Genomic DNA, 144,179 nt, shown 5'->3' with positions numbered 1-144,179 from the left:
GGCCATGTAATTCAGCAGTTTTTGCCTTTATATATTTTGTTGTATTGATTGTGTTTCACTTTCAGCAGGAGCACTATAATTCATTGTTTGTAGCACTTTAGAATTGCACGGCATATGTTTATATTTAGATTGGAAGTCAAATGCTCATTCCTTTTAATTAACAATAGCCTGATGAATGAGTTTTTTCAGGGTGTGATAGTGTTTCAATACATAGAGAATGCATTCATGTCTTCATTTACTACCGAAAATGGCTGGTATGAGTAGGTTTATGCCAGGAGACCTTTTGTTACCATTTTGTTGATTTTCTGTCCCTAGCGTCTGGACATTAGGGGACGTCCCCGTCCCTATAGAATGTGAGTGGCCGATTACACATGTCTGTTTCTCTTATGTGGTAAGATATAATTTTGGACTGTCTGTTCATTCAAGGAAATAGTCAATTAACTAGAATGTGTTACCACACAGAATGAACCCCTTAATGGTGGCTTCTCATTTGGGTATAGGATTAATGTACATCTCTTAATTCCATGTTTGCAATACGATTTCTGCTTTCAGACCAAGCTTTTCATTTGAAATCACCAGATGATTGCACTTTTGTGTATGCCACATGTGTTTCTATTTGCAAAAAGTCTAAAGACAACAAATATCTGTTAGATAAACATGTAAGTCTTGAACATGGCATTTCATAATGACAAATGTGATGTATGAATTCCTTTTTTAGTTGAACCCTGTGAGTAATTGTTCTAGTTGTATAGAAAATGGTTCTAGCCTCCTAATGTATGTGAAATGTAATACATTAATGTTGGCATTAGCCTAACGCTCCCTCTCCACTTTGTACCTAGGTTTACAGTAGTAGAAGGATGGAGACAAGGGAACACAAAGGACTCCACAATGTTTGCATACAATTGCAGTTTTGTCTTAGATTTATTTTCTGTTGGTTCCATAATTGTGGACAGTAGCAAAAATGATTCCCATGCGTCTCAGGCTTCAAGGCTGGAAAGGGCTGAAGCGATGCCCATTTTAGGATGCTTTCCAGCCTTATGGGACTGTTGTCTTTGCCTTCTTTTCTTCTTTCTGGTTCCTCTTCCTTGTGGAAAATCTTGGTGTTTCCTTTGGTGGTGAACTTCATCAACTCAAACCCATGTAAAATTGGTGCAACCAATTTGGGAGAAGGTTTGTTAGTTACAATGAGAGAGGGGTAGAAAGCTGGTTTAATCTAAATTACACCGTTTTGTAATGGACTATCCAATCTTGACTATCAAAATGTTCTAACTTCTTTATTGATCTCATTCACAACTTCACCCTTTCAACTAAACATTCCCTAATTAACCTTTTGAACCATAGTTTCTATCCGTTCTTCCATAAAGTTTCTTTTTTTTAATTTTATTCAGAGGCCACCACAACCATGGTTTCAGACAGTCCCTCAATCTGTTTTAGGGCTGATTGGCGGTGGTAGATTTTACGCTGATTTATGTGGACTCATCACTCTTCTGTTGTACCCACGTTTGGTATTAGAATCTTGTAGGGTACAGTAGATATTTTTTATATAATTACAAAAAAGATAAAAGCTCCCTCTCCTTATATTGGTTCCTTTGGACGTTATAGTGGTAGACCCCACCACCCACTTCATACACCCTGTGTGTTGGTTGAGGTCATTGTAGGTTTTCATGTTTACAAGTTTTCATATTTACAGCAGACTTCATTAGATTTTCTTGGCCAAATGCAAAGGCATGCTGTAAATGCATTTAAAGATTGTCAATGCACTCATGAGTAGTTGTGGGATTGATCAATGTCTGTTCCTTCATTCAGAAAAACCTTTGTTGATGCAACAAAATATTTGTAACAGATGTGAGCTCTATGGACACATTTATGTAGCAAAAGAAAGGGAAAATCTGGAGACCCACAGAACTATGGGTATTCGGATGTGTTGCTGTCTCTCCACTCCTTTGCTGGATGCAGAGCATTAAGTCATTTGGATTTTTCTCTTTGCACCTAAATTTCCCTACACGTTAGGCATCACCTCAATCCTTTGAGGAAAACTGAACTGTGAAAAGATGTGGTTAACCATTAAAGTGGTTGCTGCCTTAAAACACTGGGCTGAACAACATTCAATCCACATCATAAATAGACACGTCACAGTCAGCATGTATTCATTTATCCCCACAGAACAAGCTGGCCTGATTAAATCAACATTTAGGTCAGACCAATGTACAGGGTAATTCATAGAAATTCGCACAAAAATGGTGCACACGGCTGGCGCACAGTGTCCCCGTGCGATATACACTGCGCCAGCCGCGTGCAAAAAAATCCTTTTCATCGCACAGCGTATTCATGGATTTTAGCCTCCGAAACCAGCCGTGGCGCAGAGTGGCGCAGCGACCCTGCAGCAGCGCCAGTTACGCCCCCAAGAACGCCCTCGCGCAAGGAAAAGCCTTCAAAATCCCCAAATCATCGCAAAGGGCTGCGCTAACCCTGGACCAGTTCACAGGGCTGCCAAACAGCAAACGGGGAACGTGTATTTCAGTGGTTCGCGGGAAGTTCCACACGCGATTGTCTTGGGTACATGTACATCAGGGGTGCGTGGGAAGTAACATACGCGATTCCATCAGGGCACGTGTATTCCAGGGGTGCGCGGGAAGTATCACACGCAAAAACAGCAGGGTACGTGTATTCCAGGGGTGCGCGGGAAGTATCACACGCAAAAGCAGCAGGGTACGTGTATTTCAGGGGTGCACGGGAAGTATCACACGCAAAAGCAGCAGGGTACGTGTATTTCAGGGGTGCGCGGGAAGTATCACATGCAAATCCATCAGGGTACGTGTATTCCAGGGGTGCAGAGGAAGTATCACATGCAAAAGCAGCAGGGTACGTGTATTCCAGGGGTGCGCGGGAAGTAGCACACGCAAAAGCAGCAGGATACGTGTATTTCAGGGTGCGCAGGAAGTATCACACACGATTCCATCAGGGTACGTGTATTCCAGGGGTGCGCGGGGAGCACCACGCGTGAATTGCACGTGTGGGTCCTCCCAGGTGTTCCCTCTACACTCTCCACGGCCCCTGCAGGTGTCCCGCAGGCACCCCATCAACCATGGCCATGCCCCCCAGCCAACCCACATGTCACCTTGCACTACTGCCCACCAACGCATGTCCCCCTGCACCCCCAGCCACCAGGGGCACCCTCCACCAGGCCCCCACTCATGTCTCCCACCACCTCCACCCCCCAGCCACCAGGGGCACTCTCCACCAGGCCCCCACTCATGTCTCCCACCACCCCCACCCCGCAGCAGTGCAGGGGCAGCCTCCACCAGGCCCCCACTCATGTCTACCACCTCCCCCACCCCCCAGCATCCAGGGGCACCCTACACCAGGCCCCCACTCATGTCTACCATCACCCCCACCCCCCAGCATCCAGGGGCACCCTCCACCAGGCCCCCACTCATGTCTCCCATCACCCCCACCCCCCAGCATCCAGGGGCACCCTCCACCAGGCCCCCACGCATGTCCCCCTGTATCCCCACCCCCCAGCAGTGCAGGGGCACCCTCCACCAGGCCCCCACACATGTCCCCCTGCACCCCCACCCCCCAGCAGTGCAGGGGCAGCCTCCACCAGGCCCCCACTCATGTCTCCCACCAACCCCACACCCCAGCATCCAGGGGCACCCTCCACCAGGCCCCCACTCATGTCTCCCACCACCCCCGCCCCCCAGCATCCAGGGGCACCCTCCACCAGGCCCCCACTCATGTCCCCTATCACCCCCACCCCCCAGTATCCAGGGGCACCCTCCACTGGGCCCGCACACATGTCCCCCTGCACCCCCACCCCCCAGCAGTGCAGGGGCAGCCACCACCAAGCCCCCACACATGTCCCCCTGCACCCCCACCCCCGAGCAGTGCAGGGGAGCCTCCACCAGGCCCCCACTCATGTCTCCCACCACCCCCACCCCCCAGCATCCAGAGGCACCCTCCACCAAGCCCCCACTCATGTCCCCCACCACCCACACCCCCAGCAGTGCAGGGGCAGCCTCCACCAGGCCCCCACTCATGTCTACCACCACCCCCACACCCCAGCCACCAGGGGCACTCTCCACCAGGCCCCCACTCATGTCTCCCACCACCCCCACCCCGCAGCAGTGCAGGGGCAGCCTTCACCAGGACCCGCTCATGTCTACCACCACCCCCACCCCCCAGCATCCAGGGGCACCCTCCACCAGGCCCCCACACATGTCCCCCTGCACCCCCACCCCCCAGCAGTGCAGGGGCAGCCTCCACCAGGCAACCACTCATGTCTCCCACCACCCCCACCCCCCAGCATCCAGGGGCAGCCTCCACCAGGCCCCCACTCATGTCCAACTCATGTCTCCCTGCACCCCCACCCCTCAGCAGTGCAGGGGCAGCCTCCACCAGGCCCCCACTCATGTCTCCCACTACCCCCACCCCCCAGCATCCAGGGGCACCCTCCACCAGGCCCCCACTCATGTTTCCCACCACCCCCACCCCCCAGCATCCAGGGGCACCCTCCACCAGGCCCCCACTCATGTCTACCATCACCCCCACCCCCCAGCAGTGCAGGGGCAGCCTCCACCAGGCCCCCACTCATGTCTCCCATCACCCCCACCCCCCAGCAGTGCAGGGGCAGCCTCCACCAGGCCGCCACTCATGTCCAACTCATGTCTCCCTGCACCCCCACCCCTCAGCAGTGCAGGGGCAGCCTCCACCAGGCCCCCACTCATGTCTCCCACCACAACCCACCCACCAGCATCCAGGGGGACCCTCCACCAGGCCCCCACTCATGTCTCCCACCACCCCCAGCCCCCAGCATCCAGGGGCACCCTCCGCCAGGCCACCACTCATGTCTACCATCACCCACACCGCCCAGCAGTGCAGGGGCAGCCTCCACCAGGCCCCCACTCATGTCCCCCTGGACCCCCACACCCCAGCATCCAGGGGCACCCTCCACCAGGCCCCCACCATGTCCCCTATCACCCCCACCCCCCAGCATCCAGGGGCACCCTCCACCAGGTCCCCACACATGTCCCCCTGCATCCCCACCCCCCAGCAGTGCAGGGGCAGCCTCCACCAGGCCCCCACTCATGTCTCCCACCACCCCCACCCCCAGCATCCAGGGGCACCCTCCACCAGGCCCCCACTCATGTCTCCCACCACCTCCACCCCCCAGCATCCAGGGGCACTCTCCACTAGGCCCCCACTCATGTCTCCCATCACCCCACCCCCCAGCAGTGCAGGGGCAGCCTCCACCAGGCACCCACACATGTCCCCCTGCACCCCCATCCCCCAGCAGTGCAGGGACAGCCTCCACTAGGCCCCCACTCATGTCTCCCACCACCCCCACCCCCCAGCATCCAGGGGCACCCTCCACCAGGCCCCCACTCATGTCTACCATCACCCCCACCCCCAGCAGTGCAGGGGCAGCCTCCACCAGGCCCCCACTCATGTCTCCCACCACCCCCACCCCTCAGCATCCAGGGGCACACTCCACCAGGCCCCCACTCATGTCTACCACCACCCCCACCCCCCAGCATCCAGGGGCACCCTCCACCAGGCCCCCACTCATGTCCCCCAGCCAACATGTCACCACAATCTAGATCCCTGGCCCTTATGGTCAGCCTCCAAATGCCAAACACCCACCTGAGTATTGCATCCACCCACTTGAAATGGCAAAAACATGATAGAACCCCAATTGCAGGTTTGGAAATGAACACATGTCCCTCACATACACCCAATGGGTGTCAGTGAATGTCAAAACCCATATCATGATATGCATGAAACCAATGAGATGATACTACACATTGAAGTTTGAAGAAAAAATATGTATTAAAAGCAACATAAATTGAATCAAAAATAAACAAACAATAATGGAATTTTTTTTTTAAAAAACCAGCAGGTACGTGAAATAATGCAAAACCACAAATCATAATGCAAAGGAAAGGTGTCCAAAGTCACAGTCCACAAAAGTAAATCCAATGGAAAATTAAAATCGAAAACCATTGCTCCATGGGGAAATCATAAAAAAAAATGAAAATCCAAAAGTCAACTATACACAGATAAACAATCCAGGGTCCATGATCCCAACCGAAGAAATGAAACCTATCTAATAACACTACCTAAAAAAAAGAAAATATATACACAAATGTGGCCCATTGTCCAAAAGGTCCAAAAAAAATGCAAAACCAAAGGAAACCTAGCACTAACTACAGAACTATTTACAAGGACAGCGGGCTAGTCCGACGGCTCACTTCGGGATGTTCCGGGCCAGGGCATCATCTAACTCCTGCTCAATGTCCCGGAGGCGGTCCTAGTCCATGGCCCCGAGGGTCCGCAGGGCCGTGCCACATGTTCACCCCAAACTCCCTGCGGATTGCCTCGAGGCACTCGGCCCGCCTCAGGGCCCTCCGCATGGAGTTCTCCGCCCTGACCATCGTGAGCCGTGCCTCTTCCACCCGCTGTCGCTCCGCATCTATGGCGTGGCCCAACCGCTGCCACATGGAAGACACTTCCCATCCTGGGTCCTCCTGCCCTCCGGCCGATGTCTGCCCCTCCGATGTCGAAGGACCCGAGCCATCATGGTTCCCACCACGTTGCTGCTGCGCCTCTGCCCGTGCACTGCCTCCTGCTGCCTGCACATCCTCTGCTGGCTGGGGTGCAGTCGTTGATGTGGCCACCCCTGCTGGACGTCCGACTCCCGACTGCGGCAGGGATGCCTCCTCCACCAGCCTAGCCGTACCGTCAGAGGCAGCTCCACAGGGCACCCAGGTGACTGATGGGTGGGAAGATGGCACGGAGGACGACTGGCGCATGGGGGTTCAGTTGAGGAGGGGGTCTGAGCAAGCCCCATCAAACGGAGGAATCCGGCCTTGGTGACCTGTCCCAGTAGGCCGACGCGGTCAACGAGCCATTCGAGATGACGTGCAGTCTCCTCATGAAAAGACTGCAGGTCCCCTCACATGGCCCATTGATGCAACTCCACACCAGTCAGGACAGGCTCAACCCGGACCCGGATAGCCACGTCCGCAGGCAGAGAAAGACCAGTTGTCGTGAGCTCATCCCCTGCCTGAAAACGGGTCTGGACGTAGGCATCCCTGCTGGTGCAAGATGATGCAGTGACAGGATCAGGGACAGGATTGCACACAGGCACCTCCGCGGCGACCTGTGCTGCCTCCTGTCCCTTGTCCTGCACTGCACCACTAGCACTAGTGGAATCCCCACCTCCAGACCCCGTCTCTGTTGCTTGCACGGCCTCCTCCTCCACCAAACCCCCCACTAACCTGGATGACTCCGTGCCATCTTCCCCCGTTGGGCCCTGTGGGGTCCCAGCTGCCCCTTCTGCTGCCGAGGAGTCCAACTCCGACCTCCGCCTCTTGGATCTCCCCCCGGCAGCTGCGGCCTGGGACGCGGCACCGGACTCCTCACTCCCCGACGAGATCACAACCTGGGAGGGGAGCCGGGCCTTGCGTCCACAGCACCTTCTCTGCCCTCTTCATCAGTTGACGCTGCAGACAGGGAGAAATAAAACACATGCATCAGGGCACTGTACAATGGACACATACACACATGACAGTTGCACATGAGTGGAATTGGCAAACCTCAGACATGGCATCACAATTGGCAACACACATGTCATTTCAACTTGCACACATGAGCCATACCACAGCCACATCGCAACTGCCAGCACCATCCATACACATACAACAGCATGAGCAGGCAAAGGTGAGGCAGACATCACATGCAACACAGGGAGTGCACTACACATGCACGCACACCACCGCACTTGCATGCATGTGTACACCTCAGCCAACTGTCGCAGTGTTCCGATGGGCATCCATGTCACATCTGCCAATCAGGCTTCCACATCCCGCTGTCACATGCATCCATGTTGCATCACTGTTGCATCCTTGTCAAATACACACGCATCCACATGTACACAGTGCTGATACATGCAGCTAAAAACAACATACATGCGTGACATCACGAACATGCCTACTTACATACACATTCATCCAAACATGTGTGCCCACACAACTGCATTTGGCATGCAAGCCTACACACACAAGCACCATCCATGTCTCACACATGACAGCCCTCGCATGTGTTAGCCTCATGGTCCTGTACACCCCCACCCATACTCGGCCCTATACAAACAGATGTGCAACCGGCACACTACTGCCACATCACCACACGCACAGCTTACAATCATGATGCATGTACACTTACCGCTCGACTCCAGGCGGGTCTGCCTCTCAAGGACCTGGACGTGGCGCGCTGGGGGTATGCGTTCCAGGACCCTCACCTGATCTTCGACAAGTAGCCCCGGTGCCCCTTAGCAACCGCTGCCTTCATGAGGCGCTGGGCCTTGTTCAGGGTCCTGGACCTGAAGTCCTCCCAGCGCTTCTTGACATGTTGGAAGTCGTGGACTGCCACCCCCTCCGCGTTGATGGCAGTCACGATGTCCGTCCAGATCCGAGTCCGTCCTTCCTTGTCGGCGCGCACACTTCCATAGAGGGCATCATACTGCCCCAGGACTTGCTCCACCAGGACACCAACTTTGGTGGCACTGAAGCTGGTGCCCCTCTGCCTCTCTGGCCGGAGGTTGTCAGTGGTGCCAGATGTTGCAGTGCCCGACATGACAACCCCAGAGGCAGGAGTGGGTGGGCAACTGGGTCCTGGGGCTGGGCTGTGGAGCGATGGAATCCCAGTCGGGAGTCTTCGGTTCCACAGGGGTGGTCACATCAACAGCACCCCTGGCTGATGTGCAGGCAGCAAATGGCAGGGCACGTGGGCTGCAGGCAGTCAGACAGCAGCAGATGGCAGGTGGGAGCGTGCTCGGAGGTCTGGGGGGCAGTAAATCGGCTTTCTGGGCAGGAGCGTGGTCTTCCGTGTGCTTACGCGTGGCCAGCTTGATACGGAGTGATTTGGCAGGTGAAAAGTCCTGCACGTCTGTGTGTAATTCGAGGAAAGGCCCTTAGCGCGTAAGCGCGTCTGCACGCATACGCAATTTCATTGGCCCAAAGGCCCCCATGCGCAGCTATGACGTCACGCGCATGGCCGTAGAGAATGGCGCATGTAAAAAAAAGATACACGTCCGAGTGTCAAAGCATGTAATTGGTGGAAATGGCCTCATCGCGTATGTGCGCCTGTGACGTGTGTATAAAAGGTACGTGTAGAACGCCATTTCCTTGTACGTGCTTTTCGTGGAGAGCGAGTGGGTGAAATCTGTACTTCTTGTCGGTTCACACGCGATTTACTTCACGGCGTTTCAAGTTCGTACTCCCTGTTACCTCTGACAGCTTTTTCTCTTTTCCTCTTTTTCCTGGGCCTGTTTCCTCAAACAGCGTTCCCTTCTACTGCTGTCCTGTCTCCTCAGACAGCGTACAATTCTTCTTTTGGCGGGGGTGTTGCCAACGCGCACACGCGCATAATTGTCACACTTTTGTTCCTGGCAGACAGTGAGTCACGCACGTATTTAACATCTTACCCCTTCAGAGGTCATTCTAGGCTGCGTGTGACACGCATACGTTCATTCTTGTGTATCTGGGTGCCACAGCGTAGTGCAGGTTTATTTTTCCACGCACGTGGTCTAGGAGGGGTTGCGTGCACCTTACTTCCCTTTTTTGGGGTGCCTGTGCGTTGCGTGACCCGTCATCTTTCCCTAGGGGTGACATACAGCCTTGCTAGAGCACTAGGGTACGATTACCATCTGGTACCCAACCCCTTTGACCCCCAATTGCCCAGGACAATAGTTCACATCAACTCCCATACGCACAATAACATCAGTGCCATGGCTGGGAGGCGAACAAGCCGTAAGGGTGGCAAAGGTGGCCGAGCCCCAAGTGGTGGCGTGGTGGATCCGGTAGGGGACGTGGCCGTGACTTGCAGGGTGCCCCTAGCCCCCCATGTGTGGAGGAGCAGTCAGGGACACCCATGCCCACCCCCCCTGGTTGAGGTTAACGTGGCTGACACCATCCATGCTCAGCCCTTGTTGGACCAGCCCACTGTGGAACCAGACCTGGCACAGGGTGACTCCATGGCTGACTTCCAGGTCAGCAGGTCTAGGCCACATGCGCCAGTGAACGTTGGTGTCATCAGGCCACGTGGATCAGGGGGAGCTAGGTCATCTGCTGCCCCGCATAGGCAGGCTGGGGAGGCTGCAGGGGCAGCTGCGGCTCCATCCACCCCACCTCTCACACACCCAGCCAGGACAGTGTCGGTCCAAGTCCATCTTGCTGACATTCCCCCTGACATATCACACTTGAGCTAATGCCTGCACCAACTCCCATGCTGAGTGTGCAATCCCACACTCCTAGTACAGAGTCCACCGGGGCTCCTGCCCCTAGTGTCCAGAGCGGTGTAGGACACTCAGGATCCCCACCACCTTCCAAGCGGAAGAGGAAGAGTGCTCGTCCAGTAGAGGCTGATGCCCCAGACACAGCTACACAGTCCGGCCCGTCAAGGAAGCCCAGCTTCAATGAGGCCGAACTGAATGCACTTGTAGAGTATGTGTCCGCACATGACCGCGAAATGGTGATTGTTGCAGGATCCAAGACCACACCTGCACAACGTCAGGCACACTGGCAGACCATTGCGGACAACATAAGTGCCCTTGGAATCCTAAGGTGCACAGCTACTCAATGCTACAAGCGCTGGAATGACCTGAAGCGCAGGGCAAAGAATAAGCTGGCCTCAAGTCATGCTGCAACTCTAGTGACTGGAGGTGGGTCTCCAACAGAGGACATAGAACTCACTCCACATGAGCAGGTTGCTGGGACCTACGTCACGGAGGAACAGATCCAAGGCGTGGGAGAACTGGCAGATTACGAGGCATTGTCCGGTGAGTGCACATGCATGTGTGTGTCATTCATGTGCATGGTGTGTGTGGGAGGGCTTCTGTTTGGGTGCCAGGTGAGGGTGTGTGTGCCTGAGTGGTTTGGGTCACCCATGTGCCTCATCCAATACATTCTGAGCACCAGCATTTGGGTATAGCAGCATCCCTTCTGCCAACATTAGACATCCAGCCCAACACCACGCCAGTTGCCCTTGAAGTGTCATCTTGCCACAACATTGTTGCTTATTTTCCTCTGTTTATTCAGGCAGATTGTTTGCATACCACCATTTTTACTCGGGATTTCTCAGTCCTTTTGTCACATGTCTGACATGGCTATGGTACAGTGGACTGGCTTTGTTTCCTGGACATGATTTGTTTAGACATGTCCCTCTGCTATAGGACCATTTTGGACTGGCAGCTCCAGGTTAAACATTTGAACCATTTCAATGAAAAAATCAATTTCATGAGCAAACTGGACTAAATGAACAATTGGTGCCCTCCTCTCCCTCTTCACTTTATGGCTAGGGTACATTCCATCTGTGTGATGGCATGTGTATTTGACCTGCCAATCACTGGCCAATGTGTGATGCCACTGCTAGGTAGCATGCAGCAAATGTGTTCATCTTCCATGTTGGTGCCATCAATGTGTGCCATCTGCCTACCCTTCACACGCAGTGATGGTGAATGCATGGGAGGGTTTTAGTCATGTGGGACATGTGTCAATCAAGTACTGTCTCTGTAGCCTCTCAGCCCTAATTGTGTGCCATAGTACTAATGCCTGTTTCCATTTGTTTTCTTTTATGTCTTTGCAGGGGATGACACACTTGATACTGCTGGGGTTGTGGAGATGGTGCAGACCCAGGAGGGGTCTGAGGCCCGACCGACCACCAGTGAGAGACGTGGTGTGGTGGTGGGTGAGAACCCACAACTGCTGCAGGTCGTGCTTTCAAGGGGTGTCTCTGGCTGCACCTCCCCCGAGCTGTATTCAGGTGTCGATTCGGATGATGAGACCTATGTGCCGTCGCAGTTGAGTGTTCCTGGGAGGGATTCTGTTCTGTCTGACCCACCTGCACCAGGGTTAGAACCCCTCAATGGGGATGTCAGTGTTGGCAGGTACGCCTTTGGTGGTTACGGATGCAGGGTCACACTCCGCGACATCTGATCCTGTTCCTGGGCCAGCAGATCAGAGGGGGAATGCAGTCCTGCAGCCTCAAGCAGTGCCGGCACAGCAAGGCGCAGTTCGTCTTGGCCCAGACAAGTGTGGTGCCCGCCGACGTGGTGGCCGTCCGCCACCTGGCAATACCGCATGGGAGCAATCCATATACAGTATGGCAACCCAACTGGCAGCATCATCAGAGATGATGGCTCAGGCCATGGATATGGTGGCCACTTCCATTGTCCCCCCCGAAAGGCTGATGGAGCGACTACGGCAGGCAACAGACTCCATCTGCCAGTCACACAGGGAGGACATGTTGGCATCCGACAGGGACAGGCGGGCGGCACTGGCGACTCTGCGGGAAGCCATTTCCATAGAGTCCCAGGGCCACAGGGAAGCCCTGAGGGTGGAACTCCTTTACCTCAGGATGACTCTTGTTGAGCTTGAGGCTTCAACAAACAGAAGGACAGAACAGCAGCTGGAGCGTCTCACACGTACGCTCTCAGCTGAGATGCAGGCAACTAGGGCGGAGGTCCGGGCATCCCGTGAGTTGTTGCATGGGGACCTCCGCACAATTATCCTCCAGAACGAGACCTACCACACACGCATGCTTGCTGCCATGGAGGAAGAGACTAGGGCTTTGCGTGGGCTGCCTCCCATAGTGCCACCACCTCCTGATGCAGCTGCAGAGGGTGAGGAGAGTGACAGCAGTGATTCTCCCACAATAGGGTAGCCGTGTAGGCCATGAGCCCATGGAGGTGTTTTTTTTCCGCAAGATCCACACAGGTGGGTTTTGGTGTGCACCCTGTCCTCGGACCTCCTGGGTGGCCTCCCCCACCCCCCGGGCCCATTAATGGCCATTTTTGATTTATTTATTTTTTTTATTTTTTTGTGACAGTGTGTTGCCTTGTGTGGTTCCCGTGGGCATACGCTGAATTGTGGCTGGGTACATGCAGGCTTGTCATGAATTTGGTTCAGATGCTTGGGTTTTTGTGACACACACCCCTCCTGCTTCCCGTTTCCATGGGCTTGCAAAGGGTGTGCCCAAGTGACATTGACGTACATGGTGACATTGGACTCCCATTCGATGTGTGGGCAGTCTGTAGTCAATACTGTGTATGCATTCATAGTGCATATTGTTGTTGTATTGTACACTGCATGGTGTATTGATATGTGCCTCTGCATCCATCTCATCCTCCTAATTTGCAGGTCCATTTCTCATGTCTTCACAAGGCGGTCCACCTTGGAACTGGAGTCCATGTTGTAAGCAGTGTACCTACACTCTTGCGTGGCGCTAACACTGTATACTTGGAAGTGTTTGAAGTGCTGGCATCATCAGGTAGTGGGGCTAGCACATTTTTAAGTCTGTAATGTCATGTTTAAGGTAGGTTGGAGGTTGTGTAGGTGATTGGTATTCTTGGTAAGTATTTGGTAATGTGTGTTGTAGGTCCTGCATTACTGTGAGCATTTCATGTGTGGCCATGTTTCCATTAGGGACACTGTAGCTGGTGACATTTGGGGCATGTTGTGGGGATTAATTTGTTTGATCTCACATTGCATGACATGCCATGGTGTGTTGTGTGGCCGTGCCGGGGAGGGGTTGGGTGACATGGCACTGTTATCATGTAGTATTTTGCAAGTGGGTATTCATTTCTGCAGCATGGAAGTGTGTCTTTTGATGACACTGCATTGGTGGTGTTTGTGTAGGTAGGGATGCACACATTGTGACACTTCCACATGAACAATCTCAGGCTTCTATGGTTCTGACGGTTGACTGTCCCTTTGTTCGTCATAATTGTCAGGCCGAGTCATCATTGCTTATCAGATGGTATGTGCCAGGGCTGTGTGCACTCCAGAGGGGTGTGATTTCTATGTGAAGTAATTAGCCACCAGCTGCGTACGGGCTGCCTCACCCCGTGCCCTCTCCCCTCCCATGCGCAGCGGGCATGCATGTGGTTGGGGATGTGGGGACACCACCATGTCCACAGCCAGGCCCCGGCGTGTTGCAACATTGTGCAGGACACATGCTGCCACTATGATCCTGCACACTACTAGAGGCGCATATAACAGCTGCCCGCCAGAACGGTTAAGGGAGCGAAAGCGTGACTTGAGCACTCTGAATGTGCGCTCCACTATGTCCCGGGTTGCAATATGGGCTGTGTTGTATCTTACCTCAGGAGGCGTGATGGGATTCCAAATTGGCGTCATCATGTGGGTGCTCAGAGTGTAGGCACTGTCCCCTGGTGAGGAGGTGATGGGTATCAGTAGTGGGGTAGCGACATAACTCTGCATCTGACATGCATGCATGTGCAGCGGCATTCATACTCACCAAGCAGCCATGTATCGCCATGCCGCCCAGCTTCTAGGTCCCGGCTTAGGGTAGACATTCGGTAAATGAAGGTGTCGTGGGTGGACCCTGGATAGTTGGCATATACTGAGATGATGATTCCCTTGGCATTACATACTACCTGCACGTTGATGGAATGCCAGTGCGTGCGGTTCCTATAGATGTGCTCAGATGCCCTGGGGGGATGTAGTGCCACATGGGTGCAGTCAATGGCACCTAGCACTTTGGGGAATTGTGCCACACTGTAGAAATCGAGGGCGGCAGCCTGCCTTTCTGCAGGTGTCCTGGGCAGGTATATGTGCCTACGGACTGATGGGCGTGCAGTGATGATGTTCAAGACCTGGTGTAGGCAGCATGACTGCGTGGCCTGTGACACCCCACCCACTATGGCACTTGTCCGCTGAGATGATCCTGTGACCAAGAAGTGCAGTACATTGAGGACCTTCTCCAGGGGGCTGAGTGCTTGGGAGCACAGGGTGGGTGATGTGAGGTCATTCTCCCACTCACTGACCTGGTCCAGTATTATGTGTGGTGGAAACCTGTACCTCCCATACACCTGGTCATCAGGCATCCCAAAAAGGCTGGTTCTGGGAGTGAATATTCAGGCCCTCACTATCCTCCTCCTCCTCCTTTGGTAACCCACGGCCACTGCTGCTAGGAACGGTATATTCATCCTGGCGTCTGAGCTTGTTTGTTGCTTGCGCGCACTTTTATGCTGCACGGGTCGACGTACACCTGCTTCATGCTGGCGTACGTGTTTAAGGATTGGACCATTTATTTTTCGTCGCGTTGTAGGCGAACGTGTGAATCTTCCCGCCCACCCCAGGAATACACGTAACACGCTCTCCCAGGCCCAGTCGCAAGTAAATATTCCCACCCACCCCTGGAATACACGTAGCCCACTCTCACAGGCCCAGTCACGTGTGGAAGTTCACGTGCACCCCGAAATCCACGTACCCAGGGCAATCGCGTGTGAAACTTCCCACGAACCCTGTAAAACACGTAGCCTGCTGGTATCGCGTGTGGAAGTTCACGCGGACCCATAATACACGTACCCTGATGGTATCGCATGAGAGACTACCCGCGCACCCCAGGAATACACGTACCCAGGCAAATCGCACGGCTGGGGGGTGGGGGTGCAAGGAGACATGTGTGGGGGCCTGGTGGAGGGTGCCCCTGGATGCTGGGGGTTGGGGGTGGTGGGAGACATCAGTGGGGGCCTGGTGGAGGCTGCCCCTGGATGCTGGGGGTGGGGGTGCAGGGGGACATGTGTGGGGGCCTGGTGGAGGCTGCCCCTGCACTACTGGGGGGGTGGTGGGAGACATGAGTGGGGGCCTGGTGGAGGCTCCCCTGCACTGCTGGGGCGTGGGGGTGGTGGGAGACCTGAGTGGGGGCCTGGTGGAGGCTGCCCCTGCACTGCTGAGGGGTGGGGGTGCTGGTAGACATGAGTGGGGGCCTGGTGGAGGCTGCCCCTGCACTGCTGGGGGGTGGGGGTGATGGGAGACATGGGTGGGGGCCTGGTGGAGGGTGCCCTTGGATGCTCGGGGGTGGGGGTGGTGGTAGACATGTGTGGGGGCCTGGTGGAGGCTGCCCCTGCACTGCTGGGGGGTGGGGGGGCAGGGGGACATGTGTGGGGGCCTGGTGGAGGCTGCCCCTGCACTGCTGAGGGGTGGGGGTGGTGGTAGACATGAGTGGGGGCCTGGTGGAGGCTGCCCCTGCACTGCTGGGGGGTGGGGGTGATGGGAGACATGAGTGGGGGCCTGGTTGAGGGTGCCCCTGGATGCTGGGGGGTGGGGGTGGTGGTAGACATGTGTGGGGGCCTGGTTGAGGCTGCCCCTGCACTGCTGGGGGGTGGGGGTACAGGGGGACATGTGTGGGGGCCTGGTGGAGGCTGCCCCTGCACTGCTGGGGGGTGGGGGTGGTGGGAGACATGAGTGGGGGCCTGGTGGAGGGTGCCCCTGGATGCTGGGGGGGTGGGTGTGCAGGGAGACATGAGTGGGGGCCTGTTGGAGGCTGCCCCTGCACTGCTGAGGGGTGGGGGTGCAGGGAGACATGAGTGGGGGCCTGGTGGAGGCTGCCCCTGGATGCTGGGGGTGATAGGGGACATGAGTGGGGGCCTGGTGGAGGGTGCCCCTGGATGCAGGGGGGTGGGGGTGATAGGCGACATGAGTGGGGGCCTGGTGGAGGCTGCCCCTGCACTGCTGGGGGGTGGGGGTGGTTGGAGACATGAGTGGGGGCCTGGTGGAGGCTGCCCCTGCACTGCTGGGGGGTGGGGGTGGTGGGAGACATGAGTGGGGGCCTGGTGGAGGCTGCCCCTGCACTGCTGGGGGGTGGGGGTGGTGGTAGACATGAGTGGGGGCCTGGTGGAGGCTGCCCCTGCACTGCTGGGGGGTGGGGGTGATGGGAGACATGAGTGGGGGCCTGGTGGAGGGTGCCCCTGGATGCTGGGGCTGGGGGTGCAGGGAGACATGAGTGGGGGCCTGGTGGAGGCTGCCCCTGCACTGCTAGTGGGTGGCGGTGCAGGGAGACATGAGTGGGGGCCTGGTGGAGGCTGCCCCTGGATGCTGGGGGGTGGGGGTGATAGGGGACATGAGTGGGGGCCTGGTGTAGGGTGCCCCTGGATGCTGGGGGGTGGGGGTGATAGGGGACATGAGTGGGGGCCTGGTGGAGGGTGCCCCTGCACTGCTGGGGGGTGGGGGTGCAGGGGGACATGAGTGGGGGCCTGGTGGAGGCTAACCCTGCACTACTGGGGGGTGGGGGTGATGGTAGATATGAGTGGGGGCCTGGTGGAGGCTGCCCCTGCACTGCTGGGGGGTGGGGGTGGTGGGAGACATGAGTGGGGGCCTGGTGGAGGCTGCCCCTGCACTGCTGGGGGGTGGGGGTGCAGGGAGACATGAGTGGGGGCCTGGTGGAGGCTGCCCCTGGATGCTGGGGGGTGGGGGTGATAGGGGACATGAGTGGGGGCCTGGTGTAGGGTGCCCCTGGATGCTGGGGGGTGGGGGTGATAGGGGACATGAGTGGGGGCCTGGTGGAGGGTGCCCCTGGATGCTGGGGGGTGGGGGTGGTGGTAGACATGTGTGGGGGCCTGGTTGAGGCTGCCCCTGCACTGCTGGGGGGTGGGGGTACAGGGGGACATGTGTGGGGGCCTGGTGGAGGCTGCCCCTGCACTGCTGGGGGGTGGGGGTGGTGGGAGACATGAGTGGGGGCCTGGTGGATGGTGCCCCTGGATGCTGGGGGGATGGGTGTGCAGGGAGATATGAGTGGGGGCCTGTTGGAGGCTGCCCCTGCACTGCTGAGGGGTGGGGGTGCAGGGAGACATGAGTGGGGGCCTGGTGGAGGCTGCCTCTGGATGCTGGGGGTGATAGGGGACATGAGTGGGGGCCTGGTGGAGGGTGCCCCTGGATGCTGGGGGGTGGGGGTGATAGGGGACATGAGTGGGGGCCTGGTGGAGGCTGCCCCTGCACTGCTGGGGGGTGGGGGTGGTGGGAGACATGAGTGGGGGCCTGGTGGAGGCTGCCCCTGCACTGCTGGGGGGTGGGGGTGGTGGGAGACATGAGTGGGGGCCTGGTGGAGGCTGCCCCTGCACTGCTGGGGGGTGGGGGTGGTGGTAGACATGAGTGGGGGCCTGGTGGAGGCTGCCCCTGCACTGCTGGGGGGTGGGGGTGATGGGAGACATGAGTGGGGGCCTGGTGGAGGGTGCCCCTGGATGCTGGGGCTGGGGGTGCAGGGAGACATGAGTGGGGGCCTGGTGGAGGCTGCCCCTGCACTGCTGGGGGGTGGGGGTGCAGGGAGACATGAGTGGGGGCCTGGTGGAGGCTGCCCCTGGATGCTGGGGGGTGGGGGTGATAGGGGACATGAGTGGGGGCCCGGTGGAGGGTGCCCCTGCACTGCTGGGGGGTGGGGGTGCAGGGGGACATGAGTGGGGGCCTGGTGGAGGCTAACCCTGCACTGCTGGGGGGTGGGGGTGATGGTAGATATGAGTGGGGGCCTGGTGGAGGCTGCCCCTGCACTGCTGGGGGGTGGGGGTGGTGGGAGACATGAGTGGGGGCCTGGTGGAGGGTGTCCCTGGTGGCTGGGTGGTGGGGGTGGTGGTAGACATGAGTGGGGGCCTGGTGGAAGCTGCCCCTGCACTGCTGGGGGGTGGGGGTGATGGGAGACATGAGTGGGGGCCTGGTGGAGGGTGCCCCTGGATGCTGGGGGGTGGGGGTGGTGGTAGACATGTGTGGGGGCCTGGTGGAGGCTGCCCCTGCACTGCTGGGGGGTGGGGGTGCAGGGGGACATGTGTGGGGGCCTGGTGGAGGCTGCCCCTGCACTGCTGGGGGGTGCAGTGGTGGAAGACATGAGTGGGGGCCTGGTGGAGGCTGCCCCTGCACTGCTGGGGGGTGCGGTGGTGGGAGACATGAGTGGGGGCCTGGTGGGGGGTGCCCTGCACTGCTGGAGGGTGGGGGTGGTGGGAGACATGTGTGGGGGCCTGGTGGAGGGTGCCCCTGGATGCTGGGGGGTGGGGGTGCTGGGAGACATGTGTTGGTGATCAATAGTGCAAGGTGACATGTGGGTTGGCTGGTGGGCATGGCCATGGTGGATGGGTTGCCTGTGGGACATGAGCAGGGGTGCAGGGTAGTCCCCTGTGGTGTGGGCTGCCTGCAGGGGCCGTGGAGGGTGTAGAGGGAACACCTGGGAGGACCCACACGGCCAAATCACGTGTAGCATTCCCCGGCACCACCGAAATACACGTGCGCGGCTGAAATCGCGTGTGAATCTTCCCGCGCACCTCGGAATACACGTACCCAGGCCAATTGCATGTGAAACTTCCCACGCACCCGAAGTACACGTACCCAGGGCAATCGCGTGTGGAACTTCCCGTGCATCCCGAAGTACACGTACCCAGGCCAATCGCGTGTGGAACTTCCCGCGCACCCCGAAGTACACGTACCCAGGCCAAACGCGTGTGGAACTTCCCGCGCACCCCGAAGTAAACGTACCCAGGCCAATCGCGTGTGGAACTTTCCGCGCACCCCGAAACACACGTACCCAGGCTAATCGCGTGTGGAACTTCCTGCGCACCCCGTAGTACACGTACCCAGGCTAACCGCGTGTGGACCTTCCCGTGCCCCCCGAAGTACACATACCCAGGCCAATCGCGTGTGGAACTTCCTGTGCACCCAGGAACACACGCACATGCTATTTTTCACACAGCGGGTGTCCGTGTTTGTCGGTACCCCTTTGCACTTCATTTCTCCTAGAGGGCCACTGTATGGACCATTCATCATGGCTGTATATGGGTGCTTTTTGTTAGCGCACATTTTGGCGCACATTTTTTTCAGGCGCAGGGGCGCTACCGCATGCTTTCTTGTGGCGTACTTGTTTGGCCCTGTGCGCGTCTTTGACCACGCGCTGGTTTGCCCTATTCGATTCCATGAATACGGGTTGTAGGCAAGCGTGTGGGCGTTCAGCGCACATCCAATGTTTTTCTCGCGCACGGACTTCCATGAATCGATGTGCGCTGGTTTCCCTGCGATTTTCGCACTTGCACTGCGATTTTCGCACTTTTACTGTGAATCGCACGTTTTGGCACCTCTGCGCGGGAATTTTCGGTGCACATTAATTCCATGAATCGACCCCGTAATGTCATCTGTCTTTTATGTGGGGGAGACCAGTGTGTGGGAGAACTTTGCTCAGTAAATGCCCCTTTAAATGGGGTTTCAGATATTGACCTATTTGTGGTCAATATGCAGCCTCATGAAGGCTCCCCAGTCTTTTGAAATCCCCTGTGAACAGTTGTTGCATCATGGGTGTGAATTAACATACTGCTTCTTGAAAGAGGAAGGTCACACCCATTGGTTTGGGGTATATTTTGGAATTTCTTCAATACTGGCAACTCCTCCTGCCACTGATAATCTTGTATAGTAAGGTGAAAGGTAACTGCTCCTGCAAGCATCGACAGAATTTGCCGAAATGGCATCTTTCTTTTGAGCAGTGATCAAGTCTTTGCCCCAGAGCATCTTCATTCCATTGTGCAGATAAAAGCTCACTGTCAGCACAAGACTGATATGGTCACCACTGTTGCTTGGACTCTCACAGAGGATGTTTATTTTATTTATGTATATATATATATATATATATATATATATATATATATATATATATATACACACAGGAGTAACAATGCTTTTTTGATCACAGCAATACAGACAATAGAAGAAATCAGATTTGACGGGAAGCAGTGAGCTTCTTACAATGAGGTGAATTTCAGGGTCAGTCTGATCAGGTTGTGGAAGGGAATAAAGGGAAATCACCGGCGCCAATACATAAGTAGACATACATAGATAAAAGACAACAGACATTGGTCATTTTTAAGTGCTGGTAGGTGCTATGGCCAGCTGTGCTCTGGTTGTGACCATGAAGGGTGAAGTGCTAGAGTGGAGGCAGAAGAAGTGAGGGACAGAAGCAGGTTAGAGGCGAGGGAAAATGTTAGCTAGCAGGTGAATGAGAGGTAGGTTAAGAGGGTAACTCTGAGGTGAGGAGGTAGGTTTTTACTTTGGCATTGAACAAGTCCATGCGGACTGTTTCTCGGATGTCCATGGGAAGAGAATGCCATGTGAGAGCAGCAAGAAGAGAGAAGGAGCGAAAGTGAGAGTAAGCACAGGTAGGGCCAGGAGCCACAAGGGTAGGTACATCTGGCCCTGTTTTGCATCATCAGCCATCCAGCCTGGTGAGGGTGCAAGGAAATAGGTGTGAAGTGACAGAGTTCAAAGAGAGTCCTGGTTGTGAAGTTAATGATCTTTTTGAGAGGACAGAAAGAATAGTTGGGAAGACCAAAGAGGATCCTGGCACAGTAGTCCAGTTTAGAGAAGGTACGAGTGATTAGGAGATGCTTGCCAGTGTTTAAAGGAAGGAGGTGCCTGATTTTCATGATATTTAGGAGGTTGAGGCGAGCTGCTCTTCCAGTTTTGGAGATGAAAGTAGAGAAGGTGTGGGAAGGGTCATAGATGACACTGTGGTTTCTAGCTGGCAAAGAGTAGGGGAGAGTGTCAGATGGGAAATAGATAGGCAGAGGAAGAGATTAGAGAATGCTTTGGCAGGGAAGGAGAGTACCTCTGTTCTGGTAGAGTTTAACATCAGAGAGTGCAAAGCCATTCAGAATGTAATGGCAGAGAGACAGTTGGACATTTTGATTGAGAAATCAGAGGAAAACAGAAGAAGATTTGGGTGTCATCCACAAAGAGATGGTACAAGAACTCAAAGGAGGAGATTAGAGTCCCAAGGGAAGTGATGTAGTGTGTAAAGAGGCGTGGACCAAAGAAAGAGCTTTGTTGGACACCAACAGTTGGAGGAGTGAGTTGAGAGGTGTTGTTGCTCCAGGAGACTGGGAATTGGTTAGGTGCAAGGTAGGATTGAATACAGGCAAGGGCTTGATCACGAATCCCAAGAAGAGAGTATTATTGAGATCCGAGTGATTGACAGTGTCGAAGGCAGCAGACAGGTCAAGGAGAATTACGGTAGAGGATAGATTGGAGTGTTTAGCAGAGACGATGAAGTTGGACACATTCATGAGAGCAGTTTCCGTGGAGTGACAGGAATGGAAACCTGCTTTTAAGGGGTCTCAAAGGTTGTGGGTGTCTAAGAAACTGGTAAGGAGGTTGAACACAACCCCTTTGAGCACTTTACAGTAGTGCGGAAGGAGAGACAACAGGTGAAGGTTAGCGGGTAGGTTCGTGCCAGCTCCTTGCTTTTTTAGGTGAGGGATGACATGGCTGTTTTGAAAACAGAGGGAAAGCAAGCAGAGTCGAATTACAGGTTGAAAAGTGTGGCTTGGTGAGAGGCCACTGAAGGGGCAACAGGCTTATCTATCCGAGGAGCAAGAGGGTCGGATGGGACACAAGAAGGGTTAGCCTTCATCAGTACAGCTAGCACTTCATCATTATCAGCGTGACTAAAGTGGGAGATAGGGGCAGAGGATGATGGTAGAGGAGGTGAAGTGTAAAATGCAAGAGGAGGGAGTGTGAGGAAGGTCTCTAATTTTGGAAATTTTCTGCTGCAAGGTATTCAGCTAGGTCATTAGCTGTGAGGGTGGAGTTGATAGTCATAGACTTAGGAGGAATGAGGGGTGAGTTTAGGGTGCCCTGTACCCAGCAAATATATTTGGAGTGAGAGTCAATGAGGGTAAGGTTAGGGTTTTCACTCTATCAAGAGTGGACTTGAGAAAGTTCAGGCAGGGGTGGTCGTGTTGCAGGTCCTCTTGCTAGTAGGTATGCCTCTGTTTGCTCAGCAGCTGGCGCATGTGCATGCAGAGAGAGCGTATGAATGGGGTGACCCATGGCAGAGGAGGTTGAGACTTAGAGGTGAAAGTAAGCAGGGGAAGTGAGAGGAGAATGAGTCATATAGTAGGGATTGGAAGCTAGAGAAGGCAGTGTTGGTAGTAGAGGCATTGGGTTTGAAGGAGGAGAGTGAGAACTGTAGCTCGAAGAGAAAGGGGGGAATGGCAGAATGTTTATATTTCCTTTTAGTATTAGGTGAAGCAAGTGATGAGGAAAGGTCCGAGGTTGGAAATGAGATGGTGCTGGAAACAAGTGAGTGATCAGATATGGGTGGTGCAACAGTAGTGTTAGTGGCTGAGAGAAAGCATCAGGCAGGGGCTAATAGGTAACACAGAATGAAATAGAGAAAGATATAGCATCATCCCTTAGCTCTGTCTTCCCTTTGCTCTGGATGCCCGGGTCAATGGACACCCAAAGGACACTGTATCAATGAATCCCCCATGTGCTCCAGTTTCGGTTAGATGACTTGCCAAATCATTTCCTGTCTTATTGGGATCATCAATTTTAGAGTGGCCCTTAATTTCCTTCCAATATGTGGTCATAGTATTTCAACCCACCAATTCACTAATGGTTTGGGTCAGATTTCCATGGTTCTAGGGCTTGTTGTTTGCAAAAAACAACCCCCCGGATTTGTTAATTCATCAGAAACTCTACAAATTAATTTCAGGGATAATCGGAATCTGTAATGATGACAAGCTCCTGAAGCTGATGGTTTATGGCAGGGTGGACAGCTTCATAGTTGGCCATCAGCTCGTCCACCTGATTATTCTGGGGACCAATTCGGTAACTTACAGAAGGTTCAGTAGTAGAATCCACTCAAGCATTTCAGATTTCAGTTGGATCAGTTGATTACCCATCCGCTAGCACTAGTTTTTCACTTCCTCAAAGCTGGATGTTCACTTGCAAATTACCTTTGCTACTTTACCAGGTGTTAGGCTATCCTGGAGCCTTTCCAAGTTTGAGCAGTAGAATTCCCACATTACCTCTGCAGTCCTGATCTATGACACCTGATCCCATATCAATAATGGGTTTCAGCACCAATCCTCACCAATGTGTAATCTTCCATAATATCGGTCAGTGATGGCAATTTGTGTTCTGGTTCAGACTTTAGGAACTTTCTCTCCCAGTTAATGGATTGCAGTGTAGCTCAGCTCCTTAGCCCTTAAATTAATCCTTCTTGGCCACAGACTTCCCACCAGGCTTCCCTGCCTGCTCCCCAGGGGTTAATCGTCTGTGAGTTCCACTTGTACTGGCTTGTATTCCATTATTGAGGGCTATGGGCGGTACACTGCAGAACCATCGTCTTCATCGTATCTCCACAGCTGCCATCCAGTTGCCAAAACTGACTTGGAATGACTGCCTTTAGAGGGGCACAGAAGCTGCCACTGCTGATGAAGGACCTGCTCCTTTCTTTGAGAATCCAACTGCTACATTTAATATAAACCAATGGCTCCCACCTCATGGAAGTGTAAATGTCAACTGGTACTACCACACTTGGCAGGAGCTCGAACCTCCAGCTACACAATGCAATTTAATTTTATTTTATTTTATTGAGCTTTTGCAAGGCGCTTTATACATCAGAATTGTGTTTCAAAGCGCCATTGCGCAACTGAGGAGGACCATCACTAAAGGGAGCTTCAGTATGCAAATGATCTTTTTTTAGTGCTTGCCAGTAATTGCAAGCCTGCACTGCAGCTGTGAATTCCAGGCCGTGGTCCCCAACAGGAAAGCGTACTGACCTTGACTAACATTGACCCTCTGCTTGTCGGTCACCTTTCTCGTTGATTAGGCTTGGAGACTTCTAATTATCTTCTTTTGGGATATTTATGGTGAAAATATTGTTTGTGGTTGTTGAAAATCTGCGAGAGAGGTTTAACCCTTAGGTGCTAATGGCGGATATGTTTGTCCTAATTTCCCGTAAGGAGTAACTGTAGCTTCTGCCCACTCCCACAGTTAGAGGTTAAAGCAACACGCCTTCAACTCGTGAGAGTATCTGAAGGTTTTGTTCAGGAACGTTAAAGCTTGAAATGTTACGTTCTTCAAAAAACATTCGCACACCCGGAGCTTCTGCCTATAAATTCATTCTGTTGTGACATTTCCTGATGTGTAGATTAATAATGCTAATGGCTTTTTTCTTTTGCACTTTACAGCGTATGGATTTTTTCCTTGTTTAGTTGTCCTATATCACTGAAAATGATGTACAGAAAAGATAACAAAAATTGATTTCTCTGCTTCTTCATCAATACCTTTTCTTCAGGACCTTTAGAGAAAGAAGCAGGAGTTGTCACACGCCCCTCCAGGCAGGCAGACGTAGGCTTCTTAGCCCCAGTTGTATGCATGGGATTTATAAAGCGCAGACCTAGCTGGGACATAACGCAGCGCCGGGCATAGGGGGGTTGCAAGTAGGGTGCAGAGGAGGCAGAGGACCTGGGATGGGTAAGAGGGACAGGGGAGAGGGGAGCTCCAGAGAATGAGAAATAGGGTTCAGTGTAGCGAGCAGCGATTGGCGAGATGATCTCTGAAGAGTGGGGTGGTTGAAGAGCTGTACAGTCTGAATGCACGTTCTGCTTCCGGGTCACGATTAGCGTGTACTTGTAAGCTTTGCTGGTGAGACTGGACTCATTCGTGCTGCAGTTGATACCCACCGCTTGGCCATGCACCAGAAAGAAAGCTGTGTTTACCTTCTGTGAAGATCAGGAATGCTGTGAACCACATAGCATTTAGGATAAATCCAGGACACTGGGTATATTGTGGTCACAGTGTTTCGCCTGAGCCGTGCTGCTTTGCATCAATCGACAATCGCTCTTTTTCATATCTTCTGGAAGCTAAATAAAGGTGCCTGTACAGCTAAAACATCCTTATTTCAAATTTTAGGGCAGCAGGACAGTGTTAGTATGCACTAAATGAAAAAGTTATTGTTATTGCCGGAGAACTGCTTCCTTGTTTTATGTCACCCAGGTCAGCCTGAAAAAGGGAGAACTCACATTTAAATGAAACATAAATAAAACAAGCAGCCAAGTCTAACGCAACAGTGGTCCATGCAAAAGAGCGCACAGGCGCTCGGGAAGAAACAGTAATAAACTGGTGGGCGCTGCAAGGACAAATGTTATTACCCAACTCAAAGGGAGTCATTTTAAGGCACTGGGGGTCATTACGACCCAGGCGTTAAGGGGTTAACGGCGCCGTAAAAGGTTGCGGCGCTGTGAACCCCTTAACGCCTTACTACGAGGTCCCTTTGCGGCTCTTGACCTTCCGCAAAGGGACCTTGAAGGTAATTACGGTACCGCAATTTGCGGTACTGTAATTACCACCTTCCCCTTTCCCATTGAGCCCTACGGGGCAAAAATGGGAATGGGGAAGGGCCAATTGTAAATGGGGAATTACCGCCCCGCCAACCTTGGAATGGGGTGGTAATTCCCCATTTCACCATGGCAGAATCGTTAAGTTACCAGCGTTAACCATGGCGCTAATAGCGCCATTGGTTAACGCCGGGGTTGTAATGAGGGCCACTGTCAGGAACTATAGAAGAAGCTTCCAGAACACACTTCAGTCAGCCGCCTTCCCTCTCTCCCATTCCCCCTCCCCTGCCTCGGCTTCCATCTCTGTGCTTTGACACTGTCTACTACTGAGAGTTTTAAATCCCACCTCCCAGTGCCTAAATCCCCACCCTGACTTATCCTAGGGATAGATCATATCCCCTCTCTCGCCTCAGCCAGGATGTGCATACTCACCCCACCGGCACCCACACAGACCATGCTTGTCATTGTCGCCAGCCCATCCTGCGCTCTGCATGACTATGTTGGTCCCTTCTTTTATGCTGTTATGTTATGTTCTATTGCTGGGGTTTGTACTGTGGCATATCAAAAAGATCCACATGGCTCAATACCATGTTTTACCTCTTTTAATATCTCAAAAATTGTTACTTTTCAAAAGGTCAGGCCCGAGGCGTTGCTGGGGGGGGGGCTGAGCGGGCTATAGCCCCAGGTCTTCTGGTTGTAGCCCCGGATAGAAGCTCAGGAGCTGCAACCAAAATACTAGCTAGCCCCGAGTCTCCACAGTCCCGACATTAGTGTAGCCCCAGATCTTTTCCAGACTTAGCAACACCTCTGGGTCAGGGTCTCAGGATACAGCACCTAGAAGCTTTCTTTGTAACAGGTCACTGTGGGCATCATTATTGTTAAGGATTCCAATTAGGCGGCACACACCTTGGTCCCAGCCTAGTGGGTAGCACACAACTGAGATGCCTTTCTCTTGATTTTATACCCTGGGTCACAATGGGCCATGAACCAGGTCGGTTGGTGAAAATACAATATTTATTTAATATTAAAATTCAAAAGAAATCACACCATTTTTTGTATGGGGCAGCAATCACCAATGGGGTGATCATTACAATAGCATTGTTAGCAATGCACTTAATTAACCTTCTCCCAGACATATACACTGCACAATTGGATATGAGCCCTTTTTGATTTTAGGAAAGATAGCACCCAAGTGAAGGTTTCCCCCTGCAATGTTCCCTCAACCCACAAATAATCGAATTCTGAGTGGATAGAAAGAAGCAGCAAGTAATCAGGGATGAGAAAGAGAAAACAATCACAATCTGACATTCCCTCACAGAATAAGAGGCAAAAATGGACTTTGAACCCTTAGCAAAGGCTTAAAATAACACTCGAATTTTACAAAGAATGAATTAATGTGTGGTTAAGTTATAATATACATACGTTTTATCACAATAGCAGGTAGGTTATATCACAGGCAATCACAAGGCAATGGATCAGCAAAAGGCATATAATTAGAAAATGAGTGGAAAGGTTAGAGCATGCTGTAGCCAAATGACACGTGGGAAAACTTGCAATTTTCTCAATTTCCGCTTTAATTTACCCAAACGGTTTTTAATAGAAATGGGTAAAATACTCTGATTTGGAGTGCGGTTTTTGAGCCGGGGAATAGAGGTTTATCACAGGGACACTATAGAGTTGAAAGTAGGTCTCTAGCTTGTGAATTGAGAGAGATTTGGAAGGTTGAGTGAGGTTTGTTTTTAGGAAAATAGAGCAGTTAAAAATTAGAAACTCGTTTTTGAAAGAAAGGAAAATGTTACTTAAACTAAATTATCTAGGCTATATTGTTAAGGAGGAACACAGTAAGCTCCAAGGTTGATTTGCGAGGTCAACCTTGCCACCCCAGTGCTCAACCCCAACTATAAAATATATGGAAATTAGTTTGATTACTCCAAATATAACTAAGGGCTTATAATTTACACCAGACAAAATTGAAAAGAGATGGCACTAACACGTTAGAAAGTCAAGGACAGGTACACAGATAATTCTACCAGTTCCAACAAGTTACGAGGGTATAAATATGACTACTCAGAGAGTGGGATAAGGACAAAGGCAAGACAAGATAGGCAATGTGTTTCTATGGGGTGGGGATTATACTCACAGTCCACTTTTTGGTTTTGGGATTTTTGCACAGTGAACATGATCTGGTCACCACACGGCGGCGCGCCTGGCAAAAGTCAGCTGGGCAAGGTCTGGTCACCGGGTAGCGAACAGTTGGGCAATTCGGGTCACTGGATGGCACAGGTACCGCTGGATGCAGTCAGTGGGCAAGCAGTTAGTGGGCAGCAAGCCAGTCTGATTTCAGGATGCAAAAGGTACCACAGCTTTCCCCTTTTTAATAGGAGATTATTGGGTTGATTCTGGATCACTGGCCTTGCTGGGATCGGAATCAGCTATGCTTAGGTTTTGCAGTGGGCTCTGGAGTAGGGTCAGCAATGTTTTGGCCTTGTGGTTGGAATAAACAAGATGAATGGAGCATGAATGGAGCAGATCAGGAACGCAGGAGCAGGAAACTCAGCCTGTGGGAGTCATTCCGGGGTGGGCGGTAAGGGTTTACGGGCACTAGTAAGGATGTTGGTGCCGGTAAACCCTTACCGCCCTATTCCGAGGTCCCTTAGCGGGAACCGCAAAGGACGTGTGGTTAGACCACACGTCCTTAGCGGATCCTGCTAAGGGACCAGGGCGCTAAATAGCGGGCCCGTAATTAGCGCCTTTCCCATTCCCATTGAGCCCTATGGGGGCTCAAATGGGAATAGGGAATAGTTTACTGAATGGGGACTTACCGGGTCCTCCAAGGACGGAATGACCGGTAAGTCCCCATTCAGCCAGACCGGACCCGGACCCGGTTTTGGAGGCAGCCACTGTGCTATTAGCACCATGGCTACCTCCAAACTCGAAATGACCCCCTGTGTCTCTAGTTCTGTCAGCTACTCTTTACATAGAGCATGGTGACATCACAGAATTATTGGTGGGCAGAACTGAGCTAGGCCTACCTCCAAGAAGCGGATAGGACAATCAATGTTGGTTGCCTCCTCGGGGAGGAGTCCCAGTTTATGAGGCTGCATTTTATGAGGTAAAAAGCCATCCCACAGTCCTTTTTGCCCAAAATCAGTCATGACCTAATTTACACATTTATACATTTGTGCCATTTTAACAAATCACATGGGCAGATTACATATTGTATGTAGAGCATAGCAGTCCAATCCTCACGATTGTGGGACCTTGTTTTGCCCTTCTACCAATTTTTCGCGCTTTTCAGGGAGAATTATATTACTTAAAATTCTGTAACTTTACACAAGTGTATAGATTATTATTAGGCATATCAGTGTTAAAATTCGAAATGGCATCAGGGATAATTTCCTTATAATACCCAATTCTCTGCCATTTCTATTCCCAAGGGGTCCTGGTCCCGCAGAATGGGAATTACCGGGCTATTCCAACCTTTGCGGGCCTGGTAATTCCCATTCGCTGGAACCGTACCCGGTACGTCCCCATTCCCATTTGAGCCCCCTTAGGCTCAATGGGAATGGGGAGGATGCTAACAACTGACCCGTTAATGACGGGGCCGTTTTTAGCATCCTGTTCTGCTAGCGGGTGCCGCTCTGCACGTCTGGTCTGACCAGGCGTACAGAGCGGGACCCGCTGCACAACTCGCAATGTGGCAGCCCGGTAAGGGACCGGCACCACTCATACCGTGGCCGCAACCGTCATAATGAGGCCCATTTTCACATTTTTGCAAAGTCTTTAACATGTTTATTAATAAATAGTCTTTGGAAACAAATGTCAGTATTGTTCTCCATGTATGGGCATGCCTTTCGAATGCTACCCCCTCACCCCAGGTTGTCACAGAGGTTTCAGCCATTTTTTTGTCGCTGCAAAATGCAGTTTTGAGGCCGTGGTGCTCACAGGAGCCAGTGCAGCCATTTTGCTGGTGACTGTAGATGCGCAGCTCAATGATGTGGGGACGTACTGCTGAGTGGGTAAATATATCCCACATTATAAGTGTGCCGGTCAGGAAACAACAGTGCCGGTAAGTTTACCGTTGTTTCCAGACCGGCACACTACAACTCTGCGGGCGGGTGCCATCCCGCCAGGCAGGGTCAGACCTGCCGTGCGGGACGTCACCCACCCACAGAGTTTTCACGGGAGCACCGGCACCATTAGCAATGGTGCCAGTGTTCCCTTGTCCCCATTCCCATAGAGTCCTACAGGACTCTATGGAAATGGGGACTAACGAAATTGCCGGCGCCTGACTTCCCAACTGCCAGACTTGGAATAGCCCAGTGGCACCGAGAAGTCAGGCGCTGGTAATTATTAACAGGTCTGGCAGCAACCCACTGGTAGCACCGGCAGGGTTACCGCCGGACCCGTAATGAGGCCCACAGTCTCAGTGATATAGCTCCCAGGTACTTCTTGTAGCAGGTCACATCTCAGGTATATAGCTCCCAGGTGGTTCTTGTACCATGTTACAGTCTTGGGGATATAGCTCCCAGTGGCCTCTTATACCAGGTCACAGTCTTAGGGATATAGCTCCCAGCTTCTTCCTGTACCAGTTCACAGTCTCATGCATTTAGCTCCCAGGTGATTCTTGTACCAATTCACAGTCTCGGGGATATAGCTCCCAACGGCTTCTTGTACCAGGTCACCGTCTCAGGGATATAGCTCCCAGCTTCTTCTTGTACCAGTTCACAGTCTCAGGCATATAGCTCCCAGGTGCTTCTTGTACCAGGTCACAGTCTTGGGGATATAGCTCCCAACGGCTTCTTTGCAAAGGTCACTGTCTCTCCGATATAGAGCCCAAATGCTTCTTTGAGCCCGTCACAGTCCCGTGGGTATAGTGTCCAGCTTCTTCTTGGGTGCAAGTACTCTGCACAGGGGTATAGTGCCCTGTCTGTTATTTGAAGTCCACAGTAGAAGGATTGTTTCTCATTTTAATTACCTGTGGGCTTGGGTGGGGCAAAGGAGAAGCAAAGGGGCCAGGATTGTGGAGTCCAGGGTGAGGGGAAGGTGGTGACAAAGGAAATGAGTGTAAGACGCCCTGGAAAGAATAGAAACATGAGGGTAGGAGGGACTAGAGGTGGCCTGGCAGAGGGTGTAGTGGGAGGGATGGGGTTTACAAAGAGTCAAGCAGTTGCATAGTCCAACCACCAGGGGTTGACCAATATGCAACTGCTCATTGGATTTAAAGGGTGTCCTGGGGGTGGAGCAAAAGACCACCAGGGATTGACAATCAGACACACATACAGGAATAGTAGGTAAAGTTAAATTCTAGGTGCCTATATGAGGCAGAAAACTAGAATTCAGAGAACATTCATGGCTAAAAAACATAGGGAGGAGGTTAAAGAAAAGTCCCTGGGCCTGTCAAGAGCAACGCTCATCCATTATGCCAGAGCTGACTTGAGATGAACGTCATGGGGCAGCTTGCCAAAGTTGAAGAATTGTTTGTTGTACATTAAGGTAAAATGGCCCTGCTGTTACAATACCCAATTTCATTGAAGTGGAATGTGGGAGCCAATATTGGATTCACTGGAAGATTGATGAATTCAACATGACCTGAAGTGGTACCATGAAAAGTGAAAAATATTTCAACAATATGGACAAACTGGCTGTACCCGGTCGTATCGAACACTGGTCTAGTGCTCTCTCTGTGCCCCTCTGTGTCACTCTCGGCCTCTGTCTTTCTTTTCTGTCTCTGTCCCTTTCCCTCTTTATCTTTCTGTCTCTCCCTCTGGGCAGCGGTGGCAATGCCCAGTGCATGTTTGCTAGCACCACCCAGCCATTGGTGACAGCAGCCCCATGAGTGGGAAAAAACAGATAACTTGAAGGGTTAGTGCAGGGTGCTTGTTTTAATGATTCAAAGTGGAATGCGAGCAGCAGTGGCAGACGCACCTGAGAGGTGGGGACCATCCTGGTATTTGGATACGTATATTGTTATCTTGTGTGTTACGTTACACACCTTTTATACTGGGTCGATAACCGCCATAGTAGCCTTACAGCGCTGAGAAAACGGCATATTGTGCCCCCACCCAGGGTAATCAGATCAGGGTCTGTGGAAGAAAAAGAAAGGAAATTATGGGGGGCTGAGAGAAGCAGGAATAGGATAGGGATGTGCAGAGTGAGTAAAATGGGACACTATGATGGTATTGTGGTAGAGAGACTAAGGGCCTCATTACACGTTGTGCGCTAAAAACCGCAAATTAGCGGCAATGCACTATTAACGTGTCCGCCCTCGCAAGAGGGCGCTAATGGCGTACCATTACGAGTACGCGGACACGAGCATAGCGCCATGCCGTTAATGACCCTACCGCCATGCCGCTAAAGTCCCCAAAAAGTCATTTACCGCCTTCCGTGAAAGTGCAGATAGCACCTCCGCCCTAGCGCCATTAGCGGTCACCGCTATTAGCGGTGACTGTTAAATTGCGGAACCGGAAATAGCGTCATCGCACAGGAACAGGAAAGAGCACGGCGGCCATCTTTAAAAACACAATCCATTGCCATCCTCTGCACCCTGGACCTGTTTTTAGTTGGGAGCTGTGCAAATTCATCTGGGACACCTGCATCATGCCCAAGGCTTTGAAGAAAACCAGTGACAGGCAGCGCAAGGAAAAATATACCAATGAGGAATTGGTCATGTTAACACAGACCCTTGCAGAGCATGCAGAGGTAGTCTTTGCAAATGACATGCGCCGGCCAACCTTGCTGAAGAAAAAAGCCATCTGGGAGGCGGTAGCTCTCAAAGTCAGTGCTGTGGGCACCAGCACGCGCACTGTGTGCGAATGCAAGAAGAGGTGGGACAACCTCAGGCTGCGGGTGAGGGGCATCCTGGCTGAGAACCACCGCATTGCCAGTGCCGGTGGAGATGGCTCACCAATCCGGATGAAGGAATGGGAGGAGACATGTGCAAACATGATTGCCGTTGAATCCATTGAGGGAGTGGGCAGCATGCAGATCGGCGTGGCTACCACTTCAGATGGAGGTGAGTGTACACATGACAGGATGCGGTGTGAATGTGCTGTTACCCCCATATGTGAGCACAGACTCCTCTCATGCATGGACACACATCCACACATGCATCCATCCCTCACCATGTCAGTGTCAGACCCAAACACACACACATGCACACATCACCAGAGACAAGTCCCAAACACAACCATGCATGGATGAGGCACTGAACTGGCACATCACCTGCATCCACAACCATTGAGTCCCAATGGCCACAACTGCATCATTCATGTAATCTTCATTAAGTAAATTGAATCGCAACCAATGACATCCCCCTTCTCGTCCCTGACAGGCTCACATACAGATGGGGAGGATGCCGCTGATGCATCAAAGGCACCAGCTACATGCAAGAGGCCAAGGGCACAGGAGCCGGAGGATACCCCAACAACATCCAGGGGCAAGGGGGGAAGGCCACACCTGACGAGTAGGAAACATTGTCATAGTGCCACTGCCAGGGCAGTAGTAGCTGCACCACCAACTGCGGCCCCACCACCGGAGGTGAACCCACTGGCACCAATGCCAGCCACCGAGGGCCCACCATCAGCTGCGGCTAGCTCCTCTGGTGAGGCAGCCGCCACTGCCCCCCTATCCGATCCGGAGGACACCCTAGGCCAGCACATGGAGATGCACACCCCAAGCCCCCCTGGAACCCCAGCGCCTGTGCCATTTCAGACCCCTGGGTCTGATGGGACTGTTGAGGACACCAACCCTGCAATCATGTCCCCCATGTTACCATCAGCTGCTGAAGTGGATGCATCGGAGGGCACAGCATCCAGTGCACGGTTACCCAGCACTGCCCCCCAACTCACCACCATCCTGCAGCACCAACACGAGCTGACTGTGCTGGTTGGCCAGCATGTTGAGGAGGCTGCCAATCTCAGAGAGAACATTGTCGAGACGGCGAGGCACTGCACTGAGCGGATGGACGCCAACACCGACAGGCTATGCAATGAGATAGTGAGGCTCAGGGAGGTCCTTGTCCGCATGGCTGACACTATGGACCGCCACTTTTCCCAACAAGGCCAGTCTGCCCCGTCCTCATCTTCCGGGTCGAGACAAACAAGCCCCCTCCGGCGCTCATCGTGCACCACCAGGCGCACGTCTGGCAACCCTCAAGATCCTTTCAAGGACAATGGAAAATAGGGGGTTGATGGAGATTCCTCTGTATGCATTGTCCAGGGAAAACATGGCAGACACATGAGGGACTGTTGTAGGGGGTGGTGGGAAGGGTGTTATGGGTCTGTTGTGGGGGGGGTGGGAAGGGTGTTATGGGTCTGTTGTGGGGGGGGGTGGGAAGGGTGTTATGGGTCTGTTGTGGGGGGGTGGGAAGGGTGTTATGGGTCTGTTGTGGGGGGGTGGGAAGGGTGTTATGGGTCTGTTGTGGGGGTGGTGGGAAGGGTGTTATGGGTCTGTTGTGGGGGGGTGGGAAGGGTGGTGGGATGTTTTGGGGCTTGCACTTCTACACCTTTATGTCACTCAATACACTGGTTTCTGATCAAAACACAGGCTTGGACATCTTCATTGTGTGTGTGTACTTTATTGGTGACAGGGTCCATTGCGTGCTTCAAAACATACACCAGTGCATTACCCCCCATATCCACGAGACAGTACGAAAACATGTTCCTCAGAATATTTGGTTGATCAGATGCTGTCTCACAGCACGTCCCTCCTGGCCATCCCCTCTTGCAACACCTGCATTCCCCTCACCTCCGTCCTCATCACCATCATCATCCTCATCAGGTGCTTCTATTTCAACGTCAAGGGGCAGTGGCACATTCCGTCTGATACACGCATTGTGCAGCATGACACATGCTATGGTGATCTTGCCCACCTTCTCATGTCCATACAGGCGAGCACCACCAGACCTGCTAATGCACCTAAAACGTGACTTCAAAAGTCCATAAGTCTGCTCGGTCACGATGTGGGTACGGGTATGTGCACGATTGTATTCCTCCTCGTGCCTGTTCTGTGGGTTCCGTACAGGTGTGAGGAGCCAGGTCTTCAGGGGATAGCCCGCATCACCTGTATGTGGGAATGAACGGGGTCCTGTTACTGTTCACCTCAAGATCGGCCTGTTCACATCACACAAATTGACATTGCATTGTGATTAAAGTACTAAATTGACAGCATACATGCAGATGGTCTCTGTGACAGCAACGTGCAAGGGGGAGGTCGACCCTGCAAGTAGAAATGCCACATTAATGCCTCCAACAGTATTTGACATGTCCTGGGTGAGGCCAGGTCTTAGGTGTCCCTGGCCCAGCCAAAATTGGTACCACACTGCTAGTGTACTGACATCCTGACACCGATGTTGCCATGCTGTGAAGCATCACTTCAGTGGTGCCATAGGTGTGTGGTTCAGTGCTATGTCTAGGGGTGATCCCTTTGCATACATTCAAGGGCGCATTGCTGGATTGATGTTGTGCTGCACTGATTCTGTATTACTGTCTTGACGCCATGTTGCTGATTTGTGTAATATGTGGCGTGGCATGATGTGCAATGTGGATGGATGTGTAATATTTTGCAACCTGCATTGTTCTCAATGTTGTGCACCTTCGAATTGCATGTGGGTTCTTATCAAGTACATCGTGGCCTTCCCTGAAGGACATTGGCGTACATCTGTATGTCCATTTTCCCTACGGACGCCAGTCAACACCCGGTTGGAGTATGTATCTCCCCCCCCCCCATTCACACCCAGTTGGAGTATGTATCTCCCCCCCCCCCCCATTCACACCTAGTTGGAGTATGTATCCCCCCCATTCACACCCAGTTGGAGTATGTATCTCCCCCCCCCATTCACACCCAGTTGGAGTATGTATCCCCCCCATTCACACCCAGTTGGAGTATGTATCTCTCCCCCCCCATTCACACCCAGTTGGAGTATGTATCTCCCCCCCATTCACACCCAGTTGGAGTATGTATCTCTCCCCCCCCCATTCACACCCAGTTGGAGTATGTATCTCTCCCCCCCATTCACACCCAGTTGGAGTATGTATCTCTCCCCCCCATTCACACCCAGTTGGAGTATGTATCCCCCCCCCCCCATTCACACCCAGTTGGAGTATGTATCTCTCCCCCCCATTCACACCCAGTTGGAGTATGTATCTCTCCCCCCCATTCACACCCAGTTGGAGTATGTATCTCTCCCCCCCATTCACACCCAGTTGGAGTATGTATCTCTCCCCCCCCATTCACACCCATTTGGAGTATGTATCTCTCCCCTCCCCATTCCCACCCAGTTGGAGTATGTATCTCCCCCCCCATTCACACCCAGTTGGAGTATGTATCTCTCCCCCCCATTCACACCCAGTTGGAGTATGTATCTCTCCCCCCCCATTCACACCCAGTTGGAGTATGTATCTCCCCCCCCCCATTCACACCCAGTTGGAGTATGTATCTCTCCCCCCCAAATCACGTTGCCATGTGCTTGCCCTGCTACTCACCAAGTAGCCACGAACGTTGTCCGGTGTGTCGCTCCATGTAGCGTGGGATAGTTGAGTTCCGCAGAACCATGGAATCATGTGTTGATCCTGGAAATCTGGCACAGCAATGTGTGATTATCTTGTTGGCGTCACATACCATTTGGACATTGATAGAGTGGAATTGCTTCCTGTTTCGGTACACTACTTCATTGTGATGTGGGACCACCAATTCCACATGGGTACAGTCGATGGCCCCGATGCAACTTGGAATGCCTGCCAGTGAATAGAAGCCAACTTTTGTGTTTGCAATCTCCTGGGCAGTATGTGGCATGGATATGTGTTCAGGTGCATGCTTCAGGAGTGCATCGAGTACCTGGTTCAGCGTGCGTGAGAATACTGGTTGTGAGATGCCATGCATCTGTCCCACTGTATGCTGATAGGTGCCTGTGGCCAGGAAGTGGAGCACACTCACCACCTTCAGTAGCGGGGGGGATGGCAGTTCTGATGTCTATGAGGCTCACAATGTCGTTGTGGATCATGTCCATGATGCTGGTGATGGTAACCCTGTCCAGACGGTACAGGGTGTGTATCTGCTCAGGGGTCAGGTTGAATGGACTGGCTCTGATCCTGGGCATTGGTGGGTGCCTCTGTGGTATGATTAGGTGCCGTTGTGGTTCTTGCTGTGCCTGTCTTGCCCTCCTCCTCCTCCTCCTGCGTCTCCTTTGTGCTGCCTGTTGTTGTAGCAGCTGCGCTGCAATGAGGTCCTCCAGGCCATGTAATGCTGCCAGTATTGGAACCATCTTGGTGTGGGAAGGGGTGTGGGAAGGGGTGTGGTGTGCTCCTTTTGAGCTGCCACAGTCTCCATTGCCTCCACCTGTGCTGATTTGGTCCACCTGTGGCAGGTGGGAACACTGCTCATTTCCCTTAACGGGTGGTCCGCGATGCCGGTATTAGCACCATGGCGGTAAGGGGTTTGGGGGGATTTACCATGCCGCTATTAGCATGTGCACTGGCCTTGTGATGCTGTGCTAATAGCGGCATAGCGTAATTAACGGGATGGAGGGTCGCGCGCACGCGGCCTGCCCGCTATTAGTGGCACCGTAATTAGCGGTGCCGCTAATAGCGGTGTGCCGGGTCGTGATCCACATGGGGATTTAACGTTACCGGTAATACATTACCGGTAACGTTAAATCCCTATCGCCATCTGTGTAATGAGGCCCTAAGATTGCAAACGCAGGGGTGCTTGCGTAATGGAAGGCAGTGGATCAGGCAGAATGTTGATCTAGGAGGAGGGAAACCAAGGAAGCTCCTGGCAATGCACATGTTTTCGTCATGTCAGTTTCTGGTACTACGGAAAAAGTACTAGAATTAGAGGAAGCATGGCTATGCAATGGCTCCAAGATATGCTCAGGAAGTGTGGTTGCCATAATTGTCGGGAAGCTGTTTTTAGGTGCTTGCTGCAAATCACAAGTGTATGATCTGGGAATGTCAAGCCAGCTGTTGGAAGCCACAAGGCCTAGGATGGGCTGTGCCAAAAGGTGAATACAGGGGACCCACGATAGGAGAAAGGCAACAGGGGAGAATTAAATAGAAACTACTCTACAAAAGCCATATGTGCACGGCCTCTACAGAATGCACGACACAGATGTGGAGCTGATGAACTGGCTCAATTTAAAGGCAGGGGAGAACTCAACTTGACTACCATAGGCCGAATGCCTGATGTAAGCGAGTATGGCATCCAGAAAGGATGCCACACTAAAAGACATCCTAGGGTAAAGATGTGTGATGGAATCCCAGAGTCCAAATCAGTCATGAAACACATGAACAGTGTTAAGGAGGGTGCATAATATAAAGATGACACTGGAGGCCTTTTGTAAATGCAAGATCTGATGTGAGACTTGTTGATCCCTCGAAACTAGGCAAATATCGAATAAGTCAACAGTCTCGCCTAAACAATCAGCCTTAAGAGCTATACGAACGTGCAATAGTAAATACTAACGGGGTAATTCATAGATTTCAGCGCAGAGGCAGCGCACGCGAGCAGTGCAGGGAGGGAGCGTGCGCCAGCCGTGTGCGCTAAACAGCATTCTGGCGCACCGCGTATACATGGAATTCTCAAGCCATAATGAGCGCTGGCGCAGTGAACATCCCGCAGCGCCAGTTACGCCCCCAAGAACGCCCCTTGCGCAAGGAAAAGCCATTGAAATCCCCAATGCAGCGCAAAGGGCCGCGCAACCCCTGGACCAGCTTACAGGGCCGCTACACTGCAATCGCCGAGCGGGTAACGTGTATGACAGGGGTTCGCGGGTAGTTTCACACGCGACAGGCCCTGTGCGAGCAGGGTACGTGTATTACTGGGGTTCGCGGGGAGTTTCACACGCGACAAGCCCTGTGCGAGCAGGGTACGTGTATTACTGGGGTTCGCAGGGAGTTTCACACGCGACAGGCCCTGCGCGAGCAGGGTACGTGTATTACTGGGGTTCGCGGGGAGTTTCACACGCGACAGGCCCTGTGCGAGCAGGGTACGCGTATTACTGGGGTTCGCGGGGAGTTTCACACGCGACAGGCCCTGTGTGAGCAGGGTACATGTATTACTGGGGTTCGCGGGGAGTTTCACACGCGACAGGCCCTGTGTGAGCAGGGTACGTGTATTACTGGGCTTCGCGGGGAGTTTCACACGCGACAGGCCCTGTGCGAGCAGGGTACGTGTATTACTGGGGTTCGTGGGGAGTTCCACACGCGACAGGCCCTATGCGAGCAGGGTACGTGTATTACTGGGGTTCGCTCGCGGGGAGTTTCACACGGGACAGGCCTTGTGCGAGCAGGGTACATGTATTACTGGGGTTCGCGGGGAGTTTCACACGCGACAAGCCCTGTGCGAGCAGGGTACATGTATTACTGGGGTGCGCGGGGAGTTTCACACGCGATAGGGCTTGGGCGAGCAGGGTACGTGTATCACTGGGGTGCCCCAATGCGAATTGGCAGTGTGTGTCCTCCCAGGTGAGCCCTCACCACCCTCCCCAGGGCCTGCAGGCAGCCCACACCACAGGGGACTACCCTGCACCCCTGGCCATGCCCCACAGGCAGCCCATCCACCCTGGCCATGCCCCCCAGCCAGGCCACATGTCACCATGCACAAGTGAGCACCGACACATGTCCCCCTGCACCACCACCCACCCAGCATTGACGGGCACCTGCCAGCAGGCCCCGACCTACTCATGTCCCCATGTACCCCCCACAGCAGTGACGGGCACCTGCCATCAGGCCCCGACTGAATCATGTCCCTCTGCACCCCCACCACCCAGCAGTGACGGGACCTACTCATGTCCCCATGTAACCCCCACAGCATTGACGGGCACCTGCCAGCAGGCCCCGACCGACTCATGTCCCCCTGCACCCCCCAGCTGTGACAGGCACCTGCCAGCAGGCCCCGACCGAGACCGACTCATGTCCCCCTGCACCCCCCCAGCAGTGACAGGCACCTGCCAGCAGGCCCCGACTCATGTCCCCCTGCACCCTCCCCCACCCAGCTGTGACGGGCACCTGCCAGCAGGCCCCGACTCATGTCCCCCTGCACCCCAACACCCAGCAGTGACGGGCACCTGCCAGCAGGCCCCGACTCATGTCCCCCCCAACACGTCATAAAGATGCACAGTCATGGCCCTCATGTCCACCAAAATCCCACAGCACGCCACCCCAGTCTTGAGACGCAATTAATTTCCCAATCCACCCCACACTGACATGCCTTTCTCATTACAAAAACCAAAAGTCAACTATGAACATCAACACATGTCCGTCACACACACACACTGGGTGGCATTGATTGTGTAAACCCACATTTTGACATGCATGAACCCAATGAGCAAATTCCACACATGGAAGTAAAATATCAAAATGTATTATGAACAAAATGAATGTCATGAAATGAAAGCATAAAAACAAGATAAAATGAAATGTGGACCCAATCCAAAGAAATCCAAAAGAAAAATCAGCCAAACTCCCCGTCAACCAAAGCAAATCCAAAGGAAACGTAAGATGAAAAATCCATTGATCCATGGTGAATTCCCAAAAAAAGTTCTCATCAATACAATGTTCAACTATGTACAACGAATTTTTAAAGGGTCCATGAGCCCAACGAAAGAAATGAAACCTATCCAAAGAACTACCTAAGAAATAACTATATACAAAAGTGTGGGGCCTAGTCCAATCACCCCAAAATAAAGGAAAACAAAAATGAAACCTAACACTAAAAACTATATACAATGGCGGCGGGCTAGTCCAACGGCTCACTTTTCCATTTCCCGGCCCAGGGCATCATCGAACTCCACCTCTATGTCCTGGAGGTGGTCCTCTTCCATGGCCCCGAGGGTTCACAGGGACGATGCCATGTTCAACTCCAACTCCCTGCGAATTGCCTCGAGGCAATCGGCACGCCTCAGCGCCCTCCGCATGGAGTTCTCCGCCCTGACCATTGTGAGCCGTGCCTCTTCCGCCCGCCGCCGCTCCGCATCTATGGCGTGGCCCAACCGCTGCCACACGGAAGACACTCCCAATCCTGGGTCCTCCTGCCCTCTAGCCGATGCCTGCCCCTCGGATGTTGATGGCCCCGAGCCATCATCGATCCCACCTTGTTCCTGCTGCTGCTGCTGCTGTGCCTGTGCCCTGGCTCTTGCTGCCTGCACGTCCTCCTCTGGCTGGGGTGCAGTTGTTGTGGTGCCCACCCCTGCTGGACGTCCGACTCCCGACTGTGGCAGGGCGGTGTCCTCCACCAGCCTGGCCGCTGGGTCAGAGGCAGCTCCACAGGGTACCCAGGTGATACATGGGCGGGAAGATGGCATGGAGGATGACTGACGCATAGGGGGTTCAGGTGGGGAGGGGGTCGGAAGAAGGTCCATCACACAGAGGAATCCAGCACTGGTGACCCGTCCCAGTAGGTCAACGTGGTCAAAGAGGCATCCGAGATGACGTGCAGTGTCTTGACGAAAACACTGCAGGTCACCTCGCATGCCCCGTTGACGCAACGCTATCCCAGCCAGGACAGGCTCAACCCTGTCCCGGATTGCCACGTCCGCAGGGAGAGGAAGGCCAGTTGTTGTGTGCTCATCCCCTCCCTGAAAACGGGTCTGGACGTTGGCATCCCTGCTGGTGCGGGATGATGCAGTCACAGGATCGGGGACAGGATTACACACAGGCACCTCCGCAGCGGCCTGTGCTGCCTCCTGTCCCTGCCCCTGCACTGCACCACTAGCACCAGTGGAAATCCCACCTCCAGACCCTGTGTGTGTCCCTTCCACAGCCTCCTCCTCCAACAAACCCCCCACCAACCTGGAGGACTCCGTGCCATCTTCCTCCGTCGGACCCCGTGGGGTCTCAGCTGCCCCTTCTGCTGCCAAGGAGTCCACCTCAGACGTCCGCCTCTTGGACCTACCCTCGGCAGCTGCGGCCTGGGATGCGGCACCAGACTCCTCACTCCCAGACGAGATGACAACACGGGAGGGGAGCTGGGCCTTGCGTCTCCGCTGGCGGTGCGATCCCTGCCGGTTTGCTCCACAGCACCCTCTCTACCCTCTTCATCAGTTGACGCTGCAGGCAGGGAGAGATAGAACACAGGCATCAGGGCACTGTAGAATGGGCTGATACACACATTACAGTTGTACATGAGTGGCAGTGTCAAACTTCAGACATGGCATCACACTCCCCAACACACGTCATTTCAACTCACACACATGACCAAATCAACAGGAATGTTGCACCAGGCAGCACCATCCATACACAAACAACAGCATGAGCAGCCAAAGTCACATGCAACACGGGGAGTACAGAACACATGCACACACGCCACCAGACTTATATGCATCTGTACATCTCCACCACCTGTCGCAGTGATAACATCGCCATCCATGTCACATCTGGCAATCAGCCTCCTACATGTCAGTGTAACATGCATCCATGTTGCATCATAGTTGCACACTTGTCAAATACACACGCATGCACATGTACATAGTGCAGATCCATGCAGCAGGAACCAGCATCCATGTGTGACACCACAACCATGGCACAGTACGTACACATAATTCTTTACTTGTGTGCACCCACACATGCATTTGCACAGCATGCTTACCAACACATACACCATCGATGTGTCTCACACATGAGAGGAATCACATGTGGCAGGGTCACGTCCCTGTACATCTGCATCCATACATGTCCCTACAAAGACATATGTGCAACCTGCACACTCCTGGCACACCACAACACGCACAGCGTCCAATCAGTACGAATGTACACTTACCGCTCGATTCCAGACGGGTCTGCCTCTCAAGGACCTGGACGTGGAGCGCTCGGCGTAAATGTTCCAGGACCCTCATTTGGTTGTTGGTCAGGCGGACCAGGCACCTCTTGGCATCCGCTGCCTTCAAGAGGCGCCGGGCCTTGTTGAGGGTCCTGGACCTGAAGTCCTCCCAGCGCTTCCGGACGTGTTGAATGTCACGGATTGCCACCCCCTCCTCGTTGATGGCAGTCACGATGTCCATCCAGATCCTCTTCCGTCCTTCATTATTGACACGCAAACTTCCGTAGAGGGCATCATACTGCCCCAGGACTTTCTCCACCAGGACACCAACTTCCCTGGCACTGAAGCTGGTGGCCCTCTGCCTCTCTGGCTGGGGGTTGCCAGTGGTACCAGATGGTGTTGTGTCTGACATGGCAACCCCAGAGGCAGGTGTGGGTGGGCAACTGGGTCCTGGGGCTGGACTGTGGAGCGATGGTATCCCAGTCGGGAGTCTTCAGTTCCAACAGGGGTGGTCACAGCAACTGCACCCCTGCAGATGGCTGACGTGCAGGCAGCAAATAGCAGGGCACGTGAGCAGCAGGCAGCAGCAGATGGCAGGTGGGAGCATGCTCGGGGCTCTGGGGGGGCATGAAAATGGCCTTCTGGGCAGGAGCGTGGTGTTCCGTGTGTTGTTGTGTGGCCAGCTTGATACGAAGTGATTTGGCACGTGAAAAAATTGCACGTCAGCGTGAAATTCGAGGAAAGATCCTTATGGCGTAAGCCATTTTTTGATGTTACGCGCGCGGGTGTTTCCCACAGCACGGTGCATGTTTATTGTACACGTGTAAAAACTGCACGTCCGGGTGTCACTGCATGTGATTGGAGGAAAGCCCCTTAGCGCGTAGGCACCTAAGTGACGTCGCACGTGTGAGCTGGCTTAAAAGGTACGCATAGGACACCATTTCCTTGTACGTCCTTTTTGTGGAGAGCGAGCATGTGATTCTTGTACTTCTTGTCGGTTCACACACGATTACTTCACAACGGTTCCAGTTTGTACTCCCTAGTTCCTCAGACATTGTTCAATTCTTCTTTTGGGGGGTGTTGCCAACGCACACATGTGCATCTTTTTCACGTTCTTTTTCAAGGCCGATGGTGAGTCGCGCACGTATTTTCCAACTGTGGTTGCGCCTGTGTGTCGCGTACCCCTTCAGAGGTCATTGTAGGCTGCGTGTATCACGCATACCCTTATTTTGGTGTTTCTGGGTGCCACAGCGTAGTGGGGGTTCATTTTTCCACGCACGTGGTCTACCAGGGGTTGCATGCCCGTTTATTTTTGTTTTTGGGGTGCCTGTGCATTGCGTGACCCGTCATCTTCCCTCAGGGGTCACAGACAGCCTTGCTAGAGCACTAGGGTGTGAATTCCATCTAGTACCCTACCCCTTTCACCCCAATTGCCCAGGACAATTGTTTACTGCAACTCCCATACGCATAACAACATCAGTGCCATGGTTGGGAGGCGACCAAGCAGTAAGGGAGGCAAAGGTGGCCGAGCTCAACGAGGTGGGCGAGGTGGGCATGGTAGGGGACGTGGCCAGGATTTGCAGGGTGCCCCTAGAGCCCAGTGTGTGGAGGACCAATCGGGGCCACCTATGCCCCACCCCCGAATGGTTGTGGGAAATGTAGCTGACACCATCCCAGCTCAGCCCTTGTTTAACGGCACAGGATGACTCCCAGGCTGACTTCCAGGTCACCAAGTCTAAGCCACGTGTGGCGGTGAAAGTTGCTGTTTCCAGGCCACGTGGATCTGGGGCAGCAATGTCATCTGCCACCCCAAGTAGCCAGGGTGAGGAGGCTGCAGGGGCAGCTGCAGCTCAATTCACCCCAGCTCCGAGTCTCCCAGCCGGGGCAGTGTCGGTCCAACTCCATCACACCGACGTTGGTCAGGCCAACATCACCCTGCAGCCAATGCCTGCACCGAGACCTATGGTCATTGTGCCTTTGCATACTTCGAGTACCCAGTCCACCTTCGCTTCCGCCCCTACCAACCAGAGCGGCGTAAGCCACTCAGGATCCGCACCACCTTCCAAGAAGAAGAAGGGTGCTCTTGCACTACAGGCTGGGACCCCAGACACGGCTACACAGTCCGGCACGTCAAGGAAGCCTAGCTTCAATGACACCAAACTAGATGCACTTGTGGGCTATGTCTCGACTCATCGCAGCGAAATGGTGGTGACTGCAGGGTGCAAGACTACGCCTGCTCAACGTAGGGCCCACTGGCAAACCATCGTGGACCACATTAGTGCCCTTGGATTTGTGAGGCAAACAGCTGATGATTGCTACAAGCGGTGGAATGACCTGAAACGCAGAGCAAAGAACAAGCTGGCTTCCAATCATTCCTCTACTCTGGTGACTGGCAGTGGGTCTCCACCAGAGGACGACCAACTCACTGAACTGTCGCTGGAACCTTCGTCACAGAGGAAATGATCCGAGGCGTGGGAGACCTACCAAATCTTGAAGCATTGTCCTGTGAGTGCCCATGCATGTGTGTGCAATCCATGTGTGTGTTGCTTGGGTGATGTGTTCTGATTGAGTGCCAGGTGAGGCTGTGTAGTCATGACTGGTATGGGTCACCCATGTGGTTCCTTCAAACCATTCCCCGGCCTTGGGTTTGGGTATGACAGTATCCCTTCTGACCACAGTAGCCAATTTGCACCAGACTACTGCAGTTGCCCTTCAACCGTCATCTTGCAACAACATTGTTCGCAATGTTTTCCTGTTCATTCAGCCTGATTGTTTCAATCCTTGCCATTTTTGCAACCCTTTTTTTGGCCTACTTCCACAAATGTGACATACTTCTGTCATAGATTACACCGCACAATGGCCCACATTTATTACCTTGTTATGGGAATGATTTAACCATTCAGGCTGATTGAGTAATGGCCTGCACACAAAAATATATGGGCCCTGTTTGAATGTTGAACATGACTGTTGTCTTCTGTCATGTTGAAGTGACCAACCATTGATGTATCCATCTGCCTGCCATCACTGTACACTGGATCTGTTGCAGCGTGTAGCACATGCGTGTTTTGGAACACTATTTTGCATGTTGTATCTCAAGATGTCCATCTCACATGGATGGGTGACAGTACTTATTTCCTACCATATGGCTGTACTTCTGAAAAGTACCATGGCTATGCTACGTGCCATCTGTTTGCTGACATGTGTCATGTATGTGTATTCGACATGCGTGTCTCTGGGTACACCTCCCCAGACCTCTATGATTCAGGTGCTGAATCGGACACTGAGACATATGTGCCGTCGCAGGTCAGTGTTTCTGGCAGGGATGCTGTTCTGTCTAACCCACCTGCACCGGGGGTAGACCCCTCTATGGGGATGCCAGTGTTGGTAACTCTGCCTTTGGCGGTTATGGATGCAGAGTCACACTCCACAACATTTGCTCCTGTTCCTGGGCCAGCAGATCAAAGGGGAATGCAGTCCTGCAGCCTCAGGCAGTGCCAGCACAGCAAGGTGCAGATCTCCTTGCCCCAAACAGGTGTGGTGCCCGCCGACACGGTGGCCGTGCGCCACCAGGCAATACTGTATGGGAGAACTCCATGTACAGTATAGCAGCACAACAGGGAGCAACGTGTGAAATGATGGCTCAGGCAATGGATAGGGTGGCCACTTCCATTCTCCCCCCTGAAAGGCAGATGGAGCTACAGCAGCAGGCAACAGACTCCATTTGCCACTCACACAGGGAGGACCTGTTGGTGCCCAACAGGGACCGACGGGCGGCACTGGAGACTCTGCGCAAAGCCATATCTGTGGAGTCACAGGGCCACAGGGAAGCCCTGAGGTTAGAATACCAGTTCCTCAGGGATACTCTGGGTGAACTTGAGGCTTCCCGAAATTTTAGGTCAGAACAGCAGCTGGAGCAGCTTACACGTTCACTTTCAGCAGAGCTCCAGGCAACCCGTGCGGAGATCCGGGCATCACGTGAGGCCATGGAGGTAGAAATGTGGGCTACCCGTGAGGTGCTGCATGGGGATCTCTGTACCATCATCTTCCAGAACGAAACCCTCCACACCTGCATGCTTGCTGCCATGGAGGACCATACCAGGGCTTTGCGTGGGCTGCCTCCCATATCACGGCCACCTCCTGATGTAGCAGCAGAGGGTGAAGAGAGCGACGGCAGTTCTCCCACTGTAGCGTAGCCGCGCAGGCCATGAGCCCATGGAGGTATTTTTTTTTCTCAACATCCACGCATGTGGGTGTTGGGGTGCACCCTGTCCTCGAACCTCCTGGGTGGCCTCCCCCCTCCCTGGTCCACACATGGCCATTTTTGATTTTATTTTTCTTTCTTTTTACAGTGTGTTGCTTTGTGTGGCTCCCGTGGGCATCCACTGTGTATTCCAGCTGGGCACATGCAGGCTTGTCCTGTCTTTGGGTTAGATGCTTGGGTTCCTGACACACACACCTCTCCTGCTTCCCCTTTCCATGGGCTTGCAAAGGGTGTGACCAAGTGACAGTAATTTACACACTGGCATTGGGCTCCCAGGAGCTGTGTGGGCAGTTTGTAGTCAAAACTGTGTGTACATCCCTAGTGGGGATTGTTGTTGGATTCAAAACTGCATGGTGTATTGATATGTGCTTGTGCATCCATGTCTATGTCTTTCTACTTATTCATATGTACCTTCTTCATGTCTTCACAAGGTCGTCTCCTTTGCAGATGCAGTTCATGTTGTATGCAGTACACTGACACATTTGCCTGACAGCAACACTCTGCAGTTGGAAGGGGTCGATGTGCTGGCTTAGTCAGGTTGTGAGACTTGCACTACTTTAATTTTGGACTGTCTTATATTGCCACTGTTTCATCCTGTGTTGCTGTTTTGTGTTGCTGGTAAGTATTTGTTCATGCGTGCTGTTTCTTATTGATTACTGGGGGCATATTGTCTGTGGCCTGTTTCCATTAGGGACAGTGCACTTTGTGACACTTCTGGCATGTGTTGTGCATTCATTTGGTTGCTTTCACATTACATGCCATGCCATGGTGTGTTGGGTAGCTGAGATGGGGATGGGTTGGGTGACACGGCACTATTTTCATGTGGTATTTTGCAAGGGGGTAGTCATTCATGCTGCATGAATGTGCGTCTTTTTGTCACACAGCATTGGTTGTCTTTATGTATGTAGGGATGCACAAAATGTAACACTTCCAGGTGACCAATCTCAGGCTGGTATGGTTGTGACAGTTGACTGTCCCTTATGTCATCATCATTGATTGTCAGCTGGTATGTGCCAGGGCTGTGTGCACTCCACAGGGGTAGGATTTTAGGTGAAGTAATTAGCCACCAGCTCGGTCCGGGCTGCCTCACCACGTGCCCTTTCACCTCCCATGCGCAGCGGCCGTGCATGTGGTTGGGGATGTGGGGTCACCACCATGTCCAACGGCAGGCCCTGGCGTGTTGCAACGTTGTGCAGGACACATGCTGCCACTATGATCCTGCACACTACTGGGGGCGCATGGTTGTATACAAATTGTTCGTTTTACAACTGTTTGAATGACAATTGATCTTTTCACAATTGACCGAATTGTGAAGGTCAATTGCACCATATATGTGGGGGGAACCCCCCCACAACCCTCTACCCAATGCCAAACCCCCAACACCCCTATATATATATATATATATATATATATATATATATATATATATATATATATATATATATATATATATATATACATATATATATATATATATATATATATATATATATATATATATATATATATATATATCTATATCTATATCTATAGATATATATAAATATTCAGTCAATTGTGAAAAGGTCAATTGTGACCCTTTAAATTCGGTCAATTGTTCATTCGAACAATTGCAAACGAACAATTTGGGTAATACCAGGGCGCATATAGCAGCTGCCCAGCAGAGCGGTCAAGGGAGCGAAAGCGTGACTTGAGCACTCCGAATCTGCGCTCCACTATGCCCTGGGTTGCAATATGGGCTGTGTTGTATCTTACCACAGGTGGTGTGGTGGGGTTCCGAATTGACGTCATCATGTAGGTGCTCAGAGGGTAGGCACTGTCCCCTGGGGAGGTGATGATGGGTATCATTAGTGGGGTTGTCACATTACTCAGTATCTGACATGCATGCATGTGCAGAGGCATTTATACTCACCAATCAGCCATGTGTCGCCATGCCGCCCAGCTTCTAGGTCCCGGTTTAGGGGTGACATTCTGAAAATGAAACTATCATGGGTGGACCCTGGATAGTTGGCATATACTGAGGTGATGATTCCCTTGGCATCACATACTACCTGCACGTTGATGGAATGCCAGTGCTTGCGGTTTCTATAGATGTGCTCAGTTGCCCTGGGAGGACGTAGAGCCACATGGGTGCAATCAATGGCACCTAGCACTTTGGGGAAGTGTGCTACCCCGTAAAAGTCCTGGACGGCAGCCTGCCTTTCTGCAGGTGTTCTGGGTATGTATATGTGCCCGCGGACTGATAGGCATGCAGTCATGATGGCCAACACCTGGTGTAGGCAGCATGACTGCATGGCCTGTGACACCCCCCCACTATGGCACTTGTCCGCTGAAATGAAACAGTAGCCAAGAAGTGCAGTACATTGAGCACCTTTTCCAAGGGGCTCAGTGCTTGGGAGCACAGGGTGGGTGATGTGAGGTCATCCTCCCACTCACTTACCAGGTCGAGTATTATGTGTGGTGGAAACCTGTACCTCCCTAAAAGGCTGGTCCTGGGTGAAAAAATGCAGGGCCTGGCTATCCTCCTCCTCCTGCGGTGTCCCACGACCACTGCTGCGAGGAACGGTATATTCATCGTAGCGTCTGAGCTTGTTTGTTGCTTGCGCGCACTTTTATGCTGCGCGGGGCCGCTTACGCCTGCTTCCTGCTGGCGTACGTGTTTCCAGATTAGCGCGTCTTTTTTGGCGCACACCTTTCCCCTGTTCGATTCCATGAATATGTGTAGTTGGCACGCGTGTGGGCGTTGCGAGCATTTACCTCCTGTACTTCCCCCGTAACGCCCACATTTTCACACGTTGTTCCCCATTCCGCGTGTTACGCCCCCGTGTTCCGCCCACTTTTGCTATGCGCGCTTTCGCTGTGCGCATAGCGCACGCCGTTTAATGACGTGTGCGCCCGCGTGCACCACCCACAATTTTAGCACACATCCCAGGATTTACACGCGCACTGACTTCCATGAATCGATGTGCGCGGCTTTGTCGCGCTTACGCTGCAATTTTCACGCTTGCGCTGCCATTTTCGGCGCACATTAATTCCATTAATCGGCCTGTAAGGGTCCACATGAAAGGGTGAATTTAAGAACTTGCAAGTGATAGGTAAAGTATGTGATTTATTGTACAAATTTAATTTAGTTCCCGGGCATTCTGTGGGGAGAATAAAAGGCAAATGAACACTGTCTGAATTCAAGGTGAGAGGTGAGAGATTGCGGAATAGTGTCTGTTCCTGCTTCACCTATGTCTTATTTCTTCCATTGTTATGCATAGGGTGCACCTGCAGGACACAGGTAGTTGTTACCTGCGCACCTGAGAGACAGCAATCGACACATAGAAAGGGTAGTGCTACAAACGTAGCCATCTCAGGAATAATATTGGGCCTTCAGTACATTTCCCCCCCAAACACTGAGTTTCAATAACTTTAAATTGTCATTAGGAAATGCTGAAAAGCTCCAAGGTAAAACACTCTCGACCTCATCACGAGTTGGGCGGTATCCCTGTGGTAATACAGCCAGGGCTATTAGCGTTAATGCCAAACCCACAGCGCTATTAGCGCCGGATCACAGGTTTGGCGTAACGGTAATTCCCCATTCCACATTGGGCCCATTCGGGAATTCCCCATTCCTCATTGGGCCCAATGGGGAATTTTCAACGCTACTACCGTCGGCGGTATTAGCGTGCGTTAATAGCGCTGGAAATCGGCAACATGGCTGCCGATTTACCCCCAACTCAGAGCTGGGGGTAAATACTGCCAAACCAGTGATTTGGCAGACCCTTAAATGGGCGGTAATAGCATTACTGTCACATTTAAGGGTTACTGTCAAACTCGTGATGAGGCAGTCTCTGTATTCAAGGAGATCTGTGCCTGTCACACTGGAAGAGTGCATCAGAAAATAACACGGTCCCAGATGTCTTAAAACTATAATTCTGCTTAGCAGAGAACATGGCTTGTGTCACAGAAATATCTTTTAAAATGACTCAAGCTGCAGATTTTGATACCTTTCCTTGGACTAACTGAAAAATCTATGGAACGATGGAAGACAAGATTAGTTTACAAAGTCCCAGAGGCCTCTTCATCAGATGTTGCAGAGTACAAACTTTTTTTTGAAATACAATATCTCAAAATCCGTGATGTTAAAAGTGGACTAACACAGCGTCTAACATTTCTTTGCACTTTTAAAATGAAAAAAGTCAAGTGATAGGATGTTTTCAAGTATTCTAAATGGTGCGCTTATGCAGTTTCCCTACTGTACATGTAAAGAAAATGAATCATTTTTTATTCAGAGTCTTGTTTCATTTCTTTTCCCATCCACTCTCAGACTATTGTGCAAAGTTTATCAAAACATGGTGGATTGCACATAATATTTTATAGTGTAAATATGTCAAAAAGCCAAGGTTATTTCGTATTGTTTTGAATCACCTTTGTGGTCATTTCAGCCCAATATTGTGCTGTTTTGAAGTTGGCCAGAGTTTCACTTCTGAGCAAATTAGCCCTCACCTGTGGGATTATTTTTCAGGTGACTCTTAAAAAAATTACTTAAAATTCCAATAGCGCGAGGTTTGCAGTGTGGCTGGAGATTAGTATCAGTTGGTCTGAATCTGGTTGTTTTTCTCACCTTTAACAGGATGAAGGTCGAATCCTGATGTTTCCTTGGAGGTACGGCCTGGTGGTTTGATGCGATCTGGCAGTCGAAGCATGAACAAGTATGGGCAATCTCTTCTGGACGCCTTTAGAGGGATTGTCTCGAAAATAGAGGAAAAAGCCAGTGTAACAAAAACCCTCTCAGATTTAAATAGGCAGGTACGAGCAGTTTGTATCAGGAAGCGAAAGGATTTTTTTCACAAAAGAAGGGGTATTAGAACAGGAGGCTGGAAGGAGAACTAGTGGAAGGCCCAGAAAGAATGGAGAGAAAAGGGCAGGGGATAGGCAAACAGAAAGGGGCAGAGAGAAACAAAACAACAAAGGAGTGTCTTACCTCAATGGAGGGTTTTCGATGTGATGAGTGGACCTGAGCAAGCTGTGTATAAGTGGCGTCCCCGGAAGAGCCGGGCACCATAACAGGAGAAGACACGAACGCTTGCTAAGGTTCTTAAAGAATGTAATGTCCCCCTGGTAGAGCACTTCCACCATTGCCAAGTGACCACTGCGAAGCGGCTGGCATGACAGTCTGCCTACCCCAGTCCAGAGAAGCTGGGACACCAAGTACGAGTGGCATGGAAAGCTCTAACAAGACAGGGGGCATGAATATTGCCTGCCGGTTCCCAGGATCTTTCCCACGAGCGATAACCCTTCCATCTGACAAGGTACTGGTGGCAGCCACGATGTTGTTGTGAGTCACAGATGTGAGAGACTTTGAACTCCTGTACACCATCCTTCAGGCTAGTAGGAGGTGGAGGGGAATTCCAACCTCGGAAATGATCAGGGACATAAGATTTCAACAAGGAGAATAGAATACAGGATGTATACGGTTCAATGAGAAGGGAATTTGTAACCTGAATGAAACAGGATTCATCTGTTGAAGTATGGGAAAGGGTCCCAGGTACTTGGGAGATAGCTTAGAGGGGCAGATGTGAAGAGGCAGATATTTGGTAGAAAGCAGGCATTAAAAACCAACCCGCAAAGGGACCTCGTAGTAAGGCGGTAAGGGTTTACCGGTACCGGTGCCCTTACCGGTACCAGTAAACCCTTACCATCGTCCGTGTAATGAGGCCCATTGTCTATTGCTTTTTTAGGACTGCAAAACCACCCGTTGTTGGTGCTTCCAGGCATTTCCTAAAGAATGACGACATCTTCCGCTTTGAGATGACTTTCAATGAAGACAGTGCTAGTTCTCTTCTGATTATTTGGATTGGGAAAGATTTTGGCAGTCCGAGGGTTGTTCGCCAAAATATGCCTTCTAATCGCGACCATATGTTGGCGTCCAGAAGAAGAGAAGTTTGTGATCTGCATGTAAGGATTGCCACCACCTTTGCTCGATAGAAATCTATCAAGGGTTTCAAAGAGAATCTACAGAATCGTGCCAGTAAGATTTTTGCTTGGCCCATCAAGTTTCTTAATTTATTTCTCAGGTCTACACATCTTGGGGTTTCATTTCTGTCGGTGTTGACGCACACCCCCAGGTACGTAAAGGTGGACACTTCTGTGATCTTTTTGCTGCTTAAGAACCATTGCACTTTTTTAGTATTTTTCCCCTTTTTAGTATTGGCAATGTCAGAATCCTGGATTTTTCCGGGTTTATTGTCATTTTATTTTTGGCCACATAGGATTCAAGAGCTCTAAGCTGGTTTTGAAGGCCAAGCGGGGTTTGGTCAATTAGGACTATGTCGTCCGCGTAAATTAATCTCCCGATCGATACATTTGCAATTTTTGTCAGGAAGATCCTTGAATCTACAAAGGCATCCCCCCTGTCTGATGAGTAGAGATTGTAAGGTTCTGGTGCCAAAGGGCAACCTTGCTTTAACCCGATGGTCGTGCGTATTGTCTTGGACAGGAGGCCAGCTTGGGTTAACCTCATTCTGATTGTGGTGTTTGTATGTAGCTCTTGTATGTTGTCGAGAAGAACTTCCGGACAATTCCATTTTTTTGTTTTCTCCACATCTCTGCCCTGTCCATTGTATCAAAGGCCTTGGATAGATCTATGAAAGCCACGAAGAATTTCTCCTCTTTGTTTCTTAGGGTACGTGCTTTTAAAAGGTTTAAGATGAATATGTTTAGTGGTGTGCCTTGTCCCTTTACGAAACCTGATTGCCATTCGTCTTTGTGACCAGTTCGTGCTGCCCATTTGGTGAAGGCTCTTAACAGAATGGTGGCAAAGATTTTCCTTGTCACATCCAGAAGGGCGATAGGCCTGTAATTTTCGGGATCTGTTCTTAGGCCCTTCTTGAATATTGGCACTATTACACTCATCCTCCATGAGGGTGGTATTTTTCCTGATTTAAGGATGTATTTGTACAATTGATGTAAAATGTTTGCCCATTCCAGTGGGTAATTTTTTAGTCCTTCATTAGTCAAGCCGTCGGGTCCCGGTGCTCTTGAGTTCTTCAGTTTTTTGATGAGCTCTTCTAAGGTTGAGATTTCAATATCGAGAAGGCTTTCATCCCTTTTAGCTGGTATCCATTTACTAATTGAAGGTTCTAGTGGAGGTTGCCTTTGTTTGTAGTGTAGGAGCCATTGTTTTCCTAGCAGGACTGGATTGGCTGTTAAAGCGTCTTGCAGAGTCTCTTTGCTGTTTATCAGAGCCCAAGTCTCTGCGGTGTTTCTCTTGCAGATCGTGGATATCATTTCCTGCGAGTCGTGGTTTAACATTGATTTCTTGTGCATTCTTAACCAATTGTTGTACCTTTGTTTTAATTTCCGTGTTTCTGCAATTTTATTCGTCTCGTAGGATTGCTTCCATTGCTTTAGATTCTCCTTAAAATTCTTTTCATCTCAACCACGGCTCGGTCGAATACGTGTCGATGTGTCATTATTGGCTTGGAACTTCCTGGCTTACTTATGATGCTAAAGATTTTAAGTAGCGGGACATAATCGATGACCTGCAGGGTTGCCTGAGACTGGAGCTCATTTATCATCATCGATAAATTACAGTTCAAAGTCGGCAATTTTGCCAATTTCATTCTGAGTCTATTTCTGCCGGAGTTGATTGACAAGTTAAGTGGATACATTGCCATATCTCTTTTCACAAAGAAATTAGAACATGTCAATTTAACCGCGGTATGATCACTCGACTGTGTGGTTCCTACCTCTAGTTTTTGAATAAATGTTGAGAGGTTGGATGAAACTGTAACATAATCGAGTGTTGCTTCAGATTTCGAGCCTCGCCATGTTGGTTTCCCCGGAATATCATCCGGTGTAATCCGATTTAGAATTATGCAGTCCCGGGATTGCAGGGTGGACCTCCATGTTATTCCTCTTTTCTGTTTTGCGGTGGCCTTTGTTGGTTCATCTTGAATTACATTGTTCTTTTCATCAAAACAGGTACAATTAAGGTTGCCTACCGTTATTATCCAGGCGTCATGCCATTTCCCTTTTAAATCGTCAATTGCGCTAGCAACTTACCTCGGGAGTGATTTGTTTGCTTTTGCACCCGGCATCCAATATATATTAATGAGGACTACATAGTGTGGATGTTGGTCTCCTTGATTCCTAGCTACTTCTGCAACTAAGATTTGAATGTAAGATGACGGGTTCAAAGAGTGGATCACGTTCCAATTTAGATCCTCTTTTATTGCTATCAGTAGACCAGCCATTAGTCTTCCTTTTTGCCCTTTCTTGGCTGGGTTTATGCTTACAAAATAGCCTTCAATCAAGGGGTTTCTCTAAACCACGTTTCTTGAAGACATAACACGTCTGGCATGTTTTTTGAGAATTCGTTTTTTGTTAGTAGGTGGTTGAAACCCCTTGTATTCCATGTTGTAAGGGTCCATGTATCCTTCTGGTGTTCCTTTAAGCATTATTGGTTTTTTTTTTATCTGGCTGCTAGCTTTGCTAGCCATTCCCATCTCGCCTGTTCTCCATCTTGAAGTTGAGTCACTTGCGATTGTTTCATGGCTTTTTTGTGCATATCGTATGCCTCTTGGAATTGTGCTTTCTTTGATAGTATTCCCTGCTCTATTCCATCCAATTCCACTTCTTTGTTATTTTTTTCAGTTATCTTGAATCCCATACTCCATTGGGTCCTTTCTTCTGATAACAGTAGTTGGTGGATAATGCGTGAACAGGTTGATACCCTTACTCTGTCCATGTGCGTTTTGTCAGGGAATTTGATTACGGATATGTCACTTGAGGTAATTAATCTCAATGTTGGGACATGATGGAACAGTCTTAGCACGTTGGCCCGGTTTAAAATTAGGCCATCATTTGTATGTACTAGTCTTTCCTAGAGGATATCCCTGCCTTTCTTTTCAGGGTTTAACCTTCGTGTCGGCAGTCTCAATGGGTTTACCACAAATTTTTCGTCTTCGGAGTTATGGTTACCCACCTCTGCATTATACTCTTTGATCTTCAATATTGGAGGGAGATTATATTGGTTTCGTGCTCCAGACTCCACTGGTGGTATGGGCGTCGCTGATCTTGGGTCAACTTCCTTGTTTGTTTTTGATTTTTTCTTTTGTCTAGCTTCAGTATGTTTACCCAGTAGTTTGTTTTTGGTTCTGGGATCTTGTGGATTGCTGTTCTTTTTTGCCGTTTCTGATGGGTGGGGCATTCCGTTGTGTGTTTTCTGTCTTTCGTGAGATGTTTTTGGTTCTGAATGGTCTATATGTTAAGGCTCTAATTGCTCCGCGTTTGTTTGTTCTATTTCCTCTTCTTCTGACTCACTAGAGGTCAGATCATCTTCGTCCGAGATTGAGTATGTTGACAGATTCATTATATCCAACTCTGAGTTTTCATTTGCTATATCCTCCTCATCCTTGACTTATTTCCTCCGGCGTGTTAGCCTTTTTCAAAGGGCTAGTACTTTGTCTTGCTTTAGTTGCCACAATAACTTTTGGCATGGTCAAGCATGCTTGACCATGCTTGACCATGTCATTTTTGATCACTGCCGTTCGCATTAGGAGCAACGGCATCGATGGTCAGGACCTCCCCGAAGAATGTTTTAGGAGCCTTATCAAATCTCTTAGCCCTTCTAAGTTCTTTCCCTCTGAAGTTTTTTGGAGGTGCCCTTCTAGTAAGTCTTCATTATGTTTTGTCTCCTTGTGTACTTGTTCTTGAGCTGTTTCAGTTGATTGTAGAGCAGAGTTATCGAGTCCTCCTAATGATTCTCTTCTGGGATTTTTCCACCGCATTCCCTTCTCTTTCATTATGGGTTCTGAGATGGTGGGCAACATGTCAGAGATTCTTTGTTCGACGTTTTGCATGTTTTTTTGTATGGCCGTTACAAATCCTTCAATGAAGATTGTCTTTGAATGAACCATAGCTAGAAGAGTAGTATGATCTTTTAGGGTGTCCGTGGCGTCTTCGTGTAGTTTCATGTAAGGGGCCAATATTGCTGCCATTGTGGTTACCATCAAAAATTGGTCTTTTTCTGGTCTTTCATCTCTTGCCCCTAGCTTAGAACGGGGCTCCCCAGATGTACTGGGGGGGGTTCTGTTATTGGTAGTGGTTCTGGCAGAATTGGCTCCTGGCAGTGATTTGTTTGGGTTAATTGATTTTTGGTTCTCCAATCCGTTGTTTGCGTCGCTGTCTCTGTAGTCATTATGTCTTCTTCCGTTAGAGTTGAGTTTTACCGCATCAGGGATTTCACTTAGTGTAGGGTTTTTCACAGACTTCTTTTTGGGCATCTGGTTACTAACTCCCCTACCCCAATTAAGGAGAGATTGTTTCCCGAAAAAATGGTTACTTCTATCTTGGCCTTCTCCTGCAGATAGTGTTCGAGCTTTCCATGTTTTTTTTCCAGATCCCTAAATCTAATAAAGTCCATTCTAATTGATTTGGGAGTTGTTGTTCTTCCGTTTGTAGCAGGAGAGTTCCCATTTGATACTTTGTCAATCTGTTTACAGGGGACATTTGATTCAGTCTCTGATCTTTCCGTAAGAGTTTGGTTTGATTCACTTTCCTTGGTCATACTTTCTGTTGGTGTATTTGACCTTAAGTCTGGTACAGTTAGAGGAGTACCAGGGTCGCCTTCATTTAAACAGTCAGCCCTTTTTGGTGGTTCAGGGCCTTGATTGTTAGCTTTGGTTTCATCAGTTGGCTCTGTTAAGGGAACTCCTTTTTGTCCCTTAGGGTCGACATTGCCTTCTTGTAGGTCTAATAGTTGCTCACTTGGGGTCTTGTTACCTGTGGGGCCAGCTGAGGAATTGGCCTTACTAGTGTTCCTCCCTTCCTCTAGGGGTTGATGGAATCCATCCTCTAATGCAATGGGCAGCTCCGTTCGTTTACCAATCTTTACCTCGATTCTGAACGTACATGAAGCATCCCCGGAGTTTAGCTTTTTGTACTCTAAACCCTGACTAGTTGCTAGCACAGCTTCGTCAGGGTGGGGCAGTTTGACTGCTTCGTTAAGCTCATTTATCAGTGGTTTTTCCCCTTGAGTTTTCATCGCCACTACCACTCCACTTGGCGTCTGCGGGGAGTGTGATTCCTGATGCCTGCCCGTCGGGAGAAGCCTTTTTACTAGAGGCTCCTAATTGGAAGCAACACACCTCTTTGTCTCTTTTGTTACCTTTATAGCTTAATAGTTTTATTTGTAATAATCGAGGCAGTGGGCGGGATCAAAGGGGACATGCCGCAACAGTCTCCCTATTCCAGTTGCCGCTTACGGTGTACGTTGTATGGACAAACGAGATCAGTGTGTGTGCTGGCCTATGTGATGGTTTCTTGAGAATGTTATTTGGCGTTTGTAAATCAACATCAGGCTGCAGACTCAATCATCAAAAGAACCCTATTATGGGTACTCACGTTACTGTCGATAGTCACAATGTGTATTCTCCATATGGTTTAATTCCTGTCCGCGTTCCTGTCCGCGGAACGTAAAACGTCCAGCGTCCAGCCGAACAGCCCAAACAGCAGCACCCTTGTCCCCACAGCGGGCTTAACGCTGCAAGGGTGCCGGCGATCGTTTTTATATGCCGCACTTCCGGTGTGGGCGTGGCCTGGCGGCAAGGTCCGTAAACAAGAATACCAGGCACAATTATAGGAGAAAAAAGCAGCATTTAGGGTCTGCGCCGCATCAAGGTCCAGCAGTTAGCACCTAGGTTGTGCCGGCGATTGTTTTTATATGCTGCACTTCCGGTGTGGGCGTGGCCTGGCGGCAAGGTCCGTAAACAAGAATACCAGGCACAATTTTAGGAGAACAAAGCAGCGTTTAGGGTCTGTGCCGCATCAAGGTCCAGCAGTTAGCCAACAATATTGGGTATGAGCAAAACTTGGTCTTAAGTGTCTGAAAGGCATCTTCAGTAGAGGAATCCCACTTGTATTCTACTCCCTTCTTAAGTAAGGCAGTCAATGGCAAAACAAGAAATTGGCGACACTGAATAAACGCTGGATCTGCTTGACGTTTCTGGGGATGGGCCAATCGGTGATAGCTTTTACTTTATGGGTATCCATGCTCACTCCTCTTTCTGAGAGTACAAACCCTAGGTAATGTACTTTCGTAAAATCAAATTGGCATTTCTCTGGCTTGATAAGCATTTGGCTCTCTCTTAGTCATTTGAGGACTTACTTCCCATGGAAAGTTTGGATGGCCTGGTTCCAAGAGTATATCAAGATATCATCCAGATATATGATACCTGAATGGTAGAGGAAGTCAGCAAATACATGGTCCTTGTACTTTTGGAACACAGCATCACCTGATACTCGAAATGATCAAAGTAGGTACAAAAGGCGGTCTTCCACTCATCCCCCTATCATATTCATATCAGGTGATAGGCACCTCACAGGTCCAACTTGGAGAATATGGTGGCACCCTGGACAGCTTCTAAGATATCTGCAATGAGTGGCATAGGGTGTTTGTCTTTGACAGTGGCCTTATTGAGGCCCCTATAATCTAGGCACCGTCTAAATTCTTTTGTATCCTTCTATGGCACGAAAAATAAGGATGCTCCAGCCGGAGAGCGTAATTCCATGACTAGACTGTTTTGGAGGTTAGAGGTTATATATTTCTTAAGGGCTGCCTTTTCTGGTCGGGAAAGAGTGTACATTCTGCCAAAGGCTATAGTTGTTCTGGGGAAGAGATCAATGGGACAGTCATCCTGTCTATGCGGACGTAGATCCTTAATGTCTTTATCCTGAAACAAGTCCAAGGAGTCATGATATTACGAAGAGACAAGACTGAGATGGAGAGCATTTACTAAGTCATTGTTAGGCTCTGAAGAAGTGACTGAAGAAACGATATGATCCACCTTATCAGGATAACATGTTTGGGAACAATACTCAAACCCAGATAAAGTGTATTAGTGGTCTAGTCAACATGAGAATTATGTTGCATAGCCATGGGATGCCCAATAATATGGGTACCTGGACAACTTTGATTAAATCAAAACAGATCATCTCTGAATGACAGGCGATTCACATCAAAAGGGGAAGAGTCTGTTCCTTCACGTAACTAGAAGAAAGGGGTCTACCATCAACTCCTTTAATGGGAAAGGGTACCTCCTTACATTCTCCTGAAATTCTGAGTGAACTTGCCCATTAATCATCGATAAATAGGCTGGCTGCTCCACAGTCGAAGAGCACCAAAGTCTCTAAGGATTTCGTGTTAGCAAAAGAAAGATGCACATGAAGAACAAGGAGAGGAGACTCTAGTAGGTGTGGTGTAAGTGAAGGTAACAAACAGGAATTGTTTTGTATTCCAGCCGCCAGTCCCTCTTAAGGTAGGGGTCTGGCATTTCCTATTCTTCTGGGAGGCATAATAGGACAATTATGAAGCAATGGCCTTTGGCACCACAGCACATATATAGACCCCGTTCCCTTCTCTTATGCCTCTCTTCATCATTAAGAGGACCGCAAGAGGATCCAACCTGCATGGGTTCAGGTTCCGGGTTGGCTGTATTAGTTGAATGTAATGAAAGACAAACTCTTTTCCTTTCATCCTTTCTTTCTTAAATTCGATATCCCAGTTGTAGTGCTGTAGAAAATAGTTCTTGTAAAAAATTAGGCCTGTGTAGACGGGTCAATTCGTCCATGTTGTCTTCATTAAGAGCATGTCTAAGCAGGATGAACTGTACTGATTCAGGTCATCCAGTCTCAGCTGCAATTCTTTTGAAGTGAGTAAGAAATGTCAGGATATCCATTGTTCCTTGACATACTTGATGGGCAGAAAAAGCCATCTCGGTTATATCGAACATTTCCTTCATAGCATTAGTAAATCCTTGACAATCATCTAATAAGGTACTGTTGGAGGTTACAAATGTGGTAGCCCATGCTTAAGTGTTACTCACTAGGTTGGAAATCATATACCCTAAAGAGACTTGTTGAGACGCAAAAGCATGGGGGTTAATGGTGAATTGGACCAGGCATGCTTCTAGGAATTCCTATAACATTTTAGGTGATCCATCACATTTTGCAGTAATATGTCTCCCCAAAGGGGGATATATGGGTAGTGGTTCCCTAGCCGTGACCATCTGGCAAAGTGTTTGGTTCTCTGTCTTTAAGGCCTGGGCCTCTGCTGTTAATGACTGGACTGCAGTAGTCAGTTCTTGCATCTGTGCCATCATGGGTTTGTTAGAGCTTCACAATCTCTCACCTTGAACAGGATCCAGGTTGAATCCTGGTGTATCCTTGGAGGTACGGCCTGATTCATTGATGCAATCATGCAGGTGATGCTTGAACAAGTAAGGGCAATCCCTTCCAGGGGCCGCTGTGCTTACGCTGCATAACAGCTGAAGTACTAGAGCATCAGGGGGATCATCTCCAAAATAGAGGGAACAATTGGGGGCACAAAATCCCTCTGAGATGTAAGGAGGCAGGTATGAGCAGTGCGTTCCATGAAGCTAAAGGATCTTTTCACAAAAAGAAGGGGTATGAGAACAGGAGGCTGAAATGGCAGGAGTGGAAGACACAGGAAGAATTGAGAGGAAGGGATGGAGGATAGCCAAACAGCATAGGCAGAGGAGCGAGGGCAGAGGGAAATGAAGCAACAAAGGAGCGTTTTACCTCAATGAAGGTTTTGAGACACAATGAGTGGACCGGAGCAAGCTGTGTTTAAGTGGTGTCTCCGGAAGTACTGGGCTGCATGACAGGAGAAGACTAGAATGCTTGCTACTGTTTGTGAAGAACGTAATGTCCCCCTGTTGGAGCGCTTCCTACATTGTCATAGCAACCACCAGGAAGTGTCTGGTGTAGCAGTTTTATTGCTTAATCTTGAAAAGAATACTTATCCATTTTCAGTGGCACTTTTGAAACTTGTCTGGCAATAATAAAGCCTGTGATTTGTTAATCTAATGTAGGAGAACAAAGCAGGCCTATCATCTCATTCTGAATCAATCTTCCACTGAAAACAGTATATAGAGTTGTTCACATGAGTCATGTGCTGAAGAACAAGATGTTGTTCATAGGGCAAATGCAAAGCATGATTGAAATATTACATTATATATTTTGGCTCATTACTTCAATCTGATACCATCACATTCCATATGATTATCAAAATGTATTAAAATGGTAAATATTCATTCCTTTATGAACAATTAGAGCACACATTAATGTTGCAAATGCAGATGTGCATCTGTGATAACAGAGTAAAGCAATCCATAATTAATGTGGCAGGTTGCTACCATGAACTATTGAATAAAAACAATGATACAGTCAAGAGTATTAGGAGAAGATTGGGTCCTCACAGATTGGGGTCTGTATTCAATATGAGTGTCTGACTATGAGGCATGCCAATGGGGCAGGACAGTCCAACAGTGTGACATAATCATGACATAAGCATTGGGAATATTTTTCACTTTAAAAACTGGGAGCACACAGGGGATAAGGCTGACTCTGGAAGGGAAGAACACCACCTGTTCCTATTTGAGGGATGGATTAATGATAGCGATCAATCTAAGAGCTGCAGATGGGAAGATTCCTGTTCCTGCAAGGACGGGAACCTGAGGCAATTCTAACTTCTTGGAAACAGACCCAGAGAGGCCTGCTGACTGAGGCTTCCCAGGGAACATTTGAGGGCTTCTGATGGCACCATGCTTTTAAAGACTAATGCAAAGTGAGCATGATAATTCCCAACATGAAAAGCTATCTGCTCACTAGCCACCATTTCTATTTTCCTCCTAAGTCCCAGAAAGAGGTTGGTGCGGGAAGGTGATTCCAAAACACATTGATTAAATGGGAACTGTACAGTGCATTCTAATTGCATTCAAAATCAAGTGAGATGCAATTTCAATCTAACCGAAAACACCTTTTTGAGCTGTTTGCTCAGTGGCAGAGATAGCATTTTATGCAGCCGGCGCTCAGCTTTTTGTAAATTAAATCTCATTAAATTGTATCTAAAGTGTTTTCACAGAAATATTTGACGTTAAGCTGTGATACGAAGACATCCATACCATAGCCTAATGAAGATTTGCTTGGTAATGTGTGTTCTGTGAAGGCCATAGCTATTTACAAAGGAATGGGAAAGGAAAGAAAGCTTAAATGTGTCATTTCTACTCTCCCATTAAAAATAATGCAAATGTAAATCTCATGTAGCCCGCATTCTTGAAACTGCATAGTGACATTCTATTAGTGAAGTGAAAGGGGAGGGACACTTACACTGTTCAACAAAATACTTGTGCATTCTGAACCGATATTTTTCCTTCCCTAATAAAAACCTGCAGAATTTTTGATGCTATTCATACTTTAAAAAGCACATAGATAATAATAACCTGCAGCAACACATTTAACCGGGAAAGAGAGACGTGCAACAGTTCCCTGATTCCATAAATTGTTGGTGTTGTTGGGGAAAGCAGACTTCTTTATATCATTTCTAAATGCAACTTTATGTGTAATTTGGAAATGTTTTGAATCTAAAAAAATGTGAACACAGTGGCCGGTAAGTGGTAGAATTACAACTTGAATGTCTGTTGGTATTCAGAATTAAACATATATAAATTTGATTGTGTAAATGGATATGTGTGTGCCAGATATAGTGAGATTAATGCAGGCAGGTTATTTTCATTACAATCTGTCTGTTATTGTGTAATATTTTGGTGATGTCCCCTACATGAAGCTTGGGGACTACCTTTGATTAATTTGTTTAAATAAATTCGGACTTTGATCAAACCAACCAGTTTCTTGCTCATGATTGTGGGTTGGGAGTGTATACTAGGTGCCCACTTAGTAAAGGAGCCATACACTAACCAACATATATCTTACAATGTGATGTAGATATGGTTTGCATTTTCTGACTCAGAGACAAATATCCTGTAATAATATAATTTGTCTGACCCATATAGAGGAGCTTGAGACGTTTTCTTGGATAAAGCCACCTACACACCAAGTATGCAAATTTACCAGTTCACAAAATCATATCTTTAAGGTAATGTTCCTCATCGGTACACCATTGATAGTGCAGGGCTACCTTTGACCTCTAAAATTTCATTTTATAGAGTTCTATGCGCTGTTTATGTTGTGTACATTACTCAGCTTTTAATGCAAATTCTGAACTTCATTGAATCACACTATTAAGGTTCCCTTGCTTATCGTTATTCACCATTGATAGTAAGAGACTACATTTGGACCTTTTACATTTCATCTTACAGAATTCTAGGTGCTATTCATGTTGTGTTATGGTACGATATTCGATATTTAGTTTTTAATTCAAACTTTTGACTTGCCCAAATACCACTCTTAAGGTGTACTTCCTCACTGCTGGTGTCTGCTGATAGTGAGGGGCTATGGTTTGAACTTTAAAATGTCATTTTATAGGGTTGAATGTGCTGTTTGTTACACAACTTTTAATGCAAATTGGGAACTTTATGGAATCACACTTTTAAGGTGTCATTCCACATAGGTATACTTCACAGTGAGGAGCTACAATTGGGTCTCTCAGATGTCATCCTAAAGGGTTCTATGTGCTATTCATGTTTTTTGTTATCTTACTCAGCTTTTGTGCCATGCCAATCACTATTTATGAGATTCATAATAACCATATTTCTGTATCTTGCATATGGTGGCTATACCAGACACAAGGAAGCTTGCCTTAGCCACTTTCCTTCTTGAACAAACTATGCAGTCATTTTAGTTCTTTCAAATGGGTATTCAATGCAATTTTAGAAAGGCAATGTTGGTGAAAAGCAGAGATAAATAAACAATGAAGCTTCTAATATCTTTATATACAGAAAGGAACAGACATCTATGCAGTTAATAAAGAAAATTGCTTGATCCCAGCCTTGAGAACACAGTGAAATACCCATAAAAGTATGTACATGAAATATCATACTACATTTAAGCAATCAAAATCATAAAATTAGTATGCTAAGTGGAGAATCATGAAAATTGTAAGACATAACCTTTCCTACTATGTTTCGGCATGGGGACAGCCCATGTGCTTCGCCTTCCTCAGGACCTAAAACAGCTTGTTGAGGCTATGAAATATGTTGACTTTCCACATCAGTCATGGGGCGTGGATGTTCCATTGCAGGCAAGTCATAGGATGTAAGACCCCCTTCATCATTTATAAACAGGGATTCCAATTGTTGCCTAGTTTCATGGTGGCTAAATCAAGCATGATTCTCTCTCATCTCTCTCTCTCTCTCTCTCTCTCTCTCTCTCTCTCTCTCTCTTTCTCACTCTCTCTCTCTCTCTAGTTCTCTCTCTCTCTCTTTTTTACTCAGTCTCTCGCTCTTGCTCTATGCGCCCCCCCCCTCTCTCTCTCTCTGTTACACAGATACATTGTTCACAGTCAGCCTCGTATTATATGTGACCTTGAGGGAAATGGAGGTGTAACAGCAAGGCAAAATGCTTTTAAAATTCTGTTTACTGTTTCACCCCATTTTCAAGCCTGGGCCATTTTCTAGCTTAGAGGCCATCCTATTGGAGGTATGTTGGTATGGATTGACATTGAACTAAACACAAATATTGAAATGATAGGCGATGAATTCTGAAAATATGATATGCCTTAAAATTTGTTTTCCCACCGCGAAAACATTATTGCTATTCAATCTCTATGTAAGAACTCTGGTAATGAACCCTCTGCATTAAATAAACTCGAAGAATTAATGAATCTGCTTAATATAATAAATAAACATGCACATACTACACAGGGGATCCTGGTGAATGATTGCTATTTATTTCCCACCCCTTCCCCAGACTTATCTCTTATAGGGTTGCATCTGGCAACCTCGATGGACACATAGATACATACTGGTGATATGCCGCCTCCACTGCCCTCTTTCCAGCCCATTCCAAGATTGCTGATGCAACCGGCATTGCGTGCCATGTCAGACGCACACTAACGTGTGACGTCAGAGTGACTAATGGACATCGATACAAATGATGGAGGCGCCACTTGTAATCTGGCAGTAAAACCAAGTGGTGATAGCGGTAATACAGTTTGGTGGTATCTCCGCAGATTTACCGCCACAATATCACCAAACTTGTGATCAAGCAGATTATCTGTTATTCAATCAATCAATCAAACAACACATATAAAGTGCAAACACCTTCACCGTAGGCATCAGGGCGCTAAAAGAAAAAAGAAACTGAAACATGGGAAAGAAAAACTAAGGCAAACAGATATGTTTTCAACTGTGCCTTAAAAAGACAGAATCTTTTGTAGAAACAAAGGTAGAGAGTTCCATAGTTTTGGGCCGGCCACTGAAAAGCTCGTCCACCACATCTTTCAAACCAGTAGGACAGAATTTCAGGTTAACATTGGGAAACCCAACGTATTAAGCGATTATGGAGATATCGAGTAATTTTCTCTTCTAGTGCTAGACAACTTCTACCCTACAACGCTCAATGAATCATACACATCGATTTTAGCTGAATCTGTGCTATGACCGGAAGCCAATGAAGATTTCCCCGGGCTGCTGAAATAGGCTTTCCATAAGGAATGCCTTTAGTTAGTCAGACTGCTGCGTTTTGCAGCACCTGCAGCCAATTTACCAAATAAGCAGGCAGAGCTAGGAAGACGGCGTTAAAGTAATCAAAACTACCAATTATTGTGAAAGTAAAAGCTGGCGCATGGAAATCAGAGGGAATATAGAGCAAAACCTTTTTCTAATTCTTCATCTTAAAAATACCTGCACTAAAAATAAAGCTAGATTGAGCCTCCAATCCAATCCAAGGAGGCCAGGATCTTAACAGCTAGGTTTTTCATAACTTCCAGAGGAGAGGGCAGGGGGCCAAGATTGGATGGCCAAAAGTCTGATGTCAAGGACTGAGTTACTGCTGGAGGCCCCACCACTAGCACCTCTGGTTTTCCCACACTCACCTGGAGCCAGTTGTGGCCAATCCAGCTACTCACTGCTATTAAGCTGGCTCTTAAATGATTGGCCGTATAGTGTTGCGCAAAATCCATTCGAAAAAGAATTTGTTTGTCATCAGCACAGCAGAAAAAACTGCCACTCTGCCCTGATCTTTGATGTGTGCCAGGTCATCCAAGACAGAAACCAAGACAGACTCAGTGCCCAAGAGAGGGCGGAAACCCAGTTGGGCAGAATGAAGAAGTAGATGATCTCTTAAGAAGGACTTAAACAGAGGGCAACTACCGACTCCAACAGCTCCATAAAAAAATGAGTATAGATATGTGGTGGTCGTTTTTTTTTAGACTTTTATTGTGCTTTTAGCTTTAAAACAACATTAAAACTTTACACAAATTCATTATCACATTATTCCACAGTAAAATCACGTCTGAAATTAAAACCTCCAATACATAGATCCATAATAATGCATTGTCATTTCATACCATCTTTGCCAAAAAGAAGAAAGGGATGCGCTCCTTCACTTAAAATCACAAATTAAATATACTAAAATTAGACTTAAATCAGATATATTCCCACCGTTCTTTCTGTTCTGTCAATCCAGTTAACATAAAACATTGAAACAAGCTTTTACCTAAGTGGTAAGGAATTCTGGACCCGCACATATTCCAAACTCTCAGGCCAGTGTTACTTCCAAGCATCCTCACAACACCATTGTTTATGGCAGCTGGGCTAAATCAGTAAATTTGGAAGTCTGGGACAAAACACTTTTTTTATTGGTTGCCTCTGCATCACTTCGATAACCTGCGAACATATAAAGAGTTTATTTTTTTATTTTAATTTTTTATTTATTTATTTGATGTACAAGGTTATAATTTCCGAAGGGGGTAGGTCCTGGAAATGGGTTAAGCATACTGATTTCACGTAAGCTAGATATTATATGCTCAAAAACGCTAATATCAGTGAACCAGTCACGGTTCCAGTGCCACATAGCATTTAAAACCGACCCATCACTAGGATAGAATCTCAATGACATATGTTGAATTCATTGCAGAGCACTGTATATTACATTTAGATGGGATGCATTTCTGGCGGCAGAGTACACCACCAGATGGTCACCTTGCATTGTAAAATGATGTCCCTTTTGTCCCTTTGCGTTTGAATCTGCAATTCATTTTCTCTTAGACTGCTCAATGCATGTGCCATTGAGTAAGCGATGGCTGTTCCCAATGTTCTTTACATACCAGATCCGCTTATTTTATGATGCATAGGTTTTATGTTAAAGACCTGCCATAAAGACATTTTCTGACCAAGGCTCGGTGGATAATGGGGCGGAGTTAAGAGCCCCGCTGTGCTGACCTCCTGCCACTCGTCGGTGCACTTCATTTTATTATGCCTGCATAAGATTTCCTTGTAGCTGTAAAACGGATGGATCCCATTGGAAATATCCCACGATTTATCACATGCAAAGGAACTGGTGGATTCCATAGGACTCTGTTAATACATTCTGCTCACAGAGTGTAATTTGTTGGCAGTAATTAGTACCTGGGAATCGGCAGATGAGTGGAGGCAGCAGTAGGGAGACTTAACCCCTACAGTGCCATAGGCAAAGTGCAAAGGGTTACGGTAGGCATCTCGGCAGGATAGCTCAGGGGCAACGTGCTTGCCTTAGAAGCAAGATGACATGGAGCAACACAGTTCCGAACTCCGGGTCCGCGCTTAAAAACCTCTGGGTATTAAGCGCGTTACAAATAACCAATCAAATCATAACATGTGGTAGAGAGAAAGGACGGCCTGCAATGTGAAGATCCCACGTTCCCATTTCAGGTTCCACGGTAAGTTGTTCAGGAGGGTGAATGACACCTCAGTTTCAACCTGCTCAGGCACTGTGCTGAGTGGGCCTGTAGAGGTTCTTGCCCGTCAGGTCAATGGATGGTGTTTATCAGGCGTTTGAGGCAGTGGCCAGAAACCCTGGTTGTTTCTCCCAGAAGTAGATCCAGGTTTCTCCAAAAAGCCTCAGTCCCATCTCACACAGGCACAGATAGCCGCAGGATTACACTTAGGGTGCACTATCCGTACAGAGGGAACTTTTTGGCAACATAAGAATGGCTACAGATCTTTATTTCTTACAACTATGCCTGAGATTAAAGGGTTGCCCCAATTTACAAATGGATATTGAAAGTAAAATCTTTTCAAGATGTGTACTAAAGGAGATGGAAGTTTGGTGCTGAGACACCGGGACACTGTCAAAATTCCAAACAGGTTTTAGGCGAGAAACTGGTACGGACTCCAGTGGCTTATTTATTCAATCATTAATTGATCAGGCATGTATGGCAGATAAAGACCCTCTATATGTGGCTGGCATAGATCTGAGCCTTGCGTTCGATAATGTGGACAGAGCAAAGCATTGGTCTAAGCTCGCAAACTGGGGTAAAACTCCATAGGTCTCGGGAGGAAAGGTCAGGGGCAACGTGCTACGTGCTCGCGTTGGAAGCAAGGCGACACAGAGCAACACAGATTCGATCCCCAGGTCTGCGATTAGAAACCTCTGGGTATTAAGCGTGTTATAAATAACCTATCATATCATATATCTTGGATATTCTTATTCAGTTGCACAGGGGTACATGGTAAAAGTAAGGCGGAACTTGAAGGGGGATGCTTCTAAATGTATAAGTATGTATTGTAGATTGAGTCAGGGGTGCGTACTTGCCCCATACCTCTTTAATTTGTACTTGGTGGACCTGTGGAATTTCCTGAAGGCAGTGGCCCTCATTACGACCCTGGCGGATTTTTTCCGCCATCGACGGACTTTCCGGCCATGGCGTAAAGTCCGTTTACGCCATGGCGGATGGTGGACTTACCACCCCATTCCGAGGTCGGCGGGGCGGTAAGTCCCCATTGACCCATTTACCCTTCCCCATTCCCATTTCGGCCCCATAGGGTATAATGGGAGTGGGGAAGGAGTTAATTACGCCACCGTAAAATACGGTGGCGTAATTAACACCAAGGTCCCATAGCGCCATGGATTTTTACGCCCGCAAAAAGCGGGCGGAAAAATGACCATGGCGCTATGGGAACTCGTAGTTGGCGGTAAGGGGTCGGCGCAGCTAACGCTGGCGCAAACCCCTTACCGCCAGGGTCCTAATGAGGCCCAGTCTCTTTTATTGCACCTAAGCTAAATGATGAAAGATGCTTCTGTGTGACCTACACTGACGACATTCTGCTGTTGGACAGGATGCAGGTGGGTTTACAGAGGTTGCTTTAGCCCCTGGGGGGAGGGGGGATTTGCATCCCTAAATGGCCTGACTGTTAGCCCCACAAAATCTAGCATCATCTGCTTCAAAGACAGCAAACACAAAATTGGCGAATTTAATTGGTTAATAAGGGGGTGATTTGTACCTGTAGTTTCATCTACGAAATATCTGGGCTTTGAGCTAGCGAGGCCAGAGCAAGTTAATAACTACAAAATGAACTTGTGCTTTAAAGGTTACCAACTTGTGGCACAAATGTCATTCATTGTACAAAAATACTGCCACTTTACTATTAAACCTCTTGTGCAATTTTATAGATCCAAGGTGATTCCAGTCCTCTCTTATGGCTTGGATATTATGATTAGGACTGATACATTAAAGTTGGATAAACTTGAAGGTTTTATGTTGGAAAGACCTTTAAGGTTACTTAACAGTGTCCCCTTGACAATGGTCCATTTTGAGTTGGGGTTGAACTCCCTATCGGCAATCGTAAATCTGAGGACCATTTTATTATACCGGAAACTATTGGTTGGTGCAAATAATTCACGTTATGCCTTAATGGGGAGTCACATGTCAACCACGGGGAGGGGGGTGTCCTCTCTGATGGATCGTTATGAGGTGCACCTGGACCTATTTATGCAAAATACAGGACAGGTAAAACAAAATGGTGGATAACGATTGGATATGGATTAGTGAAACTAGGGCTAAACATAGCCTGTGTAGAGAAATGAGTATGGAATGTAATACGAGGGGGATCCTCCAGAAGTATCTAACACATTGCCCAGACAGTCGGTATAGAGGTACCTTCATAAGATTCAGATGTAATATCTTGCTGACAGGAGAGGTGTTATTAGTACGAGGTCTTGGGGAAACAGCACTTTGTCACTTTTGTGGTTCTTCAGTAGAAACCCTAAAACATCTAATGATTGTGTGCTCACCCTTGCAGAATGTGAGGGTAGATCTTTTAGGTAGATTTGTGTATAAAATGTATTCTCTTAATTCAGAACATTTCTGGAGATACTTTCTGTAAGGCTTGCCGTGGACACTTCTGATTAATGGAGTCAATTGTTTGAAAACCTTAAAGATAATACGATGGTATAAGAAAAGCCTGTGGGGCACTTCAATGGGAGAGTGTGATGGAAATTGTTAGGGATGTTAGGTATAATTTTCGTCTTTTTTGCCTCACCTTTCCTTTAATTAAACATTGCAGCCATTAATTTTTATGTTTTATCTTTTGTATTGTTGAGAATGACTTTGTTTTTTCTTCATGTAGATTGAGTTGTATAAGGTTTTGTAATAAACCAGTTAAAATAAAAAAATAAACAAGAAGGGGTTGTATGCTTGAATCACTAAATGCATAATGCAACTGGGCTTGGTGTTCCTTTGTGCTAATGCTCACCCTAATATGAAAGTGTTTATAAATACGAACGTTGTGTTATAAATTGTACAGCTTCACGATTTGGAAGCAAGGATAGCATACTACCACATCTGTCACTCCATTGGGGTCAGAAGCCCTCACTCAAAGAATTATAGAAGAGGAGCTGAGATAGGAAGCTGAATAAGCACATGCCCAGTCCCTAATGCACATACATCCTTAGAGAATTGTACACATGTGATCATTAAGACTGAATTAACAGCTGGGAATTTCTAAGCCAATTACCAGAATCTGTAGAGTAAAGAAAGACTTTTGAATTTCTCACAGTGTTTCCTGAGATGATCACTGGTGTTAGTTATATAGATTGCCGTCTATGAACACATTTTTATATTACATGACATGCAGGAGTAATATATTAAAGACCAATGAGGACATTGGGAAATGGTGGAAAGTCATGGCAGACGATACATTGTGTAGTATATGTGTGAAAGGTTTAGCAAAACTTCCACAATGGTACATAGAATATATTCCTCTTATCATGTAAAATGTTTTATGACATTTTAGTGTAATTAGGAAGTGTTCTATGCAGGTCACATTTGGTTACTTATTTTGAAGGGAGTAAATGCATCTTTGATTTTTGCAGTAGATCGATATTAGGAAATATTTACAAAAAGCAGAGGTGGTTGCCTTTACTCACAATAGAAACATGTATGTAGTCATTTACATAGTATTGCTATTATTTATATGAAGTAGATTTATAATCATGGAATGTTTAATTCAATTATTAAATGTATAAAGATTTGCATTAACCAGGTATTCATAACAATACAATTTTAGAAAAATAGTGTCGGGTTCACTGCCTGTAGTGTTTGATTTCACTGTAGGGATCGGGGTAACATGTTCACACTGTAAGGGATTTCTTGTACCCCTTCCCCTTCTCTCTTATTTCTCTTACTTAAGGTGCACGTGAGAGATCTAGTGCACTTCCTTCTGGTCTCCCTCTATGGATCAATTGCCCCTTTTAGGGTAAAGGTGTCTTTCACATAGGAGTGACCTTCAGTCTTTGGTCTGTTAAAGGGCTCGAGGTTCTGAGGTCTCGCCCCAGGGTCTTCCAGCACAGTAGTGTCTGCTACCTCAGGTGTCTTCAGGGTTCTCCATGTCTGCACCCTCGGAACATTAAACATCTCTTCAGCTTCCTGGACAACACTGGCTCCTACAGCTGCTCTCTGGGTTTCCAAATAATGTTATGATTCTGGATTTTTGAATCCGGCTTCTGGACTTGGTCTGCTCCCCAGCTCCCAGTGCTGTTCTTCCCCACGCTGGTCCCAGTTTACATTCCCTGCTCTTTCCTCTGTCACAACACCCACATTTGCTTTGATAATGAAGTCCACTTCTGCACTGAAACTCACCAGACATGTCTGTTTCAATATTCTGTCTTCCCCAGCTGCCCCATGAATCCAGCAGTTTACCTTTCTTGTTCATCCTATTCACAACATAGGCGTTCTTCGCTATCTTTGCATGAAGCTTGGCTACCAGTTGCCCAATGGTTGGAGGGTTGGGGGTCTATGAGAATGAAAAGGCATGGATGGGGTCTCAAGCTTCAGGCCAGGTGTATGACATGGCCGAGCCGTGGCACAGTGATCTGGAAACACAGCCTTGTGCTGCGACTCAGCCGGAATATTGCCCTGGGCTTGATGTAGTAATTTCAGACATGGCAAAGGGGCTGGCTCAATGCAATGAGCATGGGCAGCCTCTTTATTGTGTATGAGGCAACCTTTGTGTGTGCGTCATTGCAGTGGGTGAATGCAGGGAAGAAGGCCCTCAAAGCAGGGTGTATCATGGCCACTGTCACTTTAGAGGGCAAAAGTTGCAAAGTACACACAAAACCTCATTTGCAATAAACACTTTGGGCGTGCAGGCAATCATGTGACCACTGCCTGCACCTTTGTGCCAGCCAGAATGGCTACCACCTGTCCCGAAAAAACCCATGACCCTGGAATACCTTGAGGCACCATCATTGGTTGCAAGTCAATGAAATTCAATTGGAAGTCACAGAGGCGAGGACAGTGCCTCGCTCCAGCCGACTTTATCCTGCGACTCGTAGGAGGTTGAAATGCCAGAATTGCGGTCTCCGCTGCAAATTGCGGATGACGATGTTCTTCTGTTACATTCCGAATCCGGGTTTTACATTTGAAAATAAAAACATATTTTCATCATCAAGCATCAGGCAACATAATCCACCCATTGATGGACAGCAGAGAAACAGTTAGTGATGGAGGATAATAATCCTGGGCGCTACTTTCACTGGGAAATGTAGAGGCTTCGGACCCATAAGTAAACAAGCTGTGTTCATAGCTGAGGCATTGCTGTACTTGCATAGTTTTGAAACTTATGGATAGGCGGTCAATTGACGTCAATCTCCTTGTTTACCAATCAAAGCATTGAACTATTAACTTTTATGACTCTGAGATATGCGCGTCAAAAGGTACTGATTCATTCCAAACAGTTGAAGATCTTTTCTTCCCAAAATTATCGATGCTAACAGAAACATCACCTAATTTTGCAATGCACAATGGACTAAATAAATAATACGAACTTAATGAATTTAAAGTAAGACCAGTTCAATTTTGGATTACAAGTTGGAGTCATTCCTATGTTACTTTTCCAGGGAAAAACATCAATGACCTCCGAGTGCAGGATTGTGCTGGCAGGAGACATTGGTTTGAACAGGTTAAACATGCATGTTCCCCCTTATTGACTGCCGCCATTGATTTATGTATGGAACCCATAGCAAGAAAAGATACGATAATCACCAATAGTTTACTTATCACAAAATAAGAGGAATTTAGGACACCTACCCAACTAAGCAATCAGAGTAAGCGGGTGCCTTTTGATCTGACATGGTGTCATTGGCATGGGCTGCATCAAACGATACATGTCCTGAGGACCATAACCAGCCCTGAGGAAGAGACTAGCTCGATTCAGATGAGACTTCCCCCAGGGCGCACATTGGATGCATGGTCGCAAGCACCAGATGATATTAGCACATGCCCATTCTGTCCCAGGGTGAGGAAACGCTAATGCGCATAATTATATTTTGCACTCAATATGCCAATGCTTCACCAAACTCATTATTTCACCTATTTTAAAATCCAGAGAATTTAGGCAATTTTGACCTGCCCTCTCATATCGCCAACGTATCCCAGAACATGCTGCAGCATAGGCTCTTCAGAGGTTTTTGCATACGGCTCTCAGAATCAGAGGAACATTGAGTAAAATTATCGACTTGTGTAATAAGGAACTGAATATGCCCATTAGTGCCAACGCTAAAGAGAACTGCCATATATTCACTGTTCATTTTAATTGTATTTTTAGCACATTAAGGGGCCGATTCATGGAACAAATGTGAGCCGGAAATCGTGGCGCAAGCCGGTGCAAGTGTGAAAAAGCAAACGCACGTGCATGCGTGCGATTCATGGAAGGGCTTGCTTTTTTTCCCCGGCCCGACCTGCCAGCAGGCCCCGACTCATGTCCCCCAGCCACCCAACCACCCACCCACCCAGCAGTGATGGGCACCTGCCAGCAGACCCCCTGACACATGGCCCACCACACAACATGTCCTGACAAAACAGACCCATGTCCCTAATGCCAACCCTATTCCCCCTTGCCCCCAGTACAAGCATGCAACCATCCACAGAACCCACTCCCAAATTACCAATGCCATGACAGTCTTAAATGGGCCACCATGCCCATGCAGGAATGCACAACGGAGCCACACAGTGGCAACGCATGACTGAGGCAATGTTCATTGAGACACAAAACCAATGATAGAACACAACACCAATCTTGAAGTTATCAAAGATGTATTAATAACTTTGTCAACTGACATTGACGAAATGAAACTTGAAAATCAAGGTACAATGAGAGATTTTGAAAATAAAAAAGTGATCCAATGAAGCAAAAAATATATACGTCATGTTGAATGAAAAAGTGGTCCATTGACAATGTCTATAAGGAAAACATAATCCAAATTAAAGTAAACCATTGTTCCATGGGAACATTGAAAAAGAAAGTATGTACAAGTCTGCAACTATGTACAATGGAAGTCCAAATGGTCCATGATCCACAAACAAAAGGAAACCTGCAAAAACGTCCTATGAAGAAAAAAATATATACAAGAAGTGGAGCAATATCCATGAACTCCAAAATAAAATGAAAACACAAAGGAAACCTAACACTGATGAACTATGTACAATGGCGGCAGGCAAGTCCAATGGCTCACTCGTTGTTGTTCGGGGCCAGGGCATCATCGAACTCCACGTCGATGTCCCGGAGGCGGGCCTTTTCCCTGGCCTCGAGGTCTCGCAGGGATGCAGTCATGTCCTGTTCCAACTTCCTGCGAGTTGCCTCGAGGCACTCAGCTCGCCTAATGCCCTGCGCATGGAGTTCTCCGCCATGACCATAGTGAGCCGTGCCTCCTCCACCCGCCGCCGCTCCGCATCTATCCGCTGGCCCAACCGCTGCCACATGGAAGACACACCCAATCCAGGGTCCTCCTGCCCTCCGGCCGATGCCTGCCCCTCTGATGTTGATGGCCCCGAGCCATGATGCCTCCCGCGCTGAACCTGCCACTGCCTCCTACGCAACTGCCTCTGCCCCCATAACGCCATCCGGGATGATGGAATCTACCAGCGCCGTCGTGCACTTGCCCTGCCTGATGATGCTGGCACATCCTCCATCTACTGGGGTCCAATTGGTGGGGTGTCCACCCCTGCTGGACCTTCGACTCCCGACTGTGGCAGGGATCTCCACCGGGCTGGCTGCGTTGGTTGGGGCAGATCCACAGGGGGCCCTGGTGGCATCTGGGCCAGAAGACGGCACGGAGAACGACTGGCGTATGGTGTGCACAGAGGAGGAGAGGGCTGCAAGACTGGCCGACACATGGAGGAAACCCTCTTAACATGGACCCTCCCAACTGGGCCACGTTGGCACACAGCTCTTCGTGATGACGTGCGTGGTCCCCCCGGGAAGCACGAATGTCATCACGAATGTCATGAGTGCGCAATGCAACAGCAATCAGGACGGACGCCATCCGGTTACGGATCCCCTCATCCGCAGGTAGAGGAATGCCAGATGACGTGGACCTCCCCGCTACCTGCGGACGGGCCTGGGATGGGGCATCCCTGCTGGTGCTTGGTGATGCAGCCACAGTGTCAGGGACAGAGACATGCACAGGCACCTGCGCGGCGACCTGTGCTGTCTCCTGCCCCTGCCCCTGGACTGTACCACTTTCACCTGTGGCACCACCCCCACCAGGCCCCATGTGCGGCTCTGTAGCGACCTCCTCCTCCTCTATACACACCACCAACCTGGATGGTTCCACACCTTCTTCTGCCATTGCAAGCCCCTGTGGGGGCTCATCCGCCCCTTCCACTGCAGCCGTAGTGGCAGACGCGGCACCAGTCCCCTCGCTCCCGGATGATACTATTTCCTGGCAGGGTGACTGCATCCCTGCCGCTTTCCTCCACAGCGCCATCTCTGACCTCTTCTTCACTTGCCGCTGTGTAAAGGGAGACATTGAACACAAGCATCAGGGTACTGAACTATAGTCCCCTAGGCACAAAGCAATGGCAAATGAGTGGCACTGTCAAACGTCACTTCCATCATGTTCCTCCACAACACATGGGTCAGTGCAGGCAACACACATGCAGGAATAGGCATGGCACATGCAACGTGCATTGGCATCCATGTCCAAGGCACTGTAGTTTCATCCAATGGTGCACTGATTCTCACATGCACCATGGGACATGCTGGTCACATGCACACACATCACCGGAGGGTCATGCATTTGGCCCGGTATACCCCCAGGCACAGTGGATACAGGGATGACTAGGCTGTATCAGTGAATCAACACATCGTCACCGACATGTGTCATGCATCCATGTCACACACACTACTCAAACACATGGACATGTACATCATGCATGTCCATGACAACAGCACACATCTCTCACACCCCAAACATGTCAAATTACAGACACAGGCATGCATACATGTGTGCGTTACGCATGCTACTCCGCATTATGCATTGTTACACATGCATAATCCATGTGGGTCACGCCTGACTGGGCTCACATGTGGCACCATCATGTCCCTGCACACACACATCCAAACATGACCCATTTCACACATGCAGCCAAGTAGCTAACTATCAGAACACTGCAACATGCCCTTTTTTAAACGTGAGTGAATGGCCACTTACCGCTCGACTCCAGACGGGCCTGCATCCTGAGGATCTGGTGGTGAAGCACTGGGCAAATGCACTCCAGGACCCTCATCTGCTGGGTGGTAAGATGCCCCACTGCATCCTCTGCTTCCAAGAGGCGTCTGACCTTCTTGAGGGTCCTGGACTTGTAGTCCTCCCAGCGCTTCTGGACGTGTTTGATGTCGCGGGGTGCCACCCCCTCCACGTTGATGGCACCCACTATGTCCTTCCAGATCCTCTTCCGTCCTTCCTTGTCACCGCACAATGGTGTGAAGAGGGCATCATAATGCCCCAGAACTTGCTCCACCAGGATACCAACTTCCTTTTCACTGAAGCTGGTAGCCCTCTGCCTCTCTGCCTCTACCCCCGAGGGAGGTGTGGTTGGGCAACTGGGTCCTGGGGCTGGGCTGTGGAGTGATGATAATTCAGTCGAGAGTCTTCTGTTCCAGCAGGGGTGGTCACTGCAACTGGACCCCTGAAGATGGCAGATGTGCAGGCACCAAATGGCAGGGCATGGTGGCAGCAGGCAGGCAGGCAGCAGCAGATGGCTTGTGGGAGGCTGCTTCGGGCTCTGGGGGGCAGTAATTCGGCCTTCTGAGCAGGAGCGTGGTCTTCCGTGTGTTGTCGCGTGGCCAGCTTGATACGGAGTGATTTGGCACGTGAAAAAACAGCACGTCAGAGTGTAATTCGAGGAAAGGCCCTTAGCGTGTAAGCGCGTCTGTGACGTAACATGCGTGGGCGTTTCCCTCGCCACGGGTTGAAGGTCAAACGTGGGTTTCCATTGCTCTGTATGTGCTCTTCGTGGGATGCGGTACATGTATTATGAGGGTGCGCGTGGATTTTCCACACGTTTTGGCTGGCGAGAGCAAGGTATGTGTATTCCGAGGGGTGCGCGGGGAGTTTTACACGTGATTGGCTGGGCACGAGTGGGATACGTGTATTCCGAGGGGTGCGCGGGGAGTTTTGCACGCAATTGGCCTGGTGCGAGCGGAGTACGTGTATTCCGAGGGGTGCACAGGGAGTTTTACACGCGATTGGCATGGCGCAAGCCGGGTACGTGTATTCCGAGGGATGTGCGGGGAGTTTTACACGCGATTGGCCTGGTGCGAGCGGGGTACGTGTATTCCGAGGGGTGCACAGGGAGTTTTACACGCGATTGGCCTGGCGCGAGCAGGGTACGTGTATTCCGAGGGGTGCGCGGGGAATTTTACACGTGATTGGCCTGGCGCGAATGGGGTGTGTGTATTCCGAGGGATGCGCAGGGAGTTTTACACGCGTTTTTTTGGTTGGGGGGCTGTATGCTGGTCCACTGGCCTTTGCGCCATGTACTGGATTTGTGCAATGTTTTTGGCGCACAGGGCGGGGTTTTGGGCGTAACTGGTGCTGCTGCAAGGTCGCTGCGCCACTCTGCGCCACGGCTGCTTATGGATGTATAAATCCATGAATATGCTGTGCGCTGAAATGGGTTTTGGCGCACGTGGCTGGCGGAGACTCCCGCGCGCGCACTGTGTGCGCCAGCTACGTGCGCCACTTTTGCGCCGATTGTTATGAATTACCCCCTATATGATTAGTTTTGCGATAATTTATTTTGTATTTAACTGTTTGCACCTGTAGTGTTTGCTCGGCCTTAATTGTATTGATTAATCTATTATGCACTATCATTAGTCTGGGATATTTGTTAACCTTGTATTATTTTATGCTGCGTTTTAAACGTTTATGCTTGCTTAGCCAAAATAATGGTTTTCGGCTGAATTTAATTAAATTGATATGTCATGGCTGATAGAGTGAAGAAGAAGAACGTTTGGGCATCATCTGCAACATGAAAAGCCAAAGAATGCAATGAGTTTTTTGAGCGACATTTGGACATATAAATCCTCTTAGGAAATGGCAGACAAGAATGGACACAGAACTGCAGCTATGCAATGCCTTTCATAGCCGTGCGAATCCTAAGCACAGAACAATCAGAAAACAAAGCATGGGCTCCCAAACGTTCTAAAATATAACCTTGCATTCATATGGTCACACATGAGAGCCAGATTAGTTGGTTAGTAATACAAAAATTCACAGACAATAAGGTGGGTAAAAAAACATTATTTTCAAGGTCATGCAAAAGTTGTTTGTTTTTTGAAGACCCTTTAATTTGCTCAACATGCTTTGGGTATCAGCCTTCCACAGGAGCCGGGAGCATCTAAACTTCCTAAATAAGTCATACATAAAAATTAAGCTGATTTAAAAGTCTTCTTAAATGTGCCACTCAAATCACCTGAATAAAGTAAAGTAAAGAGACTGGCCATCTACTTTTGGATCTTTCAACCACACTCAAGAGGTTATCCTTCATTAAGATCCTTTAATAAATTACCCTATTTTCTAGGCTGATATCAGTAACTCTTTAAACTGGTATGTAATGATATCGATCCTCGAAACCCTCATATGAGCATCTAAAAGGATTGAAAAAAACCATCAAAAACATGTGGAAGGCAGGCATATCTAAATATTTTAACCAAGTAGCGCATAGCTAAAATAAGGGCCGAAACATTTACCATATCACTTCATGCTCTATCAGTCAGGAGTTGTATGTGTAAACATCAAATTCGAATACATCGAAAAATAAACCAAAATAGTAAGAGGTTCTGATGAAGTTAAATAAGTAGTCAACTAACCAGATAATCTGGATAAGTATTGTTTTTCCAAAGGAATATCTTACCCTGAAGATTCAAAATCTGTGTTTGTCACTACCAGTTGTAGTTCCAAGTCACTACCAGTTGTAATTCCAAGTGACAAAACCACCCTTTTCTGAGCATTCTCCTTGTAAGCAACTGTTGTTCTAGAAAAGTATTGAATTTTGGTATTTTCACTGGCACATCATTTCATCACTATGGGTGACCCCTTTAATGTTGATCTGTGAATCTTAAAGTTTATGTTGGCATAGTTTCTGGTAAAGTGGTATATATTAATTTCTCAGAAAATGGCTTCATTATACAAATCAGGATAAAATAATTGTAACAAATTGCTTGAAGATTGAACTCATCAGCAATATATCTTAAGTCGGTATACTACGAATTCTCAAAAGTTTTGACAAAGGCACTGGATCCATATTTAGCACCCAGTGAGGGGGGGATTGGAGGCCTCCCAGCCAATCAGGAGGCTCAGAACGGGGTCTTTACCAGACGGTAAAGCCCCGCTTTGAGCCTCCTCCGAGCTGGAGGCCACTTTCTTCCCCCACCTGGACCGAGGTAAGTGCGCCCCCTTCCGCTCACCCCTCTTTTCTATATATTTAACCTCCGCACTTCAGCCTCAATTAACAAAGACACCCTTGTCCCTCCCCAGCACCGGGAGCACTAGGCACATCCCCGATACGGCAATGGATACCATGAACAGGGAGAAGGGCAGATGCGTTGATGAGGGGCTGTGGGGACTATAGCCCCGGGTCTTTTGGTTGTAGCCCTGGCTAGAAGTTCAGGGGCTACAACCAAAAGGCTAGCTAGCCCTGAGTCCCGATGGTCCTGACATTAGCTTAGGCTCAGATATTTTCCAGACCTAGCAACACCGCTGGAGAAGGGACTACGTGTAGTTCCCTTCTCCTACGTGTAGTTACCGTCTCCCTCTTCCCTGACACACATCTTGTTTTCTAGTTGTTTTTTCAAGTTGAGAAATGGCAAACATGTCGTGTCTCAACTTGAAGAAAAAAAAAAAACGATTAGTTCCCTGTTACAACATGCCGGGGTACTAATAGCAATACACCCCTCGTGGGATGGGAGGGGGCATTTTCTTAATGATAATGCCCTCCCCCGCTTCGGATGTATTGCTTAAGTAAAAATGTTTTGGTAAATTAATTATATGCTTCATATTTTATCTTATTATAATCATGAAATATCAGCAATATCCAAAAATCCATTCGCAGTACACCATGTATAATAGTTCACTTTCACAATGCACCAATCGAAAATATAATACACTTAAATGTCAATTTCATGAAAAATGCAATTCTCAACAATCAAGTTCCATAAGCAAATCACTTATAACAAGAACATTAACAAATACATAGATACATTGTATAGATACATACAAATAGTTAACGAAGTTAATCCAAAATATAAAAACATAAAACATGCAATTTCTAGTAATATTACTAAGTCAGGGCAACATTTCCGTTTTTGTGTAATTAAATACAATAATTCAGATCAAAATCAAGATCCATTGCTTTCAGCCTTCATGCAGAGCATGTATTTATCCAATACATCATTGTTGCACTAGTGGTTGAATGTCACCACTTCTTCTAGGGGTCACAACCGTTCCTAAAACACCAGATTGCAAGTGTGCTGCTACGGGAGACTTTACGTCTTGTGTACGGATATTAGAGTTCTGCTTATCCATCTAAGTTTAACTTTTCTGGTTATTAAGCCAAAAAGAAAAGATTCTACAGGGGCATTTCAAACAGTAATCATCATTTGAGGAGTCATATGTTGAAAAATCTCTTAATATGTTTGCCAGTGTATGCCGGAGTAATGGAATCTCCCCGTATAATGCTACTATCACGTTGTTATACTTTTCTTTCTCAGTCTTTGTTGTGGAGTCTTAATACCTTCTGCCCTTACTAAAATACGTCTTGCTCACTGCTCCTTGAGAGGCACAGCTTCACCTCACTGATGATGCCCAACTAGGCTGAAACACCTGTACGGGGTTGCTGTGGTACTCTTGTTCAGAGGAGAATTGCCTAGCATTTCGGTGCTGGACTGCCCCTGGGCAGGACAAAGACTGATATGCGGGGAAATGTCTTCTCTGTGAACAGAACAGTGAGCTAAAGTCTTGGCTGAGACTCTCCCAGGTGCCATCCACCCAAGAAGACGTCAATGGGCTGTGTTCGTGCTGGTAGAGAATTTCCCAGACCCCCCTCTGTTTTGCATACCAAGTAACTTTGGGTCTCACCCCAAGTTACCAGGGGAATCCAGACGTGGACCCCTTGCTCACTGCTCTTAGAGAGGCACAGCTTCACCTCACTGATGATGCCCAACAAGGCTGAAACACGTGTATGGGGTTGCTGTGGTACTCTTGTTCAGAGGAGAATTGCCTAGCATTTTGGTGCTGGACTGCCCCTGGGCAGGACAAAGACTGATATGTGTGGAAATGTCTTCTCTGTGAAAAGAACAGTTAGCTAAAGACTTGGTTGAGATTCTCCCAGGGGCCATCCACCCAAGAACAAGTTAATGGGCTGTGTTTGTGCTGTTAGAGGGTTTCCCAGACCCCCCTCTGTTTTTCTTATTATTTTAATATGCAAATATGTAAGAGTATAACTATTTGGGAAAAGAAAACCCTCCTAAAGTAACCCGCTGAAATGTATGTCTGTTGTTTGTTAGATTATAATATGTGCATTGCGGTATTTGTGTTGTGGTGTGCATTATTTCTTGTGTTGTGCAACGGAATCTAGATTGTGCTTTGCAGTTTTGTGTGGTGTTGTGGGGTGTGAGGTGTGATGTGTACATTTGTTGATTTCTGGTATGTAATGTGTATATTGAGCAAAGCGGAGCAGGCAGTGGGCAGGCTGTTCCCTGCTGTTGTCGACGTGTGCTGCAAGGCGTGGAGGTAAGGAGGAGGAGTGCCTCACCTGCATCATTCAGCTGCTTAAATATTTAACCCTTACTGTTCTGTACAACGGTGAAGAACAGAGTTGTCAGAGGGCGGGCTGTTCCCTGCTGTTCCTCTGGTGGGCTTCCTGGGTGCTCTCTATTGTCTTCATTCCCTGACGTGACATGGGTGTGGTTGCAGAGCTGTTGGTGGCTGTTTGTGGAACAAGTGTCAGGTACAAATCCTAGCTTCCGATTCTCTTGATTTCAGCGTGTTATTATATATCAAGCACTCTTTGCCCTGGACGCTTTATTTGTGTTATTGCCAAATGCACCTGGAGACCAGCAGGGATTTCCACATGGACCTGTTATAAAAACTTGGTTTGAGCACTACCTTCTTTGCAATTTCTAGTCTCCTCTCTGGGAACTTTTACATTAGAAAGAGGCAAGGGTGGCGAGTCGGACTCTGGCAGCCCCTCCAGCTGTCGAGGCATTCCCCTTTGCAAACTTTTCACCCAATGTTTTTTTCTTTTTTAAGTCCTGTGTGATTTTCAATCTTAACAATATTTATTTATTTGCCTATTTATCCTTTTAACAGTTTAGACTTGTTTGTGTTCTTTATTCTGATCAACAGTTTCAATACTGTTAATGGGGCTATGATATAATTGGTGACTGTTGGCATAAGCAGCATTTGAGCCAATCAAACTAACAACATTGCCACCTTTCTACCTTACCAAAGCTTGGAAACGCAAAACAAGCAGCTGTGATATGGGCGGCAAGAGCAAGGGATCTAAACAAACAAAAAACAACCCAACCAATTCCCCTGAATCATTACTAGATTCTTATCTACAAGAACTTTCTGGGAAACCAGAAGAAAAAGTACAAACTGTGGAACTGGAAGTAGGTACCATAAGGCCCCTTACAACAATTCTGGGGACAATTCCAATCTCAAACGCCCAGAGGCCACCCACATAATGCCTGCCTCCTTTCAAGAGGCTCAATCTCCAACAAAAGACCATAGTGACATCTCAAAGCCCAAATAAAAAGGCTCATGATTCACTGGACTCTCATGATGGGCCCACTTTGGGGGGAGTGGATACATCAATGAGGGCGAATGGACCCCCAGCAAACTTGTAGGTCACCCCCTCCCCTCATTCCCCTACAGCCCATTGAAGCATTGGCGTTGAACTGCGTCAAAGAAGGAATCATGGGGAACAATAAGACTCTGACTACCTTGGCGAGTCAACACTTGGACATAATATTAACTACTCTAAACAAGCAGTTTCAGCCTCTCGAGGTTTTTCTTAAAATGTTTAAACATTATGGATGAGATTTTAAGAGGAGGGCAGTCAACTGGCATCAGTAAGACCAGTTTCATCTAAGATGCCCCAAAGTTCTGCAAAATCCGACTCAGCCAATAATGTGGCAAAAGTAAAATCCTTTACAGATCTGAACAATGAGATGAATATCAGGACGTGAACACCTGGACAAGCACCCGACGAGCAGTGCTATATTTTTGGCCTAATATCACACAGCTTCAATTGGGTCAAGACTCATCTCGAGCACAAGTGCACTTTTCTGTCATAACCCATAACTCAGTAACTGAATTCCAACAGCCCCCCAGCTGCACTAGTGGGGGTTATTGTGGGGGTGGATCCATTTGAATCTGGGGCACGAGAATCATCTATGTCTTTAAAACACAAGTCAGCGCATTGGATTAATAACCTTTATTTGGCTCTAGTATTAAACCACAATACATTTTAATGGCGAGAAGAACCAATTGGATTGGTAATACACCAAAAATTGGTATCAGTGATGGTATAGTAGTAACTCTCTTCTCTCCTGTGGTGGTGTCATATCTTCACCAATCCAACTTGGGTGTTTTCTACCATGGGAAAGCGGAAAGCTGAAAACCGCTGTCATATTTTTACTCTGCAAAGTCTCTCATCCATATTACTCAGAAGAGTGTCAGGGAGAGGGATGTAAAATCAAATTTAGATCATACAAGGAGCATATCGGGTCACGTAGACATTGATTGATTCACTAAACATGATCTCCCTGTCATTGTTCAGAAGGGACAGGAGCGAGAGGATTGAGGAAAGGGACAATCAACCAATCCATGGATAAACTCTGGATGATCATCCGGGAGCACTCCCTATTAAGTTCTCACATGCGAGTTCCACAATAGATTATTTTCTTATATCTATATATCATTGGGAAACCATTGAACAATTGTCTTTTGTATCTGAGTTATTCATTGACTACCATACCTTTTAATTAAGAGTTAGGCTACAGATATCAGAGGAAAAGCGGGAGAGAGTATTCCCGCTGACCAATCTGACGGTAACAAGCTGTTCTACCAAAAGACTTACATGGTCTGTGCTGGATAAATCTAATATTCACCAGCAAATAATAAGTCATAAAGCAGTTGAAGAACGATGATCTGGACGGTTGCCCAGAGCAATGCCAGAGGCTAAGATTAATTCTGAACCTTCCAGCCATCTTTTGTTTAGCATCTAGACCCATATATGGGCAGCTAGCTGTCTCTAAAAATCAGCTCCCCCTATTGAGAACTGAGAGATCGGAACACACATTGATGCGCTTGCAGCAGGGCTATTATGAATATGGCATCAAACTAGGAAAGCTCTTTGTCAATCTCCTGAGAGACAGAGTGGGGAAGTCTTTTATACACACAGTGATAGACAGGAAGGGGGAGGAGCACGGCGAAGAATGCAGGAAAAATGAAATCTTTCACGAGTTCTATTCAAATACATACACAGCTACCCCATCTGATCCCATGTTGCAACGTTCATACTTATACAATAGAGGCCTCCCTAAACTATCCACAACCAGAAGAAATCATCTCGGCAAACCAATAGTGCCGCAAGAAGTACTGGCATTGATAAAGGTGCTTAAGGTGAATAAATCACCTGCCCCAGATGGTCTGACGGCACCCTTTTATGAACAAAAATGAGCCCATTACTGGATATGCCATTGACAAATGTCTTAAATGCCATTAGAACAGGAGGCGATCTCCCTGACTCAATGAGGGAAGCGCAAGTCCCCCTTATTCTAAAACCAGGTAAAGATCCTAGGCACTGCACTTCATTTAGACCGATAGCCCTACTTAATTTGGATGCGAAAATCTTCACCAAAATCCTCACAAACAGAATAGATAAATATATGCCTCTATTTCTAGATCCAGATCAATGTGGATGTATTGTAGGAAGGGGAACAGCAGACAACATATGAAGGGTGCTATACCTAGTTGATATCATTGGGAGGAACACAGCCCACTCTCTTCTTCTGACTCTTGATGCCGAGAAAGCATTTGATTGGGTGGACTGAGGATTTCTGAAGGCCCCCCTGGAGTAATTCAATTTTGGACCCAGGATGCAGGACATGATATTAGCTAACTATGCACTCACACCTAATGATTAATGGAGACCTTACCGCACCAATCAGGCTAGCTAAGGGGTACTAGACAGGGATGTCCCCTGTCCCTTATTTTGTTTGCATTAGTGATGGAGCGCCTCGCTGCACCTATAAAATCGAATGGAGAATCTCTGGTATAATATTTGTTGGCACCCACCACAAAATCAATATATTCACAGATGACATTATACTGTCTATACCAAACCCCCAAACATCTCACATGACTATAGAAAAAGAACTTGAACATTTTTGTCTGATCTCTGGTTTTAAGGTAAACCACTCAAAGTCAGAAATTATGAGGCTCAATATTCCCCCAGATCTCAGAAGTAAGATGGGATTCCAATTTCCAAAGGCTGGTCTTTCAACTCTCCATGGATTCTAGGGGCCTGATTCCCAAATGTTATAGAGCACTGAACGCACTTAGTACACCAGAGTGCAGATGATACTGTGAGGGATGTGACAGGGAGATCAGAATGCCTTTTGAAACTAAGACATGGGGCGAGATATACAATCAATAAAACTAATGTTTACCTATACTCACACTTAGCCAAAACTCAAATGAAAATACTCACAAGTTGGTACCAGACACCGGCCAAGCTACACGCGGTCAACCCTAGCCTATCTGACTGATGTTCGAAGGGCGGTGGAGAAAAAGGCACTTTGCTACACATTATGTGCGGATGCCCAATCATTCAAAGTTTCTGGTTTGCAAATTAGATCCAGAATTAAGACCATGTTAAAGGTAGACACACTGTCTGACTTCATGTTTTGCACATTAGGAGCACAAGGGACCTACATCCACTTTCAAAATTCAGGGATGACCAAATTTACGAACCATCGCTTAATAGGGGCGAGATTGGTTATCTTGAAACATTGGACACAAACAGCTCCATCTTTCGACCTCCAAGATGGATAAATCTTGTCGCATCCTAGCGATGGAGAATGTCACGTCCAGCATAAGAGGCACCATTTGTACATTTATGAATGTTTGGTCCCCCTTTCTTGAAAACATGAAGAGAGACTAGAATGGACTCACCTTCCTGTTAGGCTTCGAGCTTTGAACTTAATTGAATTGCTGTGACCACTGAGAGAAGATTGATGTATTGGTGCGGGCGCCTAAGATAAAGTTTGCTCGTTTTTTTTTGGTTTATAGTGAATATGTCGAATGACATTTGTTCGAATGCCATAATGTCGAAAAAAAAATGCCGAAAAAAATTATTTCGATTTTTATTTTTTTTAATGGGGGGGTTCCCATCCAACCCCCCGTTTTTTTTTATTTACAATTTATTTTTACTAGCGAAACCCAAAAAAATATACAAATAAAAAGAAAACATTTGAAAAAAAAATGTCAGCATTCTTTTTTTCGACATTATTGCATTCCAAAAAATGTTTTCGACATTTTAACTGGCTACCCTTTTTTTTATAATGCAGAGTTTACACGGAGGAGGAGTATTGGTGAGAGTTTATTCACTCATTGATGTTATATACTGATTGGAATGTAAGTTAAAAGTGGTGACTCTTCCAGAATATTCTTGGCATTTCTTGAAATTGTGTAATTTTCACGTAGTGATCACACATACAGGTATAGTGTTCTTGAACTTGCCTAAATGCAGCAACGGCTCTAAAATATATCAACAAGTAAATCAATTCTTAGTTTAAATATTGGCGAAATCCGGATGAGAATAGGTACCTGTGGTACATGAAGAACATGATTGTATGTTGTGTACATCAGATTGTGTTCCTGGGTCTTGCTATAGCACAGGATGGGAAAGAGAAGGAGAGCAGAGAGGCAAGGGAAGGAAGGGACGTGAGATTAGTTATGCTGACTCCTTCGGTTGCTGAGAGGGTCAGTGTAGTTGTATAGTGTGTGTCCAGTACGAACTTCTCCCCTACTCGTGCCATTCCCCCTTGTGTGCTGTAGGTGTATGTATAGTGTGTTGTCGGTGTGTACACTACGGGCATGAGTGCATGTGCTATGTGGTGTGGAATTATACATTTGTTTTGGTGTTTTAATATACTGCACTGCAACTGATCTTTGTTTTAAAAGCCCAGGGCCACATTCCCTATCCTGGCACTCTAAAGGGGTGGGGCAGGACACTGTCATAACTATGTGTGCTGTGGGTTTTGCGGATTGTAGTGTGGGTGGGTGCATTGTTTGGAAGCTGCCATGGTTGCGCACTTTGAGAGAAGATATATTCACTGTGTGGTATGTGCATGGTGTAATATGAATAAGGTTTGTGTAGTGTGTGGTAGGTGTGTTGCATGGCATTTGTGTTGCGTGGTCTGTCTTGTGGTGTGGTATGTGTGTTATGTGGTATATGAGTTGTGAGGTATAGATGTTGTGGGATATGAGTAATGTGCGATATGTTCATTGTGTTGTATGTGCCCATTGTGGGCATGTGCATTGTGTTGTGGAATATGCATGGTATTGTGGTATATGTATTAGGTGGTATGTGCATTTCTAAAATGCAAATTGTGTTGTGTGTGCTTTGTGTTATGGTATGTGCATTGTGTTTATTGTGTGTGATATGTGTAATGTGCATTGTGTGTTGTGGTGCAGGGGGTGTGTTGTGTACATTTACTGGTATATGAATTGTATGATATCTGTATTGTGTGGTATGTGCACTGTGTTGTGTCGTGGTATGTCCATTGGATGGTATGTGTGTTATGTGAAATTTGCATTGGGTTGTATCTGTGTTGTGGTATGTGGTATGTGTGTAAGTGGTATGTGCATTGGGTATTGTGTAGTGGTATGTGCATTGTGCAGTATGGTCATTGTGTGGTATGGGTATTATGTATTGTGCTTCGTGCATTGTATGTTATGTGCATTGTGTGAATTCTTGCCTTTTTGTGTGTTTTGTTGTGTTATTTGTGCTGTCTAGTGTGTGTAGCATGCACATGAGTAAAGTATATGTGTTGTGTTTTTGTATGTGTGTGCTTTGACTTGTATTATGTGCATTCAGGTCTATGAGCACAAAATGTGTGTTGTGTTATGGGTGTTGCAAGGTAAGAACATTGTGTTTTTTGTGTATTGTGTAGTATCTGCATTGTCTCGTATTTACATTGTGTGGTATGAGCATTGTTTTGCAGTATGAGTATTATGTAATGTGCTATGTTTTGTGAAGTTGTATTTATATTATGATATTTTGTGTTCTGTTGTTGTATGTGTTGTATATTGTGGCATATGTATTGTGTTGTGTTGTGTTTGGACAAAAATTGTGATTGTGTTGTGGAATGTGTGTTCTGTTGAACATTGTGTATTTGTGTGTGCTGTGGCATTGTGTTATTTTGTGTTATGTTATTTGATCATGATCTACTGTAGTACTGAGGTTGAGGAACAGAATATAGTGAAAATGAGAAAGGAAAGGAGAGGGAAGGTAAGGGGGAAGCTGAGGAGGAATTAATGTTGCTGCTGTGGCTGCAGAGTGTCAGATTATTGTTGTGCTGCGTCCTGTTATTTTACTGTGTCTTGCCATAGCACAGTAAGGGGACGAAGAAGAGAAGAAGTAACAGAGGAAAGGGAAACGAAACAGGTGGTATTGATGAGGTGGCTGTCGTTGCTGAGACATTTAAGGCAGTGTGGGATTTAGTTATCAACGTTCTAGTTGTAGGCGTATTGTCGGTATGGCCCACCGTCTTTAGGGGCTAGTTGCTATTCATTTTGCATGGTTATTTGATTTTAATGAATGGTCAAGTGTGATAAAGGTGCAAATGGGTTAGGAATGTCTATACACTGTCTCTCCGCAGGTGGTTATGCACAGTCATTGGGAGGCCATATCAATAAGAACGACTCTGCTGGTGTGGGGACAGCCTATAGTTAATGGCAGTGAGCAGGCATTGCATAAAAAGCTATTTACATCACACTCACACTATGCACTGTTACGTAAGAACATGCCCTGTTCATCACACTATGTCATACTATGTCCCTTCCCATCTGTTCATGTCACATTGCTTCATGCTCTGTCTGTACATGTGATAATAAGATAAATAACAAAGTAAAAGTACAGCCAGCAGGTGGCAAGCGCAAGGGTAAGTGCAGACAACAGGTGTCAAGTGCTGGTAATGGGACTGTAGGGATACAGAAACAGTCCCCAAGTGCGGGGGTTGCCAGGAGGTTATCACGGAGACGGTTGGGTTGAGCAGGATGCCATGGTTGACCGTGTCAAAGGCAAAAGAGAGATCAAGTAAGATGAGGACACAGTGGGTGTTGGAATCAAGGTTGGAGAGCAGGTCTTCACGGATGTTCAGGAGAGCAGTTTCTGTGCTTCTGGCAGCTCTGAAGCCAGACTGATGATCATGGAGACAACCAACAGATTCAGTGTGAAGATTGAGCTGGGAGATGACCAGCTTTTCCAAGAGTTTGCCCAGGAAAGGAGTGATGGAGATTGGGTGATAGTTAGCCGGGCATAATAGGTCGGCAAAGGATTTCTTAAGTAGAGGATGCACAAGGAAGTGCTTCAGGGGGGAAGGGAAGACTTTAGTGGCGATGGAGTGGTTGCAGAAGTCAGCCAGGGCAGGAGCCAGGGAGTCAATGTGGTCCTTCATGGTTTTGGAGGACCAGGGATGAACCTGTTTTGACGAGACTTTCATAGATCAGACTTGTCTAGAAACCTCATCTGGGGAGAACAGGGGAAAGGCAGAGAAGGTGGGGAGAGAGGTGGCTGAAGAAGGGCCAAAGGAAGAGCAGGGAGCAGAGGGAGGAACGGGAGAGGAGGAGAGAGAGGACAGGGTGTCCTGAGTTTTAGAGATTAAATGAGAAGCCAGTGCTGTGCAGAGGGCCTGGGCTGGGATAGGGGAGGTAGAGACTGCGGCAGGATTGGCCAGTTCCTTGCAGATTTTGAAGAGTTTAGCCGAGTTGTTAGATGCCGCAGAGATGGGGGCATGGATGTGAGCTCTTTTCTTGGTGCGGACAGAGATCCGGTATTGCCTTTGGAGCAGGCGGCAGGCCAGTTTGTCGGAGGATGTACATGAAGTGTGCCATTTCCTCTCAGCCACCCTGCACTTGCGTTTAAGGGTGACTACGTCTGAGTCGTACCAGGAGTTGCACTTTGCTTTGGGCTTCAGGCGGATCCTTATGACAGGGACAAGAACATCAAGAGTATCAGATATTGCAGAGTGGAGCATGGAAAGGGCTGTGTCAGGGTGTGAGTCAGCCAAAGGGGGAGCGGGGGGTGAGAAAGTGTCAGCAAAAGCCTCAGCTGACACGCACTTCATGTGTTGGATGACCGAGAAGGTGGGTGGTAGTGATGGCATTGGCTAGGCCTGAGGTGTAGAGTGGATGAGCTGGGAAGAAAGGAGAAAGTGATCACTCCAGGAGAGAGGAGTGGTGAGAGGGATAGAAAAGGGAAGGTCTGAGGAGATCAGAACATCCAGAGTGTGCCCTGCAGAGTGAGTCGGGCCAGAGTGGAGAATAGAGAGTGAGAGAGAGTCGCAAAGGTTGTGAAAGAGTCCAGAGGAAGGACTGGAAGCATCAAGGTGGATGTTGAAGTCTCCGAGATGGAGGAGTTGAGTGGTTAGAGACTAGGAGGGAAGAAGAGAGGTCCGTCCACTCAGAGAGGAAGGAGGAGATCTGACCAGGTGGCCGGTAGATTGTAGCCACAGTAAGGGAATGGCTAGGAGAGAGAGAGAGCCTGCAGATGAGGCATTCGAAAGAGGCGTAATCCTGCATAGGAATGACAGAGGCAGGGATCCACTCTGGGAAGATCAGGACTACAGCCCCTCCGGAACGGTTGGATCTGGGAGCGGAGAGGATCTTGTAGCCGTCAGGGAGGAGAGTGTCAAAGCTTGTGACAGGGCTGGCTGTGAACCATGTCTCAGTGAGACCGAGGATATCGAGGTCAAGTTCCTCCAGAAGGCGGTAGATGTCAGACGAGTGTTTGACAGCTGAGCAAGAGTTATGAGTGGCAATATGGAGAAGGTTACCGCCCTTGAAAGACTTCTGGGAAGGGGTACAAATCAGAGGTACACCCTGCGGAGGTGTAGCTGAAAGGGAAGGAGCAGAGGGCAAGGTAGCCAATGAGGAGACAGCAGGGGGAGGCAAGGAACCCGTGGAGGGGGAAGAGAGGACAGCAGGAGAAGAATGGAAATTGATGAGGCATGGGAAGCGTCTATCAAAGAGGAGAAGGTTGGCTTGAGGGCCTTGGACCAAGACGTTACCATTCACATAAACATTAATGATGACCTTAGAGGAGTCGAAGGAGGTCAGGCGGGCATTCCACTGGGTGCCACCATTAATGGGAGAAGAAGAGAAAGGACAGAGCACGGAGACCATATGTAGGGTCCACAGGTCTGGTGATGGAACGACAAAGAGGATGTCGTTGAAAGTTTGCCTGGAGGAGGCACTGGTATAGGTGTCAGCGATGGGGAGGCCTGAATTGGAGACCTGGATGTCCTTTTTAAACTTCTTCCTACCAGATTTAATGAGGAGAGCAGGATAGTCGATAGAGAAGCAGTTAGAGAAATAGGAGAGATAGAGAGCAGCATAGAGTAGGTAGGAGGAGAGAGAAGAGGAAGGGAAAGGGGAGAACACTAGGGAAGGACACAGGGCAAGGTGCAAGCAGATGAGCCAAAGAGAGGTGAGACAAGTTGAACAAGTGGACAAGAACGACAGACACTCAGATTAAGAGGACAATCACAATGCAATTTGAAAACAGGAGAGAAACACCCTAAGTTTGGGAGTCCTGAATAGAGGAGAAAAGGCCTAGGTTTCACAGAACGATGTTCAATACTTTCACAATGCAATTTTAAAAACACAGTAGAAAAACCACCTAAGTATGAGAGTCATGAACAGAGGAAACAAGGCCTAGGTTTCACAGAGCGATGATAAATACTTTCACAATGCAATTTTAGGAACACAGTAGAAAAACCACCTAATTGTGAGAGTCCTAATAGAGAAAAAAGGCCTAGGTTTCACAGAGCGATGTTAAATACTTTCACAATGCAATTTTAAGAACACAGTAGAAAAACCACCTAAGTGTGAGAGTCACACCACACCCCATTACATCACAAAATATCAATCACATCACATCAATGCATGGAAACCTCACTACATCACACATGCCTATCTCATCTGATCAAATCGCACCATACCAAATTGATCAAACAATACCCCATTTCATCACACCAAGTACTTTTACTTTAACGCACCACTCCTCATCCCTCATTCCGTCACACCACACTCCAACCCAAAACTTAATGCCACACCAATCCCAGATACACCACACCCACTTCTTCCATAATACGCCTGTTGCATCACACCAGATCGTGCCACCTGAGATAACACCACACCCCATCTCATTATGGCACACACTGAGCATCTAATAACATCATACCACACTCGTGCCATTATGTTACTTACGTCCTAGTGCATGTCATTGCACCCCGCCCTGTCTCATCACGCAATCTCACTGGCCATTTCATTTTATTGCATCATGCCCCATTTCACCACGCCACACTTTTCCCTATCACATCACACTATGCCCACACAACTTCACATTATGTACTGCCACATGCTACCTCGCCACATCAAATCACATCCATAAAACACATGAACTCTTCTTCACACATCCAGAACAAAATGTCTAAACTTGACTCACGCGCACAGGTCACAGGTTGTAAAACATGACTCCCCCAAATAGGACTCATACAGATAACAACAACACAAAGTGTCATGATGACCAATAGCAAGGCTAAGTCAAATCCCAGGAGAACCAACTCTAACTCTGAGCCACTACCTGTGGGCCTTAGATCAGCGTTGCTAAATCCACCTGAGAGTACAGGGATCATGAATAAGGGTCACTAAGGTGGATGCTGACATAATTGGACTACTATTCCCATGAATTACAATTCCCTAGTTTCCTCCAAATCTCGTGTCAACTGAGATCTCGGCAGCCATTTTGGGCTGCAGACTAATAGTCATGCACGAGCCACGCCTGTACTTAGCAGTCATTTCCTTCAAGGGCGCTTTTCTCTTCTGATCTTCCTGAATGGACTTGCCTGGAAAACCGCGATCCTGAACCCTAGGGGCGGTATTTTTGCTCCTCATCTTGAAACCACTTTTCAACCCTGGCACTGGAAGAACTGCGACAGAAAAGAACAGAACACAGATTGGACTGGGTTCCACTTCATCATAAGTCGCACGGGAACGCCTGCAATGAGAAAGAAAGTAAGCACATTAGAAATGTGCTCGTTCATCACAAGTCAGTTGTTTTTGCTGCATATAGAGGCTTTCATTTTTACTTTAAGCCTAGAAGCAGCCTCTCGGAACTACTACCTTATCAATGGCCTGGCCAAGAACTCTATTCGTGATATTGGAAGGGCCATGCTGAAGCCCTCGGACATTGAACATACCTCAAAAGAGCCTTGTTGTAGATGTTGAAACGTTGAACTTTTGTATCTACAACTAAGAGCTTATGCAGTTGGACTTCATTACCTTGGGGTGGCATTAACTCCTGGGGTCATCGCTCTGAAAAACACCAGCATTCACTTTGCCAACTGACTCAGGAAAGGGTAACAGGTACATCGGAGTCAGGGGGACTTGGGTGAGTAGGGAATCACAGGGGACTGTTCTAACCTCCTCTACTCTTTGCAGGTGTACCACGACAATGCCAGTCAAGGAGAGGGTCTGCACTGCTGAGCATCTAGGGACAAATTGCCCTTTGCCCCGCTGGCTCACACCCTATCTGTGTGAGTTAAGAAGGCAGAGGGGATGTGAGTCCAGGTTAGGTCAGGTGGTCTCCATGGCGATCATGCAGCAATCAGGTAAGCGTTATAGAATGCTAACCTGACAGTTTTTTCCCAACCTGGTGCCCTGGACCCAATGGGATCGTCGGTGCAAGAATGAGCCATGTCATTAAGGGATCTCAAACTGGATGGTCAGGCAAGCAGGTCAGAGACTAATGCCCTTCAGCAGGATCTCATCACCATCTCAGACCAATGCCAGAGGTTAAGATGTATGATAAACCTTCCAGCCATTACCTTTTGTGTTTTTCTATAGTCACCCCTAGTGGGACCGGTTTGCCCAGACATGGGTCCCGTGCCTGCTGGGCCTAGAGAACCAAGCTACTCTTCAGTGATGAGGCCCAACGAGGCTGAAACATGTCTGGGGATGCTTGTGGTCTCGTGCAGAAGGGATGTGACCTAGCACTACAGGCTGGACAGCCCTTTTGGGGGTGGGACCAAGCCTGATTTGCATATGGTTTTCCCCTTCTGTAATGGCTTGGCAGGTGAGGAATACTGGTCTCGCGGGTTGCCCAGAGCAATGCCAGAGGTTAAGATTTATTCTAAACCTTCCAGTCATCACCTTTTGGGTTTTGGCAGAGACTAATGCCCTTCAGCAGGATTTCATCACCACACGAAATGCCACTGCCAAATTAGCAATTAGGGTTGCTAACCTACAGGCCCATCAGGCGCTGCACCCTTCTTGCAATGCATAGGCATCTTATGGGTACCCTTCCAGAGGTAACCCATCCCGAAGTGATCTAGCTCACGCATAGGCCCAATTCAACTCAAACCCCTGAACCCTTTCCTGCAAGCCTTCCCTGAGCGCTTCCTGGAAGACCCTTTAAAGTATACCATCTTTATGCACCACTTTGAACTGCATTTGTTGTGCCGCTCAGTGACTTTTCCTAATTACAGCATGATGATGGCCATCAGGAAACTCTTCATTTTATCTGGTTATCTGGTTGGTGCCCCAGAATTTAAGATTTTCCTGGGAATACCGTGGCTTACCAGAGATAACACGGAAATTGATTATTTGTTTTTGCGTTTTGGTTTACACGAAACCTTACACACAAAACTATTTTATGGACATAGAAATTAACTAACAAAATCATCTATATACATAACAGGATTAAGCGTCATGACAGCGACTCATACCTTTTACAATTTACAATATACCTAAAGAAATCAAAACAGAAAAAAGAAATCACTTTCATTCAAATAAAGCATTCATGCGTACTAAACTTAAGTCCATTGTCTTTGCTTCCTACTACATAGAAACAAGATCAATTTCATTCAGGAAGCGTACCAATGCAATGATTAGGGAAATGTTCTCACCCCACATCAATCTCGCCCATCATAATTCCTGGCCATAATCAGTTTTAAAGCTTTCCCGTTCTTATGGAAAGGAAACTGGCCTAATTGTAATTAATTGGAAGGAAAGGACCTTCAATTTTCCTCCCGAATTGTATGACGATGTGTTTTCCTGTCAACCCGCCAAGTGTTCCTAAAACCCACTGCATCATGGCCAGCACAAAACAAGAAGTGCTTGGCTTGGTGGAGGAGTTACCGTTCCTGCATGAAGATTTTGCAGATGTATTCCAAGAGGAGAGGGATAACATTGTTCCCTCTCACAGCCATAAGATTTCTAGAGTGATCTAGTCCCATGAGTAGTCATACCCAACTCTCTCATTTACGTTCTTTCAGTGAAAGAGAGTGAACATCTTTGCAGCTACTTGGAGAACTACCTGAAAAACAGGTTTATCTGACTATCTAAGTCACCTGTAGCTTCGCCACTTTTCTTTGTGCGTAAAATGAAGGGAACCTTCAGAAGGTGTTTTTGATTATCGGGCTCTTAATAAGGTTTAGTAAGAACAAGTATCCGTTGTTGCTCATCCTTGTCCTCTTGGATAAACTGAAGGACACTCAGATCTACACTAAACTAGATTAGCAGGAGGCATACCACCTAGTTCCAGACTAAGTTCAGCCTCTGTGAGTACATGCTGATGGCTTTTGAACTGTGTAATGCCCCTACTGCATTTCAATTTTATATGAATGATGTCCTGAGAAATCAACTGCACGTCCGCACACTGGTATATGTTGACGATATCCTTATGTATTGCAGGACTTACACAGGCCAAGTGTTCCATGTTTCAGAAGTACTGAAACAGCAACTTACCACTTATTTGCAAAGCTGGAAAAGTGCTAATTTCACATCTCCCAAGTTTAATTCCTGGGATTCACATTAACACCTAAGGGCATTATGATGGATAACAAGAATGTGCAAGGTATCACACAGAGAGCGTCACCTATCAGGTGATGAAGCGAGTCCAGCGCTTTCTTGGCTTTGTTCATTTCTACCACCAATTAATTCCATCATTCTCCAAGAAAGTGCACCCCATCGCCAGCCTGCTTAAGAAAGAGAAAACCTTTGTTTGGGGCCAAGAAACTGAATTCACATTTTGGAAACTCAGAGCCCTACTTGCCACGACTCCTGTCCTACGTCATCCAAATCCTGATCAACCGTTCGTCATCCAAATCCTGATCAACCGTTCTGAGTTGAAACAGATACATGCAGTGTTGCTATGGAAGCAGTCTATTCCCAAAAGCATGTTGGAACCAAAAGCCTGCATCTGGTTGCTTTCTGAAGTTCTTGTCTGCAGAACGAAATTACTTGGTCATGGATCGAGAGCTTTTGGGAAATGCTCAAAGAATGTCGATGCCACCAATTAGGAGTCAAGCATACAGTTACAATCTACACGGAACACCGGAATCTGCAGTCTCTAAAACCCACCAGGACTTTTTTCACTCTGTAATCACACTGGACTTTATACTTTTCAGACTATGATTTTGAGTTAGTATACTTATCTGAAATGAAAAACAGGAAAGCAGATGGATTGTTCCAACTGGGAATGAGTAGTGAAGCGGAACTGGCCACTGCTTACAATTCCTTCCCCCACAGTCGAATCTGTACAGCAACAGCATGCTCGTACTCGCCAAATTCTCGAAATTGCGAAAGAAAATTTGTCTCAAGTCTAGGAAGCATGTAATAGGGTTTTCTGGCAGCATCGCCCCAGAGTATGAAGTAGGAGAGTGAGCGTGGCTAGCAACTAAAAATCTCAAATTAATCGGATTCCTCAAATGTGAACGCATTTATTGATGGCTATGCACAATCACATAATTAATTGGTCCTAGAACTACCACCTTCTAAGAGAATGCATCCTGTGTTCTATATGTCTGGAGAAGGCAGAGTGGACGTGGGTCCACGTTGGGTGCCGGGTGGTCCCCCGCGGCTCTTCAGCGGGAGTCAGGTAAGCATTACACACAAGCTGAGGAAATACAAACACAAAATAGAATGTGGAGGAAGTCTGCAGATCAATTGGCTATACAAGACATTCCCATAAAGGAGAAAAATGGATACTCGTGAGAACCCGGGGGGAAAATTACCTACCAACAGACAAAATAGTCTACCACCAGCAGCTCCAGTTCTACAGGGCGTAAACATTGAAAGCAAAAAAAAGCTTGCTACGTAAACTGCATAGAGTCAATGCAACACAGCCAGAACTAAATGTTTGAAATTAACTTGCATGGTGTGTACCAAAAGCTCTGCGCACGTGTGGAAAGCAACAGTGCGCTCCATACAGCATAGCACATTTTCAGGCCACCAAGAATCTGCACTATGCTCTATATGGGACGCGCTAAAACAAAGATGATGCCAACGTGCCTAGTGCTCTCATTCTACTGGACAACTCCATCACATTCAATACGATCAACCATAGAAGGCTGCTAAACGTTTTGGAGGACATCAGAACGGCTTTATGCTGGATCATCCTCACCAATGGGACTAAAACAAGACACATGGCTCCTTCCAGGCGATGGGCCCCCGTTCTCACCTGTCAAGTACCCAAGGCTCCAGCCACTTGCTCGTCTTCTCACTAGCTACATTAAAAAGCTCCTCTTGTAATTAGCAATAATGCATACCTTGCCCTTCAAAAATTCTGACTATACCCAAAACATCTACAAACTTACATTAACTGTGCATCGAATAATCCAGATTTTAGCAGATGCTTTGTGTATTTCGCCTCATGGATGATGACAAATAGAATGAAACTTAACCCAAACAAAACCACACATGACATAAGGCACAATAATTTCACGCCCCACACCCATTCCAATGAAATGAGAACTTTGCCACTCACAATGACAATGATGCAAAACCTCAGACTCTTGATGGACAGCACATCAATCTCGCACGCAAACCACAGGTTAGAGCCATTGTAAGAAACTGCTTCTTTCAGCTCTGAATGATCTGGGGCATCATGCCTTATTTGACCTCCCCACACAGAATTGTGGCGGTCATTGCACTAGAACTGTCAAGACTGGAATAGGCCAACAGCCTCCAGCTGGGGCTCCCACATTACCAACTAAACAGTCCACAAACAGTCCAAAACATGGCAGCCAGACTTCTTCTGAGACTTCTAAGACACAAACAAATCACCCTATCCCTTCAAACACTCTACAGACTCCCGATCAAATGGAGAATCATGTTCAAAACTCTATGCATCACTCATTGTGCATTTTCACGACAGGGGCCTGGAATGCATCACAAGGTAATTCATCCACTGCAAGCCAACCAGAAAACCTAATTTCGGGAATTCAGCCTGAAGAGCGGTGCTAGGTTTCAATCGAAAATGCCACAAAGGATCATCTTTCTCCTTTTTCTATGCCCAGGTGTTTGCACACAGATGAAAAACACCAAGCTTCCAGACAATCCCTGGAAACCTTGCTATTCACTTGCATAAGCACACCACCACTAAAACCCAAACCAACCTGCCCATTCTCTGTAACATCCACCAGATGGGACCTTCTTCTGTTTACTGTGACAATGATGAGCAACGTCACTTGTGGTGTTTCAACAATGAATCTTTATTAGGGGTTGGATACACCTCTACAGGTGCTTGGGGTAATCCTACATTTAGTAAGAATTGGTATAAAGCATTAGTGTAATGGATGGGTCAACATAAAGCAGGGTTTGCTTCAACAGCTTCAGCAGCTCAGCAAGCTGACTTTCCAGATAAAGTTCCAACCTATTCTTATAAGTCCTTGTCTCTCCTTGAGACACTCTGTGCCACAAATAATATTCAAAGGAGATGGGCCAATGAAAAGTTCCAAAATCCTATTCTCAGCATGTACCTAGCCTCCAGGCTACCCTTTGCTATAGCACAAATGTTCCAAAGATTGGCCAACATAAGGTTCTCAATTCCTGATCTTCGGAAAGTTCCTCCCTAGTCTAATATAACACAAATGGAAAAAGAGGTTCACCTGGGAAGACGCTTTCAGAGGTACTAGCTGGCTGGCCCTCCCTAGGTGATTTCCCGTTTCAGCCTCTCCGAAGACCTGTCCCAGGTTTCATACTTCTGAAGTTCCTTTTGCCGGGCTGCACCTTAGCCTCTTTTGTCTCTCAGTCCTTTCTAGTTTCTTGGGGTTTAGCCCTCACTAAAGTCCTACTCCAGACCTTGACTTCCCCAGGATTCACAACAGGTCCCCACGAGAACGGGGCTTTCTCATGGTTCTCTAATGGGTATATCTAGGACCTTGGTTTTCTTATATGGTCTCTCCCAGACCTTGGGTTAATGAGGTATCTTAGAGCCCTTCGAGTTTCTCAGGTTTTGCAATTCATCTCTTCCACACGTTTGGAGTCTCAGGCTTCACTTCAAGTATTTTCCAGACATTGCATTTCTCATGTTTCATAGCACCTCTCTTCCACAACCCTTGATTCTCTGGATTCACAGGTGGTCCCTTTCATACCTTAGCATTTACAGAATTGAAACAGATCTCTTCAAGACCTTATGTTTCTCAGGATTCAAAAATGGTACCTTCCAGGTGGTTGGTTTCACATTAGCATTAATGGGAAATCCCCCTCATTACAGTCCTTTTCACCTAGTCAATATTGTGTCACCCATCCACCAAGGGTCATTGCCTTCTGCTTCTTACCATAGGGGTCTCTGGTGGAAAGCCTTATGCTTTGGCCTTTCAATTCCCCCAAGGTTTTAGAGGTGTATTTCAATCACTCTGGTCAACTTCTCTTTCCAGGGATTCCAGATGAGAAAAGTCTCCAGCCTGGATTCTTTAGCCCTCTTTAGCAAAACAAAAAGGTGATGGCTGGAAGGTTTGGAATTAATCATAACCACAGGGTTGCTCTTGGTACTCTTGTTCAGAGGAGAATTGCCTAGCATTTAGGTGCTGGACTGCCCCAGGGCAGGACAAAGACTGATATGTTTTGAATATTTCTCCTCTGTGAAAGATAGTGAGCTAAAGACTCCGGGTAAGGCTCTCGTAACCAGGACTAATGTTTGTCAGAGAGACTCCCAGGACCCCCCTTGTTATTGCACCCTTTAGCCCTCTGCCAGCTGTACACTGCCTCCTTACAGACAGTCTTCCATCTTGTGCTCTTCTGTCTCAGATCCTCCCCTGGTGTCAAGTGTGTGTAGCATTGGATGTGTGCTTCCTCTGGGTTTCGCTCTCTTACGGAACTCCCCCGGCCCTTTTAACAGTCCCTATCTCAGGTTAGACTTCTTATATCGCTCCTGATATGTTATTCCCCTTGACTGTTTTAATTCTGAAACTGATTGGTTATTCCCTGGAGAACCCTTAATCCCTCTCATTATTAGATTATAAACTCATGTTTAGGATTGGATTATTACCGGATAGTTTTTATCACTGGTACTAACGGTCGGCAGGGCTCCAAAGGCATCTGCAGTGAGTGGCACCATCTTGGATTGCCTTGTAGATGGCTATGTGGCTCTGCCGTGTTTTGCAGCCTTTCTGGTCATATGGGGGATCATGATGTGATATGAGCACTAGAGCTTGAAGTATGCAATCCTTCCATTTTTCTTTCTCTCTCACTAGAATTCTGACATTCTTTCTCCTTTACAGGCAACCACTGTGGATTCTTGGAAATGATTCTTTTTACATTGACATGTTTTTTGCTTCAGTTCCTGAACCACTGGTGTGCTCAGCATAACCCTCTGGTAAATGCACTCGACCAGGTCACTATCCCATAGTATGACGTCTTTGGTGTTTCCCTGTCCCTAGGGGGACAGAGAGGTGGCAGGATCCCACTTCACCCACCCTTTGGGATGTCCATCATATAGCAACCAGACTAGCTCAGTTGCTACTGACTCTCTTCATCTATGTGTCAGGATGAGGAGTTTGGCCAATTCACCACACTACTCACCACACTACTCACACTAACGTGCCATGGGCCTGCACAGAATGTATCAGCCAAGGATTACGAGGGATCGGACACATTCAGGTGGGTTTCATCTGCGGCTTAAATGGCGCTGAAAATATACTCGAAAAGATACCAGAGGGCTGCATACAAACCTGCAGCCATCTAACTGGGGTTCGGACTGGTATGATTCAGTGGCTCTATTCCTCTCGGCTGAATCTAGAACTGCAAGTTCCTGCCCCTGCCTACTCACATGATTATGCCCTTGGCTAGCACTCAATGTATTCTCCAAGGACAATGAGAGGTGGGATTGGTTCTGGTCAGCCTCCCGACGACCCTTGAATGGAATTGGAACGGTACTCACAAACAGCCACAGTCCCACACACAACTCTTGAGCAAAGGAACACAGGAGTTTGGACTCATCCTGGTTGGTCGCCCTATATCCCTTAAATCAAACTGGATTGGCTACAACCCTTCACCATCTTGAATCAAACATTAATCTTGCTAAATAATTCCTCTCTCCCTCCCCCACTTACTGGATCACGTCTCCCTCTTTCACTGCCTTAAACTACTCACACAATTGTCAGTCACACATGGCAGCAAACCGCAAAAAAGCATAACACATTAATGGACCATTGCCACTGCTAACCCCGAGAACCCTGCCCAAGCCAGCAGCTAATGAGGTCCTTACAGATCTGTCCTCAAATGGTCCATGTTGTCCTCAGTGTCTCTGCCAGTGATCAATTAAAATCAAAGCAGCACTCAGTTACTTATGCAAGCGTCAATACCACACACTCTCATCTGCCTTCCCCTCTCACTAACATCTGCACCGCCTTCCCCCACAATCTTTCCTTGCGGGGCCATGCACAACAAGGTTGGTGAAATGACAGAGGTGGACTAAATAAGACCACTTTGCATTCCATTATATAAGGTATCCCACAATCGACAGACATCGCGCATGTTGCTGATCCATGTAAATAGCAGATTGTGTGCTTCACACATGCCACGTGACTGATGTGCTTGTCCTTCGTGAAGACCTGTAAACTCATGCCCCCTCCCCTGCACCTCTTCCCTACACTGCTCTCTTGAGGTCTGGGTCTGCAGGTTAATTCATTGGTTACTAAGAGAGTAAGGCGGGGTCTGTTTGTAAATTCTGCGTGGGGGTGTGTGAATGTGTTAAGAAAGCACACACAGATGCTTTCCTGGACTGTTTCTGTCTGATTGTCTCCTTCTTCAAACTCGCGGCCAGTCCCTGTCTAATTACACTGGATCACTAATTCCACTAGATCACCCCGATATCTCTCCCAGCTTCATTCCGTTCTTGTCCTGACTAATCCCTCCTGCTCCTCCCTCTCTACCCTCCCCCTACATAGCTTGGGAGCAAGGGCCTTTAAATGAAACCTAGCTTCATGTGAAAGATGGAAGCCTGATTTGAACTTTGAGTATGCGACGTAAAGATTGCATGCACCTCGCTGCAGCAGGAACATTAACCCTGCGAGCTACATACAGTTCAGTGTCTCGGTAGAGCACTATGGTTACATTATTGCACAACTGATTGGAAGAGCCACAATTTGCACTACTCATGCACGCTTGCCTATTAACATAAAATAAACATTTCTGGAAATCATGAAAGGCAAGAGACGCCCTAGGGGTGCCTAAAAGGCTATTGTGGACTTAGTATCGCAAAGTTAGGTAAGTGAATCCCACAAAACACTGACACATATAATCTTAACACAGCACTGTCAGCACTGCTTAGCCATTACCTATGTCTTGACGCCTCATTTTGTCCATGACCTTAGGGTCATCTTCTTAATTACAAAACTCACTTTACTGAAGTCTCTATAATCTTCAGATAGAAACTATTTTTTAAAATCTTCTAGACTTTTTCCGGGATATTTCCAAAATCTATTAAAACATCATTAAATACATCATAATTCCACCTTCATCATTTAAGGTGTACTGATTTAGAAATCAAAGCAAATGGAAAGTCATCATCTTCCCTCTATTCCAACAATTAAACTTGTTCCAAAATTGTCATGACTGCAGAAATCAAGCTCGGCTTGTCCCCAATTAAAAACATGTACCACCTCTGCTCTGCTGACAGTGTCTTAACCTCTTTCACAAAGGCCTCGCCGTTGTTAGGCCCCTACAAACCAGCACCAGGTGATTTAGCCATTCACTCACACCAATAACTCCACAATATCTGCAATTAGATTGCATCTTCAATATCTGTTTGCAATATATTAATACTTCTCTAGTCGGGAGAGTATTCGTTCGAAATCTCATAAATAGATCTCGGTAATGGGGAGATGGAAAATTCATTAATAGCTCTCCTTTCATAATCAAGGTTTAATGCTAACCTATATTTATTTATTTTTTCCTGTGTGTCTATCCAGTCCTGGAGCAACAGTTTTTTCTTAACCGTGCCCGGATTTGTTGTTAACATGTCAGTCGAGGTATCAGCAGATTCTAACCAACCCGTGCATCCCCTTTGCCAAGAGCCAGTCAGGTTTAACATGGTTTATATTCCTTAAGATCCCAAAATGAGGGAGATAAACTGATATGACACATTTCATAAACAAAGTGATGGATTTCCATAAGACAATAGACTCCACAGACTGCAACCCCAGTTCCTATCTAACAGATACTGCCGGTTAGTATCGAGGCAGCCTCAATACCCTCCTCCAGAAGAATCCCTCCAGGATCCCCCAAGTTTGCCAGGCAAGATTAAGGATTGCTTCCGTTCCATAAGTTAGGAACGCAACAACCTTTTGTTTGTTAAAGGTTAGAACCGGAATAGCTGTATTTTTGGTTCTATGTGATATTACAGCATTTTGAAGGTCGAACACCAAAAAGACCGATTTATTTTCAAAATGCTGTAATATCACGTTGGCCCAGACTATCACTGTGCCCTCGGGTTTTAAGGTATTTGGGGGTTTTCCACCCCGACACCCTCATTCACACCCCCTCTCCCCCCTCTCTCGCACCTCACTTTCACACCCCTCATTACATTTTAACTTGCGCCCCGCCCCCTCCCATTCCCACTACATACATTCACACACACCTCTCCCTCACATACATGTGCACACACATGCACACACCCAAACGCTTACCTTACTTGCACAATGTCCCTCGCCCGACCGCACCCTTCAGCCCCTGCATGCACTCATGTGCGTCTCAGGGAGCAGCTGTTAATTTCAAAATGGCCGCGTACCGAGAAGAGGACAGTGTCGACGGAGCAAGGTAAGTGCGGGCGGGGGGTGGAGGGGGTGAGTGGAGATGGTGGGTGAGAGGGGTTTTCGGATCGATTTAGAAAGACTGATCGATCTTTTTTTGGTTCGGTCTGAAACAAACAATGTTTTCACTTAAGACTGTACATTTCCCATACTGCTTATGCAGTACTGCCCCTTGAGCGGCAAACCACTTGACTTTGAATCTAAGTGTCATGTACCATGCCTTCTCATTTATACTCCTGTATACCAGCACCCGCAGATATATAATCGAGTCCACTTGCGACAGTTTCTCTGCCCCTAAAACCCTCTTGAATCCACCTGTGTTCTTCCTTTGGGCTGCTGTCAAAATCAGAATTTTAGATTTTTTTGGCAATCACTCTGAGATCATTCTCAGTAATGTAGGTCATAAATTGATTTAGCCTTCACTGCAAACCTATTGGAGTTTGGTCAATAATGACCAAATCATCGGAGTATAGGACCCAGGGAATACAACAATCATGTAGTTTCGGAGGCAAAGCCTTTATGAAGTTCTGGGACTTCTCCAAACGACCAGCTTCAATTGCCCAGGCATTCAATTACATAATAGCACAGACACAAAGGTTTTCCACAATATTTCCAAGAGGGCGATACGATGATAATTCCTAGGGTCTTCTCTAAAAAGTGGGGCGATTGGATCAATTTTCCACAAAGTGGGAACATCTCTAGCAACCATGACCTGGATAAATACCAGAACAAAGAACTCGGCTCAAGGACCTATAGCTTCTTTTAACATGGCATTAGTGAGCCCATCTGAGCCTGGTGCACGTGAGGGGTTTAATTTTCTGATTAGGCCCTCGATATCACCTTTGTCAAAATCAAAGGACCATTTTTTAAACACCCTCTATCATCGTTGTTTCCTTTATATTCTACCGGTGCAAACAGAGCTGTAAAATGATTTATCCATGCATTCTCAGAAACCTGGTTATATAGTAATGCAGGTTGAACCCTGCCATCATTATTTAGCAATTCCCATAGATTCCTGGTGTTATTTCTGCAGATGGGTTATTAGCATATGTTCTGCATCGTGCTGCGATCTTAGAGCTCTAGATGGGATCAGTCAATTTCTGTACTGCTGTTTACGCTTTTTCACTAAAGGGCCACACTCAGCGCTTTCCATTTGCTTCAATCTTTTTTAAATCTGAGCAGAATGTTTCCTTGCCTCCACCACATATTTATTATATATGTGGATAGGCTTAAATCCGGCCTCCCATGGTTCTGTCCTACCTCTGCAACATCTGTTAGTATCCATGCATATTCAATCCCCCGTTATGCAAATTTTTACTAAGCTTAGCTGTAAAAATTGGTACCTCACATGTTTTTATCCTCTGTATATTCCACCCCTGGCAAACCCGTATCACAGATTCTGTTATATACTTAGATGGATCTTGCTTCCCCTTGCATCTTATTTCCATTAGATTGTGATCACAGACATTGGGATCACCTGAAATAGTTCCACTGAATGGACGACATTAGCAGTGACAAAACAGTAATCCAGACAGGCTTTCTGTTCACCCGTAGAACAAGTCCAACTTCCAGGGATATCTCCCTTAGTTTGACCATTTAAAATGTGTAACCCTAGATCAGATACTTCTTGGAGACATAATGCGGCTGTCTTACTGGGCAGCTTCCCCTGGTTGTCTATTTCACATTTAAATCCCCACAGTTAACAATATGTGGGTCTATCAGGGTGGTGTACATCTCATCTACCAGTCCCATTACAGATTAAATAAAAACATCTTCCCTGCACATTGTCACATTCCAATATAGATTGAATATCACAAGCAATGCCTTTTCATCACAATCTTTCTTCTCTCTTGCTGGTCTGTCTCAACATTTGGGTAAAGAGGTTAGGATTAAATACTTCTCTCTCTGAGAACCACATTCCAATTTTTGTGTCGATAGGCCAGAGTATGGTCTTCGGCCAATCGTTTCTTTGCTCGATTCAGATGGCATATAAATCCATCACAAATAGGCTTGGTTCTCAGTCATGTCTCTTAAAGACATAGAATATCATATGACCCCAGGCCACGATCTTCGATATTAAACAGCTGCACGAATCCTCATGAGTTCCAAGATCCTATTTGTAATGAAGGGGCTTTATCCTCTGCCTTGCATTAGCTACCTCTGGCGTAGCCAACAAGCCCGCCGGCCATGACCAGTCTTGTTTAGCCAAATATGATGTTCTTGTGTCATAATCCTCTAGTACTTGTCGTGGTTGGGCTTTTGTACAATCGACCTTCACTCTTATCGCAGGTACTTTTTGTGCTCAGCCATTGTACTGCCCTTATCCGGGATCTCGTCCGACTTGGTTGACTGTCGATTCACTTCCAATATAGGCACCTGATTAAACAGAGAGTTATCATCGTCTTGAGATTCCCTGCTCACATCTTCTGGGGCACTTAACTCGAATCCCAGGGGTAGCAAGTCTAGGCCTGCTTCCATAAGATTAGACTTCACCAAGGCAGAGTTCAAATGGAGAATCACCTAATCTAAACGATTCTCATTCACACATTGCACCACACATACATCTTATGAATTTATATATCTTAATTTAGGAATGTGGTGCAACAATTTCAGAATGTTTTTCCGATTGTGAATCAAGTTTTCATCCGTGGTTAACAGTCTCTCCAATATAATTGAGTTCTCAAAGGGCAGACCTATTTGATGCTTACTTGAGGCATTAACTGACCCTTTCTGCCTTGGAGCACTGATCTTTAATTGATTGCCCGTTGTTGCGTTAGCTTTCAGTACTGCAGCCAGTCATTTCTCTTCAAGCATCTGAAAACTCTGGGTGTACTCTTCCTTTTCTCCCCAACCCGCCCTCTTACATGAGGGGCTGAGAGAGGGACCTAAGTCATTGGGCCTCATTATGACTTTGGGCCTCATTACGACCCAGGCGGACTTCGCGGTGCTAAATGCACCGCGAAGCATGGCGGAAAGCCGCCGATAGCGCCATGGGGGTTGGCGGATTTACCGCCCCATTCCGACCTCGGCGGAGCGGTAAATCCCCAATCCCCATTCTGCCCTTCCCCATTCCCATTTTTGCCCCATAGGGTATAATGGGAGTGGGGAAGGAGTTAATTACGCCACCGTAAAATACGGTGGCGTAATTAACAACGAGGTCCCGTAGCGCCATGGTTTTCTCCGGCTGGTAAAACCAGGCGGAGAAAACCTCCATGGCGCTACGGGAACTCGTAGTATGGCGGAGAGGTACGCCATGCACTACGCTGGCGTAATACCCTCTCCGCCAGGGTCCTAATGAGGCCCTTTGTCTGTCTATAAATAAGAGTCCCTGTAAGCTCACTGGCACCCTTGTTTCTGAACCGGCAAATTACAAGTTTGCCTGCCGGGGCCTCTGCGCCCGACAAGTCTGACCCTGCTGGGTGTAGCGGCCATGATAGACAGACTCCACGGAATGGCGAACAACATTTACTGGCACCTAGCTTGCCGGTCCGACAGGACTTGTAATATCACCGTGGCAACAGCAAGCTAGGTGCCGGAAAAATATCACGAGTCTGGCAGCGACCCACCAAGTTGGCTTGATTGACTCTTTCCTGTTTATCAAATATTGCAAATGGTTTGATAAGGAGATTTTGGGGCTCATTACGAGATGGAGGTAGCCATGGTGCTATTAGCGCCATGGCTACCCCCATACTGCATACCGGGTCCGGGTTTCCTGAATGGGGACTTACCGGGTCATTCCAACCTTGGAGAACCTGGTATTTCCCCATTAATGGAAACCATCCACATTCCCATTGAGCCCACTTAGGGCTCAATGGGAATGGGGAGGGAGCTAATAACGGGCCGGTTAATAACGGGCCCGTTATTAGCTCCCTGGTCCTTTAGCGGCTCCCGCTAAGGGCGGCTGTCACCAAATGTCTGAAAATATCCGGCACCTGTGAATGGGTTTTACCAGCCGCCCTTAGCAGGACCCGCTAAAGGACCACGGAATGCGGTGGTAAGGGGTTAATGGCACCGGCATCCTTACCGGCGCCGTTAACCCCTTACTGCCGCACTCAGAATGAGGCCCTTTGTGTCTTCTGAACTTTCTGCGTTGACGCTACAGCATCGAGCTTTGTGCCTCTTCACCATTTGACTTTATACCATCACATTGCTTTTCACAGGCCACTCGACTTCTCAAGCACCAGTGGGCAGATGTTTTTTTTAATTGAATTGAATTGATTGTTTATTTGTATAGCACCTATACACAATGGGCCTCGTTAGGAGTTTGGCGTTAGCCTTGCTGGTAAAACCGGCAGGATGTCGCCAAACGTCTGAAAATATTCGGCACCCGTGAATGGGCAATTACCGGGGTATTCCAGCTCCGCCGTACCCAGTAATTGCCCTTTTGCGGAAGCCGGAACTGGTAGATCCCCATTCCCATTGAGCCCCAGAGGGCTCAATGGGAATGGGGATGCCTGTAGCACCGGCACGGTTCATTACCATGCTGGTGCTATAGGCTTGCTGTGCTCGCAGGTGCAAGCTTACCGGTACCGTTGTATGCAGACCAGCAAACCCGTAATGAGGCCCAATGTGTTTCAGCCACATTTATTATAGGTGTAGAGCCTTCTTCATTAGACTATCACTCAAAGTCTCTCCGCCTTTAAGTCCTTGGACCTGTATTTGTAGAGGTACTTCCACTATCTCCTGAAGCCCCCTATTAGTTGAGTTTCCATTCTTGTACTTGGACCTCATCCACTTACAGTCTTCCAGAAGTGCAGCCATCAGGGTATTTTTATCCAGGTCTTCTTTTCTCGCTCAGTCACAAAGTCTGTTTTGCCATTGGATCGATGTTTACGCCTCTTTATCCGGTCTATTATGAACAGTGGCAACAAAACTTTCCAAGAATATCATCTTAGAATGAATCTTTACCAAAAGTGTTACCTGGTCTGTCAGCATTTCATTCACTGATTCATACAGCTTCGAAAATGGGGCCAATGAGGTGGGTAATGCCGCCATTATATTATTTTGCAATTCTGAAACCACCGCTGGTGAAAGGTAGTTTTCATGCCCGAATTTATCGGCCCGAAAGACAGAGTCACTTTCTGACTCCTAAGAGGACAGAGAGGAAGATACTTGGGAGGGTGTCAAGATTCTCTGCACCATAACGGGTGGGCTTTCTAATAGAACAGAGCTTTGCGATTGTACTAATGCTTGTGAATCCGTGGCTCTCGAGTTCCCAGTATCAGTTACATTTCTAGAGCCAGACCTTATTCTGGGTGCACTCACTTTGTGATTTTTTCACAGTAGGTTCTCTTGTGAGAAATTTAGCCTAGGGCTTTTCCCGTTTACAGCATCATTAGTTCTGGCCAAATTCACTTTCTTTTGGCTTGACAGTTGCGTTTTTATTTCAGCAATATCACTGGACAGGCGAGCCGCCAGTAGAGAGTGTTGCCCGTTCAGATCCACTACCGTTTAATGCGATTCGCTCAACACTTGGTTAGTAGATAATGTACAGCTGAGACCTGACATGCAAACTGGGGAGCTTGGCGTGGCAAATATGTGGTCCGAGAGGCACACTCCTCCAGGAAGTTGGAGTTTTCACTTTGATCCAGACAGCTCTTCATATTGACTTGCGTGGCCTCTGCATTTGTGGAGGCCCACAGGGGCATATAGCGTCATTCAGCGACTGCTCACTGTCAGCTCCTTCCCGTGCCGTCAGCTGAAGGCAGCTTTGTGGGATTGCCTCTGAGCTGTCGGTTATATTATCAATGACTGTTCCATCATACCTCCCCATTCCATGCTTAGCACATCAGAGAGTTTCCTCTGGCCCCACCCCCTTCCAGTTCCGATGGATCAAGTATATATGGTCGTATCCATTTTACATCAGAAAATTACATATTACTTGCCGTTTCTTTGTTGGTTTCAGTTCTCGCTTCTGTGGGGGAGGGAGCACTCACCTCAGTAATATGTGTTGGACTCGGCACTGCTGTATCCTGTAGCCTCAGCTGCTGACACGTGCAGGGTCCACCAGTCATCGTGGACTTCAGAGTAGAAGCTGGACGGCAAGACGGCTCCTCGTCTGTAGCTCATCTAAATTCTGTCTCAACTCCTGCCGCCAACTCACATTCTGGTGCCATGCGTGTGGGCCTGTTTGAAGTACCCTCTATTGGTTTGTTAATCCCTGCCACCAGCTGCAGGGACTAACGAAAGAACAGGGCGGATCCATGGTGCCTTTGTTAGTTAAAAAGGGTGGTTAAGGCAGGGGGATATTTGGTCCTCCCTTTTCCTGGAGATCACATTGTATCCATCATTCCATTAATTCAAAAGGTCAAAAAGCCTGGGAAAGTGCACACCCACCATGCAGATGGTCGAATTCCTCACAGTTTAGATCCCACACTGCCGTTGATAGAAGTGTCAGATGAACAGCTGTCTGTTCACAGACATGGAGAAGGAAGGAGAGATAGTGTTCAAAATCTGCATTGCATGTTACATGACCATACAACATCGAGAAGTGCCACACACTGTAATGGTTGCAACCGCACCACCATTGCCGTTGTACGAAGACATAGCAGAAGTGCCCAGTCGTCTATGGACCAGCAACCCTTATGATGTAGGCCATTAATGAAGCATAGGGGCAGTGAAAAACTCAAGCCGTTGCAATACTTCCCTGAGTGAAGCAATACCACTTACCTAAAGAGGCGGTTGAGGTAATTTATGACACAATAACAGCACTAACTGATCAAGGTATTATAGTACCATCCACCTCTGCATGCAACACAGCGATTTACCCAATCAAAAAAGCAAAATGATCCTCTTGGAGGTTCATACAAGACCTCTGCCCTTTGAGCAACATAGTTGAAGCATAATTCCCAGTAGTTCCGAATTCAGCAACCATTTTGTGCAACATATCCACAGATGCAGCCCATTGTGCAGTGATGGATGTTTTTTCCTTAGTGCTATTGCACCAAGAATCCCAATACCTCACAGCGTTTACCTACCGTGGTTAGTGAATCCAACACACACATTTACCCCAGGGGTACTGTGAATCGCCAAGCATTTTCAATAGGGTGCTCCAAATGGACCTATCAAACATACAATTACCAAGCACTGTTATCCAATATGTAGATGATATTTTAGTGTGCTGCCTAACAGAAGAACAGTGCAGGAAACATACCATTCAGTTCATAAAGATACTCGCAGACAAGGGGCACAAGGTAGACAAAGAGAAATTACAGTACTTCCAAAAAGAGGTAGTATATTCAGGACAGATACTATAATCAGAAGGGAGGATTGTTACCCCAGAGAGGGCAGCATCGGTACAAAACACCCCCCCACCTGCCACTGTCAAGGAAATGCAACAATTTCTACAGTTTGCAATTACTGCAGATCCTGGATATTCAATTACACCACATTTGTTAGGCCACTTCTACAGGCATTGAAAGATGCACAGAAGACAAACGAGCCTCTCAAACGGACTGATGAGATGACAGAGAAATTTGAGGACCTCAAACAGCCATCAGTGATGCCCCAGTGTTAGCTAACCCTGATTACAGCAAGCAATTGTTCTTGTTTTCACATTCTGATGGCCAGGAAATGACAGCAATGCTCACTCTGCATGCAACAATGGGACATAAGCCCTCAGCATACTACAGTGGACTAGTATACCCAGTGATGCAGAGCCATTTCCCCTGCAAGCAGACATTAGCGCAGCAGCAGTTGCTGTACAGATATCCTCAGCAATAACAATGGGGTGTTCAGTAACATTATACTTTGAACACACAGGTTTTTCTATTCTTGAATGAAACAAGTCCACTCTCATGACACAGAGAGCATCAGGTGATCTTATCACAATATGTCACGTGGTAAATCCAGCAAGCTCATAGCAAAACCAGTGGAAGGGCACGTCTGTGCAATATACAACGGCACACCAGAAGAAGACACCCAAGTGAGAGAAGACTGACAAGACACAGGGGAGGTTTTATATGTTGATGAGTATTCAATGATAGATCAGGAGAACGGACAAAGGCACACAGGGTCAGCAGTAATAATATTTGTGGCAGGACAGGAAGAGGAGTATCAGTTGGTGGCACAACAAAGATTGCACACATATTTCTCAGCACAAGCAGCAGAACTCATAGTACTCATTGAAGCCCTAGAGATGTCACAAGATGATGAAGTTACCATATACACATATTTGGTGTACATGATGTCGACAGTACATTCAAGCCCATCTAGATGGTCAGAGGAGGGGTTGCATACAATTTGATGGATCTCCTGTGCAAGATTAATTGATGCTTCAAAATGCCCCAGTAGATTGGCCATTGTAAAATCTGCCACCCATACAAAGGGAACCGACCCAATTTCCTGAGGCAAAGAAACTGCAGAAACAGCTGTCAAACAAGCAGCATATTTGACATTTCAAGATACACGTGAAGCCCCAATAATTGCCATACAACAGGAACAACTGACAGTCCTGTACTGTTCATTGCCCATGGCCCACGGCCCACATAGCAGAACTACAGGAAGAAGTTACACCAGAAGAAGGAAAAAAACCTATGGGTCAAGAGAGGGTGTTCAATAACACCCACCGCTGAGGAGACACAGCATTACAGTTAAAGAAGTCATGCCTTTGATGTTACTTGCCATTGCCCTAGAACAGCTGCATCATCCCACCCATGGACCCAAGTCGGTTCATTCCCAATCTATCAGAGCATGTTGATAAATGTATGACCAACTGTCCAAAATGCAACCTATTCCACACAGGACACACTTTGAAGATTCTGACAGCAATACTGCCCCGCCTATCGGGGCCTTGAAGGAGCTCCATATTGACTTTGTAGTTATGAGTCCCAGGGGTAGTACCTTTGATTATATGCTTGTAGTTGCATGCCCATATTCCCGATGCCCACTTTTTTGGTCAGGGAAGTATGTCTGAAGAGGGAAATATGTGATGTCCTGAGATCAGATAATGAACCTAATTTTGCAAATGAACTCTTCCAAGAGTTATGGGCATAAGACATACATGCTACTCACATACCAACCACAAGCCAACAGATTTGTGGAGAGACTGAATGGTAAAAGTAAATTAGCAAAAATATGTCATTCACTGAAGAAAAAACAGGCCCTATTGTTTGCCTTTGGCACTGTTTATTTTGTACAATAAGCCAAACAAGGGCCACCATTTGAGTCCTTGTGAGGTGGCAACAGGAAGGCAACTGAATATACCAGTCCTGCCTGCCCGAACAATGTCAGATGCACACAAAGGGGTTCAGATTCTGGGAGAAGAGTTTCAGCGGTATTTTAGGGACTTGACAACATGTGCAAGACTTGTATCTTATCAGGTAATTTCACAAGTGTACCAGCCAGCTGCAACACACCCCAGCAATGTGATACACCTTTAGCAGCCGTCTTTGTATCCAGGAGAAATCTTCAACATTCTAACATACAACAGGAAATAGAATCAGCCAAAGTTTAGCTGTCCCCATGAAGTCATCTACTCAATATCGACAGTTGCAAAAGTAAAGGTATGCCGTGCCTGGATTCACCTGTTGGATATTTGAAGGAACTATCTAGATGGTGACTTTGGTCACACCCCTCAGATCCAGAAAGATACCTTGAATGCTATGTAGATCCCACAGCAGATGGCGATTGTAGTTTCTTACGATGGAGCCTGTAGGATTATGCAAAGGGGGAGGACATTTGAGAAATGTCAGCAAAATATAGATGCCCAAAGATGTGTATCATTGGGCAAGGGAGCAAGAATTAAAGGCTAAAGAGTTAATCAAAGAGGTTGTTGCAGGAGTAATGAAAGGGGGGAATGTCGGGATGCAACTCCAACACCCCAGTCGTGAGAGGGAGTACAAGTTAAGGTAATCCCTATAAAATGGACTGTAGGCCTAGTAAAATGCCAGTGGCCTAACTTACAGGTACACTCTTCCTGCTCTAGGTGAGTAGCAAGGGCAAGAAACATGTTTCTGAGAGAATCCCATGAAGAAATGTAGGCAGACACATATATTAGAAATGCACATTGAGAGCATAGCCCATGTGAGATAATGCAGTAGGCAAATATTGTGCAGCAATGCATTAGGTTTGAACACACATGTGTAAATAGGAAAAGGTGAAAAGCACACCACAATCAGTAGAAAAGCACTCCCTTACTAATGCCATAGGGAGTACTTATTTTTTTAATTTGTATTTATTTGCATTCTTAAAGCACCCAAGCCCAACGGCATCAGGGTGATGTTTCAAACCTGTTACAATAATCTTGACAACAAAAAAACATTATGTCAGGGAAGGGGGAACACATCAGGATTAAGGGACAAGGAGGCCTTGTGGCTTAGCAAGATAGAGTCGGGGGGAGGCGTAAAGCTGAAGCAAGACAGATTATAGTTCTGAAGTATTGTGGGTGCACGGCAGTCCTTACACAAAAAGCCATGTTTTGAGTGCCTTACAGAAGGGTCTGTGGGCAGTTTCTGCTCTTAGTTCAGGGTGATCCAATGCGTAGCAGCTACTCTGGGCAAGCTGGCCTCTCCTGTTTCACCCTTTTCAACTTTGGCAGAAATAAACGGTGTGCCAGGGTGGCTCTCACATGCCTGGACAAATTGGATCTTTTAATTTTCCAGGATAGGTATTGAGGGGCTCTGTTTGAGACACTTGTGCATGAGCGAAAGAGTTTTGAAGGTAATAATTTCTCGGATGGGGAGCCAATGCCATTTTTTTCTCACAGTGGAGATATGGTGTCTTTTGGAGATGTTCAAGGCTGCTCATAGGGTATTGTTTTGAATAACCTGTAGTTTGGCCAGGTTATGGTGGGGCATTTCTGCAAATAGGGCGTTGCAGTAGTCCAATCTTACTCCAATGATATCTCTGGCTATGGTTAGGCAGTTGGTCAGAGAGAGGAAGTGACTCGCTGCATTGAGAAGCTTTGTTGTGTAGGCTGATGAAGATGAAATTGCTTTGACTTGTTTGATAAGGGAGAGAGTGGCATCTAGATGGACACCTATTGTTTTTACAGATGAGGAGACAGGGATTTGGATTCCATCTATGCAGAAGGTGGAGAGTTCTGTGCTGAGTTTCTTAAGCATGGTGGGTGAGCCAACTAGTAGAAATTCTGTTTTCTCGTCATTCAGGCATAGATGGTTTGAGGCCATCCATGACTGAATGGGTGCATATATTTTGTTGATGGTGATGGAGTCTAATTGGAAGGAGCCTGTGAGTGGAATGAGAATTTGGGTTTCATCGGTATAGTTGGTATAGGAGATGCTGAGGGAGTCCAGGAGGTCAAATAGGGGTTAGGTGCCATGGGGTATGCTGCAGGTAATGGGGATAGGCGGGGCACATGCAGTGTAAGAGAAGACTCTCATGGTTCTATTTTCTAGGAAGGAAGCTATCCAGGTGGCTGCTTTCTGGGAGAAGTTGGCTGACCTTCTAAGGTGATGGCAGAATGTGTCGTGTTCTACCAGATCAAAGGTGGCAGATAGATCGAGGAGGAGCAGGAGGGCTGGTGTGCCTTCTTCTTTGAAAGAGTCAAGTTGGATTTTGAGGTCTAGGAGTGCTGATTCTGGGATGTAACCCAGCAAAAGCCGGCTTGACACATGCCTAACATGTGGTAGGTTTCTAGATAGGCTTGTATTTGGAAGTATGCTGTCCTGTCCAGGACCTTTACGAGGAAGGGGACTGTGGTGATGGGTCTGTAGTTGTTGGGTGACAGAGGGTATAAGAAGGGGTTTTTCAGCAATGGAAGAACCCAAGATGAGAAGGATGCATTAATGAACCTCATTATGAATGGAGTTAATGATTCCAAACATTCTTTAATGACAGAGGCTGGGCAGATGTCGCCTTTGCATTTGAATGGTTTTAGGTTTTTGAGGATGTTGAATACTTCTCCGTCGGAGACATCTTTGAAAATGAAAGCTGTTATGGAGTTGTTAGTTGTTGAGTTGGCTGGGAAGTAGGTAGGGTTACTGGCTGCTCATTCAATTTTGTGCTGCAAGGTGATGATTTTCTCACAAATGCCATTTTGAATGCTGATGCACCAGACCTCGTCCTTGGTGATGGTATTTGGAGGCTGAGATGGGGTCTCTAGTTCTCTGCGGATTTTGAAGAGCTCATGCGAGTTGGAGCTGGCTTTGGCTATCCTGGAGTTGTAGGCTGCAGATTTATCACTGATGATGGCCTGTTTATAATCCCTAGCTATGGAAATGAAAGTGGTTTTGGTAATGTGGGTGGGGTCTTTAATCCACATGTTTTCTGCCTGCCTTTTTTCAGAACGCAAGGTCAGTAGGTCTGGGGAGAACCATGAGTTAATGGGTGCTTTCAGTTTGGCCTTTCTGAGGCAGAGTGGAGCTACCAGGTTCACAGCTTTTTTTAACGTACTGGAGTACAGGTCTGTCAGGATCGTAGGGTCCTCTGAATTGGTATGTTTAAAGTCCCATAGCAGTAAGGATATAGAGTCTTTGGTGATGTTTTTGGTGCTACGGGCAAGCGCTGGAGGTAGGCTCATGCTGTTGGGTTGGTATGAGTTAAGTGACGGGAAAGTGACACTGATGACGTGGTGGTCCGACCAAGTGCAGGGGGTATTGTAGCGGATTTTGATATGACTGTTTATGGCAGCTACCCAATCCGGGGATATTCCTTTGATGTGTGTTGGGTACATAACTCGGTTGGTAAAACTGAGATCTGTGAGGATATTTTCTACTGCTGCTGCGGTTGTGTCCATGGGGTCAAATAGACCCAGATTAAGGTCTACCTGGAGTGTAACTGGTCTAAGGTCTCCCTGGAGTGTAACTCTGGAATAAGGTTTGATGTTTTCTGTGATAAGGTGCGTGAGTTCTTCCTCGAAGGTTGTAGGGGTCGGGATGCCTGTACAAGATGTGCAGGGTGATCGAGTCGGTAGAGGATGCTGTAAGTTTAGCTGAGAGAATCTCGCAGTTGGCTTTGATAGAGCTATTTATTGACCTGATTTGTAGTGAGTCTCTATGTATGGGGGTGACACCGCCACCTCTGGAGTCAAATCTGTCCCTTCTAAGTAGTGTGAATATGTGCTGGGCCTGATGTTTGGTGCAGCCAGGTTGCCGAGATTGCTAGAAGGTCTAGTTTATTGGAAACAATTAGGTAATTTACCTCCAATGAATGTGCTTTGAGGGATCAGGCATTAATTAGGGCACCACATAGGAAGAGAGGACTTGGTTGTGGGTGGGCTGAATACCAGCTCTCTTAGCATCCTGCTTGTTGGTGCTGGTTTAGTGCTAGTTGGTGGCGTGAGGCAGTCAGGTGCCTTTCCTGCATTGGCTGGGTGGTGTGTCGCTTTGTAGGATGTAGGTGGCTGCGGTGTGCTGACAAGTTTTGGGCATCAAAAGTGTTGTGTCCCCCAGTTGGGTGGTTGGTGCAGATCTGCTATTTCTTGTTAGAGTGGAATAGGGATCAGCTTGAAGGCCTATGTGCTGAGTTCTGGCTCCAAGATGGAGGTATCTCATGATAGAGGTGGCAGGGAGGTATTGTGGTGTGGTTAGTGGAAATCTCATGCCCAGTCTTTTGTTCCTGAGTGAGGTAGCTACCGGGGTGGAACATAAGAGAGACAAATGCTACTTAGTGATGTATGGGGCTGTGGATGTGGGTGCTTGCGTGAGTGGATGAGTTGGCTGTTGTGGTATGTGTGATGCTCTGGGGCTAGAGTGGTGCATTGCATTAATGGTTTGTCTTTGGTTGGCATTTCTGAAAGCCTCTGCTCCCTTCTGAAGCGAAGATGGTGCTCACCTGCTGCAGCCATCTAGATAAGTACTGTGGTGTAAGTCGAGTTGAGGCTCTGTGCTTGTGGGGTCAGTTGGTGAAGCCGTATCGAATAGGTCGGCCTTAGTGTGAGGACAGGTGTGGGGAGTGTGGGCTAGTCCCTTAGGCTGAATACTGTCGTGCAGCATTTGTTTTGCCGGCATGGGTGATAATCTTGTCTAGGATGCGGTTGTGGGGGCTTCGATACCCTTGCCTGGGATATGAGATGTTGCTCTCCCTGGGGCAATACAGCACTGGGCCTGCTGGAGAGGGTTTCAAAGGCAAAGATCCGAGGTAGAATGAAAGTCGGGCAGGCGGTGGCAGCATGGCCGGGGCAGTGAAGGCAAGCTAAGCCATTAAGCATTTCAGCAAAGGTGCCAGCTGTGCAAAACAGATTATAAGGCTTACCTTTGTGATGCTGTGTGGCGATCAGGTGTTTTTTTAAGCCGGGGGGGATCCGACAATTGTGACAAGCAGCAGAGAGCTGCTGAGAGTATATTTGGCCTTAAAGTATGGCCTTTGAGGACGGTCATCTTTGTCATCCGGCTCGGGGGTGGGGGAGCTATCCTTTTTCTCTGTGCATTAGCCAATCAGCTGGCTTTTGAAGATGCAATGTGGTTACTGCTTCGTTCTGTGTCCCGGCGGTGGCTATTTTATCAGTGGCATTATGCTGGTTCTTATCACAGGCATTACATGTAATATATACACGTCAGGCGAGCCCTATATTCCTCTGGTCCTCTAGTGCTCCCCAGTCCTGTGGGGCGGTCTGCATGGTTTTTTCTGAAAAACCTACACTTAAAGAACATGTAGATTCATACCCAGCTTTTGTATAAAAAAAGAGAGTTATACGTAGGAATCCCAAATAGGAGTTGTACTAATGGAGTACAACAGTCTATACTCAATATGCACAGCAGGCTATCTCTGGCCTGGATACAATATATAAGTTAAGATTGGGCAAGGTACATAACCCCTGTACAGTACCAATGAGGAGAAGAAAATGCACTTGTGTTTACATATAGAAGGCCTTCATTGGTCTAAGGAAACACCTAAGAGATTATGAGGCAACATTGTCATACCATATGTAAGTATCAGCCAGGAGAGTAAATGTCTCCCCTTTACAACAACAGGCAAACGATCGACGAGAGGAAACTAAGTTGATGTGCCCAATTGATCTGTGGCATTTTGTTTAGATCATAAGGTATGTTAAATCGCCCCCTATGAATAAGGTACATATGTGGGATGTTTTAAACCACTCTGCTCTGCCCTGCGGCATCACTGTGTGCTGGTGGCACCAGAATCAGCAAAATGGCTGCGAAAACCCCATGTGTGCCAAAACCTAAGGAAATTGCGCTCTACTAAGCACAAAAAGATGGCTGCCAAATCTACCTTGCCTGTGTCAGTGGTGGAACGGAGACCTCACTGCTGAAACATGTGAAGGTGAGCGTCCCCAGATAGCACGACCCTCCCCGCAATGAGAGGCAATAATGGACTCTCCCACGAATGGGAATAAGGCTAGGGCCAAGTGCGGGTGAGCTCAAGGGAAGCTTTATCTAAGTCAAATAAGGTATGCAAAGAACTCTGCAAACTCCGAGAGTGCTCTGTCTGACAATCGCAAAGACAGGGGTTTATATTTACAAAAAGTGTCATAGGCACCTACACACTACAGGGGGCACATGTACATGGGGATTGGGTGGCGTCGACTAACTATATGTGCAGCTGTGATGCGTCGCATCGTGGTTGGTGGACACCGTCGGGTGCCAAGGTGGGGTGGGCAGGTCAGCTGGGCTCATCCGGGAGGTGCTGTCCGGTCAGGCGTGGTCAGTGTCATTGATGGACGTCTTTCTTGGCTTTCTGCCCTAAGGGCCATGCACACCCCATTCATTCAATGCTGCAATGTCAGTTGCCCTGTAAATCCTACAATAGGTTATTCTACAGGTTAATAAAACACAGGAGGAATGCGCATTAGGTAGAGTATTTTGGCGATACATCAAGACAGGGTTGCTGTTATCCTGTTGACTAAGTATCATAGGCCACGGGGTCAGGTCTCAGGACACAGGGTAAGCTGTCCGAGCTTTGGGTCTCGTTAGAAGTAATGGCGGATGCTCTTACACAATGTTGGTGCAATATTAGATGTCTTCTTTTACAAGCGTCATTAATCTGGGGTGAATTGGTGAGTCGTGGGACCTATGAGGGGGCACCTCTGGCCTCTGGTCATGGCCGGATTTTGCTGCTGGGCTGTAAATAATTCAGGTGGCTGTAGTCGTGGCCATGTGAGCTGCGGGGAATCATGAATGCTTGAAGCGGCTCCAGCCGAATTGGGGGAGGTGAGGCGGTGTAGCTCGGGCCTTTGCTTTCTCTGGCAGGCTTCAATGGGAAGGGAGGGGAGGTGGCCTTGGATATGCTCACAATGATAGTCTTCTCACAAGCTGCAAATTGTATTGAAAACTAAGGGATTTGTATAATGTAAAATGGCTAAAGGGTTACACGTCTATAATATTTACATCAGTACACAGTCATTTCAGAACACGTTAACTATTTCAACAGTTCTATTAGTCACTACAGGGTAAGTATTTGCAAGATTAGCAGCGCTAGCATCATACTGTAAACACGATACGTGAGGTAGCATTAGGGTTGGTGGAGCACGCAGGAGCAACAGACCAATACGGTTGACAGCAGTAATACACGTTAAACTCGTACATTCACATTTGATGGCATTATATGTATCTCATTAAACAATTTACAAGAGCTCACAATACTATCGCGCTTGTGTTCCTTTGCACTCTAGCAGCATCAGGGTAGTCATGGCATAAGGATTTGGTATCACTCTCTTTACATTACCCCTAGAGAAGCACATAGTAGGAGGCCAGGGGCACTGAGTGGGTGCACATAACTGAGGGGGTTTGAGTATCGTGACCATGTTGTCACACAATAACACATTCTTCTATTCGTACTGTGTTTGTAGATTTTTGACACGGGGTCGTGCAGAAGGGATATCATTGTAATGCAATATATATGTATATATGTATGAACAGTTTCTTGGTGTGGGATTAAGGCTTTTGTTTCATCGAGGACGGTTTACAGTTATTTTCCAAGCCAGCCCTGCTGCCCGGGTCACGCTGAGGATAATGATGCACTGCGGAAGGTGAAAGATACAGTGTTTGCTCTAACACTAGCTCATTTATTTATTTATTTATATTTATATAGCGCGCAAGTAACCCACGGGCATTGAGGCGCTGTTACTTGCAAAAATCTTAGTTACAGGCATATAGTCATTCATAGGTACATTATGAGTTCGACAAAGTATAGAGCTGACATTTTGGTTGGTACAGTATGTCATTACAGTACAGTTTATGCATTAGGAATATATGAGATGTATTCGACTAGTGCAACGCATCTTATGTGAATAAGATTGTTTTCAAGGTTTTGCGGAAGGTGCTGAGGGAGGACTCGCCTCTGATTGTGGGAGGTAGGGCGTTCCAGTGCGTGGGTGCGAGATATGGGAAACTGGATCCGCCCGCTCTGACTTTTTTTTACTAATGGCACAGAGAGCATGTTAGTATATGGTGATCTGGTTGGCCTCGTAGAAGAGACGGGGTGGATCCTCTGGGAGAGGTAGTCAGGGGCAGTGAGGTGAATGCACTTGTGGGTCAGTGTCAGTGTTTTGAAGATGATTCGTTCTTTTATTGGGAGCCAGTGTGCTAGCTTTCTGGCCTCCGAGATGTGTTCCCTTTTGGCAATGCCTTGAGCTGCCCGGAGAGCACTATTCTGAATGATTTGCAACCTCTCTAGGTTTCTGTTGGAGGTGCCTAGAAAGAGTACATTGCACTAGTCAAGCCTGGATCCAGTGATGGCTCTGGCTATGTTAGTGCAGTTCTCTTTGGAGAGAAAGGGCCTGACTGCGTTGATAAGTTTGGCATGGTATGCAGCTGCAGAGGCTATAGCGTTGACTTGTTTATCCATGGATAGGTTGGAGTCCAAGTAGACTCCAAGGGTTTTGACTGATTCTGAGACAGGTATTTTGATAGAGTCTATGGTGAAGTGGCTGAATTGGGAGTCTAGATTTTTCAGTGTGTCAGGTGAGCCTACCAAAAGGAGTTCAGTCTTGTCAGAGTTGAGGCATAGTCCATTATCTGCCATCCAGGCTTGGATGGTGTTGTAGAGGTTGTTGAGGGTCATGGAGTCAGTGTCATAGTTACCAGTGAGGGTTAGGAGGATCTGTGTGTCGTCGGCGTAGTTAGTGTATGAAATGCCCATGGCGTCGAGGATGAGAAAGAGTGGTTGTGTGAAGATGTTGTAGAGGGTGGGTGAGAGGCAGGAGCCTTGGGGCACACCGCAGAGAATGGTAGTTGGAGATGCGGATGCTGAGTCCGAGAATACTTGCATGGTTCTGCCTTGTAGGAAGGAAGTGATCCATGCTGTGGCTTCAGGGGAGAATTTGGCAGTAGAGGAGAGGTGGTGGCATAGGACGTCATGATCCACGAGGTCGAAAGCCGCGGATAGGTCAAGAAGTAAGAGAAGTGCTGGTTTGGCCATGTCTCTGGCATCGTCCATTTGGATTTTCAGGTCAAGTAGGGCGGTTTCAGTCCCGTGTCTGGGGCGGAAGCCTTATTGGCGGAGTCCTAGGAGTGTGTTCTCCTCAATGAAGTGTTGAACCTGCAGGTAGGCTGCTTTGTCCAGTATTTTGAGGAGGAAAGGGACAGTGGTGATAGGTCTATAATTGTTGGGGGATGTGGGGTCGAGAGTTGGCTTTTTTAAGAGAGGGCAGACCCAGGCTTCCTTGAGGGAGGCAGGGACTTTCCCAGTAGCAAAGGAGGCGTTTACAAAGGCTGTAAGGAAGGGAGCTAGCGCTTCAGAGCAGTCTTTGATAATGGTGGCTGGGCATGCATCACCTTTGCAGTTGGAGGGTTTGATGTTCCTCATTATGTTGGTGATGTCTTTTTCTAGAATGGGTTTGAATGAGAAGGGTTGGGGGGGGGGTCCGGGGCTGGTGGTGGGGCAGGGGTGTGTGTGTTGGGTAGGGCTTGCTTAGTGGCTAGTATTTTGTTTTGGAGCAGGTTCAATTTATTTTTCATGGCTGTTTGTATAGCATCACACCAGGCCTTGTCTTTGGTGAAGTTCTGGGGGGCGGACGTGGGTGTTTCAAGCTCCCTGAAGATGGCAAAGATTTCTTTAGTGCTGGATTGTGCTTCAGAGATTCTGGATTCAAAGGATTTGGCCTTAGCTAGGGTGATTGCTTTTTTATATCTAGTGAAGCAAGATTTAAAAGTCATCTTGTCTTTGTCGGAGTGAGACAATTGCCACTGAGTGAGAGCGGCCTTTTTTTCAATGTGGAGTGCGAGGAGGTCCGGGGTGAACCAGGAGTTGGAGTGGCTGGTGGGTTTGGGCTTACGGGGTTTAAGGGGGGCAATGGAATTAATGGCTGCTTTGATGGCAACTTCGTAGGCTGTTGCGAGTGTTTCTGGGTCTGTGGAGAAAGGGGGTCTGAAGGCTGGGCCTTGGAGGAAAGGCAGTAGCTTTTCCTTAGTGAGTTGGCGGGAGCTTCTGGCAAGACAGGGTGGCAGTGGTTGGGGTGGGGGGGTGGTGGAGCGGGTAGTGAGGATGTTGAAGGTGATGATGTGGTGGTCTGACCATGGGGTGGGAGAGTTGCCAGTGATAATGAGAGGGCAGTTGTGTTGCGCAATCCAGTCGAGAGTTCTGCCCTGGGTGTGGGTTGGGCTAAAGATGGTGTTATTGTACCCCAGAGCCTTGAGGGCTGAGTCCAGGGATTTGGCTGCTGGGTCCTTCCTGTCCAGGAGACCTAGGTTAACATCCCCAAGGAGGATGGCTTTTGATTGTTTTTTGAGGTTGTCAGAGAGGAGGTGGATGAGGGAGGCTTGGAAGTCACCTGTTGAGCCTGGGGGGCGGTAGACAATGTGGACAGTAATGGTACATTGGGGGGATAGGTTGATTTTGACTTGGAGGTAGTCACTGTTGAGTAAGGATTTCTCTACCTTTCTGATAGAGAGGCAGTCTTTGGCAATAATTGCTACACCTCCACCTTTGGAGAGGCGATCTTGTCTAGTGATGGAGTATCCAGGTGGTAGTGCGAGGGCGAGTGCTGGGCCAGAGGCATCGTGTAGCCATGTTTCAGAGATCATGAGTAGATCGAGGTCATGGGTGGTTAGGAGGTCATGGATGTCTAAAGCGTGGGCGTTGATGGACCTAGCGTTAATCAAGGCGCATTTAAGATGTGGTCCGGTAGTGGCTGGGGGGGGTGGGCACAGGTGGTAATACATTTGGCACAGTAGCATTCAAAATGGTGGTAGATGAATTGCAAACCATAGGTTTTACACTGGGGGGCTCATTTTCAGTGGTGGTGGGCACAGGTGGTAATGCATTTGGCACAGTAGCATTCAAAATGGTGGTAGAAGAATTGCAAACCACAGGTTTTACACTGGGGGGCTCATTTTCAGTGGTGGTGGGCACAGGTGGTAATACATTTGGCACAGTAGCATTCGAAATGGTGGTAGACGAATTGCAAACCATAGGTTTTACACTGGGGGGCTCATTTTCAGTGGTGGTGGGCACAGGTGGTAATACATTTGGCACAGTAGCATTCAAAATGGTGGTAGAAGAATTGCAAACCACAGGTTTTACACTGGGGGGCTCATTTTCAGTGGTGGTGGGCACAGGTGGTAATACATTTGGCACAGTAGCATTCAAAATGGTGGTAGAAGAATTGCAAACCACAGGTTTTACACTGGGGGGCTCATTTTCAGTGGTGGTGGGCACAGGCGGTAACACATTTTGTATGGGGGTGGCACCCATGCGGGTGTGGTCACGTACGTCCTCATCTGCTATGTTGTCAATATCCATAGAAGCAGTAGGCTTTTTGCGGAGGAGTCTATTCGAGGTCACATGTTGTGGGGGCGGCAAGATGCGTGAACATAGCCGTGCATTGCGGGTGTTCGTGGGGAGGGGATTGTACTTGAAGGTGGCTTGCAGCGTGCGGGTGCGCAATCTGAGGCATCTGGTATGAGGGCATGGGTATGAGCTAGTTGACTCGTAGCTCTGATTCTTACCTCCGAGATGCCGCTTGGATTCCGGGCAGTCAGCAGACGAGCAGCAAAGAGCTGATAAGAGCGTGGGAGGCCTTTCCTTCCGGCCTTCCCTGCTCGGCTTCGCCTCTCGGCCCTCTCCCCCTCCATTTAAAGCAGGAGGGGAGGGGCAGGCAGAGGAAGGCAGCAAATGGGCGCTCGGGCCTGCGGCGGTGCTAGCAGCTGGCTCCGTTGTTGTGTTGGCGTCCATGGCAACCATGGGCGCCATCTTAGGAAGTTGCAGGGCCGTGGAACACGCGGCGAACGGGGATGAGTGGATGAAGCACTCTGAGAATCCGAATTCGATCATGTCCGAATTCGATCATGTCCGACTGTTCGTGGGAATGGGCTTTCAGCGGATCTGCCAGGGAGCGGAGGCAACAGGGTAGGCGAGGATTCTCTGAAGGTGGGGGCCGTGCTGCAGCGCACATGGAGTCATGTCTTAAGATGGTGTTCTCGTTTTCAAAATGGTTCCCTGGGTCTAGCCTAATACAGTACGTTTGGTCCATGTGTCGGCCAGTGGTCCACCCACCACCTGGGCCCTGGTGGCAGGGGGTCCCCTGACGAGTCATAGACATCACAAGGAGGGGACTGCAGGGGAGGGGGGTCTCTTTGACCTCTCTGCCCATACATTTCCCCCCTTTCGTTACTATACCGTAACTCCCCCAACCGCTGACATTCCTTTTCATCAGCCACCGCCTCGTCCCATGCCGGGGTGCCCTTTATGGGCATCCAAGCCCTGCACACCTACCTCAGGCTTTCTCCCCTTCTAGCATATTCGTCTGGAGTACAAGTCAGGTATATTCAATCCCTATCCCCCTCCAAGTCTACCCACACCTCCGTATACCATTCAAGTTCCCGCGGTTCTCTGATTGTTGTGTGCCATGATATTAGGCCCAGGCTCTTCGCCTTTTTGTACTTGAACTTCCTGCATAGCTTGCACTGTGCCTCGAGCATTGCCCATTGTCACCATCATCAATGTACCATTTGGTACTGTGCCAGCACAACATCGAAGGCCCATCTGGCACACACAAAAAATGAGAAGTAAAAACACTACTGTGGGCATTAGTAGTTTAACAGTCCTTCCCAACCATGATGGGACCCAGGAGAAGAGGTTGTCGAACCATGTGCTTGCTTCTGCCCCACCTTCTGTTTTCATTCTCTCTCCTAGGCTATGCACTGCTGCGATCACGTGGGACAATGTACCATTATCTGCATCTTCAGAAGGTACGAAAGTGCAACACGCAGTTCCGATTTTTCAGCAAACACCTCCGTACATTGCTGTTAATGGGTCTAGGACATACCTATTTTGCATTGTCATTAACCGCAGGGCTCTCAGGTTTATCTTGATCACGTTGAAACCTTCTTCAGTGTCATTTGCTAACTGGATCAGCTCCCAGCGTGTTATTTGGAGCCACTTAGCATTTTCCCGTTCCTGGATGCTTGGAATGAGTGAGGCAAAGAAAGTCTCTGCAGAGCTAAACAATCGATATCTGTCTGGGATCTGTGCCAATAGTTCTGAAGATGCTTTGGATATGTAGTTGGATGATCGCCTGTTTCGGGACAGCATTTCTTTCTTGGTGCCAGAGGACAAAACATACATTTGTGGTTATTTTGTTGGTTGGGCCTTGTTTTTGCGTGGGGCATCTTGCCCTCTCCTGCCCCCACCGATGTGGCTCTCTGGTATGACCATTAGTGCTCAGTGTAGTGTGGCCAGTGAGCAACTGCCGCTCCATGATTGTGGGAGATGCAAGCATGCCTGGCGGCCACACACCCAGTAGGTGTCCATGAGTGCTGCTGTCCACTTCCTCATGTCTGGGATGGTGAGAGTCCTGTTGCAGTCTTTGTTTATTCCCATTGCGGTCTTTCCTTCCCCCTGGAAGCATAGTTCATAGGCTATTTCTTTCTGCAGTTTGAACAGTTTTTCAATGGCAGTTACCCATGTTAACTTTGTGATGTGCTCCTTCCAGATGGGTGTACACTTTCTTTCGATCCACTGCAGCTTTTCAGGTGACACTCCTCGCAGCGCCTCAGCTTTGCATGTAACTTCTTCATCTTTCCATCTGTTGTCTGTGAATAATGTCCCCTTTATTATAAACAATGGTTCATTCAGGCATATTATGCCTTCCACTTTCGGGTAGCATGTTTTCTCGTTCTGCAGCATGCTAAAAGTTATTTCGTGTGCCTGAAAGTTGTTCTTAATTCTGCACAGCGTAAGATGAAGGAGACATTGGGCATTTATCAGAGGCAATTCTTTTGGTAGCAACACCTTGGGTGTTCCTGAGGCATGGGGGATAAGGGAGCAGACATAGCAATTCTCATTTGTTGTTTGCTTGGCATTTGCGCTCATGTCCGCATACCATTTATTAGTCTGGTGAGGGTGTCTTGGATCTTCCATTTGATCTAAACCCAGACCATAATACTCGTCATACTTCCTGCTTCCCACCTCCCTTTTCCTTCTATTATTTCTATGGTATCTTGCAGCTTCATGGGCGATGTGTGATCTATACCCCCCTTTTCCCACATCCCCCTCTTTCCATTCATCATATAGAGTTGCAAACTTTTCTGCCATCTTTTTGTTCTCTTCTTTTATTCTGTGATATAATGTACTGGCTGCTGTAGGGGTGGTTACTTGTGTGGGTGGGGTAGTGGGGGTATTGTAAAGCCACGATATGACAGAAGGGTTGCGGTCATTTAGGCTGTGGGCATTATAGTTAGAGACATTTGGCAGGGGAGTTATGCTAACATTCATTTCAGCACTGCTTTTCTTGGAGTGGTTGATTGTTTTGGGCGGTTTCGTGTTATACCCCCATACAAGCTGGTATCCATTCCATACCAAAAAATCACCTTCTTTTGCCCTTTCAGTTGTTATATTTTCATTTGTAATATTACTTCTGTTCCCCCCTGCCCCCTCATTCATCTCGACAGAGATGAATGCTATGAACCAATAAGTGCTTATGCCAAACAGTATCACAAAAAATAATGCAATGCATACAGACAGTCCACATTCATACGGATATCTACAACTTTCTACTATGGCATCTCTACATCTCGATATTCTATTGCTATCCGTTGCGGGCTGCCCGTTTGTGGCCATGATTGTTCCTATTTAAAACATAAAAGTGCATTAAGTATATACATGTAAACATTTTCTTTTTGTACTTTATCCACCAGACTATTATAGTGTGAGCTAGAGGGAGAGAGAGGGGATGGGTGCAGAGAGAAAGAGAGAGAGAGAGAGATATTTTCTCAATCATATTTGATCACTTTTTCCATTTTTTTTTCCAATCATTAATGTTATTCAGTTATTATTTTCTCGTACCTGTAATTCAATTTCTTTTTTAGCATATTAATATACCTGATACACTTCTTTTTAACTGCACCTTTTTCATTCAATGTTTTAATTGGTTATCGTTTGCTGTTGTCTGTGCCTCCTCATTCACTTCCTCCTGAACATTATTGTAGGCCCTCCGTACGTCTGTTAAATGTATCCAGTACCTTAGCCCTTTAACCTTGACTGCTGTGGGAGTACAAAAAACTACCTCGTATGGGCCATGGAATCTTGGGGCATTCCACCTGCGCACAAAACTTCTAACATAAATAAAATCCCCTGGCATCAATTGTCCTTGGGGGTCCTGTTCCACAAATGACACAGCTGTGTTTCCCTCTTCTCTTGTAAATGGCGGTGAAAGTTGTCTTGAGATTGCACGCGCTGCCCTAGTCAGTCTTATCAGATAATCAGTAAACTCATCTCCTAAAATTGTGGCGCTTCTGTGTGCATCTGAGTGTCTACGCAGCGGAGAATGTTCTGTGTGCATTCGTCTCCCAGTCACAATCTCGTGCGGGGACAAGTGGTGGTCCTTACTTGGCTGGTTTCTCAGCTCGAATAGTGCAAGGGGTAAACAATACACCCAGTTCTTTTGAGTGAGAAACATAGTTTAGACAATCTTCCTTTTAATAGGCTGTTGATCTTCTCGACAATGCCATTACTTTGAAGGTGATAAATCGAGCAAATCTTATGCTTAATCCCCAAAAATGCAGTAACTTCCTTGAACAGCTCGTTCACAAAATGAGTGCCGTTGTCTGAGTGAATCACGTCGCTAATTCCCCAACGCAGGAATACTTCTCTCACTAGGAACTTTGCGGCACACTTAGCATCAGGGCGTGCACATGGACCGGCCTCAACCCACCTAGAGAATGGACATACAACTACTATCATGTAGCGTGCCCCATTACACCTTTCCCCCATGTCTGCATAATCAATATGTAGTTCCCGGAAGGGCCCTGTAGGTTTTGGAATTGTCCCTCTGAGTGTCCGTAATGTCATCCCAGAATTGTATATCTGACACGTCATGCACTCCATTGCTAATCTTGATATATGTTCCTGGAGCCCTGGCACAAACCAATCTTCCTGTATCTCTGCTGCTATGTGTTGTTTGGCATTTTGTGCTGGAAAGTGTAGTTGCTGGAACGCTATCTCCATCAGTTTAATGGGCATCACCACTTTACCTGTGTTATTTTGGCACCATAGTAAATCTGTTGGCGACTGGCTGCAACCCCTTTTTACCCACAATGCTTTTTCCTCATTACTTGCTCCTCCCTGCAACTCTAGTATTTGCGATATAGGCATGGCATTGTACCCTTCTGGTAGTTCCTCACTCACTTGTTGCTGTAATATGTACTCACCTGCAGTTTCCTTTTGAAAATATGACGCCTCCTTGGTGGCAGCGTCCGCTGCCGCGTTTCCCAAAGATACAATATCTGTATTGGACATATGGGCTTGGCACTTGATGATTGCCACCATTATAGGTTCTTTCAGTGCCTCAATTAATTCCTGTAGCAGTTCGGCATGTTGTACTGGGGTCCCATCCGCCCTGCGAAACCCTCTCCGCCCCCACCGGGCCAGACTTCCGTGTACCGTTGTAGTCATGTATGCTGAATCTGTGTATATTGTGACTGTGCACCCCTTGGCTGCACGTAATGCTTCAATTAGGGCAACAAGTTCTGCTGCTTGAGCGGAAAAGTGTGATGGCAGGCGATATTGTACTAGCACTTCGTACTCACCTTCTTCTAATCTCACTACCGCCATTCCCACATGTTTTTCACCTGTATCTGTGTCAATTGATGCTGATCCATCTACAAAGTACACTTCTCCTTCCGTTAGGGCATTTTCACTTACCACCGGGCCCTCTCCCTGTTCTCCTGTGTATGTTGCACAATCGTGCTCTTGCATGTGTTTTAATGTACATGGTTCTGTGATGAATGTCGCTGGGTTTACTGTTCTACACCTTACTATGTGGATGTTGGCGCTCAATGATATTATCTCGTATGCTGTTGCTCGCTGTGTTGTTAGTGTGCTTTTTGATCTTTCCAGTATTGCGAAAAGGGAGTGTTCCACAAATAATGTAACGGAGCACCCCATTACTATAGTGGCACTTTTCTCAATGGCGAACGCGGCAGCAGCGAGAGACTGTTCGCACACGAAGTGGCCTTGCATAACTGCGTCTAGTGTGCCACTGTAGTAAGCCAATGGCTTGTGTCCCATGGATGTCTTTTGTGGCAAAACAGCTGTCATAAGTGTTCCCTTGCAGTGGGAAAACAGGTAAAATTTGCGCTCATAGTCCGGGTTGGCGAGTACTGGAGCGCTTGAAATAAGCTGTTTCAGTGACGCAAATGAGTCACTCATCTCTTTTGACCATTTTATTTCTTTATTCTCCCGCTGGGCCTCTTTGAGTGCTTGTAGTAAGGGTCTGGTGTATTCTGCGTAGTCTAGTATCCATGCTCTGCAATAGTTGCACATCCCTAAAAACTTTTGCATTTCTTTTACCGTTTTTGGCTCTCCTACTGCTGTGATTGCTTCTACTCTGTCAGGTATTATCTTTTTGTCATCCTTTGATATCAGCTGTCCCAGTTATAATACTTCTGGTTGGCAGTATTGTAGTTTCCCTCTGTCCACTTTGTACCCTTTGTGGGCCAGCAGTGTTAGGATGGTAACTGAGTCCTTCCTGCACTCTTCCTCATTCTGTGCACAAATGAGCAAGTCATATACGTACTGAATGATTGTGCTCTCAGCTGTCAAGTTTCCCAAGTCTTCGTGGAGGATATGATTGAATATACTGGGGCTCTAACAGTAACCCTGTGGTAACCTGCAATGCTCATATCTTTTCCCCCTAGTGTAAATGCTGTCAAGTATCTGCTCTCTTCTGCCAGGGGAATGGAGAAAAATGCATTTTTCAAATCAACTACTGTGAAATGTGATGCGTCTTTTGGGATACTGCAAAGTATCGATGCAGGGTTCGGGACTAGAGGAAACTCTTTTTGCATGACTTCATTTAATGGGCGTAGGTCCTGGATCATCCTCCATGCCCCTCCCTTTGCTTTTTTGATCGGGTAAATGCAAGTATTACATGGGGAAGGATATAGTCATATTGAGCTTGCTGAGAAGGTCCCTTCCTAGCAAGTTTATTGGGGACTGTTCGTAATAAAGTAGGGGCGTTCTCACTGTTTTACCCCCCACTGTCACATCCAAATCTTCTGTGTAAGGAACTTCAACGACAGCCCCAGAGAACCCCTGCGTCTCCAACCTACGGTTAGATAGCGGAAACCGACCTTCACGTATGCATGATTTCTCGGCTCCCGAATCCACCATAAATATGAATTGCTTGTCTCCTATCTGTTCCCCTACTAATGGTTAATCTGCTGTATTGTAGGTGGTAGATAGAACGGGACATGCAAGTGTTCCCTGTGGGCTGTCCTATGCTGGCTGCCTCATGGCTCCCCCTTGACTAAAGACATGGGGGCTCATTCCGAGGTTGGAGGTAAGGAATTACCGGCACCGGTAAGGGTGCCGATGCCGGTAATCCCTTACCTCCGTATTCTGAGGTCCCTTTGCGGGTCCTTCCTTACCTCCTGCTTTTAGCAGGAGTAAAGTACGGGACCCGCAAAGGTACTTAGAAGATAATTACGGTACCGTAATTTACTGTGCCGTAATTACCTCCTTCCCCATTCCCATTGAGCCCTATGGGGCAGAAATGGGAATGGGGAAGGGCAAAAGGTGAATGGGGAATTACCGGTCCCTCCAACCCTGGAATGGACCGGTAATTACTCCATTCACCATGCCGGATTTGGGACGGTTTCTGAGGCAACCATGGAGCTAATTACTCCATGGTTAGCTCCAAACCCGGAATGAGGCCCATTGCCTGACACCACTGCTACACCGCTGCAGGGGGCTGGGGCAGGTGCCCCGTTCGCGACTGTTGCGAAAGGGTTTCCTGGTGTGTAGTGCATAGGTTCGTTGTTCTGTGGGTGACCCTGTGCTCTATTGTGTTGAACTGGTCTTTGGTCTACATACCCTTGCTCCTGTTGCCTCTGTTGTCTTCCCATTGGGAGGCCGTATGGGCTCCCTTGGTGGGGGTTACCGTATTGCTACATATCCTGAAATCCGTTGTTTGGTCTGTTCCTACATTCTCGTGAGAAGTGCCCCCACCTCCTGCAGTTCCAGCAGCTCCCTTGTGCACCTCTAGGGCCTTGCCCCCATACACTCCATTACCACCGTACCCCTGCCCACCTCCTCTGCGACCCCTGTACCCACCTTGTCCCCCTCTAGGGGCCCAATCTTGCCACTGCGGACCTCCGTATAGCTCCAGTCCGTTCCACTGTGGTTGTCCCGCTCCTGCCCAATTCGCTGCCATCCTCCCCTGTATTGCTACCAGCCCCTCCTCCTCTTCTCCCTCCCTGTTATGTGGGAGCGCCGCTACTGCTGCAGCGACCTTCACCAGTTTGGTTTGTACTAACTTGGCCTCATCTGCCAATCTTTTTTGTGCTATTTCTTTTTCTCGTTCTTTTATTCTTTTGCAGTGGTGCACTATTATACTCTGTATTTCGGGCCACCCCTTCGCCTCGATCCCTGCAATTTTGTCAAGTGCTTTCTGTACCTCTTTAGGCAGGCCTCTCTTTATTATGAAATAAAATATTGATGTTGACTGGTACCAGGGCGTGCCCGTTTCCGCTCTCCACATCTCCTGTACCCGAAAAATGTAATCCATAGCATCTTCCCCCTCATTCATTGTACATTGGATGACCGACTGTAAGTCTGGTGTGTCTGGAAATGTTTCTCTTAATGCGTCCCACACTCATGCTTGCACTGTGTTGAATGAGGCACCATCATGACGGTCACAATCTAGTGTTACCCCCGGGAAACCAGCTTTTACCCACACTCTATCTGCCTGGTCCCCAACCGCTGATACTAGCAGGCTTTTTACATCCCCTACCGCCAGTGGGACCCCAGCTGTGTGCTTCTCAAATGCACATATCCACTTACTTGCCCCTCCGGACAGTGGTGGTAACAGTTTTAACAGATTGGCCTTATCCATTTGAGCCCAGGGTATGTAATTTGGTCTCCCTCCTCCCCTGTGTATCAATGGTAGTTGTAACTTCCCCTTTGTCGTTTTGCTTGTACTCACCTTTGTTCCCTTCTTTCCTAGTGGAGCCATTCTCCCCAGCCTATTCCTTAATCGTCCTGTCCATTCCTCATCCATTGTTCTCCCTAGATGTGCACCATCCATCCTCCCACTTTCTCCTCCCATTGCCACACTTAATATCCCACCTTCTTCTTCATCATCCTCCATCACACCACAAGTCCTCTCTTCCCCCTGTGACCATAATCTCATTATCCGCATGTTCACTCGCCCCGTCTATTTCTATTATTCGCGTGGGCTCTTCTTGTATTCGGAACAATATTTCCCCCTTCTTCCACCCCTCCTCAATTGTCCTGTCATTGTTTTGTGCCCTTGGTGTTTGCTCTAACCGGGCAGCATTAGTCCCACTTTGCTCACAGATATTTTTAATTCTAGATAATTCCTCTCTTGCTAATGAGAGCCTGGAATCTAGGTCCTCTGTTAACTTCTCTATGGGCCTCATTATACGGAAGGTGGCAAGGGTTAACGGTCACCGGTAATGGTACCAGTGACCATTAACCCTTACCGCCTTACTATGAGGTCCCTTTGCGGGTTGGTACTTTAACGCCTGCTTTTTAGCAGGCGTTAAAAACCAACCCGCAAAGGGACCAGGGTGCTAATTACGGTACCGCAATTTGCGGTACCGTAATTAGCACCTTCCCCATTCCCATTATGCCCTATGGGGCAAAAATGGGAATGGGGAAGGGCAATGGGGGAAGGGTGAATTACCGCCCCGCCAACCTTGGAATAGGGCGGTAATTCCCCTTTCCTCCAAGGCGGTGCCGGTATTTTACCGGCATGGACCAAGGTGCTAATAGCACCTTGGTCCACCGCCTACCGTGTAATGAGGCCCTATGTCTACTGCGGGTGTACTTACCTGTCCACGCTGTCTATTACTTTCATACGGCGGGGGTGCAGTCGGGCCATGTGTTGTTGTGGCTGGAGTTGGGGGCACATAGGTGGGGTCGCTATACCCTTCTGCGGGCACTGGTTTATTAAGTATAGGGTACAACCGTGTCACTTCACCTGGCTTTTCTTCCCCAGTCATTTCTTTATCGTCTTTGGGTATCATTAATGGGTTATCGGTGGTGGACGGCAAATTGGTTGTTGGCTCTTACTTTTTGACAGGAGGCACCTCTTCAAACAATCGCCAGAGATCTAATATCTCCCTCCTATTGTGGAACTTTTTCCCCTTATATTTCATAAAGATGCAGGTAGTTACCATGTCTAGAACATTTTTGTCAAACAATCCTCCTTCAGGCCATATTTGGGGCAGACCTTCTCCCTTTAACTCTGTGGCCCACTGATCGTGGTATTTTCTAATGCGATCAGCATACCCAGTTAAACTCTTACAGACATGGGCCAGGGGTGTTTCTGTCCCCATTGTGTGCGTTTGGCTTGTGTAACACTATATATATGTATCTTTTAAAACCTTGTACGTTTTTAACACCTTGGCAATAAGGGAGTGTGTGTTTGTGTAGCTTATACTGAAAATACCTTAGGGGGCACATACAAGAGCAAACCACCTTTTGCACACTACCACTATTTCCAGCACAAATATTCAAAAGAAACAGCTAATTCATTGGGATCACCACCTTATAATGTTTCCTGGTCACACTTACCATGACCACACCATAATCATGCACGTTTCATCATTCACTAAAATCATCATAACATGGCTACCTTTTAACACATATAATGCATATACAATGATAGTTAATACCCTATTGATAGTTAACCTTTAATCCTTTTCCTCCCTCCCTAGTTTCACCCCGTCTTTCTTTATTTAATATGAGGTCCCCCTTTTCTCGCAAATCTCTTTTTGTCTTTGCTCAGTGTTAACCTATTTTTATTTATAGACCCAGAAAGAATGAAAGAAAAGCGTTTACTAACATATTCACTGTGTCTCCCTTTTCTACCAGACACCTTTATCTTATTCTCCACTTGTTCATATATTCCCAGTACTAGTCAAGATAGCACTATGCGGCGCCGCCTTCTACCCCCTTGCAGAGCTAGGTTCCCGTCTCTTTATCTCTTTTCACCTTTTGATCCTAATGGCCATATGCAAAGAAAAAGCAAAGAAAGTATAGTATTGCTTTTAGTGATCCCAAACGTGTCCCCTTTTAAATGACCTTGTTTTTTTTTTAAATCATGCTCCCTTCCCCTACTCCCCTTATGATCACTCGCACTTAATACTCACGTGCCCGTCTTGAACCGAGAGTCTCCGAACTGGGTTTGCCCAGGCGGCGCTGCCACACGCTCAACGGCCAGCCCCAGCTCCGGCAAGCGGTACTCAAAGAGGATTTTTTGAAACGGGATCCCGTACCCTTTCTCTAATGAGTGCGCACTTCTAAGCTTACCAGTCGCCGTAGGCGGGTAGCTTTCCGGAGCAGGCGTACCATGCGTCTCCCCTTTCGACCGGAGATTTTCGTGCCAGAGGGGACGGAAGGGATATACTGGGAGATGTAATCACGCAATCGGGGTCACCAATGAAGGCGAGCGTCCCCAGATAGCACGACCCTCCCCGCAATGAGAGGCAATAATGGACTCTCCCACGAATGGGAATAAGGCTAGGACCAAGTGCAGGTGAGCTCAAGGGAAGCTTTATCTAAGTCAAATAGGGCATGCAAAGAACTCTGCAAACTCTGAGAGCGCTCTGTCTGACAATCACAAAGACAGGCGTTTATATTTACAAAAAGTTTCATAGGCACCTACACACTATAGGGGGCACATGTACATGGGGATTGGGTGGCGTTGACCTACTATGTGTGCAGCTGTGATGCGTCACTTCGTGGTTGGTGGACACCGCCGGGTGCCAACGTGGGGTGGGCAGGTTAGCTGGGCTAATCCGGGAGGTGCTGTCTGGTCAGGCGTGGTCAGTGTCATTGATGGACGTCTTTCTTGGCTTTCTGCCCTAAGGGCCATGCACACCCCATTCATTCAATGCTGCAATGTCAGTTTCCCTGTAAATCCTACAATAGGTTATTCTACAGGTTAATAAAACACAGGAGGAATGTGCATTAGGTAGAGTATTTTGGCGATACATCAAGACAGGGTTGCTGTTATCCTGTTGACTAGGTATCATAGGCCACGGGGTCGGGTCTCAGGACACGGGGTAAGCTGTCCGAGCTTTGGGTCTCGTTAGAAGTAATGACGGATGCTCTAACACAATGTTGGTGCAATATTAGGTGTCTTCTTTTACAAGCGTCATTAATCTGGGATGAATTGGTGGGTCGTGGGACCTATGAGGGGGCACCTCTGGCCTCTGGTTATGGTCGGATTTTGCTGCTGGGCTGTAAATAATTCAGGTGGCTGTAGTCGTGGCCATGTGAGCTGCGGGGGAATCATGAATGCTTGAAACGGCTCCAGCTGAATTGGGGGAGGTGAGGCGGTGTAGCTCGGGCCTTTGCTTTCTCTGGCAGGCTTCAATGGGAAGGGAGGGGAGGTGGCCTTGGATATGCCCACAATGATAGTCTTCTCGCAAGCTGCAAATTGTATTGAAAACGAAGGGATTCATATAATGTAAAATGGCTAAAGGGTTACACGTCTATAATCTTTACATCAGTACACGGTCATTTCAGAACACGTTAACTATATCAACAGTTCTATTAGTCACTACAGGGTAAGTATTTGCAAGATTAGCAGCGCTAGCATCATATTGTAAACACGATACGTGAGGTAGCATTAGGGTTGGTGGAGCACGCAGGAGCAACAGACCAATACAGTTGACAGCAGTAATACACATTAAACTCGTACATTCAAATTTGATGGCATTCTATGTATCTCATTAAACAATTTACAAGAGCTCACAATACTCTCGCGCTTGTGTTCCTTTGCACTCTAGCAGCATCACGGTAGTCATGGCATAAGGACTTGGTATCACTCTCTTTACATTACCCCTAGAGAAGCACATAGTAGGAGGCCAGGGGCACTGAGTGGGTGCACATAACTGAGGGGGTTTGAGTATTGTGACCAATAGTCACACAATAACACATTCTTCTATTTGTACAGTGTTTGTAGATTTTTGACACGGGGGCCGTGCAGAAGGGATATCATTGTAATGCAATATATATGTATATATGTATGAACAGTTTCTTGGTGTGGGATTAAGGCTTTTGTTTCATCGAGGACGGTTTACAGTCATTTTCCAAGCCAGCCCTGCTGCCCGGGTCACGCTGAGGACTAGCTCTGATTCTTACCTCCGAGATGCCGCTTGGATTCCGGGCAGTCAGCAGACGAGCAGCAAAGAGCTGATAAGAGCGTGGGAGGCCTTTCCTTCCGGCCTTCCCTGCTCGGCTTCGCCTCTCGGCCCTCTCCCCCTCCATTTAAAGCAGGAGGGGAGGGGCAGGCAGAGGAAGGCAGCAAATGGGCGCTCGGGCCTGCGGCGGTGCTAGCAGCTGGCGCCGTTGTTGTGTTGGCGTCCATGGCAACCATGGGCGCCATCTTAGGAAGTTGCAGGGCCGTGGAACACGCGGCGAACGGGGATGAGTGGATGAAGCACTCTGAGAATCCGAATTCGATCATGTCCGACTGTTCGTGGGAACAGGCTTTCAGCGGATCTGCCAGGGAGCGGAGGCAACAGGGTAGGCGAGGATTCTCTGAAGGTAGGGGCCGTGCTGCAGCGCACATGGAGTCATGTCTTAAGATGGTATTCTGGTTTTCAAAATGGTTCCCTGGGTCTAGCCTAATACAGTACGTTTGGTCCATGTGTCGGCCAGTGGTCCACCCACCACCTGGGCCCTGGTGGCAGGGGGTCCCCTGACGAGTCATAGACATCACAAGGAGGGGACTGCAGGGGAGGGGGGGTCTCTTTGACATCTCCTCCCATACACATGCCACTGAGCTGCCCACCAAGTAAACATGGAAACTGCATGAAAGGCAGTGCTTTACTGAAGAAAACCCAGAAATTGTTCTTAAATCCCTTTTTCTTGGTTGCTGAAAATACAAAATACAGGTCCAAAACACCACAAAACATCCAATATCCTTGCTGGGTGTTACCCGTCACCTCCTTTAAGAAATCATTATGAACCTACAATGTCATGGAAATCAGAATCTGTCATCAAAATATCCACCGTAAAAAGTGTGCTTGCCTGTGAAAATCTGTCAAAATATGGGCGCAGTACCAGCGGCTGCCTGTATGACAGCTGTCACTAGTTTGCATCAGAGGTTTAAACTTGTGTAATTGAAATCAAATGTCTGGAAATTAAGTGACCTGTTATTAAGAGGAATCTAGGTTGTAACTATTTAATTTCCATGGTTTAGAAGCCGGAATAAGAGTTCTAGCTTCTTGTGTGAAAATTGCAAGTTTTGTTTAAGCCAAGAAAAATGTAAAAAAAGGACATTGAATTTAAGCTGAACTCAAAGCCACCCAAACCAGTTTCACAGCTTTCCCCAACAAAAGGCATCTCTCTTCTGTTTCCCACCAAGGCCAGGAAGTCATACCTTGATGAGAATTAAATCAGAGGAGGAGATCTGGGGCTGCACCAGAAAGAGACAATAAATGGACCTTCTTTGGCTGAAAGGATATGCAGATTGTGAATTGTCAAAAGTGGCCTTTCCCAGAAGGAAGGGGGCGGATTGCTTCAGACCTGCCAGCACGAAAAGGAGGCGGGGACAGACAGTCACTTGTGGATTCACAAGCACAGAAAGCATATTTTTTTTAAAAAGACTGATTAAAGGACTGTGCGAATTTGTAAAAATTAGAGAATTAATAGCATTTTTAATGTGATATTTGGGTGCACATTTTGAAAGATGCCAGAACTCTGTGCGATGTTCAGGGAAGGCACAGTGAAGTGAAAATTCTGGTTTTGCAGCAAATGTATTTATGTCAGAAGCATGAAACCTCACACACTTATGCCCATAGACAATGCGCACATATGTACCCATTTTTTGCCAAATTAGATATTGTGTCCCAGACAAAAAGTGCAAAATTTTGTCAAATCCAGACCCAAGATCCTACAGAGACTGGTCTTGGAAGAATATTTGCTCCACAAAATATGTGATCTAGATATGCTATTGTTATAAAGTTTGCAAAATTGTAAATATGTATTACATGAAAAGTAGATTTCATGTTCAAAAGGCAAAGGGGAGGATGTTTTGCCTCATAAAACCACATCATCATGGTGACACACTGTTTTCTCCTCCAATCAAGGGAGAGAGTGGGTTCCAGCCAATAGCCTACCTAGGGGGTGCACTTAGGATAATTCAGCATACACGTCCCTTTATTATATGCATAGATAGAGAAAGCTGAGGGCTTAGACAGACACACAGATTCGCCCACCAACTGATTGCTGGCGGAGCACCCTTCCAGAGGACCTGACGTCTCCCTTGCTCCAGTCTCCAGAAACTTGGCAAGCAGAAAGGCCGATTTCCAGAGCTGAACCATTCTCAGCTTGGCCTTGAAAATTCCAGAAACCAGAATTTACCCCAGACCTCCAAGGGGAACCAAAGGAACAGCCTGGCTGTGCTGTAACTGCTTTCCTGCTAAGATTTATTGCCAGAATCCAAAGACCCAACCCAGTAGAGCCGTGTTGTGACCAGATAGCTGTGAACCAGACCCATTGCAGATCCATTCCAGTCCTAACATGCGGTGACCAGAGTGCCTTGCTGATTGCAGACCAGAGTGCCTTGCTATCCAGTCCGGTGTGCCCAGCAGAATTCCTGTCCAGAAATCTTGACTGACGTGAATCCCTTACAGTTCTGTCCAAACCAATGTAGAGAGTATCCTTCATATAGGACTGTCACTAGCATATGTATTGTCCATAGTCATCCCCAGACAAACCCATCCTCTCTTATATCCAGAACTGCATTGTTAGAATATTTTTGAACTGCCTGAACTCTCTATCTCATCACTATTATCTTCTGTACTAGTAGTGTTAAACCGATCTTTGCACTGATATATATATATTTCATCTGAAGAAGTTGAGCGGTAGTGTTAAACCGATCTTTGCACTGATATATATATTTCATCTGAAGAAGTTGAGCATCTCGGCAGGCAAAAACCATCCAGAGACGTCCTGGGCTGGTGGCTGTGCTGTGGTGTAGTTTGTTTCTTCATAGTCCATTCCTAGTGTAAGAAATCCTGTTTGTCTTTTTAAAAGCGCATCCTTGTTTTACAATTTGCCTCTATCTGAAAAAATACGACCTCCACGAAAACGTCCATAACTTCTTCAATTTTCATGCTAGAAATGAAATGTAAGTTTTACCGCAAATTCCTCGTTTTGGTAAATTTTTGGCAAAATCTATAATGTGTAAAATAGCTTTTCATTTCACCTGACCTCAAATTTAAGTTTTCCCATTGCTTATTACTCTCAAATCATTGCTAGTGTTTGTCTACAACCAGATAAAGCGGCTCCCATTAGAATTTAAACCATTTCAGTGATTTAGAACATTTCTAGTGTTTTACATATTCCATTTAAAGGCAAGTTTAAAACCATTTTGACAGTTTGCCAATTAGTTCTGTTTCTATCTTGTGTTTGCTGGGGGGAAATTGGGATTGCCATTGTATTTGAATTCTGCATTTCTGAAACCTGTTTTCTCTCCTTCCATCTCTTTATATTGCATATTGGGGGGATTGAGGGGTGTGCAGGTGGAAAGAGTAACCACATTGCCATTTGATTGAACAAACCCACAAAATTATTATTTCTGTGTTGCTTGTTTTTGCTCATTATTACACCTTATTATTAAAGAGATTGTTTAGAGTGACATCACCCCATTGGTGATCATTGTATAACCATTAAAAATAGTTTGATTATATTGTGAAATATCTAAATAAATATTTTACCTTTCCAAATCAGCCTGATTTCTGGTTCAGGGGGATTCAAAGAGAGGGGCGTGATATAAGTGGTACATCGTTCAGAATAAAATAAATAAATAAGGATTTCAGTTGTGCATTCCACACTAGGCATTGACTTGGGTGAAGTGCTGGATTGAAATCACTTAAAAGATTGGGGGCTCGTGCCGGGATTTCTGAATTAGACATACCACTTGTGACAGTCTAATACAGCGTGCTAACTGACGGGGTATATAAACCCTGTTGGGCTACCACACTGTGCTACACTGTGAAAAGCACCCTTCAATAGGAACACTCTAAGGAATTTGGTCTGTTTGCAAAAATAAAATAACTTCTGTAAGTCAGAAAGGAAATTAATATTTCCGGAATGGCGACCCTAGTAGAAATTAATATGGCAAGGGAACACATACTGCACCAATTATTTGTCAGGGGTGAATGGACAGAACAGGATCAGAATGTTTGGTTGCAGGAAATTAAAGAACAGGCCACTGCCACAGGATTAGACACATGGAAGGATCAGGGTCCATTACACATGGCACTTTGTGAATTGTACATGGCCCCTAAGGTAAAAGAAGAGCAAAGTAAAATTGCCAGAAAAGCGGTACATCTGTACCTCCATATTGGAGCAATAGAGGAAAAATATGCCGAAACCTAGATCTGGCAAATAGGCAACTACAATCACTAGAAAAAGCCCAAAATGATTTGGACTCTGCAGAGCAAAGGCTACAAAAGAGCCATGAATCAGAAATTGAAACCAGGCAGTACCTGAAAAAATAAAAGGAGATATGGATATCCTGCAACAGGAGAAGGTTGAGCAGGATAACAAAGTATTGGCGCTGCAGAAAGTTTGGACTCTCTACTATAGAGCCAACAATAGCTGGAACAGCAAATACATTTTAATAGGGCCTGCGCAGAGCAGGTAGTCACCATGCAAAACCGCCTAGACCAAGAAAAAGAAGAAAATAATAAATTAATTCTCAAATACCTTGACACCCAAACAGAATTTGATGAAGAGCGCGAGAAAGCTGGTGCACTCCAAAAACAAAGAGACGACCTGGCTGCACAGAGGGGTACTCTCATTCAGGAAAGGGACACCTTAGGTCAGGAGGTCAGTTATTTAAAAGCCAAAATGGAAGAAAATCCCCTGTCCCTTCAGGGACTGCGTGAACTCCAAAATGACCACGGAAAACTGTTACATCACGCCAGGAGGGTGGAAGATGCTCTAGCAAAGAAGG

The sequence above is a fragment of the Ambystoma mexicanum genome, chromosome 1q, assembly GCF_040938575.1.
Source record: "Ambystoma mexicanum isolate Mex_15411 chromosome 1q, UKY_AmexF1_1, whole genome shotgun sequence".
NCBI classification, from domain to species: domain Eukaryota; kingdom Metazoa; phylum Chordata; class Amphibia; order Caudata; family Ambystomatidae; genus Ambystoma; species Ambystoma mexicanum.
This window is presented reverse-complemented; position numbering follows the sequence as displayed.